At 38.5% G+C, this 144,179-nt stretch overlaps 1 protein-coding gene across 2 annotated transcripts; it reads left to right on the top strand.

The window, feature by feature from the left end:
• Positions 1 to 74,646: 74,646 nt before the first annotated feature.
• LOC134535578 (uncharacterized) lies at positions 74,647 to 127,029 on the top strand. Of its 2 annotated transcripts, XM_063374777.1 has the most exons (4): positions 74,647 to 74,895; positions 76,684 to 76,810; positions 118,715 to 118,876; positions 121,899 to 127,029. In XM_063374777.1, the coding sequence occupies exons 3-4, from the start codon at positions 118,718 to 118,720 to the stop codon at positions 123,690 to 123,692; spliced, it is 1,953 nt and encodes a 650-aa protein (XP_063230847.1). In that variant the 5' UTR covers positions 74,647 to 74,895; positions 76,684 to 76,810; positions 118,715 to 118,717; the 3' UTR covers positions 123,693 to 127,029. The 2 variants fall into 2 exon arrangements, with proteins under 2 accessions (XP_063230847.1, XP_063230848.1); XM_063374778.1 differs by lacking the exon at positions 76,684 to 76,810.
• The last annotated feature ends 17,150 nt before the right edge of the window (positions 127,030 to 144,179 follow it).

Below are 144,179 nucleotides of genomic sequence, written 5' to 3'. Positions count from 1 at the left end.
TGCTTAATATTATTATTATAATAACTTAACTTTGCTTAATATTATTAAATTTAAAAATGCTTAACACATTTCTATGCTTATTACTTAAAGCATTTTTTTAAAGATATTATTATGTTTATAATATGATGTGGGGATTATAATTGCGCAGTTTACGAGTGACGCTCCAGCGGGCAACATCTCGCTCTCTCTGCGCCGGATTTTTGAGGTTATGTTTCTTTAGTCATAGCTAATATGACGGGGTTTTTTAAGCATACTGCAACATGGCGGCTTGTTTTCGCAATTTAATTATGGCTGTTGGAAATTTAAATATAGCATTTTTTTTTTCGAAATTTAATAAACATGACGGTATTTTTTTTAATTTAAGCATAGTGTTATTTTATTTCTTTTCGTAATTTAAATATGGCGATTAAGCATACTTGTAGTGGAGGGGTTTAGTCATAGCTAATATGGCGGTAATTGATTTTAGCATATTTTTTGTAATTTAAAAAACATGGTGGTTTAGACATAGCTAGTATGGGGTTGGTTTTTTTTTTCGAAATTTAACTGTTTAGGCATAGCTAGTATGGCGGGGCCTTTAAGCATGTATTTGTTAAAGACATATTGGTTAAGCATAATTGCGGGGGTTTTAGACATACTTGGGGTGGGGGTTTAAAGACATATTTTTTTTCGAAATTTAAATATGGCGGCGGTTGTGGAGTGGTGGGGGTCTATAGGCATAGCGATATTTTATTTTTCGAATTTAAGCATAGCTATTATTTCTTTTTTCGAAATTTAAACATGGCGGCGATTGTGGAGTGGTGGGGTCTATAGGCATAGCTAGTATTTTTTTTTAAAGACATGGCGGGTGCTTTTCGAAATTTTAAAGACATAGCTTCTTTTAAGCATAGCTTCTTTAAAGCATATGTTCGTTATTTAATTCCCCATACTTCATCAGGTTCCCTGATCTAGTGGTCAAGGCGCCTGCCTCCTGACCACGACGTTGGTGCGTCCCCGGGATCGAATCCACCCAGTGCCCAGGTTTTTTTTGTATACAATTCCCGCCTTCGGAGCGACGGTGGCGCGCTCCGGTAACTAAAGGCTGAACTAAGATGGCGGCCTACCGGCGCGCCCTGGTAGCCAATGTCAACAACAATGGCGGCGCCCACGTGACAAGATGGCGGCGCCCATGGGGTACTGGGGCCGGTGTTTACATTTCAATGTTTACATCGGTCATAGTACTCCTTCGTCACTCCTACTCTTTCGCTCACGCCAAATGAACTGACTGCTGCAAAGATGGCCGGTTGGGCTCTCGAGGATGAATATAAGCTTCCGGTTTATGCCGAAGGAAAGTTCGAAGTTTGTGTTCCTCTGTCCATGCTTCTTGGATTCGCTGAGGACTACAGGCATATAATCATTAATTCGAAACAAGAGCTCGTACTGCTTCTAGCCAACACGCACATTAATGGAATTGTCGTCGCTACAGAAAACCCTCAAGATGTCTCGCTAACACTACAGTCTATCGAGTGGATGCTGCCCCACATCCAAGTGAGCACCGTTGAACGAGTCAAGATGTTGAAGAACATAGAAAATGGCAAGAACTTCGATGTGCCATTCCGATCCTGGAGCCTGGAAACTTATCCTTGATTGCCTCATAGTCAGCGTATCAATTGGATAGTAAAGTCCATCTTCGCTACGGAAAAACCAAGATACATCATCGTCGGGCTTCAGACCGGAAGACAGCTCAATGCAGGAGTAAGTCGCTCCTTATTCGATAACTGTCAATTACGTAATGTAAAAATATTTTTAAACAGCGAAAGTTATCCGTACGTTGATATGAACATGGACTTTGAAAGTGGAAGATTTCTTCTCGCATATCAAATGTATGCCAAGTTTCAGCAAGCTTACTATGGACGGAGACAGTCACCGATACTGAGTCCCGACAGTTTCAAGAACAAGGCTCCGTTAATGGTGTTTGACGTTTCCAAACAGGATGATCGATTAAATTCAAACATCATCGACTGTAGGATCGAGATAACGACTAGCGGAAATATTCCACCAAACACCTATGCTTTTTGTCTGATACTTCACGATCGGCTTGCATCGTACAATTGTCGAGACAAACTTGTGAAATTTCTGACTTAAATACTGTTTCGTTTGCGATAATAATTCAGTTACGATCGAGCATTGCTAGCGACAAGATGTACTGCAACCTGCAAGGTTTTCAGAGCCAAAACGGCTTTGTTCTCAAAGAAATTGCCGTCACCTCCGGAGACAAGACTCGAACCCGCAGCTTCCGACCTCCGTATCCTTGGAAACTACTAGACGAAAAAAGTAAACGCTCGAACGAATGGCTATGCAATTATTATCACGGACTAGAGTGGGACGAAGGAAAAATCCCATACCACCAAGTGAAAAACACACTTCAAGATTTACTAGTTCAAAACGAAACAATATACATTGCCGGACCTGAACAGAGGAAATGGCTACGAGATCTATGTGATGACGGAACAGTTGAAATTGAAGACCTACAGACCGACTATGGCTGTCCTTCCCTGCGCAAGCTTAGTGCAATATACGACGTGCAGCTACGTGACAAGTTTGAAAGTGTCTGTGCCTGTACAAACTCGCAGTTAATGCAGAAATGGCACACACAGTGTTAGTAGGAGCCTGCATATATAAATGATGTACCTACGTACATGCCTTCAGTTGACGTTCAACCTGCAAGAAGATGTTTACGTTTCATCCTGCTAACGTGTACGTGAGCGCAAGACCTAGCTTCAGCAGTGTCGAGTACAGCTACTGGGATTCCGGGTATCTACGTACATATACAGAAACCTGTGATGGAGATGCTCAGCATTGGCGGTTTGCTCACTTTCCTGTGTCCTACGAACCGACTCAGCAGCTATTAGATTGTTGCAAACCTGGAAACTGTGCCGTCTATCACATGAGACCGCACACAATCCTTCCTGCTAGCATCGCTGAGATAGTTGCCTTGTCTGCACGTGTAACACCAAACATGAGCGTGTTGCAACCTGTTGCGACCTGTGATGCTTCTACGCAGACTTCCAAACGGCATGCGTCACGTCGTCGAAGTTCAGGCAGTGAATCTGTCCCAACTAGCACTGCAGTAGAGCCAAGGCGCAGACGTGGTCACAGACGTCATCGACCAAGTCTCGCTCGAGATGACGACATCGCAGAAGATGACCAGCTGGAAACCTGTGTTCCTGATCCCGTGACCTGCCAACCAGTTGGAACCGGAGTCGAAGAGGCAGTTCGTGCAGCATTAAAGACTTTGCTTGCGAAAATGCTTAATTCCTTAACCTAACATGCATTTGTGTAATTTTTTTATAAATAAATGTGTAAAACCTAAACTTGTGTTTGTTTTTTATTTCTACAATTTTTAGGTACCTAATAAAAATTAATTTTAATTACAGACAATATTTTGACTAATGTAGTATTCCAGTAGACCGCGGGTATATAAGCGAAGTTCAGAATAGTGGACCCTCAGTATACATCTGGCCGCGGTGCAGTACGGACCTGCTCTCTTTAGTCAATTTCGTGAGATTTAGTTACTGCTCCAATTTCGACCGGGATAGACTGTTTACCATCAGCAGCGGGGACCTCGATGACAGCAATGATGATGGAGTCGGAGATTCCGATACCAGATGCAGAGGAGACCACGACAGCGGAGAGCTCAGTGGCTGCGGTGTCGACAGTCGCGGAGATCCCGATACCGACTGCAGAGGAGACTTCAATTAATGAAGAGCGTACTTCGCATTAGTGCAAATACTGTGGCGCATCATTTACTAGCACTTCAAGCGCTCGCAGACATGAAAGAAGCAGTTGTCCGAATAATTTACTGAAACAAATACAATTTCAGTGCAATAAGTGTAATAAACTAATTTCACACCTCGACAGCTTACATCGTCATTATATAAAATGCTCCGAGACAGTTAAGTGCAAGTATAATGAACATGGTTAATGTTTTGACTCATGTGTTGTACCAACTGATGAGAACATATAAGTGAGACCCTGGTGATATGATCTTTAGTCCGTCTCTGGCTGCGGTGATGAACACATCGGGTAGTTAGACTTGAATAATAGACCAAAAACTAGCTGTTCTTGAGACCTCGATGGCGTCTTTACCAGTATCAACACCGACCTGGATCGATGGTCTACCATCATCAGTGCAGACCACGATGACTACGTCGTCTACAGCTACACCTGCTCTCTCAGCACAGCAGGAGATTTCGTCGCGTGCAACATCTTCTGCAGAGCAGACCTCAACGGCTTCAGAAGTTAACATGTCAGCAGTGTTACAATGGTTGTCAACAGTTCCAGTGTCATTGATAAAGGAAGGAGCATCCAACGGTGTTCCATCGCCCAACTGTACGTACTGTGAGAAGATCAAAAACTTGAAATTACGTGATTATGTAATACACAATTGTAATAATAACTCTGAACGCATTAAATATCAGTGCAACAGGTATTTAAGCAAGTTTAAACGTTATGGAAGATTAAAACGTCACCTCAGGAATTGAGATAGACTGTCTGTACATTCATCAGAATCAAGCTGTATATTTTGTAACAAATCATTAGCAACTATTCAAATTGCAAAACGACATGAAATATATCACTGTCCTTTTAATTAAGTCGATAATTCGGTTTTGTGTGAAAATTGTGGTGTACCATTATGTCGACCTGATAGACTGAATAGACATTTACGAACATGTAAAGGACTTAGTCCATACAATAAGAAGACTGTTTGAATCGAGAAATCCACAAGACTTTAGTTCTATGTCTGTGTATTATTTTTTGTACTTGTAGTAGATTAGAATGTATGTAATAAAATTTTTTTAAAAGAACTTGTGGTGTTTTTATTTTTTCAAACCTAACACTTTTGTAGTATTTTTTTAATTAAAATTGTTTTGTATCAGCCAGGGATCTAACCAAGGACCTTAGTCGATCTAATCAATCAGTATATAGATTACAAATTTATTTAATGAATTTTGGAACTTTTCCCGAATCTCTAGCATTAAAATTACGGATTTTCAAGATGGCGGCAAAATTTCAAGATGGCGGGTGTCACAGTAATAAATGCTTACTGCACTCTAGCGGGTAAGAATCAAACTAACATGGCGTCAGCGCACTCTCGCCGCCGATACAATGATGATGGTTTCCAACATCGTAGACAAGATGGCGGACATGACTTCATGCTCACTGTCGATATATATGCTTTGAAAAAAAGTGGTGGGGGCCAGTCTGTCAGCAGCCACCACAGGGGGAAGGATCGGTCGCCATTTTTAATTTTTTGACCTCGTCGGGTTCGAACCGAGGACTCCGAGCTCCGTGTCGTAAATGTACGTTTTTTAAAAAAAAAATTATTAAAATTTTATTATTTGAATTTTTTGAAAAATTTTTAAAAAAATTTCATTAAAATCGGATAATAAATAAAAAAGTTAAAGATGGCGGGCGTAACGAAAATTGCAACGGTGACGTCATAATTCAAAATGGCGGAAAACAAAATGGCGGAAAGTTCGAGAAAAAAATGACGTCATCCAAGATGGTGGATCCAAAATGGCGGATCCAAAATGGCCGCCGTGATCTACTTGTCCAGTTACGTTATGTCCCGTTACGTTATGTCCCGTTACACTGTGTCCAGTTACACTCATCCAAGATGGCCGCCGTGACGTCAGAATCAGAGATGTGGCTCGGCACCAAGCACCGCAGCCTGAAGCCTGCCGTCGGAGCCCCTATTATATACTACTCAGATACGAACCTGTTTAACAGTTTTGGTCTCTTCAGCCATCTCGAAATTGTATATGTGAAATGGTTATAATTAACCAATGATAAGCTAATATGGTGATTACAGATTATTGTAAAATGTTAAAACTTTACGGTTTCTTTAAGAATGATGGGCTGGAAAAATAATTTTCTATTCGCGGCCCGGGTCGGCAAATGATTAGGTAAATTGAGCTCTCTTTAATAATGGTTAAATTATAGAAGTGTTTTCTCTGTATAGCTTGTAACAGAAAATCTTGAAAACAAACCTTGATATTAAATAAAAGGATGCCTATAAACGTAACTGTTTGTTTTTATTACTTAAGGCAATAACGATCCACACTATGCTCCCAGGTCTTGATAGGAAGTTTACAAATTTTCGTTGGACCCACCCCGTGTCCGCCTCTGATGTTTAAATTTTGTTCTTAATTTATTCTTTTCTGCCCGCCACTTCCAAGGCCTGTTTTGTCGACATCTTGTCAATATTAATAACAAGGACACGAGGGGCATTTCAATTGGTAGCTGAACATGGTTACGTATATAGGCATACCTGAATAGGCATACGTAAAAAAAAAATTAATAATTTTTTGAAAATTTTTAATTTTTTTTTTTTGGTACTTAGATGTGTTTTGTATGATATATTGTAAGCTGGAGCCGGCACCAAATAACTTTCTTGTCATTCTTTAAATGTTTAAAATTAATTTTTCTCTCGTAGTTTTTCACGTGCGGTGTACGTCGTAGCTTCAAACGCCCACGCAAGCTTTCGCGAGGTCCCGCGCGATGCCGGGCGAGCAAGTGCCTGCCTTATCGCTTGTAACTCTACCGGCCGTTTACGCCTGTTACCCCCCCCCCCCCCCCGCGTTCTCCAGACTCGGTCCCTGCTAAAGCCCAGGGCCGCGTTAGCTTATTCGTACCCTCTTCAGGGGTACCCAAAGTCCCTCTCCCCGGGACCCTTTTGTCTCTAGCGCAAGGCTATCGCCCGCGACATGATTTTAAAATTTATGCCCAGTAAATCCTGGAGAGTAAAGTTTCACGTGAGCCACTGTTTAGTTCACGTTTTTTTCTGATAGCCAGGTGGTTACTGCCATGTTGTTACATCCCCTCCTCGTTCTATATCATGCGGACTGTGTCGCCCGCCGGCGTCTTATCTTATAGGGCTGACCAAAGCTGACGTCTCTGTAGTGACGCCGGGTTTTGTTTATCTCCGCCCGCCATAGTTTCTTTACAACGGAGAATTATCTAAATTATCGTTTGCTACTGTCGTCCCGCAGTAGTTAGCTAAAAGTATTTAAATTTAAGGATTAAGTATAGTGGTAAACAAAGAACTATACGTTATGAGTATTTTTTCTATCTGGTACCAATGTCTTTACTAGTTTAACACGCAAGTACTAGTTAAACATAGATTTTAAATATACCTACGTTTCAAGTGCTTCCCTCCCCCATCATAATAATTATTTCAACCTATACTTAAAGACATTTGCTTTATAAAAATTTAACGTCTTATATTGTTAAAGTAGTAATACTTGAAAACATAATATAGTAATAAAATAATAATATAATCAAGCGTATTAAAAAAAATATTTTTCACCGAAAGTAAGCACCTACGGGTTGACTAGCCTCATATTATATTTATACTAATCACCGAGAGTGGTGAAATCCTTTTCAACCTCCAACGAGAGGTCCACTAAATTAATTTGTGTATGTTTAAGCATCCTGTTTATAGGCTAGCACACTCTAGGTAATTTAAGATACTTTAATTGTTAATTTTACATACGATAGTTCAGTCTTTAGCAAACTGATTAACGTAAATAGTTTTAATTTTTTAATTTTTTTTACTCTGTAATACTTCTCTGATACCTTTTGAATTTTCATGAATTTTGTACGGCGATTTTTTTATCTAGTGAATTTTTGATTACATTCAATTTTTTTAATAAATAATAATAATAATCTGTAAAGTAAGCAAGAGTAATGTTTTGTAGTATTTTTTTTTAACTGACTTTTGATTTAACATAGTTTATATATTTTTTATTTTCCTTGTATGTAAATGTGATGTACAGCGACGTATATAAAGTCTAAGCACAGAAGCTGTCACATCTAGACATTTTTTTAATTTTATCTTTTGCATTCTACCCCCAAAGTCGTAATTGTTCTACACCGTTAATGATCACATTGTTTATTTTAGTAAGAGCTACGTGACTTCTAGATGGCAAACTGGTTTATTTTATATGTGTTTTCAAAAGTAGGACTTAGGTCTAACTAGCCACAGTGCAGCACAAAAATCAGTCCTCTGAGCCAACGAGCCAAGACTGGGTCCTTTGGGTGAAATATCCCATGACCACTGGAGTGAACCCTGGGTCAAATCCCCAGCACTCTACTTTGAACGACCGGTCCAACCCTCCCTTACTGGCAGTGTGAAATCTATCAGCAGTCATGGAAGGTCGAACCGCTCAATTGTAATTCACCCCCTTTTTAGATTTTGTTCAATATATTTTTATTGCGATTTATATATATATTTAAATAATTTAAATTCGAGTGCGAAGAGTTGTTAATTTTTTTGTTTGTAGAAAATTTTTAAATAATATATATCGAATTAATTATATGAAAAACATCAGAGTTGTTGAGGCTGAAATCCCTAAAAGCAAAATATACAAGGCAGTCATCACTCTATAAGATTAAATATTTAAAACGTACATCATATTTCTTACTCATTACATTGACTTTAATTAGAGGTATAATCAAAGCTATTATTAATAATATTCCTAAATTCATTCAAAGTATTTTTACCCTTTTCAAATTTATTAATGTGGTTGATCGTTTTGGGTCTCGAACCCAGTCTAGCTTGGGGGGAAAAAAAACTCGTAGATCTCTCTGCTCCGGCCTGTTGGTCTGATCAACCATCAGTGCACGGACATACGGAGCCTACATTAGCTAAGATCCGCAGATTCCGGGACCGAGGTGTTGCTTCGCTTTTAGCAAGCATCAAGTCTTCTCCATAGCCTGATTGAGCAGGACTGAGTCCCAATACCTTCGGCTTCTTGTGGAAAGATGTTTTGTACAGGGGTTTTAATTCCCGTTCTAGTTTTAAGTTACAAGGAGTGTATAGTCTCCATTTTATACTGAGTGCAAGGACGCAGATACCTTTTTCGCCTCAGTGGCCTTATGGCCTCCCTCACAATGCCCAACAGATGGAATCTACAGCTTTTCCAATAATCGATATCAACCACGTCTAAATTCCACGTCATTATTTTAGTACCTACTAAAGTTTAAATTATTAACAGTATTTCAAATTCAAAGAGCCATGTTTTAAATCATGATACCCTACGTGGTACAAATACCTCGGAAGCCTGACTTTGAGACGTGACAGCGCTGCGCGCGCGCGGTAAAAGTTAGTAGTAGGATACAGGCGTACCTGGTTACTCACCTAACTAGAAGTGTTTTTTTTTTCTCTATGCTCCACATTCAAGCGGGGCAGTATGTGCCGGAAATTAGGTATTTCGGCACGTTTTTTAAATTTTATCATAATTTTAAAATTATTTTTGGAAATAATTTTATTTTCCATATAGATTGGTTTCATAAGGGAGTAATTTTTTTTAAGTCGAATGTACCGGAACTCGCCCCTGGTCGACCTTAGTGCGTGCAAACTCCGACAGAGGGAAGTCTTTTATGATAGTTCACTTCGGGCCGGACAACGAGAGTTGCCAAAGGTTTCCGACGCCCCTCCACCCTCGAGGGCGAGGTCCTTGTTTTAGCGGATGTAAGGGGACTCTTGCTCTGCACTCTGGAACGACCGCGTCGGTAATCCGCTGATCGCGTTTCGGGCTCCGTCCAGTTAAATCAAAGCTGACGCCGAGCAACAGTACTAAGATGTAGTATGATCAGAAAAGGGATGTTTCCCTATTTTCCTTTTGGTTTTTTATTTTAGTCATCTCAGTATAGCATCTACATAGTAAATCTAGTTTCTCCGCGAACCAAATTTCTTGTCTGGTGCCGCATATATTTTTTTTCTTTTAACCGCGATGTCAGCCGCGCATCGCCCTCCATCTTCCTACCAGGCAACATGGCTGTGCCTAACAACTACTACCCTTTTTTGACAGGGTCCTAGAAACCCACCCCCCCCCCCCCCCCAATAGAGAAAGAAACCATCATGGGGAACTAAACAAGCCCGGCGACCTCCAATTTTGAATTGGTGGTTTCGCTAGTGGAAGCCCTCACTCCCGGCCTTTTCGCCATCAGCTACGAACCGCCAGAAAATCTTCAGTTCGTGAGAGCGAGTGCCAGTGAAAGTTTCTTTTGTTAATTTCCAAATGTAATTTCAGATATCAGATTCGAACCAGTTTAACAGTTTTGGTCTCTTCAGCCATCTCGAAATTGTATATGTGAAATGGTTATAATTAACCAATGATAAGCTAATATGGTGATTACAGATTATTGTAAAATGTTAAAACTTTACGGTTTCTTTAAGAATGATGGGCTGGAAAAATAATTTTCTATTCGCGGCCCGGGTCGGCAAATGATTAGGTAACTTGAGCTTTCTTTAATAATGGTTAAATGATAGAAGTGTTTTCTCTTTATAGCTTGTAACAGAAAATCTTGAAAACAAACCTTGCTATTAAATAAAAGGATGCCTATAAACGTAACTGTTTGTTTTTATTACTTAAGGCAATAACGATCCACACTATGCTCCCAGGTCTTGATAGGGAGTTTACAAATTTTCGTTGGACCCACCCCGTGTCCGCCTCTGATGTTTAAATTTTGTTCTTAATTTATTCTTTTCTGCCCGCCACTTTCAAGGCCTGTTTTGTCGACATCTTGTCAATATTAATAACAACGACACGAGGGGCGTTTCAATTATTTTATTAATTAATGTTACCTAAAATTATGTTTGAAAATCCAAAGTCACGCTAGAGACTGTTCGTCACTTGTTGACTACTCTAGTGATTTCTTATGCGTAAAAACACGGAGGCCTAATTTGGTAGACATAACACTACACTTGATTAAGGCAGAAGGCTGCAAGTGGGACACTCAAGATTATAGATGAACACATTCCCGCGGGAGTAACCTGGGTACTCCTGCATCGCACTTTCCCCAGACGGGGTTGGGAAATTATATAAAAGACACTGGTGAGTGGTGTCTAATAATTAGGTGTGGGGGTCAAGTGGTATGGTGGTTAAGTGCTGTGGCAACAGTTTTACCTTAGAGTTAGGAGGCTTTCCTACCTCGGGTTGGTTTGGCTAGGGGGGGAGGGGGTCCGTCAGCGGTGTCAGATGCTGTCGGTTGCAGGTCGGTCTTAAGGCGGCCTTCAGCCGGACGAAGTCAAAAATACGAGTCTTTAATCTGAAACAAGGATTCGAAATGTCTGCAGGTAATTCAACAGTAGGCACGCGACCGATGGAATAATATACAATTTAAATACAAACCATTTACATTAACAAGAGTCAAAACAACTGTAATACCCCAAGTGTCTTAAAGAATAATTAAATAATAAGGTAAAAAGATTTGGAAACTTTGATAACTGAGGCCCTCAATATATAACTATAAAAGTCAACAACAGAGGCGACACTAGTAGCAAACAAAGAAAATTAAGAGACTCCCTACGAATACTTGGGAGTAAAAGGATCGTTATTATTTATTAAATAAATAAAAACAACTGTTACGTATATAGACTTCCTTATTTTATTAATCATTGTTCTTTCTTTTTTTATAGATTGACTTTTCCTTAGTTACATCGGTTTTTTATTGATAAGTGATCTTATTTAAATTCCTCACCATTACACTTATTATATTATATATTTTTTGAACTTATTGACTATCGGGCCGGCCCTGAATGTTTAACAAAAATAACAATACTTAAAAACATGAATGAAATCGACATTGGTAACTTTAAAGGTTGTACATATAGTCCTTGCAAAACATAATATAAATTTCTTCTCCTCGAACTGCTTTTTACTGTCCGCTGTCTTAACTGGGTTACACTATTTTTGAGTTCGTGAATAAAAAGATAGAATTATGCGGGTATCACCCGGGGCTGTAGGTAGACGGTGATCGAGGTAGTAGGCCTAACGATGTTGGATTCTGTGCAGGAACCGACTCCAGAGGATCTGGCAGAGGATTTTGGCTGCCCCAAACTTGGAACCCTGTCTGAAACAGACGTCCAAATTCCAAAGAATTAGACCTGTTTCCAGACAGTATACTTAAATGGCGCAAAAGGCCAATAGAGGGAAATTAAAGGGGGGGGAATGACGTCAAGACTTACCAAAACAGGGTGTTGCTCCTGGCGCTCAGGAGAGGGCGTCTCGTCCCCGAAAACCCGAACCACGATTCGCGGTAGCCATGGATGTCATTATGATTAATTAAAAAAATAATTTATATAAAAATACTAAGTTTTTCTACTTTCAACTAAACTACTGACTGGTTAATAATTTTAGCTAGGGACTCCATCCCTCTAGTCTGAGAAGACTACATAATATACAATGTCGATGATTCGCCGAAAATCGCAGATACAAACGGTACCAGTCAGTCAGGAGGCGCGCACCGAAGTAAGTTCAGAGCGAGATATCACCAGATATCATAAGCGCGGGGTCTCTAGAGAATGGGAGGGGGGGTAGGCTCTGAGCCGAAAATTACCGAGTCCACCCGAAGGTGTCCGGCATAAAAAAAATTAGATCTTACTGGAGTGACTGCGCGACTGACGAACTATCTTTTGGTGGCGAGAAGAAGTACTAATAATTCGACTAGTGACCGACGAGAGTGTCAAGCTAGGGGGTAATGGAGTAACCAGTGGTGCCACCTAGCGGCCTGAGACATAAGGAGGGGAGAGAGGTTGTCGTTACCTCCGCGCGAGCGCTGGTTTCGGCGCTGCCGACGCCCACAAGTGGAGTTAGTGACCACAGCCGTCGCTAGGTGTCGTTAAAGTCCAGAATCGTAACTGCGGCTGTCAAGCCTGAGATGGCCTTGACTTTGGTTAACGTACCTGTGCGGTCGTTGCTCCTGGCTTCTCTTCTGAGAAGTAAGGGTGGGTGAGCAGGAGGGGGATGGCTTCAAAAAACGCATGGTCTGTGGGACGCAAGGCCCACGGGATCCTCCTGTCGTGTCTTGCTGCTAGTGAACCTTATACCGATTCGTGACAGAGTTAGCAGGGCTCAGCACTGCTTCACAAGCTGCTGTAGGCAAAAGTAGACCCGCGAAGAAATAAAGTTACCGGCCCCCTACGTGCCTGGAGGCGGGAGAAATATTAGCCAGAATGCTAAGCTAGCATGAGGCTGGGAAAGAAAATTAGCTCGCCTCTGAGAACAGAGGCTGAGGGCCTGGCCGTAAAGCAAATAAGATGAGAGAAAAAATAATAATATTTCCAAAAAATATTTAAGATTACAAAATTTTAAATAAAACGTGCCTAAATCCCTAATACACCGCACATACTCCCCTGCGTTAAAGCGGAGCTTAGGGGAAAGAAAAAACAAAAACCAAAACTTCAGTAGGACGAGTTACCAGGTTCGCCTGTATCCTACTACTTACATGCTAACACACAAAAAAAGATTAAACACTCTTATGAACTAATGTGCACATTCTTAATGACTAACATGATTAAATTAATTAACTTAATTGAAATTATAACTTAAGTGGCCACTTAAACTAACACCTTATATTAAGTTTCATTACAAACTAGTACCATGGATTTTTATTACCTAATTTACTACCTAGGTTTTGTATTCTTCAGTTAAACTCCTTATTGAGTCTTAAATATATAAATATATATCTGGCATGCCAAGGCTTAGAGAAAGTAATCGCTCCTATTTTAAATTCGGATGCGCTTTCTTAAGGTGGGAGATGTGCGCTCGTGTCACATACTCTCCGGAACTGGGGTCGGCTAGACTCACAGTCACTGGGGTTAGAAATCGTTGGATCTGTAATGGTCCAGTCCAGCGATACGATAACTTGGCCGATCGCTTATCGATGGCCTTACTCTGCGGGTGTGCTTTGCACATTACCGTGTCACCTACCCTGTAGGGGTTAGGGGAGCGGTACTTATTGTACCTTCTCTGACTTGTTTGGTGAGCCAAATTTAAATTCCTACGCGCCTTTCTCCAAATCTCCGTGATGTCCTTGGGATCATCCGGCAGTAGGTCTTCGAGAGACCAAAGATGGGAAAGGGGTGTGTTGGGCTTATAAGTAAACATAATCTCAAATGGGGTGGATTTGTGTCCTTCATGTCGGGCATAATTAAAAGCCATCTGTAACCACACCAAATTACTGTCCCATTTTTCCTGCGCATTCGCGTGGAACGCTATGAGCGCCGAACGAAGATTTCTATTAAATCTCTCCGCGTGCGAGGATTTAGGGTAGTATGGCGATGTCGTCACATGCTGTATACCATGCGAGAAACACATGTTCTTGAAAGTTCTGGATGTAAACTGTGTTCCGTTGTCGGATACAATTATGTTCGGTAATCCTGAAGTTTTAAAAATGTGATTTTGTAATGCACACACAGTGGTGTCAGCTGTAGCCTTACGGAGTGGGATAAGCCAAACAAATTTCGAAAAGGCATCTATGCCCACAAGAAGCATAGAGTGTCCGGAATTGGATCGAGGAAATGGCCCTACAAAATCAATAAAAAGTTTTTGCATAGGTCTTTCGGCTACTTCTGAGGCAAGAAAACCGTACTGTGTATTTTGTGCAGGTTTACTTAATGCACATAGCTTACATAACTTAACTCGCTGTGTAATGTCCCGGTGCATTCCTTCCCAAATGAAATGGCGTCGGATCCCTTGAATGGTTTTATAAATACCTAAATGGGCACCGAGAGGTGAACTATGGTAATATGTGAAAATCATATCACGCAGATTTTGTGGAAGAACAATTTTAAGGTGCCTTGACTGTTGTGTACGTTTTTGTAGGAGACCTTTAGCTAACTTATAAAATTTCGGAGCTGTACCAGTTATAACTTGTTCAATTATTTTTGCCAAATATGGGTCGGCTTGTTGATGTGTTTGTATGTCCTGAAAAGCTAAGGGGAAATCGGTTAGGAGTGCCTGACACGAAATCTGAGGTTCCTCCTGAGATATTGTTTCGGAGGGGTTCTCGAACATTCGAGAAAGTGTGTCAGCCACAATGTTTTGAGTACCGCGAATATGTTGAATATTAAATTTGAGAGAAGAAATTTTGGTGATCCACCTTCCAAGTTTTCCTAATTGTTTAGGGTGAGCTAACAGCCAAGCGAGTGCCTAATTATCAGTTTCCAATAGAAATTCCCTATGTTCCAAAAACTGTCGGAATTTATCAATACCAAAAACTACTGCTAAACATTCCAATTCATTCACTGAAGATGCTTTCCTTTCCTGAAACGTTAATGTACGTGAGGCAAAGGCAATGGGTTGCCTGGCACCATCTATTTCCTGAGACAATACCGCCCCTATAGCAACACTTGAGGCGTCTGTTTGTAAAATAAAGGGTTTACTAAAATCTGCCATGCGCAGAACAGGTGGATTCGCTATAGCTTCTTTCAAGAAATTAAATGCCTTGTCTTGTTCAGGACCCCAAATATATTGTGTATTTTTCTTACGTAATGCATACAAAGGTGCCGCATGCTCGGCGAAATTTGGTATGTATTTGGCATAAAAATTAGCCATGCCAATAAAACGAGCTATGCCCTTTGTGTCTTTAGGTGGTTTGAATTCCCTGATCGCCTGTGTTCGTTCTGGATCAATTGTAACACCCTTGTGTGATACCAAATGTCCAAGAAAAGAAATTTCGGAAGCAGCAAATTTTACCTTTTTTGTATTTACAGTGAGGCCTGCCTTGCGCAGTCTTTCAAGGACAAGAGTCAGATGACGGATGTGTTCCTCAAAACTTTCTGAATAAATTACAAGATCATCTAAATAATTGTAAACAAATTTAAATTTAAAATCTCCTACTACTTGTTCAAGAAGTCGTGTGAGTACTTGAGCACCTGTGGCCAAGCCAAAAGGTACCACATTATACTGGTAAAGATTCCAAGGTACGCAAAATGCGGTGATAGGTTTTGAGTCTTGCGTGAGTGGGATTTGATGGTACGCCGAATTGAGATCGAACACACTGAAATACCTGGCCTTACTAAACCAATGAAAGGCCGAGTTTAAATTTGGGAGGGGTGTTTGCGGTATTTTAATCTGTTTGTTCAGTTTTCGATAATCAGTGACGAAACGTTGTTCCGCGCCCTTGGGCACTAGAAATGCAGGTGAACTGAAAGGAGAGTTAGAAGGTTTTATTACCTTATTATCTAACATTTTCTGTACGTGTTTTCTCATAATTTCCATTTTAGGACCTAAAAGTTGATAAGGATGACTTTTGACTGGCGTGGTATCAGTCAATTCAATTTGATATTCAATTAGGTTAGTTCGACCTAATTTCTTAGTTAGCACATCTGAAAATTCATTACACAAATCTTGAATAGCAACTTGTTTACTGGGCTCGAGAAGATCCAGGGACAAAGAATTTCTCTCGTCAGTGTTGGTAGAAACATTAGTAACTTGTCCTGACCTTTTATTTTCAGGTTCCACGAATGATATGACAAGATTTTTATTAAATTTAAATACAAAACTTCCTGCTTGTAGATCAATCAAAATACCTGTTTTAGCAATGAAGTCGGAGCCTAGGATAAGCTGCGTGGCTAAGTTTTCTGCCACAAGAAAAGGGAAATTCCAAGTGAATAATTCTATCCTGATTTTCACTATAGCCACTTTGGATATACTAATTGGTTCGTCCGCTGCAGTAAAACAGCGCACATCCGTGACTTCTGTTTTCAGAACCTGCTTGTTCTTCTGTAATTCCCTAAACAAATTGCCTGAAATGAAACTACGAGTAGCTCCTGTATCTATCAGACCAATAATTTGATTTTTGCCAAACATTGCTTTAGTGTATGGTAATACAGTTCGGACGTGACCGAAAATGTTGTGACACTTACGTTTTCCCTTGTTAGTCAGGCTAACACATGTTTTGCAAATTCTTGTGAATTTCTCAGAATTTTCTTTATGATTAATTTGCTGTGTTATAATCTTCTGTTTGTGTTTTCTGTCTTTTTCTGTGTATTTCTTTCGTTTATTTTTCTTGTGTTTTTGTTTTGCTGTGTTATGCCTTTTTTGATTTTTGTTTTGTTTTTGTGATTCGTTAGTATGCACATTATGCACTGAATAATTCCTCTCGGATGAAGTTTTAGGTGGACCAAGTAGAAATTTGCCTGGCCACCGCCTTACGCGTTTTTTGCCTTGTTGAAATTTGGTTTGAAATTTTTGTGGTTACATTGCTCAATGTAATGTCCTGTTTGCTTGCAATAATTACAGAAAGGTGTTTGTTGTTGTATGTTCTTGTTTGAACCACACTTATTATTTCTGTAGTAGTTTGTTTTCTGTTGTGGGTGGCTATTCTGTTGTTTCGTGTATGGAAAAATATTTGCAGTTTCTGACTGAGAATCATGCTTATCCACGGACTTCGCTGACCTGTTTCTCTGAGTGTCTGCATACTCGTAACTCATGGCCTGTATACAGAGTTGATCTAGTCAAAACTCCGTGGCCTAGCCTGGAAAACAGCGCGTGAGCGCTCTGCCTGATTTAGTCCGTCTACTATGCAACTAACTATTTCGCTCTCTGATACGCCCAATCTGAGAACCGCCGCGGCTTCTCTGATTGATGCTACATAGTGCGGCAATGCTTCATTACTTCGCTGTAGCCTGTTGTACCATTCCAAACGGTAATTTGTCAAAAGTCTGGCAGGTATAAAAAAATTCAAAATTTTTTCGTGGTATTTGTCAAAAGAGTAACTATTTTCTATTGCTTGACTCGTTCTTTCACTCAGTGATGGTTGGGTGTAAGGAAAAACTATCTCCAATAACTGTTTGTCAGGAATGCCCCCTTTCTGTCTGATTTTAAGTAAGTGCCTTATAAATTCGATTAATCTATCTGGGTCAAGACCACTTGTTTCTGGAAAACCAACAAGTAATCTCTCGACTGGATGGGCAATTTTCCCATAACAGCTATACTCAGCCGCCCTTGGCGTAACTGGTAATGTTGTTTCTGGTTGATTCTGCGTTGATGGCGGAGGTGGGGGTGAATGATGTGTAATTTGCGCGGTAGGGATGGTAGGGATCGGATTTCCTTGCCCGGATGTCAATAAAGAATGAAACTGGGAATATGGATTAAAATATGGCTGGTTTGTGGCGAATGGGAAAAACAAATTTTGTTGTGTTAAAGGATGCGGATTTGCAGGCAAGTTGCCGGAAAATGTGACACTGGTGATGGGAGCTGTAGAAGCATGCATGCCTGAGGGAATTTGAATGGTGGCTGCTGGGATGGGAGGGGTTGAAACTGCGAAGAATGATTGAGATGTTGATGAAATGGGCGGCACCTGCCTTGTTTGGCACAAAGATACTTGTGTGTCGGGTTGCCTTATTTCCTGAGGAAATTCCGGATTTTCACTCTCTACATTTCCTAGTTTTTCCATTCCTTGGTTTTCTGCCTGGACCATGTTGGCCCGGAGGTCCTGTTGAGTTTCTAATTGGGCTGCCCTAGCTTTCAATTTAATTTGGAAGGCGTTTGTCTGTTGCAGACAACGATTTAGCTCTGTTCGATAAACACCATTGAGCACATCTGCGGAAAGTACCACAAGATTTTCCAGTCGTCTGGTGACATGCTCTAAACGCATAATGTGTCGCTTTACATTGGGCAAATTCTCTTCCACATCTGAATAACTTACGAAAGCAGCTATGTCGTAAAATTTGGAGCAAGCTATGTTGAATTCCTCGAGTATTTCTAAATTTAGATTATGTACTGAGGTAGGTAACTTATTACGTACTGCGGCTCGAAGCCTCTTTCGAAGCTCTTGCGCATTTCCAGTAGTTGGTAAATTACGCAACTGCAACTCGTAACTTAATTCATCTACTAGTAATAGCTCCAGAGTAATCATCCTGTCCGGATTCATAGTATTACACAAAACAAAACACTACCCTCTTAAAATTATCTCTTACTTTAAACTTATAAATACACTTAAATATAGCTTATGATTAAAACAATTGCTTTATTGCCTGGGGAGTATGTGCCTTCACAATTTATTATTATTATTACTACGCGCGTCGGGAAATGAACAATGTACTCGGGTGTAACAAGCTGTCAGGTTAGCTTGCACAACAGGGTACCTACAATGAACGTCACGTCAGCCGGCAGGACTGACCTTGGCGCGCAGCGCCTTTTACTAGGGGTGTGGGGGGGGAGGGAGTATCTTGTCCAGCGGACACTCTCTGTTGATAAGCCACGCGCGCGGGCTGAGTTGCTTGGGCGGGCAGCCAACTGCCTCTCGGCGCGCGCTCAAAAGTAAACACAGAGACCGAAGTGCAACAATACTTATGATAATTTTAAAATTCAAAGGTCAATTTAGCTACTATGTGTATCAGCGGACAGGTCACAAATTACTTACCACAAAAAGATTCTAAGGGACAAAAAAATATAAAAAAAAAATTTTATTATTTTTTTTTTATTTTAAATTTTAATTTTAGGCATGACCTTTCAACTTAGGTATGCCTATAGACGTAACCATGCTCTGCTACCATTTTGTAATACCCCAAGTGTCTTAAAGAATAATTAAATAATAAGGTAAAAAGATTTGGAAACTTTGATAACTGAGGCCCTCAATATATAACTATAAAAGTCAACAACAGAGGCGACACTAGGAGCAAACAAAGAAAATTTAGAGACTCCCTACGAATACTTGGGAGTAAAAGGATCGATATTATATATTAAATAAATCAAAACAACTGTTACGTATATAGACTTCCTTATTTTATTAATCATTGTTCTTTCTTTTTTTATAGATTGACTTTTCCTTAGTTACATCGGTTTTTTATTGATAAGTGATCTTATTTAAATTCCTCACCATTACACTTATTATATTATATATTTTTTGAACTTATTGACTATCGGGCCGGCCCTGAATGTTTAACAAAAAAAAAACAATACTTAAAAACATGAATGAAATCGACATTGGTAACTTTAAAGGTTGTACATATAGTCCTTGCAAAACATAATATAAATTTCTTCTCCTCGAACTGCTTTTTACTGTCCGCTGTCTTAACTGGGTTACACTATTTTTGAGTTCGTGAATAAAAAGATAGAATTATGCGGGTATCACCCGGGGCTGTAGGTAGACGGTGATCGAGGTAGTAGGCCTAACGATGTTGGATTCTGTGCAGGAACCGACTCCAGAGGTTCTGGCAGAGGATTTTGGCTGCCCCAAACTTGGAACCCTGTCTGAAACAGACGTCCAAATTCCAAAGAATTAGACCTGTTTCCAGACAGTATACTTAAATGGCGCTAAAGGCCAATAGAGGGAAATTAAAGGGGGGGAATGACGTCAAGACTTACCAAAACAGGGTGTTGGTCCTGGCGCTCAGGAGAGGGCGTCTCGTTCCCGAAAACCCGAACCACGATTCGCGGTAGCCACGGAAGTCATCATGAATTATTAAAAAAATAATTTATATAAAAATACTAAGTTTCTCTACTTTCAACTAAACTACTGACTGGTTAATAATTTTAGCTAGGGACTCCATCCCTCTAGTCTGAGAAGACTACATAATATACGATGTCGATGATTCGCCGAAGATCGCAGATACAAACGGTACCAGTCAGTCAGGAGGCGCGCACCGAAGTAAGTTCAGAGCGGGATATCACCAGAATATCATAAGCGCAGTGGCGTAGCGTGCCATCTCGGCGCCTGGGGCGGGAGACCCAATTTGCCGCCCCCAACCTATAGGTGCTTAGTTAAAATTAAATTTCACATGCAATGAGGTACCTTTTATTGAAGTTAAAATAGGATGAGCGGTTTTATAAGCGGATTCTTCGGGCCTTATGAGCAGCGAAGTCAGAAATAACTTTGTCAAAATCAATATTAGCAGCCAATTCTTGTTCAATCGACAATATAGCCAAGTTTGATAGTCTAGCGGAGCTCATAGTAGATCTGAGGTAATTTTTTACTAGCTTCAACTTCGAAAAACTTCTCTCACAACTTGCAACACTAATCGCCAAAGTCAAATATATACGAATCAAGATGACTATATTTGGAACCGAAATTCCGAGATTCAGTTTTTGAATGAACTGGAGGAGCTCCAGTGGTCCTTTACCACTTTTATCTTCCTCTGATTCAGAACAGGCAACAACAACAAACTGCAGAAGACGCTTCCGCTCCATCTGAAACTCGTCCTTGTCGATGTCTTCTAATACATGGGAAAGATCACACTCGAACTTGCTGTCCAAAAGTTTCGCTGGCATCAAAAATCCAAACTTGTCCGATATTTCTTGAATTTGCTGGAATCGAGTCGTCATTTCTTGAATGATCTTGTCGAATGATGCGATAGTCTCTCGACGGGTTTCCTGTTCGTGAGACAAAGCTGCATCTTCAGAAGATTCATCGCCATGCATGCGTTTTTTCCTACGAATTCTTCTCGTTTTGAGTTCGATTCCGAGTTTTTCGCAGAGAGTCTTAGCAAAGTCAATTGCTTCTTGCACGAAACGGTCTCTACTTTCCACTAAGACGGTTTTCAAAGCGCAGAGTTTCTGAGCACACTTATCCACACTTAGTCCTCGTTGCTGCAGGTAAATCTGTGCGTCATCTACTTCAGGTAGCACTGCAGCCCAAAAGCCATGAAAAGTTAGGAAGTTAAATGACTGCATGGCTGTCAGGAGAAGACTGGCTCCCGATCTTGTTTCGGAAGTTTGAGATGAATCTGTTAATTGTTCCAGTACCTCAAGAACTACCTCAAACTTATTTTTAAGCATCTTGACAGCTACATGTCTAGCGCTCCAGCGCGTTTCGGTGACTCGTTTTACTGCTTGACCTGTGATGGCAACCAAAGCGTTCCATCGAACAGTTGATGCGGAAAAGAAGGCAGACAGCTTCTCCAGAGTTCCAAAAAACGTCACGGAATCCACTGATTCAGAAGCAGCGTGTACTCCAGCCAAGTTTAGTGAGTGGTTTGTGCATGCAACGAATATAGCTTTCGGATTCAGTGCTTTAATCCGGGCTTGAACTCCATTGTGGATCCCTGACATTGTGGCAGCATTGTCATAAGCCTGTCCTCTCAGATTCTGTATGTCCAGTCCGTCTGATGTTATCTTCGCGATTATATCGTTGCTGAGATCTTCTGCATTTTTTCCTTTTGGTTCGAAGAAGTCAATGAAAGATTCTACCACTGCGACTTTTTCTCCTTCGATATGTACGTATCGCAGAACTTGGCTCATTTGGTCATTGTGGGAGATGTCTGGTGTACTTTCGAAGATTACGCAATAATATTTAGCTTCTTGAATACGACGGATGATGGTGGATCGAACTTGCTGTCCCAGTAAATTTATAAATTTATTCTGGGTTTCTGGAGATAGATACGAAACTGAGACTCTTGCTCCCAGCTTTATCTTTGTCAGGTGTTCCATTAGAAGAGGGTCGTATTTAGCTAGGAGGTGCACTAACTCCAGAATGTTCCCGCGATTGCCACTATCATCTCCTCGAATGTCTACTCGATGTCCTCTGAAGGCCAGATTCTGTTTGGCTAAAAACTGGATAATATTCAGCAACCTGTACAGTACATCCCTCCACTTCTTCTCCTCACTTTCGAAAACTTCTTGTTGTTTCTGATCGATGGTTGCTTTACAGTTCAGGCGAACTTCCAACTCCTTCCATTTCAAGAAGCTCTGTTCATGGCCCAGGCTATTTTCATAGTCTCCTATTCTTGGATTTAGATTCCACCATTTGTTGAATCCTTCTTCAGATGCGAAGTTAGAGCCGGAATTGCCAAACAGCTTGCAAGAAAAACAATACAAGGATTGCTTCAAAGGCGAGTACACCATCCATGTTCGGAGAACCTTTTCGCCGTTAGATAATGGTTTGTAGAACCGCTCTTTGGTTAGTTTTCGGGTACCGCCTTTCGTTGAAGTCCCTGAGCGAACAACATCGGCAAATTTGGAATCGATGTGCTGTACTGAGTCAGATCCGCGACATACTAGAAGCGTTCTTACTTCGTCGGTCATAGGAGTGGCTAGCAACCTACATCGTCGAGATTCACATCTTTGATTTCGGCAGGAGCAGAAGGCACGATTTCAATAATGTCTTCTTTGGCAACATTCACTTTTTCTGCAGGCTTATGACTAGATGCTTGAGGTCCTTTTGATGAGTCGACTTCGTCTTGACCCTGCTCTGTGGTGGGACAAGAACTACTTCCAACTGCGACGGCAGGTACGTCTTCTTCTTGTACCTGTAAAATAAGTTATGTATTCCCATGAATATTGGCCGGAGGACACGTTCGAATTTAAAATAAGTATTTTATCTATCACAAAACAAAAGTGGTTTTGGTGACGGCGCGGTTTGCCGGGCTTATAGGAAAATTTTCAAACAAAATTGATTTTGTATGGCAGCTACCATTTTTAGAGTTTCCCGGTAAAAACTGACTGAGTAATCCATGTTATAGATGTTATTAAAAGATAAAATTACGAGAAATTTGAGAAAAATCGTTGGCGCCATTTTTGAGCTAAATGAAAAATTATGTTTTCTTTGTATGACAGGTACCATAAATAATCAAGTTATCCAAAAACAAAAAAAAAATATTCCTTGACTACTACTAGATTTACAAAACATCCCCTATTGAAGTTTTAAATTCAAGTAGCAGGACAAAATTCAGTCGTAAACTTAAAAAGATGTACCTTAACTCAATGTAATTTATGTTAATATACTCCATACTTTTTAATCAATAATCAATGTTCAAACAGCTATTAGAGAAATTTTAAGTGTATTATAAAATAAGATTTAATGAACGAGCGTGACTCCGTACTCGCAGACAAACCTAGGAGAATAGGGTTTGCGAGACTAATGTAAGAAATATTGTAACTTCTGTAAACAATAAATAAATAATAATAATAATAATAATAATAATAAATAACTGGAGTAATTCTAGGCCATGCATGATTCTAGATGGAGGAATCATATACCTACTTACACTGGAATCACTTCCGCTGCTGCAGGATGCCACCGAAGACGTTAACGTGGCTTTAGAACCAGAACTGGAACTAAAATATTTCAGTAATGCACCTTGAGACTTCTTCGCATCTGCTTCTTTCTTAGCCTTTTTTTTTTTTTTTTGTGGAATCCCGCACCGCTTTCTTTGACTCTTTTCATTTTCAAAAACTAGTTCAAAGATTGGGTAAAGTTCTAAATGTTTAGTTTTAGAAGATTCAACAGTATTTAAAAGATCGAAACACAATCAAAATGACTTTCGTTCCCTATCCGAAACTCTCGCGAAACAAACATACGAGTAAAGCGTGATTGCGTAACGGTACTTCACGATGCACTAAAACAAACAAAGATCAGTACAGTAGCATGTGTGCTACAGCTGCTACCTTTGATAATGTTTATGTTGGCAGAAATGGTTAACGTATTTTATTAATCTTTCGGATGCCCTGGTAATACGAGTTATTTTAGATTTAAGTTGGTTATATGTTGTTTTAAAAAAGAAATTTGTAATTCTTATTTAGTCTAATTATTTTTAAGTTTAAGATTTTAAGTTATAAAATTGGTCTGGAAAGTTCGAGGACTCTATACCGAATATGTTGGTAATCGCTGCGCTGTGACGTCAGGTGAGACGGGCGAGCGGAGTCGCCTGGTAGGCCCAGGCGGGCGCGCACGTGAAGTAAAACGCGGGTTGGCCATGGTGATGGTTCCACATCGAAGTAACTGTATAAGAGTGTTCCTTTTTGAATATGAACGGGGTTCATTTATATAATTTAGAACGCTTTGGCACGATGAACGTGAGTGGTTGGTGAGGCGTGTGTGAATATCGCGAGGATTTTCCAAGGATGAATTATGTGCGCCGAAATAAACTCCAAGACGGTATGGCGAAGGATTCGTCATATCCGTACAATTACCTGCAGCTACGGTAACGTATAATGGCAAGGGTTTGCCATTAAAAACACTCGTGAGCAAACGAGTGTGTTTCGTGAGCGGACATCACGACGTCAAAAAGCAAGTAAGTGCCAGCCGTGCCACTGCCCCGTTGACCCCTTTGACCCCTGGGGCGAAACTAAAATTTTTGGATTTTTGGGATTTAAATTAACGGACTAATAAAACTGAAACTGGGATTTTACGTTCAGCGTGTTTCACCCAATCCCTGCCAGACCTAGAAGAAAAAAGACGTCGACCGTTAGAAAATGACTTAACTGAGAAGGGCTTGTAAACCCATAATTTCTAATTTGCAAAATTTTTGGTATATTTATTTGCATGTTAAGGTGTGTCAATTTTTTGCTAGATTTCGCCTATGTTAATTGGTATATACAGCGGTGATACGCCCGGTGCGTATCTATATTTGTATTTGTATTTGTATAAGTATGTTCTTATATATTTTAAATGCCTTTTTGGTATTTATATTTAATTTTCGGAGCTCCGAAGTATATGATAAAATTATAATTTTTGGGGGAATTGTTAAAGTATTTTTTTAGTATTATTTTATAGCTATTTTTTATAAGTAGTAATAGGATATGTATTTTATGATGGATGCGCCGATTTGTGATGAAACGATTTTATGATATATATGTGTGTGTATATATATATATATAAAATGTTGTCATATAAATTTTGGTCTTTTTAACTTGCTGCCTCCTCTCACTGTTCGCAACCTTATTAGTATTTTTTAAGCCTGCTATTAGTTTGGTTTTTAATATTTTTTTGGGTTTACCTGCGCTCGCGGTACGGGGCAATATAGGAGTTTTACTGTGTCCCGGTTTGCGGAAGTTGTTTGGTTTGCCCTGGGTTAAGGTCAAACTTTACAGTACAATGCGTAGTAATAAATTCAATAAGTGCGAAAGGGAGGCATCGACACGGGCCGACGCGTGAAACAAAAGAATTTGTATGAGTAATTAACATAATAAGGAGTGCCGCTCAACTCGGCTCGCGCGCGCCGGGCGGCGCGGCGTGATGCGATATTGCCGTTCGTATGTAAACAAACAAACATTATAAAGAGCTCTGTCAGTGATTTCGCAGTTTTTCTTTTAAATAAATATTAAAAAATAGTTGGTGCGCAAAATTTTAGATAAAAATGGAACACTATAGTGTGTCTGACACATGTCATGAATAAATCATAGATCAGATCTCAACCCACTTCACTGGCGACCCGCCCCCGCGGGCTGCCGCCCGGGGCGGGCCGCCCCCTCCGCCCCACCCACGCTACGCCACTGCATAAGCGCGGGGTCTCTAGAGAATGGGAGGGGGGGTAGGCTCTGAGCCGAAAATTACCGAGTCCACCCGAAGGTGTCCGGCATAAAAAAAATTAGATCTTACTGGAGTGACTGCGCGACTGACGAACTATCTTTTGGTGGCGAGAAGAAGTACTAATAATTCGACTAGTGACCGACGAGAGTGTCAAGCTAGGGGGTAATGGAGTAACCAGTGGTGCCACCTAGCGGCCTGAGACATAAGGAGGGGAGAGAGGTTGTCGTTACCTCCGCGCGAGCGCTGGTTTCGGCGCTGCCGACGCCCACAAGTGGAGTTAGTGACCACAGCCGTCGCTAGGTGTCGTTAAAGTCCAGAATCGTAACTGCGGCTGTCAAGCCTGAGATGGCCTTGACTTTGGTTAACGTACCCGTGCGGTCGTTGCTCCTGGCTTCTCTTCTGAGAAGTAAGGGTGGGTGAGCAGGAGGGGGATGGCTTCAAAAAACGCATGGTCTGTGGGACGCAAGGCCCACGGGATCCTCCTGTCGTGTCTTGCTGCTAGTGAACCTTATACCGATTCGTGACAGAGTTAGCAGGGCTCAGCACTGCTTCACAAGCTGCTGTAGGCAAAAGTAGACCCGCGAAGAAATAAAGTTACCGGCCCCCTACGTGCCTGGAGGCGGGAGAAATATTAGCCAGTATGCTAAGCTAGCATGAGGCTGGGAAAGAAAATTAGCTCGCCTCTGAGAACAGAGGCTGAGGGCCTGGCCGTAAAGCAAATAAGATGAGAGAAAAAATAATAATATTTCCAAAAAATATTTAAGATTACAAAATTTTAAATAAAACGTGCCTAAATCCCTAATACACCGCACATACTCCCCTGCGTTAAAGCGGAGCTTAGGGGAAAGAAAAAACAAAAACCAAAACTTCAGTAGGACGAGTTACCAGGTTCGCCTGTATCCTACTACTTACATGCTAACACACAAAAAAAAGATTAAACACTCTTATGAACTAATGTGCACATTCTTAATGACTAACATGATTAAATTAATTAACTTAATTGAAATTATAACTTAAGTGGCCACTTAAACTAACACCTTATATTAAGTTTCATTACAAACTAGTACCATGGATTTTTATTACCTAATTTACTACCTAGGTTTTGTATTCTTCAGTTAAACTCCTTATTGAGTCTTAAATATATAAATATATATCTGGCATGCCAAGGCTTAGAGAAAGTAATCGCTCCTATTTTAAATTCGGATGCGCTTTCTTAAGGTGGGAGATGTGCGCTCGTGTCACATACTCTCCGGAACTGGGGTCGGCTAGACTCACAGTCACTGGGGTTAGAAATCGTTGGATCTGTAATGGTCCAGTCCAGCGATACGATAACTTGGCCGATCGCTTATCGATGGCCTTACTCTGCGGGTGTGCTTTGCACATTACCGTGTCACCTACCCTGTAGGGGTTAGGGGAGCGGTACTTATTGTACCTTCTCTGACTTGTTTGGTGAGCCAAATTTAAATTCCTACGCGCCTTTCTCCAAATCTCCGTGATGTCCTTGGGATCATCCGGCAGTAGGTCTTCGAGAGACCAAAGATGGGAAAGGGGTGTGTTGGGCTTATAAGTAAACATAATCTCAAATGGGGTGGATTTGTGTCCTTCATGTCGGGCATAATTAAAAGCCATCTGTAACCACACCAAATTACTGTCCCATTTTTCCTGCGCATTCGCGTGGAACGCTATGAGCGCCGAACGAAGATTTCTATTAAATCTCTCCGCGTGCGAGGATTTAGGGTAGTATGGCGATGTCGTCACATGCTGTATACCATGCGAGAAACACATGTTCTTGAAAGTTCTGGATGTAAACTGTGTTCCGTTGTCGGATACAATTATGTTCGGTAATCCTGAAGTTTTAAAAATGTGATTTTGTAATGCACACACAGTGGTGTCAGCTGTAGCCTTACGGAGTGGGATAAGCCAAACAAATTTCGAAAAGGCATCTATGCCCACAAGAAGCATAGAGTGTCCGGAATTGGATCGAGGAAATGGCCCTACAAAATCAATAAAAAGTTTTTGCATAGGTCTTTCGGCTACTTCTGAGGCAAGAAAACCGTACTGTGTATTTTGTGCAGGTTTACTTAATGCACATAGCTTACATAACTTAACTCGCTGTGTAATGTCCCGGTGCATTCCTTCCCAAATGAAATGGCGTCGGATCCCTTGAATGGTTTTATAAATACCTAAATGGGCACCGAGAGGTGAACTATGGTAATATGTGAAAATCATATCACGCAGATTTTGTGGAAGAACAATTTTAAGGTGCCTTGACTGTTGTGTACGTTTTTGTAGGAGACCTTTAGCTAACTTATAAAATTTCGGAGCTGTACCAGTTATAACTTGTTCAATTATTTTTGCCAAATATGGGTCGGCTTGTTGATGTGTTTGTATGTCCTGAAAAGCTAAGGGGAAATCGGTTAGGAGTGCCTGACACGAAATCTGAGGTTCCTCCTGAGATATTGTTTCGGAGGGGTTCTCGAACATTCGAGAAAGTGTGTCAGCCACAATGTTTTGAGTACCGCGAATATGTTGAATATTAAATTTGAGAGAAGAAATTTTGGTGATCCACCTTCCAAGTTTTCCTAATTGTTTAGGGTGAGCTAACAGCCAAGCGAGTGCCTAATTATCAGTTTCCAATAGAAATTCCCTATGTTCCAAAAACTGTCGGAATTTATCAATACCAAAAACTACTGCTAAACATTCCAATTCATTCACTGAAGATGCTTTCCTTTCCTGAAACGTTAATGTACGTGAGGCAAAGGCAATGGGTTGCCTGGCACCATCTATTTCCTGAGACAATACCGCCCCTATAGCAACACTTGAGGCGTCTGTTTGTAAAATAAAGGGTTTACTAAAATCTGCCATGCGCAGAACAGGTGGATTCGCTATAGCTTCTTTCAAGAAATTAAATGCCTTGTCTTGTTCAGGACCCCAAATATATTGTGTATTTTTCTTACGTAATGCATACAAAGGTACCGCATGCTCGGCGAAATTTGGTATGTATTTGGCATAAAAATTAGCCATGCCAATAAAACGAGCTATGCCCTTTGTGTCTTTAGGTGGTTTGAATTCCCTGATCGCCTGTGTTCGTTCTGGATCAATTGTAACACCCTTGTGTGATACCAAATGTCCAAGAAAAGAAATTTCGGAAGCAGCAAATTTTACCTTTTTTGTATTTACAGTGAGGCCTGCCTTGCGCAGTCTTTCAAGGACAAGAGTCAGATGACGGATGTGTTCCTCAAAACTTTCTGAATAAATTACAAGATCATCTAAATAATTGTAAACAAATTTAAATTTAAAATCTCCTACTACTTGTTCAAGAAGTCGTGTGAGTACTTGAGCACCTGTGGCCAAGCCAAAAGGTACCACATTATACTGGTAAAGATTCCAAGGTACGCAAAATGCGGTGATAGGTTTTGAGTCTTGCGTGAGTGGGATTTGATGGTACGCCGAATTGAGATCGAACACACTGAAATACCTGGCCTTACTAAACCAATGAAAGGCCGAGTTTAAATTTGGGAGGGGTGTTTGCGGTATTTTAATCTGTTTGTTCAGTTTTCGATAATCAGTGACGAAACGTTGTTCCGCGCCCTTGGGCACTAGAAATGCAGGTGAACTGAAAGGAGAGTTAGAAGGTTTTATTACCTTATTATCTAACATTTTCTGTACGTGTTTTCTCATAATTTCCATTTTAGGACCTAAAAGTTGATAAGGATGACTTTTGACTGGCGTGGTATCAGTCAATTCAATTTGATATTCAATTAGGTTAGTTCGACCTAATTTCTTAGTTAGCACATCTGAAAATTCATTACACAAATCTTGAATAGCAACTTGTTTACTGGGCTCGAGAAGATCCAGGGACAAAGAATTTCTCTCGTCAGTGTTGGTAGAAACATTAGTAACTTGTCCTGACCTTTTATTTTCAGGTTCCACGAATGATATGACAAGATTTTTATTAAATTTAAATACAAAACTTCCTGCTTGTAGATCAATCAAAATACCTGTTTTAGCAATGAAGTCGGAGCCTAGGATAAGCTGCGTGGCTAAGTTTTCTGCCACAAGAAAAGGGAAATTCCAAGTGAATAATTCTATCCTGATTTTCACTATAGCCACTTTGGATATACTAATTGGTTCGTCCGCTGCAGTAAAACAGCGCACATCCGTGACTTCTGTTTTCAGAACCTGCTTGTTCTTCTGTAATTCCCTAAACAAATTGCCTGAAATGAAACTACGAGTAGCTCCTGTATCTATCAGACCAATAATTTGATTTTTGCCAAACATTGCTTTAGTGTATGGTAATACAGTTCGGACGTGACCGAAAATGTTGTGACACTTACGTTTTCCCTTGTTAGTCAGGCTAACACATGTTTTGCAAATTCTTGTGAATTTCTCAGAATTTTCTTTATGATTAATTTGCTGTGTTATAATCTTCTGTTTGTGTTTTCTGTCTTTTTCTGTGTATTTCTTTCGTTTATTTTTCTTGTGTTTTTGTTTTGCTGTGTTATGCCTTTTTTGATTTTTGTTTTGTTTTTGTGATTCGTTAGTATGCACATTATGCACTGAATAATTCCTCTCGGATGAAGTTTTAGGTGGACCAAGTAGAAATTTGCCTGGCCACCGCCTTACGCGTTTTTTGCCTTGTTGAAATTTGGTTTGAAATTTTTGTGGTTACATTGCTCAATGTAATGTCCTGTTTGCTTGCAATAATTACAGAAAGGTGTTTGTTGTTGTATGTTCTTGTTTGAACCACACTTATTATTTCTGTAGTAGTTTGTTTTCTGTTGTGGGTGGCTATTCTGTTGTTTCGTGTATGGAAAAATATTTGCAGTTTCTGACTGAGAATCATGCTTATCCACGGACTTCGCTGACCTGTTTCTCTGAGTGTCTGCATACTCGTAACTCATGGCCTGTATACAGAGTTGATCTAGTCAAAACTCCGTGGCCTAGCCTGGAAAACAGCGCGTGAGCGCTCTGCCTGATTTAGTCCGTCTACTATGCAACTAACTATTTCGCTCTCTGATACGCCCAATCTGAGAACCGCCGCGGCTTCTCTGATTGATGCTACATAGTGCGGCAATGCTTCATTACTTCGCTGTAGCCTGTTGTACCATTCCAAACGGTAATTTGTCAAAAGTCTGGCAGGTATAAAAAAATTCAAAATTTTTTCGTGGTATTTGTCAAAAGAGTAACTATTTTCTATTGCTTGACTCGTTCTTTCACTCAGTGATGGTTGGGTGTAAGGAAAAACTATCTCCAATAACTGTTTGTCAGGAATGCCCCCTTTCTGTCTGATTTTAAGTAAGTGCCTTATAAATTCGATTAATCTATCTGGGTCAAGACCACTTGTTTCTGGAAAACCAACAAGTAATCTCTCGACTGGATGGGCAATTTTCCCATAACAGCTATACTCAGCCGCCCTTGGCGTAACTGGTAATGTTGTTTCTGGTTGATTCTGCGTTGATGGCGGAGGTGGGGGTGAATGATGTGTAATTTGCGCGGTAGGGATGGTAGGGATCGGATTTCCTTGCCCGGATGTCAATAAAGAATGAAACTGGGAATATGGATTAAAATATGGCTGGTTTGTGGCGAATGGGAAAAACAAATTTTGTTGTGTTAAAGGATGCGGATTTGCAGGCAAGTTGCCGGAAAATGTGACACTGGTGATGGGAGCTGTAGAAGCATGCATGCCTGAGGGAATTTGAATGGTGGCTGCTGGGATGGGAGGGGTTGAAACTGCGAAGAATGATTGAGATGTTGATGAAATGGGCGGCACCTGCCTTGTTTGGCACAAAGATACTTGTGTGTCGGGTTGCCTTATTTCCTGAGGAAATTCCGGATTTTCACTCTCTACATTTCCTAGTTTTTCCATTCCTTGGTTTTCTGCCTGGACCATGTTGGCCCGGAGGTCCTGTTGAGTTTCTAATTGGGCTGCCCTAGCTTTCAATTTAATTTGGAAGGCGTTTGTCTGTTGCAGACAACGATTTAGCTCTGTTCGATAAACACCATTGAGCACATCTGCGGAAAGTACCACAAGATTTTCCAGTCGTCTGGTGACATGCTCTAAACGCATAATGTGTCGCTTTACATTGGGCAAATTCTCTTCCACATCTGAATAACTTACGAAAGCAGCTATGTCGTAAAATTTGGAGCAAGCTATGTTGAATTCCTCGAGTATTTCTAAATTTAGATTATGTACTGAGGTAGGTAACTTATTACGTACTGCGGCTCGAAGCCTCTTTCGAAGCTCTTGCGCATTTCCAGTAGTTGGTAAATTACGCAACTGCAACTCGTAACTTAATTCATCTACTAGTAATAGCTCCAGAGTAATCATCCTGTCCGGATTCATAGTATTACACAAAACAAAACACTACCCTCTTAAAATTATCTCTTACTTTAAACTTATAAATACACTTAAATATAGCTTATGATTAAAACAATTGCTTTATTGCCTGGGGAGTATGTGCCTTCACAATTTATTATTATTATTACTACGCGCGTCGGGAAATGAACAATGTACTCGGGTGTAACAAGCTGTCAGGTTAGCTTGCACAACAGGGTACCTACAATGAACGTCACGTCAGCCGGCAGGACTGACCTTGGCGCGCAGCGCCTTTTACTAGGGGTGTGGGGGGGGAGGGAGTATCTTGTCCAGCGGACACTCTCTGTTGATAAGCCACGCGCGCGGGCTGAGTTGCTTGGGCGGGCAGCCAACTGCCTCTCGGCGCGCGCTCAAAAGTAAACACAGAGACCGAAGTGCAACAATACTTATGATAATTTTAAAATTCAAAGGTCAATTTAGCTACTATGTGTATCAGCGGACAGGTCACAAATTACTTACCACAAAAAGATTCTAAGGGACAAAAAAATATAAAAAAAAAATTTTATTATTTTTTTTTTATTTTAAATTTTAATTTTAGGCATGACCTTTCAACTTAGGTATGCCTATAGACGTAACCATGCTCTGCTACCATTTTGTAATACCCCAAGTGTCTTAAAGAATAATTAAATAATAAGGTAAAAAGATTTGGAAACTTTGATAACTGAGGCCCTCAATATATAACTATAAAAGTCAACAACAGAGGCGACACTAGGAGCAAACAAAGAAAATTTAGAGACTCCCTACGAATACTTGGGAGTAAAAGGATCGATATTATATATTAAATAAATCAAAACAACTGTTACGTATATAGACTTCCTTATTTTATTAATCATTGTTCTTTCTTTTTTTATAGATTGACTTTTCCTTAGTTACATCGGTTTTTTATTGATAAGTGATCTTATTTAAATTCCTCACCATTACACTTATTATATTATATATTTTTTGAACTTATTGACTATCGGGCCGGCCCTGAATGTTTAACAAAAAAAAAACAATACTTAAAAACATGAATGAAATCGACATTGGTAACTTTAAAGGTTGTACATATAGTCCTTGCAAAACATAATATAAATTTCTTCTCCTCGAACTGCTTTTTACTGTCCGCTGTCTTAACTGGGTTACACTATTTTTGAGTTCGTGAATAAAAAGATAGAATTATGCGGGTATCACCCGGGGCTGTAGGTAGACGGTGATCGAGGTAGTAGGCCTAACGATGTTGGATTCTGTGCAGGAACCGACTCCAGAGGTTCTGGCAGAGGATTTTGGCTGCCCCAAACTTGGAACCCTGTCTGAAACAGACGTCCAAATTCCAAAGAATTAGACCTGTTTCCAGACAGTATACTTAAATGGCGCTAAAGGCCAATAGAGGGAAATTAAAGGGGGGGAATGACGTCAAGACTTACCAAAACAGGGTGTTGGTCCTGGCGCTCAGGAGAGGGCGTCTCGTTCCCGAAAACCCGAACCACGATTCGCGGTAGCCACGGAAGTCATCATGAATTATTAAAAAAATAATTTATATAAAAATACTAAGTTTCTCTACTTTCAACTAAACTACTGACTGGTTAATAATTTTAGCTAGGGACTCCATCCCTCTAGTCTGAGAAGACTACATAATATACGATGTCGATGATTCGCCGAAGATCGCAGATACAAACGGTACCAGTCAGTCAGGAGGCGCGCACCGAAGTAAGTTCAGAGCGGGATATCACCAGAATATCATAAGCGCAGTGGCGTAGCGTGCCATCTCGGCGCCTGGGGCGGGAGACCCAATTTGCCGCCCCCAACCTATAGGTGCTTAGTTAAAATTAAATTTCACATGCAATGAGGTACCTTTTATTGAAGTTAAAATAGGATGAGCGGTTTTATAAGCGGATTCTTCGGGCCTTATGAGCAGCGAAGTCAGAAATAACTTTGTCAAAATCAATATTAGCAGCCAATTCTTGTTCAATCGACAATATAGCCAAGTTTGATAGTCTAGCGGAGCTCATAGTAGATCTGAGGTAATTTTTTACTAGCTTCAACTTCGAAAAACTTCTCTCACAACTTGCAACACTAATCGCCAAAGTCAAATATATACGAATCAAGATGACTATATTTGGAACCGAAATTCCGAGATTCAGTTTTTGAATGAACTGGAGGAGCTCCAGTGGTCCTTTACCACTTTTATCTTCCTCTGATTCAGAACAGGCAACAACAACAAACTGCAGAAGACGCTTCCGCTCCATCTGAAACTCGTCCTTGTCGATGTCTTCTAATACATGGGAAAGATCACACTCGAACTTGCTGTCCAAAAGTTTCGCTGGCATCAAAAATCCAAACTTGTCCGATATTTCTTGAATTTGCTGGAATCGAGTCGTCATTTCTTGAATGATCTTGTCGAATGATGCGATAGTCTCTCGACGGGTTTCCTGTTCGTGAGACAAAGCTGCATCTTCAGAAGATTCATCGCCATGCATGCGTTTTTTCCTACGAATTCTTCTCGTTTTGAGTTCGATTCCGAGTTTTTCGCAGAGAGTCTTAGCAAAGTCAATTGCTTCTTGCACGAAACGGTCTCTACTTTCCACTAAGACGGTTTTCAAAGCGCAGAGTTTCTGAGCACACTTATCCACACTTAGTCCTCGTTGCTGCAGGTAAATCTGTGCGTCATCTACTTCAGGTAGCACTGCAGCCCAAAAGCCATGAAAAGTTAGGAAGTTAAATGACTGCATGGCTGTCAGGAGAAGACTGGCTCCCGATCTTGTTTCGGAAGTTTGAGATGAATCTGTTAATTGTTCCAGTACCTCAAGAACTACCTCAAACTTATTTTTAAGCATCTTGACAGCTACATGTCTAGCGCTCCAGCGCGTTTCGGTGACTCGTTTTACTGCTTGACCTGTGATGGCAACCAAAGCGTTCCATCGAACAGTTGATGCGGAAAAGAAGGCAGACAGCTTCTCCAGAGTTCCAAAAAACGTCACGGAATCCACTGATTCAGAAGCAGCGTGTACTCCAGCCAAGTTTAGTGAGTGGTTTGTGCATGCAACGAATATAGCTTTCGGATTCAGTGCTTTAATCCGGGCTTGAACTCCATTGTGGATCCCTGACATTGTGGCAGCATTGTCATAAGCCTGTCCTCTCAGATTCTGTATGTCCAGTCCGTCTGATGTTATCTTCGCGATTATATCGTTGCTGAGATCTTCTGCATTTTTTCCTTTTGGTTCGAAGAAGTCAATGAAAGATTCTACCACTGCGACTTTTTCTCCTTCGATATGTACGTATCGCAGAACTTGGCTCATTTGGTCATTGTGGGAGATGTCTGGTGTACTTTCGAAGATTACGCAATAATATTTAGCTTCTTGAATACGACGGATGATGGTGGATCGAACTTGCTGTCCCAGTAAATTTATAAATTTATTCTGGGTTTCTGGAGATAGATACGAAACTGAGACTCTTGCTCCCAGCTTTATCTTTGTCAGGTGTTCCATTAGAAGAGGGTCGTATTTAGCTAGGAGGTGCACTAACTCCAGAATGTTCCCGCGATTGCCACTATCATCTCCTCGAATGTCTTCTCGATGTCCTCTGAAGGCCAGATTCTGTTTGGCTAAAAACTGGATAATATTCAGCAACCTGTACAGTACATCCCTCCACTTCTTCTCCTCACTTTCGAAAACTTCTTGTTGTTTCTGATCGATGGTTGCTTTACAGTTCAGGCGAACTTCCAACTCCTTCCATTTCAAGAAGCTCTGTTCATGGCCCAGGCTATTTTCATAGTCTCCTATTCTTGGATTTAGATTCCACCATTTGTTGAATCCTTCTTCAGATGCGAAGTTAGAGCCGGAATTGCCAAACAGCTTGCAAGAAAAACAATACAAGGATTGCTTCAAAGGCGAGTACACCATCCATGTTCGGAGAACCTTTTCGCCGTTAGATAATGGTTTGTAGAACCGCTCTTTGGTTAGTTTTCGGGTACCGCCTTTCGTTGAAGTCCCTGAGCGAACAACATCGGCAAATTTGGAATCGATGTGCTGTACTGAGTCAGATCCGCGTTATACTAGAAGCGTTCTTACTTCGTCGGTCATAGGAGTGGCTAGCAACCTACATCGTCGAGATTCACATCTTTGATTTCGGCAGGAGCAGAAGGCACGATTTCAATAATGTCTTCTTTGGCAACATTCACTTTTTCTGCAGGCTTATGACTAGATGCTTGAGGTCCTTTTGATGAGTCGACTTCGTCTTGACCCTGCTCTGTGGTGGGACCAGAACTACTTCCAACTGCGACGGCAGGTACGTCTTCTTCTTGTACCTGTAAAATAAGTTATGTATTCCCATGAATATTGGCCGGAGGACACGTTCGAATTTAAAATAAGTATTTTATCTATCACAAAACAAAAGTGGTTTTGGTGACGGCGCGGTTTGCCGGGCTTATAGGAAAATTTTCAAACAAAATTGATTTTGTATGGCAGCTACCATTTTTAGAGTTTCCCGGTAAAAACTGACTGAGTAATCCATGTTATAGATGTTATTAAAAGATAAAATTACGAGAAATTTGAGAAAAATCGTTGGCGCCATTTTTGAGCTAAATGAAAAATTATGTTTTCTTTGTATGACAGGTACCATAAATAATCAAGTTATCCAAAAACAAAAAAAAAAATATTCCTTGACTACTACTAGATTTACAAAACATCCCCTATTGAAGTTTTAAATTCAAGTAGCAGGACAAAATTCAGTCGTAAACTTAAAAAGATGTACCTTAACTCAATGTAATTTATGTTAATATACTCCATACTTTTTAATCAATAATCAATGTTCAAACAGCTATTAGAGAAATTTTAAGTGTATTATAAAATAAGATTTAATGAACGAGCGTGACTCCGTACTCGCAGACAAACCTAGGAGAATAGGGTTTGCGAGACTAATGTAAGAAATATTGTAACTTCTGTAAACAATAAATAAATAATAATAATAATAATAATAATAAATAACTGGAGTAATTCTAGGCCATGCATGATTCTAGATGGAGGAATCATATACCTACTTACACTGGAATCACTTCCGCTGCTGCAGGATGCCACCGAAGACGTTAACGTGGCTTTAGAACCAGAACTGGAACTAAAATATTTCAGTAATGCACCTTGAGACTTCTTCGCATCTGCTTCTTTCTTAGCCTTTTTTTTTTTTTTTTTGTGGAATCCCGCACCGCTTTCTTTGACTCTTTTCATTTTCAAAAACTAGTTCAAAGATTGGGTAAAGTTCTAAATGTTTAGTTTTAGAAGATTCAACAGTATTTAAAAGATCGAAACACAATCAAAATGACTTTCGTTCCCTATCCGAAACTCTCGCGAAACAAACATACGAGTAAAGCGTGATTGCGTAACGGTACTTCACGATGCACTAAAACAAACAAAGATCAGTACAGTAGCATGTGTGCTACAGCTGCTACCTTTGATAATGTTTATGTTGGCAGAAATGGTTAACGTATTTTATTAATCTTTCGGATGCCCTGGTAATACGAGTTATTTTAGATTTAAGTTGGTTATATGTTGTTTTAAAAAAGAAATTTGTAATTCTTATTTAGTCTAATTATTTTTAAGTTTAAGATTTTAAGTTATAAAATTGGTCTGGAAAGTTCGAGGACTCTATACCGAATATGTTGGTAATCGCTGCGCTGTGACGTCAGGTGAGACAGGCGAGCGGAGTCGCCTGGTAGGCCCAGGCGGGCGCGCACGTGAAGTAAAACGCGGGTTGGCCATGGTGATGGTTCCACATCGAAGTAACTGTATAAGAGTGTTCCTTTTTGAATATGAACGGGGTTCATTTATATAATTTAGAACGCTTTGGCACAATGAACGCGAGTGGTTGGTGAGGCGTGTGTGAATATCGCGAGGATTTTCCAAGGATGAATTATGTGCGCCGAAATAAACTCCAAGACGGTATGGCGAAGGATTCGTCATATCCGTACAATTACCTGCAGCTACGGTAACGTATAATGGCAAGGGTTTGCCATTAAAAACACTCGTGAGCAAACGAGTGTGTTTGGTGAGCGGACATCACGACGTCAAAAAGCAAGTAAGTGCCAGCCGTGCCACTGCCCCGTTGACCCCTTTGACCCCTGGGGCGAAACTAAAATTTTTGGATTTTTGGGATTTAAATTAACGGACTAATAAAACTGAAACTGGGATTTTACGTTCAGCGTGTTTCACCCAATCCCTGCCAGACCTAGAAGAAAAAAGACGTCGACCGTTAGAAAATGACTTAACTGAGAAGGGCTTGTAAACCCATAATTTCTAATTTGCAAAATTTTTGGTATATTTATTTGCATGTTAAGGTGTGTCAATTTTTTGCTAGATTTCGCCTATGTTAATTGGTATTTACAGCGGTGATACGCCCGGTGCGTATCTATATTTGTATTTGTATTTGTATAAGTATGTTCTTATATATTTTAAATGCCTTTTTGGTATTTATATTTAATTTTCGGAGCTCCGAAGTATATGATAAAATTATAATTTTTGGGGGAATTGTTAAAGTATTTTTTTAGTATTATTTTATAGCTATTTTTTATAAGTAGTAATAGGATATGTATTTTATGATGGATGCGCCGATTTGTGATGAAACGATTTTATGATATATATGTGTGTGTGTGTGTATATATATATATATATATATATAAATATATATATAAAATGTTGTCATATAAATTTTGCGTCTTTTTAGCTTGCTGCCTCCTCTCACTGTTCGCAACCTTATTAGTATTTTTTAAGCCTGCTATTAGTTTGGTTTTTAATATTTTTTTGGGTTTACCTGCGCTCGCGGTACGGGGCAATATAGGAGTTTTACTGTGTCCCGGTTTGCGGAAGTTGTTTGGTTTGCCCTGGGTTAAGGTCAAACTTTACAGTACAATGCGTAGTAATAAATTCAATAAGTGCGAAAGGGAGGCATCGACACGGGCCGACGCGTGAAACAAAAGAATTTGTATGAGTAATTAACATAATAAGGAGTGCCGCTCAACTCGGCTCGCGCGCGCCGGGCGGCGCGGCGTGATGCGATATTGCCGTTCGTATGTAAACAAACAAACGTTATAAAGAGCTCTGTCAGTGATTTCGCAGTTTTTCTTTTAAATAAATATTAAAAAATAGTTGGTGCGCAAAATTTTAGATAAAAATGGAACACTATAGTGTGTCTGACACATGTCATGAATAAATCATAGATTAGATCTCAACCCACTTCACTGGCGACCCGCCCCCGCGGGCTGCCGCCCGGGGCGGGCCGCCCCCTCCGCCCCACCCACGCTACGCCACTGCATAAGCGCGGGGTCTCTAGAGAATGGGAGGGGGGGTAGGCTCTGAGCCGAAAATTACCGAGTCCACCCGAAGGTGTCCGGCATAAAAAAAATTAGATCTTACTGGAGTGACTGCGCGACTGACGAACTATCTTTTGGTGGCGAGAAGAAGTACTAATAATTCGACTAGTGACCGACGAGAGTGTCAAGCTAGGGGGTAATGGAGTAACCAGTGGTGCCACCTAGCGGCCTGAGACATAAGGAGGGGAGAGAGGTTGTCGTTACCTCCGCGCGAGCGCTGGTTTCGGCGCTGCCGACGCCCACAAGTGGAGTTAGTGACCACAGCCGTCGCTAGGTGTCGTTAAAGTCCAGAATCGTAACTGCGGCTGTCAAGCCTGAGATGGCCTTGACTTTGGTTAACGTACCCGTGCGGTCGTTGCTCCTGGCTTCTCTTCTGAGAAGTAAGGGTGGGTGAGCAGGAGGGGGATGGCTTCAAAAAACGCATGGTCTGTGGGACGCAAGGCCCACGGGATCCTCCTGTCGTGTCTTGCTGCTAGTGAACCTTATACCGATTCGTGACAGAGTTAGCAGGGCTCAGCACTGCTTCACAAGCTGCTGTAGGCAAAAGTAGACCCGCGAAGAAATAAAGTTACCGGCCCCCTACGTGCCTGGAGGCGGGAGAAATATTAGCCAGAATGCTAAGCTAGCATGAGGCTGGGAAAGAAAATTAGCTCGCCTCTGAGAACAGAGGCTGAGGGCCTGGCCGTAAAGCAAATAAGATGAGAGAAAAAATAATAATATTTCCAAAAAATATTTAAGATTACAAAATTTTAAATAAAACGTGCCTAAATCCCTAATACACCGCACATACTCCCCTGCGTTAAAGCGGAGCTTAGGGGAAAGAAAAAACAAAAACCAAAACTTCAGTAGGACGAGTTACCAGGTTCGCCTGTATCCTACTACTTACATGCTAACACACAAAAAAAAGATTAAACACTCTTATGAACTAATGTGCACATTCTTAATGACTAACATGATTAAATTAATTAACTTAATTGAAATTATAACTTAAGTGGCCACTTAAACTAACACCTTATATTAAGTTTCATTACAAACTAGTACCATGGATTTTTATTACCTAATTTACTACCTAGGTTTTGTATTCTTCAGTTAAACTCCTTATTGAGTCTTAAATATATAAATATATATCTGGCATGCCAAGGCTTAGAGAAAGTAATCGCTCCTATTTTAAATTCGGATGCGCTTTCTTAAGGTGGGAGATGTGCGCTCGTGTCACATACTCTCCGGAACTGGGGTCGGCTAGACTCACAGTCACTGGGGTTAGAAATCGTTGGATCTGTAATGGTCCAGTCCAGCGATACGATAACTTGGCCGATCGCTTATCGATGGCCTTACTCTGCGGGTGTGCTTTGCACATTACCGTGTCACCTACCCTGTAGGGGTTAGGGGAGCGGTACTTATTGTACCTTCTCTGACTTGTTTGGTGAGCCAAATTTAAATTCCTACGCGCCTTTCTCCAAATCTCCGTGATGTCCTTGGGATCATCCGGCAGTAGGTCTTCGAGAGACCAAAGATGGGAAAGGGGTGTGTTGGGCTTATAAGTAAACATAATCTCAAATGGGGTGGATTTGTGTCCTTCATGTCGGGCATAATTAAAAGCCATCTGTAACCACACCAAATTACTGTCCCATTTTTCCTGCGCATTCGCGTGGAACGCTATGAGCGCCGAACGAAGATTTCTATTAAATCTCTCCGCGTGCGAGGATTTAGGGTAGTATGGCGATGTCGTCACATGCTGTATACCATGCGAGAAACACATGTTCTTGAAAGTTCTGGATGTAAACTGTGTTCCGTTGTCGGATACAATTATGTTCGGTAATCCTGAAGTTTTAAAAATGTGATTTTGTAATGCACACACAGTGGTGTCAGCTGTAGCCTTACGGAGTGGGATAAGCCAAACAAATTTCGAAAAGGCATCTATGCCCACAAGAAGCATAGAGTGTCCGGAATTGGATCGAGGAAATGGCCCTACAAAATCAATAAAAAGTTTTTGCATAGGTCTTTCGGCTACTTCTGAGGCAAGAAAACCGTACTGTGTATTTTGTGCAGGTTTACTTAATGCACATAGCTTACATAACTTAACTCGCTGTGTAATGTCCCGGTGCATTCCTTCCCAAATGAAATGGCGTCGGATCCCTTGAATGGTTTTATAAATACCTAAATGGGCACCGAGAGGTGAACTATGGTAATATGTGAAAATCATATCACGCAGATTTTGTGGAAGAACAATTTTAAGGTGCCTTGACTGTTGTGTACGTTTTTGTAGGAGACCTTTAGCTAACTTATAAAATTTCGGAGCTGTACCAGTTATAACTTGTTCAATTATTTTTGCCAAATATGGGTCGGCTTGTTGATGTGTTTGTATGTCCTGAAAAGCTAAGGGGAAATCGGTTAGGAGTGCCTGACACGAAATCTGAGGTTCCTCCTGAGATATTGTTTCGGAGGGGTTCTCGAACATTCGAGAAAGTGTGTCAGCCACAATGTTTTGAGTACCGCGAATATGTTGAATATTAAATTTGAGAGAAGAAATTTTGGTGATCCACCTTCCAAGTTTTCCTAATTGTTTAGGGTGAGCTAACAGACAAGCGAGTGCCTAATTATCAGTTTCCAATAGAAATTCCCTATGTTCCAAAAACTGTCGGAATTTATCAATACCAAAAACTACTGCTAAACATTCCAATTCATTCACTGAAGATGCTTTCCTTTCCTGAAACGTTAATGTACGTGAGGCAAAGGCAATGGGTTGCCTGGCACCATCTATTTCCTGAGACAATACCGCCCCTATAGCAACACTTGAGGCGTCTGTTTGTAAAATAAAGGGTTTACTAAAATCTGCCATGCGCAGAACAGGTGGATTCGCTATAGCTTCTTTCAAGAAATTAAATGCCTTGTCTTGTTCAGGACCCCAAATATATTGTGTATTTTTCTTACGTAATGCATACAAAGGTGCCGCATGCTCGGCGAAATTTGGTATGTATTTGGCATAAAAATTAGCCATGCCAATAAAACGAGCTATGCCCTTTGTGTCTTTAGGTGGTTTGAATTCCCTGATCGCCTGTGTTCGTTCTGGATCAATTGTAACACCCTTGTGTGATACCAAATGTCCAAGAAAAGAAATTTCGGAAGCAGCAAATTTTACCTTTTTTGTATTTACAGTGAGGCCTGCCTTGCGCAGTCTTTCAAGGACAAGAGTCAGATGACGGATGTGTTCCTCAAAACTTTCTGAATAAATTACAAGATCATCTAAATAATTGTAAACAAATTTAAATTTAAAATCTCCTACTACTTGTTCAAGAAGTCGTGTGAGTACTTGAGCACCTGTGGCCAAGCCAAAAGGTACCACATTATACTGGTAAAGATTCCAAGGTACGCAAAATGCGGTGATAGGTTTTGAGTCTTGCGTGAGTGGGATTTGATGGTACGCCGAATTGAGATCGAACACACTGAAATACCTGGCCTTACTAAACCAATGAAAGGCCGAGTTTAAATTTGGGAGGGGTGTTTGCGGTATTTTAATCTGTTTGTTCAGTTTTCGATAATCAGTGACGAAACGTTGTTCCGCGCCCTTGGGCACTAGAAATGCAGGTGAACTGAAAGGAGAGTTAGAAGGTTTTATTACCTTATTATCTAACATTTTCTGTACGTGTTTTCTCATAATTTCCATTTTAGGACCTAAAAGTTGATAAGGATGACTTTTGACTGGCGTGGTATCAGTCAATTCAATTTGATATTCAATTAGGTTAGTTCGACCTAATTTCTTAGTTAGCACATCTGAAAATTCATTACACAAATCTTGAATAGCAACTTGTTTACTGGGCTCGAGAAGATCCAGGGACAAAGAATTTCTCTCGTCAGTGTTGGTAGAAACATTAGTAACTTGTCCTGACCTTTTATTTTCAGGTTCCACGAATGATATGACAAGATTTTTATTAAATTTAAATACAAAACTTCCTGCTTGTAGATCAATCAAAATACCTGTTTTAGCAATGAAGTCGGAGCCTAGGATAAGCTGCGTGGCTAAGTTTTCTGCCACAAGAAAAGGGAAATTCCAAGTGAATAATTCTATCCTGATTTTCACTATAGCCACTTTGGATATACTAATTGGTTCGTCCGCTGCAGTAAAACAGCGCACATCCGTGACTTCTGTTTTCAGAACCTGCTTGTTCTTCTGTAATTCCCTAAACAAATTGCCTGAAATGAAACTACGAGTAGCTCCTGTATCTATCAGACCAATAATTTGATTTTTGCCAAACATTGCTTTAGTGTATGGTAATACAGTTCGGACGTGACCGAAAATGTTGTGACACTTACGTTTTCCCTTGTTAGTCAGGCTAACACATGTTTTGCAAATTCTTGTGAATTTCTCAGAATTTTCTTTATGATTAATTTGCTGTGTTATAATCTTCTGTTTGTGTTTTCTGTCTTTTTCTGTGTATTTCTTTCGTTTATTTTTCTTGTGTTTTTGTTTTGCTGTGTTATGCCTTTTTTGATTTTTGTTTTGTTTTTGTGATTCGTTAGTATGCACATTATGCACTGAATAATTCCTCTCGGATGAAGTTTTAGGTGGACCAAGTAGAAATTTGCCTGGCCACCGCCTTACGCGTTTTTTGCCTTGTTGAAATTTGGTTTGAAATTTTTGTGGTTACATTGCTCAATGTAATGTCCTGTTTGCTTGCAATAATTACAGAAAGGTGTTTGTTGTTGTATGTTCTTGTTTGAACCACACTTATTATTTCTGTAGTAGTTTGTTTTCTGTTGTGGGTGGCTATTCTGTTGTTTCGTGTATGGAAAAATATTTGCAGTTTCTGACTGAGAATCATGCTTATCCACGGACTTCGCTGACCTGTTTCTCTGAGTGTCTGCATACTCGTAACTCATGGCCTGTATACAGAGTTGATCTAGTCAAAACTCCGTGGCCTAGCCTGGAAAACAGCGCGTGAGCGCTCTGCCTGATTTAGTCCGTCTACTATGCAACTAACTATTTCGCTCTCTGATACGCCCAATCTGAGAACCGCCGCGGCTTCTCTGATTGATGCTACATAGTGCGGCAATGCTTCATTACTTCGCTGTAGCCTGTTGTACCATTCCAAACGGTAATTTGTCAAAAGTCTGGCAGGTATAAAAAAATTCAAAATTTTTTCGTGGTATTTGTCAAAAGAGTAACTATTTTCTATTGCTTGACTCGTTCTTTCACTCAGTGATGGTTGGGTGTAAGGAAAAACTATCTCCAATAACTGTTTGTCAGGAATGCCCCCTTTCTGTCTGATTTTAAGTAAGTGCCTTATAAATTCGATTAATCTATCTGGGTCAAGACCACTTGTTTCTGGAAAACCAACAAGTAATCTCTCGACTGGATGGGCAATTTTCCCATAACAGCTATACTCAGCCGCCCTTGGCGTAACTGGTAATGTTGTTTCTGGTTGATTCTGCGTTGATGGCGGAGGTGGGGGTGAATGATGTGTAATTTGCGCGGTAGGGATGGTAGGGATCGGATTTCCTTGCCCGGATGTCAATAAAGAATGAAACTGGGAATATGGATTAAAATATGGCTGGTTTGTGGCGAATGGGAAAAACAAATTTTGTTGTGTTAAAGGATGCGGATTTGCAGGCAAGTTGCCGGAAAATGTGACACTGGTGATGGGAGCTGTAGAAGCATGCATGCCTGAGGGAATTTGAATGGTGGCTGCTGGGATGGGAGGGGTTGAAACTGCGAAGAATGATTGAGATGTTGATGAAATGGGCGGCACCTGCCTTGTTTGGCACAAAGATACTTGTGTGTCGGGTTGCCTTATTTCCTGAGGAAATTCCGGATTTTCACTCTCTACATTTCCTAGTTTTTCCATTCCTTGGTTTTCTGCCTGGACCATGTTGGCCCGGAGGTCCTGTTGAGTTTCTAATTGGGCTGCCCTAGCTTTCAATTTAATTTGGAAGGCGTTTGTCTGTTGCAGACAACGATTTAGCTCTGTTCGATAAACACCATTGAGCACATCTGCGGAAAGTACCACAAGATTTTCCAGTCGTCTGGTGACATGCTCTAAACGCATAATGTGTCGCTTTACATTGGGCAAATTCTCTTCCACATCTGAATAACTTACGAAAGCAGCTATGTCGTAAAATTTGGAGCAAGCTATGTTGAATTCCTCGAGTATTTCTAAATTTAGATTATGTACTGAGGTAGGTAACTTATTACGTACTGCGGCTCGAAGCCTCTTTCGAAGCTCTTGCGCATTTCCAGTAGTTGGTAAATTACGCAACTGCAACTCGTAACTTAATTCATCTACTAGTAATAGCTCCAGAGTAATCATCCTGTCCGGATTCATAGTATTACACAAAACAAAACACTACCCTCTTAAAATTATCTCTTACTTTAAACTTATAAATACACTTAAATATAGCTTATGATTAAAACAATTGCTTTATTGCCTGGGGAGTATGTGCCTTCACAATTTATTATTATTATTACTACGCGCGTCGGGAAATGAACAATGTACTCGGGTGTAACAAGCTGTCAGGTTAGCTTGCACAACAGGGTACCTACAATGAACGTCACGTCAGCCGGCAGGACTGACCTTGGCGCGCAGCGCCTTTTACTAGGGGTGTGGGGGGGGAGGGAGTATCTTGTCCAGCGGACACTCTCTGTTGATAAGCCACGCGCGCGGGCTGAGTTGCTTGGGCGGGCAGCCAACTGCCTCTCGGCGCGCGCTCAAAAGTAAACACAGAGACCGAAGTGCAACAATACTTATGATAATTTTAAAATTCAAAGGTCAATTTAGCTACTATGTGTATCAGCGGACAGGTCACAAATTACTTACCACAAAAAGATTCTAAGGGACAAAAAAATATAAAAAAAAAATTTTATTATTTTTTTTTAATTTTAAATTTTAATTTTAGGCATGACCTTTCAACTTAGGTATGCCTATAGACGTAACCATGCTCTGCTACCATTTTGTAATACCCCAAGTGTCTTAAAGAATAATTAAATAATAAGGTAAAAAGATTTGGAAACTTTGATAACTGAGGCCCTCAATATATAACTATAAAAGTCAACAACAGAGGCGACACTAGGAGCAAACAAAGAAAATTTAGAGACTCCCTACGAATACTTGGGAGTAAAAGGATCGATATTATATATTAAATAAATCAAAACAACTGTTACGTATATAGACTTCCTTATTTTATTAATCATTGTTCTTTCTTTTTTTATAGATTGACTTTTCCTTAGTTACATCGGTTTTTTATTGATAAGTGATCTTATTTAAATTCCTCACCATTACACTTATTATATTATATATTTTTTGAACTTATTGACTATCGGGCCGGCCCTGAATGTTTAACAAAAAAAAAAACAATACTTAAAAACATGAATGAAATCGACATTGGTAACTTTAAAGGTTGTACATATAGTCCTTGCAAAACATAATATAAATTTCTTCTCCTCGAACTGCTTTTTACTGTCCGCTGTCTTAACTGGGTTACACTATTTTTGAGTTCGTGAATAAAAAGATAGAATTATGCGGGTATCACCCGGGGCTGTAGGTAGACGGTGATCGAGGTAGTAGGCCTAACGATGTTGGATTCTGTGCAGGAACCGACTCCAGAGGTTCTGGCAGAGGATTTTGGCTGCCCCAAACTTGGAACCCTGTCTGAAACAGACGTCCAAATTCCAAAGAATTAGACCTGTTTCCAGACAGTATACTTAAATGGCGCTAAAGGCCAATAGAGGGAAATTAAAGGGGGGGAATGACGTCAAGACTTACCAAAACAGGGTGTTGGTCCTGGCGCTCAGGAGAGGGCGTCTCGTTCCCGAAAACCCGAACCACGATTCGCGGTAGCCACGGAAGTCATCATGAATTATTAAAAAAATAATTTATATAAAAATACTAAGTTTCTCTACTTTCAACTAAACTACTGACTGGTTAATAATTTTAGCTAGGGACTCCATCCCTCTAGTCTGAGAAGACTACATAATATACGATGTCGATGATTCGCCGAAGATCGCAGATACAAACGGTACCAGTCAGTCAGGAGGCGCGCACCGAAGTAAGTTCAGAGCGGGATATCACCAGAATATCATAAGCGCAGTGGCGTAGCGTGCCATCTCGGCGCCTGGGGCGGGAGACCCAATTTGCCGCCCCCAACCTATAGGTGCTTAGTTAAAATTAAATTTCACATGCAATGAGGTACCTTTTATTGAAGTTAAAATAGGATGAGCGGTTTTATAAGCGGATTCTTCGGGCCTTATGAGCAGCGAAGTCAGAAATAACTTTGTCAAAATCAATATTAGCAGCCAATTCTTGTTCAATCGACAATATAGCCAAGTTTGATAGTCTAGCGGAGCTCATAGTAGATCTGAGGTAATTTTTTACTAGCTTCAACTTCGAAAAACTTCTCTCACAACTTGCAACACTAATCGCCAAAGTCAAATATATACGAATCAAGATGACTATATTTGGAACCGAAATTCCGAGATTCAGTTTTTGAATGAACTGGAGGAGCTCCAGTGGTCCTTTACCACTTTTATCTTCCTCTGATTCAGAACAGGCAACAACAACAAACTGCAGAAGACGCTTCCGCTCCATCTGAAACTCGTCCTTGTCGATGTCTTCTAATACATGGGAAAGATCACACTCGAACTTGCTGTCCAAAAGTTTCGCTGGCATCAAAAATCCAAACTTGTCCGATATTTCTTGAATTTGCTGGAATCGAGTCGTCATTTCTTGAATGATCTTGTCGAATGATGCGATAGTCTCTCGACGGGTTTCCTGTTCGTGAGACAAAGCTGCATCTTCAGAAGATTCATCGCCATGCATGCGTTTATTCCTACGAATTCTTCTCGTTTTGAGTTCGATTCCGAGTTTTTCGCAGAGAGTCTTAGCAAAGTCAATTGCTTCTTGCACGAAACGGTCTCTACTTTCCACTAAGACGGTTTTCAAAGCGCAGAGTTTCTGAGCACACTTATCCACACTTAGTCCTCGTTGCTGCAGGTAAATCTGTGCGTCATCTACTTCAGGTAGCACTGCAGCCCAAAAGCCATGAAAAGTTAGGAAGTTAAATGACTGCATGGCTGTCAGGAGAAGACTGGCTCCCGATCTTGTTTCGGAAGTTTGAGATGAATCTGTTAATTGTTCCAGTACCTCAAGAACTACCTCAAACTTATTTTTAAGCATCTTGACAGCTACATGTCTAGCGCTCCAGCGCGTTTCGGTGACTCGTTTTACTGCTTGACCTGTGATGGCAACCAAAGCGTTCCATCGAACAGTTGATGCGGAAAAGAAGGCAGACAGCTTCTCCAGAGTTCCAAAAAACGTCACGGAATCCACTGATTCAGAAGCAGCGTGTACTCCAGCCAAGTTTAGTGAGTGGTTTGTGCATGCAACGAATATAGCTTTCGGATTCAGTGCTTTAATCCGGGCTTGAACTCCATTGTGGATCCCTGACATTGTGGCAGCATTGTCATAAGCCTGTCCTCTCAGATTCTGTATGTCCAGTCCGTCTGATGTTATCTTCGCGATTATATCGTTGCTGAGATCTTCTGCATTTTTTCCTTTTGGTTCGAAGAAGTCAATGAAAGATTCTACCACTGCGACTTTTTCTCCTTCGATATGTACGTATCGCAGAACTTGGCTCATTTGGTCATTGTGGGAGATGTCTGGTGTACTTTCGAAGATTACGCAATAATATTTAGCTTCTTGAATACGACGGATGATGGTGGATCGAACTTGCTGTCCCAGTAAATTTATAAATTTATTCTGGGTTTCTGGAGATAGATACGAAACTGAGACTCTTGCTCCCAGCTTTATCTTTGTCAGGTGTTCCATTAGAAGAGGGTCGTATTTAGCTAGGAGGTGCACTAACTCCAGAATGTTCCCGCGATTGCCACTATCATCTCCTCGAATGTCTTCTCGATGTCCTCTGAAGGCCAGATTCTGTTTGGCTAAAAACTGGATAATATTCAGCAACCTGTACAGTACATCCCTCCACTTCTTCTCCTCACTTTCGAAAACTTCTTGTTGTTTCTGATCGATGGTTGCTTTACAGTTCAGGCGAACTTCCAACTCCTTCCATTTCAAGAAGCTCTGTTCATGGCCCAGGCTATTTTCATAGTCTCCTATTCTTGGATTTAGATTCCACCATTTGTTGAATCCTTCTTCAGATGCGAAGTTAGAGCCGGAATTGCCAAACAGCTTGCAAGAAAAACAATACAAGGATTGCTTCAAAGGCGAGTACACCATCCATGTTCGGAGAACCTTTTCGCCGTTAGATAATGGTTTGTAGAACCGCTCTTTGGTTAGTTTTCGGGTACCGCCTTTCGTTGAAGTCCCTGAGCGAACAACATCGGCAAATTTGGAATCGATGTGCTGTACTGAGTCAGATCCGCGACATACTAGAAGCGTTCTTACTTCGTCGGTCATAGGAGTGGCTAGCAACCTACATCGTCGAGATTCACATCTTTGATTTCGGCAGGAGCAGAAGGCACGATTTCAATAATGTCTTCTTTGGCAACATTCACTTTTTCTGCAGGCTTATGACTAGATGCTTGAGGTCCTTTTGATGAGTCGACTTCGTCTTGACCCTGCTCTGTGGTGGGACCAGAACTACTTCCAACTGCGACGGCAGGTACGTCTTCTTCTTGTACCTGTAAAATAAGTTATGTATTCCCATGAATATTGGCCGGAGGACACGTTCGAATTTAAAATAAGTATTTTATCTATCACAAAACAAAAGTGGTTTTGGTGACGGCGCGGTTTGCCGGGCTTATAGGAAAATTTTCAAACAAAATTGATTTTGTATGGCAGCTACCATTTTTAGAGTTTCCCGGTAAAAACTGACTGAGTAATCCATGTTATAGATGTTATTAAAAGATAAAATTACGAGAAATTTGAGAAAAATCGTTGGCGCCATTTTTGAGCTAAATGAAAAATTATGTTTTCTTTGTATGACAGGTACCATAAATAATCAAGTTATCCAAAAACAAAAAAAAAAATATTCCTTGACTACTACTAGATTTACAAAACATCCCCTATTGAAGTTTTAAATTCAAGTAGCAGGACAAAATTCAGTCGTAAACTTAAAAAGATGTACCTTAACTCAATGTAATTTATGTTAATATACTCCATACTTTTTAATCAATAATCAATGTTCAAACAGCTATTAGAGAAATTTTAAGTGTATTATAAAATAAGATTTAATGAACGAGCGTGACTCCGTACTCGCAGACAAACCTAGGAGAATAGGGTTTGCGAGACTAATGTAAGAAATATTGTAACTTCTGTAAACAATAAATAAATAATAATAATAATAATAATAATAAATAACTGGAGTAATTCTAGGCCATGCATGATTCTAGATGGAGGAATCATATACCTACTTACACTGGAATCACTTCCGCTGCTGCAGGATGCCACCGAAGACGTTAACGTGGCTTTAGAACCAGAACTGGAACTAAAATATTTCAGTAATGCACCTTGAGACTTCTTCGCATCTGCTTCTTTCTTAGCCTTTTTTTTTTTTTTTTGTGGAATCCCGCACCGCTTTCTTTGACTCTTTTCATTTTCAAAAACTAGTTCAAAGATTGGGTAAAGTTCTAAATGTTTAGTTTTAGAAGATTCAACAGTATTTAAAAGATCGAAACACAATCAAAATGACTTTCGTTCCCTATCCGAAACTCTCGCGAAACAAACATACGAGTAAAGCGTGATTGCGTAACGGTACTTCACGATGCACTAAAACAAACAAAGATCAGTACAGTAGCATGTGTGCTACAGCTGCTACCTTTGATAATGTTTATGTTGGCAGAAATGGTTAACGTATTTTATTAATCTTTCGGATGCCCTGGTAATACGAGTTATTTTAGATTTAAGTTGGTTATATGTTGTTTAAAAAAAGAAATTTGTAATTCTTATTTAGTCTAATTATTTTTAAGTTTAAGATTTTAAGTTATAAAATTGGTCTGGAAAGTTCGAGGACTCTATACCGAATATGTTGGTAATCGCTGCGCTGTGACGTCAGGTGAGACGGGCGAGCGGAGTCGCCTGGTAGGCCCAGGCGGGCGCGCACGTGAAGTAAAACGCGGGTTGGCCATGGTGATGGTTCCACATCGAAGTAACTGTATAAGAGTGTTCCTTTTTGAATATGAACGGGGTTCATTTATATAATTTAGAACGCTTTGGCACGATGAACGTGAGTGGTTGGTGAGGCGTGTGTGAATATCGCGAGGATTTTCCAAGGATGAATTATGTGCGCCGAAATAAACTCCAAGACGGTATGGCGAAGGATTCGTCATATCCGTACAATTACCTGCAGCTACGGTAACGTATAATGGCAAGGGTTTGCCATTAAAAACACTCGTGAGCAAACGAGTGTGTTTGGTGAGCGGACATCACGACGTCAAAAAGCAAGTAAGTGCCAGCCGTGCCACTGCCCCGTTGACCCCTTTGACCCCTGGGGCGAAACTAAAATTTTTGGATTTTTGGGATTTAAATTAACGGACTAATAAAACTGAAACTGGGATTTTACGTTCAGCGTGTTTCACCCAATCCCTGCCAGACCTAGAAGAAAAAAGACGTCGACCGTTAGAAAATGACTTAACTGAGAAGGGCTTGTAAACCCATAATTTCTAATTTGCAAAATTTTTGGTATATTTATTTGCATGTTAAGGTGTGTCAATTTTTTGCTAGATTTCGCCTATGTTAATTGGTATATACAGCGGTGATACGCCCGGTGCGTATCTATATTTGTATTTGTATTTGTATAAGTATGTTCTTATATATTTTAAATGCCTTTTTGGTATTTATATTTAATTTTCGGAGCTCCGAAGTATATGATAAAATTATAATTTTTGGGGGAATTGTTAAAGTATTTTTTTAGTATTATTTTATAGCTATTTTTTATAAGTAGTAATAGGATATGTATTTTATGATGGATGCGCCGATTTGTGATGAAACGATTTTATGATATATATGTGTGTGTATATATATATATAAAATGTTGTCATATAAATTTTGCGTCTTTTTAACTTGCTGCCTCCTCTCACTGTTCGCAACATTATTAGTATTTTTTAAGCCTGCTATTAGTTTGGTTTTTAATATTTTTTTGGGTTTACCTGCGCTCGCGGTACGGGGCAATATAGGAGTTTTACTGTGTCCCGGTTTGCGGAAGTTGTTTGGTTTGCCCTGGGTTAAGGTCAAACTTTACAGTACAATGCGTAGTAATAAATTCAATAAGTGCGAAAGGGAGGCATCGACACGGGCCGACGCGTGAAACAAAAGAATTTGTATGAGTAATTAACATAATAAGGAGTGCCGCTCAACTCGGCTCGCGCGCGCCGGGCGGCGCGGCGTGATGCGATATTGCCGTTCGTATGTAAACAAACAAACGTTATAAAGAGCTCTGTCAGTGATTTCGCAGTTTTTCTTTTAAATAAATATTAAAAAATAGTTGGTGCGCAAAATTTTAGATAAAAATGGAACACTATAGTGTGTCTGACACATGTCATGAATAAATCATAGATCAGATCTCAACCCACTTCACTGGCGACCCGCCCCCGCGGGCTGCCGCCCGGGGCGGGCCGCCCCCTCCGCCCCACCCACGCTACGCCACTGCATAAGCGCGGGGTCTCTAGAGAATGGGAGGGGGGGGTAGGCTCTGAGCCGAAAATTACCGAGTCCACCCGAAGGTGTCCGGCATAAAAAAAATTAGATCTTACTGGAGTGACTGCGCGACTGAGGCGCTATCTTTTGGTGGCGAGAAGAAGTACTAATAAATCGACTAGTGACTGACGAGAGTGTCAAGCTAGGGGGTAATGGAGTAACCAGTGGAGCCACCTAGCGGCCTGAGACATAAGGAGGGGAGAGAGGTTGTCGTTACCTCCGCGCGAGCGCTGGTGTCGGCGCTGCCGACGCCCACAAGTGGAGTTAGTGACCACAGCCGTCGCTAGGTGTCGTTAAAGTCCAGAATCGTAACTGCGGCTGTCAAGCCTGAGATGGCCTTGACTTCGGTTAACGTACCCGTGCGGTCGTTGCTCCTGGCTTCTCTTCTGAGAAGTAAGGGTGGGTGAGCAGGAGGGGGATGGCTTCAAAAAACGCATGGTCTGTGGGACGCAAGGCCCACGGGATCCTCCTGTCGTGTCTTGCTGCTAGTGAACCTTATACCGATTCGTGACAGAGTTAGCAGGGCTCAGCACTGCTTCACAAGCTGCTGTAGGCAAAAGTAGACCCGCGAAGAAATAAAGTTACCGGCCCCCTAAGTGCCTGGAGGCGGGAGAAATATTAGCCAGAATGCTAAGCTAGCATGAGGCTGGGAAAGAAAATCAGCTCGCCTCTGAGAACAGAGGCTGAGGGCCTGGCCGTAAAGAAAATAAGATGAGAGAAAAACTAAAAAATTTTTCCAAAAAATATTTAAGATTACAAAATTTTAAATAAAACGTGCCTAAATCCCTAATACAGAGCACACAACATTCAAAAAATGATAGCACATTAAAAAAATTAATGGACATGCAATACACACACTGAAAAAGAAATAGACACGCAATGTACACACCGAACAGGCAATGAACACACATTGTTCACACCTAACATTTAATGTACACACAGAACACGTAATTAAAAAGCAATGTACACACCAAACACACAATGTACACACTGGACATTTAACGAAAAGTACACATATTTGAATTGAAATTCGATCTAAACGAAGCTTATTCAACGATAAGTATGTAATTTGCACGAACATTAAAATCAGTATGATGCGATCGCTTATTTACGGTAGGATTTAATCCCTCCAACAGTTTATGGCTCCAAAAGTGTTTTGGCTCCAAGCGAGTCCCAGGCGACCGGACTTTCAGTCCTCCTCCGACAGCTGTGCAGTGGGAATCGGCTATCTCCTTAGTACGTTACCTGATATTTAGTTGCTGTTCTTATGTCGAGCTTGATGGGCAGTTTACCATCAACAGAGCAGAACCTGATGGCAGCGACGCCGTCAGAGATGCAGTTCTCGTTGACATTGACGACAACTATGTAGACCTTTATGGACTGTGTACCATCTTTTACGGGAACCCTTACGGCAGTGACGACGAGGGTTTATCAGATACCATTTGCATCTTCGATGCCAACCATGAAAACTTGATGGAAGCTGTTTAGTAGTATTGACAATTGAGATGACATGCGACAATTCAAAGGTGAAGTATGTGTGCCTACTAATTAACTACCTGCAGACATTTCGACTCCTCGTTTAGATTAAAGACTCGTATGTTTACAAGCACAAAAACAGATGTTCAGCAACCAATTGCGATAGTGCCTAACCATGAATCTAAACCTTAGACTGTGCTTGGTGCATTACAGGTAAATTATAATGGATTCCACTTGTTGAAATCTGCATTCCTTGGAAAGTCAAAAGACCAACATTATCTAAATACATTGGGCGAGCCAAACGACATTTGTACTTTTCTTGATGATATCAAGCAGAACATAATCAATCAGCTTACAGATGAAGTATCAAAGTATGGATCTTTAAAATATAACTAGTGGTTGTACAGTGCATATGGCAAACTTTATATATTTGAGTATAAAATGCGGAAGAAATCATTGAATACAGTGAATACTCACATTTATAATTTCAACAGTGTGAAGCAGTCTGTTAAACAAAGATATGTCATGTGTGTTAACTAGAGCTCCACGTAATTGGAATTAAATATGCTGACCATAACGAAAATTGCAATGTTTTATAATCCAAGATGGCAGGCGTAATGTAAAGTGCAGCATTAGTTAGCAGGGTGATCGATTTAAAGATGGTAGATCCAAGATGGTGGATCCAAAATTTCTGCCAGGGTAAATTTCAAGATCAAAGGTGAAGGTCAAAGTCATCCAAGATGGGCACTGTTACATCGGGATTCACAAACTGAATCCCAGGACCACCACTACACCCAGAACGTAGGGCTCGGAGCCCCTGTTCTACACTACTACTATTATTTATATTAATATAAAAAATACTTAAAAAATACTGATTATTAGTCATTTGCACTTTAAAATGTTTATTCGCCAGTCAATATCTCTATCAAGTTCCTCTGTTCGCACTCCACACTGGAGCTAGTCTCGACAGTGACTCGCCCCTTACCACACGCCTGTCTTCACACACACAGCCTCGCGCCACTAAGTCGCTCTCTCATGGTCCCCTCACTCATCTTCATGCAGCTTTAGAGTGGTTTTCTCACTCTCTTCCACGATTTCGAACTTCACTTCACTCGCAGAACTCTCCGAACTCGTGAAACTTCCATGGAGACCAGCATCTACGCATATATTCGCACGGCGTCCTTCTCGAAGAGAAGAGAGTTGCTGTAATGTGCTGCGTCATCCGGGGCCGACCCAACAATCGAATAGTCCAGATAAGCGGCATTTATCCGCACCATTTCGTGCGCCAGCCTCGGGAAACCCGCAGAATTTCCATGCCCCTTAAAGTGACAATAGTCCAAGGCGTGATGGTGAGCATTGAGCGGAGGAAGATGGTTATCCTGACCCCTATAATCCAGCCGGGTTCACATGTCATGTGTTACTTCAGTGCCCATGCAGGGCTACTGGCCAGACTCACCGTAAGGCTCGTTCAGATACATGGCACATTTCACGGCCTTGCCTCCTAGCATGCTTGTAATAATATCCTTACTAATATTATAAATGCGAAAGTAACTCTGTCTGTCTGTCTGTCTGTTTGTTACCTTTTCCCGGCTGAACGGCTGAACGGATCGTAATGAAATTTGGCAAGGAGATAGATTATATCCTGGGGATGGACATAGGCTATCTTTTGTCTAAAAAAAAATAAATTTTAAACGGGTTAATAAAATATATCATAATTTTATGTACCGTGTGTCATAGATATACAAACTGTTAATGTCATTCCTCTATGTCTGCCGAGCAATAGCTTTCAAGCCATTACGTTACGTTTTGCTATTGTAAGGAACTAAGTAGAGAGTAAGAAAAAAATAAATATCTTGACAGTTTGTAGTGTCGCCATATTGTTTCAGTTTTCAATACCGTTTTTGTATATTACAATTTAAATGATTTTTTTTACAGTACCTACTCATAACTTATTTGCAAGGAGTTTGGTTTAGTGTTTATAATTTATCTGCTGAGCGTCAAGAGTCTTAGGGCTACTGAGACCGAAGACCAGAAATATGTATTAATTATGTAATATACTGTTGAAAATTTTGAATTTTACTATTTCAGGTAGGTCGATTTTTTTTATTAATTATGATAGTTACGTGTAATTGCCATGTTCCTTTATTTCATATTAAACATTATGTTTGGTTGAGTGTGAGATAATTTTATTTATGTATGTTTTGATTTAATTTATTTTCTTATATATATATATATATATATATATATATATATATATATATATATATATATATATTCTTACCTACCTACTTTTATTAAATTTCAGGTGGATGTTAACATTGTCATTCCAGTTGAATAAATTTTTTTGACAAATTAGTTGTTATTTATACTTTTTGTTTCATTTTGGACTATGTTTTTTTTTTTACTTAATTCAAAGATTTGTGGTGTGTACAGGGAGTGATATCTCTATTAATTTCTATACTCCTTTGGATAAGCGGAATATGGCCACCACAGTTTTACATATCAACAAATCCTACAAATATTTTAAACATTATGACAAATAAAAAATAGTTTCACAAACATCCTTAGATTTTTTTGGTGTGTATAGTATAAATGTTTAATATTATGTATGTACGTAAATTCTTAAACATAGAGTTATTTATTAATTTATTTAGAAAATTATTCATAGGTAGGTAATAAGTTTTCCTTTATATCTCTTTCGATTTGGAGTGTTTCCGAGCCATTCGGGTCCCTCAAATTCACCCCCCCCCCCCCCCCCCCAGGTGGTTAAAGCCCCAAAATTTCGAAAGTTTAAAATTTTTAAAAAATCTTTCTCTTTCGATTTTAAGCATTTTTGAGCCATTCAGGGTCCTAGAACCCCCCCGCCCCCCTCTGGGAAAAAGCCCCAAAATTACAATAATTTTAGGAATTTCAAATATCTATTCTTTCGAGATGGAGTGTTCCGAAACATTCGAGGTCCTGAACCTCCAACCCCCCCCCCCCCCCCCTCCCTTTTCTCAAAAGTGAAAGCCACAAAATTTCGAAAAATTGGAGAAAATTGTATTAAAATTAAGTCATTACGAACTAAAGTGTCCGGGGCATGGTGGCACTTTTACCCAAAGTCGACTTCGCACCCAATTTTGTGGGAGGGAGGGGAGTGCAAAACTCCAAAATTCCGACAAATTTAAAAAAATTCTTAAATTTAAGTATACTTTTTTACTATTTGGAGTGTTTCCGAGCCATTCGGGGTCCTCAAACTACCCTCCCCCCACAAGGTGTCAAAGACCCAATAATAAAAAAATTTCCCAAACTTTCGAAAACCTATTCTCTTTCGGTTTGGAGTGTTTACGAGCCATTCGGGGTCTTCAGCATCACACCCCCCCCCCCCTAACCTCTTCTCAGGGGTAAAGCCCCAAAATTTAGAAAATTTCAAAAATCATTCTCTTTCGAATTTTAGTGTTTCCCTGCCATTCAGGGTCCTCAAAATCACCCCTCCCCCTCTAGGGACAAAGCCCAAAAATCTCGAAAATTTCAGGATTTTCAAATATCATTTCTTTCGAGATGGAGTGTTCCGAACCATTCGAGGTCCTGAACCTCCACCCCCCCCCCCCCCCCCCCCTTTTCCCAAAAGTGAAAGCCACAAAATTTCGAAAAATTGAAGGAAATTGTATTAAAATTAAGTCATTACTAACTAAAGTGTCCGGGGGATGGCGGAACGTTTACCCAAAGACGTGTTCTCCAACAAATTTGTGGTAAGGGGATTGGGGGAATGCAAAACCCCAAAATTTCGAAAAATTTCTTAAATTTAAGAATACTTTTTTTACTATTTGGAGTGTTTCCGAGCCATTCGGGGTCCTCAAACTACCCTCCCCCCACAAGGAGTCAAAGACCCAATAATTAAAAAAATTCCCAAAATTTCCAAAAACCATTTCTTTTTCGATTTGGAGTGTTTACGAGCCATTCGGGGTCCTCAACATCACCCCCACCCCCCTCAGGGGTCAAAATTCTAAAATTTAAAAAATTTTAAGTATCATTCTTTCGATTTTTATTGTTTCCCAGCCATTCAGGGTCCTCAAAATCACCCCTCCCCCTCTGGGGACAAAGCCCCAAAATTTCGACAGTTTCAGGAATTTCAAATATCATTTCTTTCGAGATGAAGTGTTCCATACCATTCAAGGTCCTGAACATCCACTTTTCGCAAAAGTGAAAGCCCCAAAATTTCGAATTATAAGAATATATATAATTGGATTTTGGTATGTATGACGTCGATAAACTCTTACACCGTTTGACCGATCGCCATGAAAGTTGGCACATCGAAGTGTTTTTATCCATTTTTTTTTGTAACTCGCCGCTAGATGGCGCTATAGCGCATCAACTTCTAAACCTTTCAACCGATCGCCCTGGGTAAACAGAAAATCATAGGTCACAGATACACAAACAGTAATTATGTGTCATTTCTTAATGTCCAACACACTGGATATATCGCTATCCATTTTGCTGTAACTCGTGGACAATATGTCACCCGGTGTTCAGCCCGGGCAAAGCCGGGTACTGCAGCTAGTGTATATATATTCGGGGCGTCTGAGTTTTTACTAAGATTGTTGATTTAAATATTTTTGTCTTTGTGAACATTGCAACATAATATTGCTTTAGTTATACCTGAATGAATGTCGAATTTTTTCTTTTGTTTAAAATAAGATCACGAATTTTAAAATATTTTGAAACTGAGCCGAATGCATGCTGGTTACTGGATGTTTTCGTTGCACAACGATGTTACTAAATGCATATGCAGAAACTTTGTCGATCCAGCTGTTAAAAGTGAAAAGTATATTTGGTTTAGAATGCTTACAACAATCGCTGTATGTAGTTTTTATTTTTCCACAATTATTTGTTTGATAGCAGTAAATAATTAAATATTAATATATGTTTGAGCCTTAGGAGTTTTTTTACTAAGGTTGTTGATTAAAATTAGGTTACACCTTTATGAAAACTTTTGTTGTAGTTATTCCTCAAGGAATGTTGGATATTTTTTCGTTTTAAAAGAGACCAGAAAAATTTTAAAAATTGTTGAACCTGAGCCTAATTCGTTGTGTAATTGTCGTGTCCTGCATTTGGCCTCGGCCCCAATGTGCTAGTGCTACATGCTCATCCCTGAAACAAACATGGCTGCCCCGACACCGCATGGTATTTGTTTTCTAATATCTATGCCTACGCTAGTTATCCTGTAAGATGAAGCACCCGGCGCCAATATATGGCACCTACTCCTTACCCCAGAGAAATCTGGGGAAATAAAGCAGGAATTTGGAATTTGGTCTCTTGAGGATTACTTTGTAGCACCCTTCCTCCTGGAGTGGCCTTTCCATCCCTCCTCCTCCTTATTGATCAGCAAGAGGGAAGGCTGCCTGCCTACTAGAGGTGTAAAAGTAACGAAAAAAGTGTACCAGTATGTATTCGTTACTATAACAATTAGTACTCGTTACTATTGTATCGTTACGTTACTCGTTACATCTGATACCGCATAACATGCTATGTTATGTTGCAGCAACAAATCGAGTCGTATTGCGTACACGTAAAGTATGACGTTGAGTAAATAATAATGAATAGAATATAAACAATTAACAATATTTGATATTTAACAGTTTTTTTTAACCAAGAAACAATTAAATGTCATTAGAGCGGTTTTATTATATTATCTCTTTTAAGATAAAAACAAAAAAACGTGAAAATATGCGATAAAAAAAACACACATATTTCTAATTTGTAAAAAATACTTTCTTATAAACAGTAAAAAACTTGGACGAAAAATTATACTTTACTTAATAAACAAGCATTGTTCTTTGTAACGTAAATTCATCGAATATGCGCGCGCATGCGTAAAACATACGAAAAATACGAGTAACGAAATCCAGCCGTGTGTAACGTTTCGTTACTCGTTACTAGATGTCGCACCCGTAACTCAGTACCGAATACATACGGTTTGCTACAGCTCTACTGCCTACAGGAGCTGTTCGAACGACTGAGGACATCACACCCCAGGAGGGTGTTCACCCCACTTCAAGCCACTCCAGCACTGGACGCTGTTGCTGGGACAGGTCATAGTATTATTGAATGTTTCGTCACACAGAGTTGTTACTAAAAGCATTTACATAATCTTAGTCGGCCCAGCTGTAAAAAGTGAGACATAGGTATATCTTGTTAAGCATAACTACAGCAATCTTGGAAGTAGTTGTTATGTGTCCACAATAATTCGTTCAAATACAGTGATTTTTTATTACATTGATTTCATTCTAGGTGTTTTTGTATTGATAGTGTTTTTGTTATGTTATTTCACGATTAGTAACACTGTTACATTACTTCTTCTCAGGGAAGTTGGTTTATATCATTACTGAATGTGAACCGAATTCAATGGTATTCTACATGTATTAGTTGCATAGTTTTGTTCATTAAACCATATACAGAAAAACACTTACTTAGCTGGGTAAAGTGAACTTAATATTAAGTTAAGAAAGCTTTCAGTGCCATGACCCGAAGGTCTCGGGTTCGGGACCCAAGATGAGCCCAATGATTGTTGCTGGGATTATTTAGTGGATTTCGTTATTAGAGGGCACCAGGGTAACCATTTTGGTTGCGTGGGTCGTCGGCCCCAGTGTGGATCACTGTAATCGCACGATGATTAACATATTAACTTTCGGCAGTCAAACAATTTTACTAGGTTAAAAGAGTTTCCAAATAAAGCCTGTTCATGTGCACTATTCTTGCACCGTAAGCATAATTCTTCTCCTGGTGAATTACCTGTTTCTTCCTATGTTAACTGGAACACTGGGGTGGATGTCACCCCACACTTCACATAGTTCTTCACCACCCATACTATTAACGTTTGTTGCCGTTAACATGTGTTGTGGAGCACGATCGCGAATGCAGTCGTCATCCTAATCAAGACAAGCTGTTTTATTTTTGTTTTCTATGGGACCGAGTGTCCGCCGAAGGCCGTGTTCTTTTGTCTACTGCCTGGCGGCGGCGTAGCGATTTTATGTGTGGGCTACACGAGGGGCGCATTCCGTCAGCAGGATCCGATGCTGATGGGGTGGGGACCGGGCTTTACACCAAAGGAGGTACAATGTCAAATGTCCCCCACGCCCCTGGAGAAGCCTGGTCTTACCCCGCGATTGGTACCCCGTGGCATGGTTGCACTGGCAGCAGGACTGAGCTGGGGGCACCTGGGGTGGCCACAGCTGGTAGGATTCACACTCTGCCCTCAGGTTTTCCTGTGGTATGAGCTCAGGGTCGGTTTTACCAGCCTCAGCCACAGTGGGTGGAGGTGCCCAGATGTTTATTATGCTAGATGGTGTTTGCAGCTGATAGGGTCGCCTCTCATGCTCTGACACGCTCTCTCTGGCCCACTTGGTTTTGTGGACACTGTCGGAGCATTGCGGTCCATTACATAATCCCACTGTCACATCGGGAAGCTGTTTTTTTGCTTGAGCGTACCGGCCCCCTTCTCGTCCTGCTGGTCCACTCGAATGTGGAACATCGCATCTGCGAGTGTCGCCTGGTGGCCCCATCCTCCTCATGTCGATGTCAGACTCGGTTTTGCTTCTGGTTCGTCCAGTTCTATCAGGCTGGGGGAAATTTCGGGTTGTTGCTCACCCTGTTCCTGGAGTTCAACTGTCGCCATTTCTGTTATAGTGAGCCGGGAGGGGGGTCCCACGTCTCCAATGCCGGCATGGTGTGGCTTGTGTCTTCCTCCTATCTTCACAAGGGTCTTACCGACCATCCTCTAACCATGCATTGCGATCTCTGTGGTTGGTATGTCGTCAACGGGCGTAGGTTCGTCAGTGGGGTCGCTGTCACCTTGTTCGTCTGGAGGACACTACCCCGGTAGCACCACTAGCCATAGGTTGTCTGGTGTATCTTGCTGATTAATTGGCCACCACAGGTTCACCAGGTAGGATGTGGCCCCCAAACGACGTAGGACCATATATGGGCCTCCCCATCAGGGCGCGAGTCCAGCGCAGTAGTTGCATGGAGCTGCTTAGAAGGCGTGACTCGCGCGAACACTTGACATCTGGCTCATTCTAGGTCCAGAGGTCGCATGGTCTGGGGAGTTATCTCCTGCACCTAGCTGGTCTGTCACTGCGACGTGACCATGTGTTCGCTTTCGTGCCACTGGTTGTGTTCCTTCGCCCCTTCTCCTGATTTTGGTAGCCCACTCGCCAGACAGTGGGAGATTATGGCCCTGGACAATTTCCACCAGGGTCATTCCAATGGTGGCATTCATGCATCTCTGGAAACAGAATACTGAGTCGGAGACAAGGTGGTCCCACTGGGTGTGGTCGTAGCCACAGCTGTACCTTCAGGTCCTGATTCCTGTGCTCGGTGGGGTTCACTCTTCGGTGGTAAGTGGGTGTGTTGTGGTGGGCGATGTGCATCATGCTATACCAGTCCTTCCATCGAGCCTCCAGGAATTGGCTACCATTGTCCATGAGGGGGGATTCCGGGTAGCCCCACTGAGGCATAAACTCACGGTTTAGGATGTCTATGCTGGTCGGTTCTTGTGCGTTTCTGCAGGGGTAGGCTTCCATCCACCTAGTAAACATGTATGTTATGACTAGCAGGAAGAGCTTGCCCTGCGGCGAATACAGGTATAGCCCCATTATGTCGAGAGCGATGGTCTGGAACAGGTTTGTCGGTTGACATGGTTGCTGCTGTTGCATGCTGTCTCCACATTGGGCTTTGCACAGATGGCAGGTTACACACTCCTGGACATACTCGCGGACATCCCAGGCTGCCCCTGGCCATTGGTAGTGTTGGCTGATTGCTTTACGGGTCTGATTAGTACCCAGGTGTCCCATGAGGTTGTATTCATGATAGAAGTTAACACAACTTCGCAGGCCTCAGGAGGAACATAGGTCTTCAAGCCAGTCACTTCACCAGGGGGCTTGTTCATCTGTCTCCAGTCTCAATTCTGCCACATCGTGCACACCTCGCTCTCCACCTGGTCTCGGCATCTCGCTGCATCGGGGGACCACTGTTGTGTCTAGGGCATACAGCAGCCACCATTGGCTCCAGTGATCGGGGCGAACCACCTTGTCTATTCACACAGTGATACGGGCTCATGCCTAGCCGGGCACAGCATGTGTGCCTGGGTGGTGGAGGGTGGGAGAATGTTTACCCATTCCTCTGTGTCGAGTGCCTCATCTCGAGCATCTGGCTGGTATGACAGCAGATCGGGCAATTGATTTTCTGACCCCAGTACATGTTTTACTCTGAAGTCGAATGACTGGAGGAGAAATGCCTATCGAATCAATTCTGCCACATCGTGCACACCTCGCTCTCCACCTGGTCTCGGCATCTCGCTGCATCGGGGGACCACTGTTGTGTCTAGGGCATACAGCAGCCACCATTGGCTCCAGTGATCGGGGCGAACCACCTTGTCTATTCACACAGTAATACGGGCTCATGCCTAGCCGGGCACAGCATGTGTGCCTGGGTGGTGGAGGGTGGGAGAATGTTTACCCATTCCTCTGTGTCGAGTGCCTCATCTCGAGCATCTGGCTGGTATGACAGCAGATCGGGCAATTGATTTTCTGACCCCAGTACATGTTTTACTCTGAAGTCGAATGACTGGAGGAGAAATGCCTATCGAATCAATTTGCCTTTTCATCCTTGCATGGTATGCAGCCACATCAAACACCCATTGTCCTTTCGGAGGGTGAACTGTCTGACTTCGAGGTAGTGCCAGTACTTCTTCACTGCCCAGACTACCGCTATACACTCTTGTTCATTACTGTAGTATCGCCTCTCAGCTGGTCCGAATTTTTCGCTGGTGTAGTCGATAACTTGTCTCTCTTTCAGCATCCACCTGGAATAGCACTGTGCCCACTTTCAGTGTGCTAGCATCTATTTGTAATAACAGGGAATGCTCGCTATCTACCTGGATCAACGGGTGACATTGGATGAAGGGAAGTTTAACTAGATTGAATGCCCATTGGGCCAAGGGGCCCCAGCGATAGCATGTTTGAGGCAAGAGTGGCGAGATGTGAGGGGCGAGATGATTTGAGAAACATTTGGGATATAGCTGCACAGTAAGTTTATTAAGCCTATGAATCTTTTCAGTTGTTTCGAGTTCAAAGAGCTTCAGCTTCTGTGATCTACTGCAGGTAGCCTTACTGGGGACGATTCCTACTCTTGCTGATGACGTGGCCCAGGAAGTCTACCTCGCAGGCCCCAATGTGGCAATTAGTGGGGTTCGCTGTAAAATTGAGGGTGGCCAACCTCTCCATCACTAGGGCCAGGTGAGAGCAGTGGTCCTCCCACATTTCCGAAAAAAGATCACATCATCGAGGTAGGCTATCATAAACTGACCTATGAAGTCCTCTAGGACCTGAGCCATCATGGCCTGGAAGGTGGTCGGGGCGCACTTCAGGCAGAACGGCATCCCTCGGAACTGGAAGCTCCTTCCATCCTGCATGGTGAAAGTCACATTTTCATATCTTCCCGTCTGATCGGCACCTGCCAGTGACCGGACTTCAGGTCCAGAGTGCTATACACTCGAGACCTACCCAGCCTGGCTACATCCACCTTGGCACTAACATGTGGTAGTGGGGAACTGATGGTTACCACATTCAGCAGCCAACAGTCGGTGCAGAACTGGAGGCACCCATTCTTTTTTGATGCTAGTACTATACCAGCATTGTAGTGACTATTCTATGATGCTGTTTTGCCACATTTCTATGATGTTCGCGGATTACTCGCTGTTCGCAAAAACCATACCTGCATGGGGGGTTGTACACTGGTTGGTCTGTGGTGGTACGGAGAGTGTGCTATGTTACTCTAGTGGACCTCAGCAGGTCGGCCATGTCGAATACGTCCTGCCACTCATGAAGAGCGCGGTTTACCCAGTCTTGGAACTCCGGGTAACGCTGTGCCGGAGGTTGGTCAAACTCAACACATTGCCAGTTGGTGCAGGCACTCATCCCATGGCATACACAGTGAGTCACTCTGTGAGGCCAATGTGGATGTGGGTGGCTTCCATCTCCTGCACTGTGTTGTGCTCCGCAACCATGGTTGTCCCAACATGAGCTCCTCGCATAATTCCTTCACGACCACTGCAGTGACAGTAGTAATTCTCGTAGGCTTACCTTGACATCCGCGTACCCGATCATTTGGCCAGCTTGGATGGTGGTGGCCAGGCGCAGCTCTCCACGGGGTGTGCCGAACACTACGGGTGGCACCAGGGAAGGGTGGACAAACACGTGGCTCGCCCCCATGTCTAACAGGTTGGTTGTTGGTTGGGTGTTCACATCCACTGGGATGCACAGTAGGTTGTCTAGGGATTGGATGATCAGTCCCAATATCAGTGGCAGGTGGCTTCCTGTTGGCATGGGGAAGGGGGGTTCTACTCCCGCCTCTCCTGCAACCCGTTTCCCAGAGGCTGTTATTGTTTTGGTTGTGATCGTTGTTGCATTGGTAGCATGGTTCCAGCCTGCGGTTCAGCTGGCATTCGCGGGCAATCGCTATGCTAGTGGTGTGTCCCTTGGGGGCAACCTTTATTGCAGGGAGGGGGCGATTTAAGCATGCTGTCCCCGGTGGTGTGGCCCCTGATACGTGTTGAGCCACCGGTTGTGGTGGCGCCTCTTCAATTGCCCAGGTATATCATGGTTGGGAAAATGGCAGGGACAGTAGGGCAGGTTGTCTTTAGCTGCTTGGTTTTCCATGGCCTTCCCTGTGTGCTTCAGGTGGTTGTCTGTGCCAGACTCTTTGAAGTTTGCATTCAGTTGCTACTACCGGCTGGATGTAGTCCTCTACTGTCGGTGTGTGGCTGACTCATAGGAAGGGCTGTAACTCATCCCATAGTAACATGGTGACCATGGGTAGTGTGTGGATGGGGTCAATATCTGGTGTTCGTCTGAACAGTTGCAGTTTGCTCGCAATAAAATTTCTCGGCTGGCTCTCTGTATCTCTGTGTGGTGCCATAAAACTGTGATGCACACTGTACTAGAAGTTCCCCATTGTTGAATTGGTGGGTAAATGTCTCCGTGAACTCCTGCCACTTGTTGTCGAACCTTCCCTACAGGTTCCACCAGTTTCGGGCCATACCAGGCAGTTGTTCGCTTGTCCTCTCCGTCCACTCGTCCTGTGGTTCCCCGCAGCACACCATTCGAGTTTCACACTGTTGCAAGTATGCCTCTGGGTTATTGTGTGGGGCTCCGCCAAACTGGTAGTGTTAGCCGGCTCATCAGAGGTCAGGGTGGGGTTGTCTAGCCTAGGTAGGACGAGGTCGGCAGCTCTCTCATTTGCATCGTCCTCTCAATGATGTGGCAGGCGAGTTTGGGTGTTACAGCTACTTCGCTGTTGTCTGCATTCCAGTTTCGTGCTTCATGGATTTCATGGGCATCGGTTTGGTATTGTATTGTAAGGGCCATGTTAGTTCAGTTCCTATTTTTCCTCTCAAAGAGTCATCCCAGTTAATCTCCCACTTGTGTGACTGGTTTGCTTTTACCTTGCACGAGGCTTGAACTCGGTGGGCACGTGCATGTGTCCTGACAATGCGAGGGGCCCATCAATATATCGACGTTCTGTGGTCTGAGGCATTGCGGACACTGCCGGTATCTTATGTGGCAGCATTCTGTATGTTTATGTGTGAAATTAGGTTGCACGTGGTTGCTCCGCTGACATCGCTCAGCTGTTCACTCGCTGAATCGTAACCTCGAGGGCAAGAAATTCGGAGGGGGGGTGAAGGGCGATGTGCAAAGGAGAGAACGTAAAGTGTGGGGTATTACAAAGTGGATGAGAAAGAGGAAGTGCGAGTGGAAGGGGGATGATGCGTGAAGGAGGGTGCATGAAATGCCCAAGTGGGAGGGGGTTGCGAAATAGAGGAGAAAGAAAACAGGATTTACCACAAGATGGTTCCTTTGTCCGCTTCACTTCATCGCCAATTCGTCTTGCCTCGATTCTCTAGCGCATCCAAAATGGTAGTTTCCGTTGACGCCTTCTGCCTTCTGCCAAGGTGATATTAAGGGTGTGCTGTTGATTTTGGGCACCAACTAGCAATATTAACTTCGTGCTAGTGCGTAACCGAGACTCTTGGCTCAGGGTGTGACTTCGCCACATGGCTGGCAGGCAGTAGGGGTCGTTCTGCCAGAGTTACCCCGGGCTGTTTTAACCACCAGGGACGATATGCTACGGGCGTTGTAACAGATATGCATCGGCTCAATTTAGAGTGTTTTATTACAAGGCACGCTATACATGCGCTGTGTCGTGCATGGCCCGCTTACTGGGAGCGGGGCTCTACAGGCCACGTTTCTCATAGACTTGCGCCTCGCTACCCTAATGTACCGTGCACACTTCACACTACACTAACATTAATTTGTCCCGGAATTTAAGTAATACTACATTGAAATTACACACAGTTCAGGGATCCACGTAACACAGGGAGTTCCGGTGATGAGCACAAATTAGGTAAGGCTATCGGTGAACTCAGGTCGACTAGCCGGGCTGTCCATGAGGCTCGGAGCTGACGGGTTTAAAAACTCACACAATTCCGGTAGAAACTGCAAGAGTAGAGGTCGAGAGGCCCTGTGGGCGACCCGCGACTAGTCTCCTTGGAGGATAGTGATCAACTGGCGATGGCTGTGGCATCCGCACGACTCCCAAGCCTCGCTCCTACGAAAACGTGTTGTGTGCAAAAGTAATCCAGGGCCATGCACGCCGCCTGATCGCGCTAAAGTCCAGAATTACAATAACATTTAACCATAGCCGTTGCTCAATTAAGATTGTTTTCAACAGAGCTGAAAGTTAAATACAATGTCCAGATAATGAGGTCACCTCATGGTACCCCCCGTGGTCGACTATCGCACGGGCGATAGTCGATTAGGTGGGGCAGCTTATGTTCGAGGCATTGCACCATCCTGCACCCAGGTGCATTCACGTCGCACACGCTCGGGGCGAGGCGGCGACGTGCCATAGCAGTCTGTGCGTATTCGAGGAGCACTAATTGTTGGCTTCAAATACCCCCTTTTCCTGAGGCCGCTATGGTCATCGATGCCCCGATCACATGCATTGCCTCGTTGCATTGAGGCCGACACTGCCTTGGGGGATTGGTCCCGGGGCTGTTGGGTTTTGGGCGAACGGGGAAGCAGAGACATGACACTGAGGCGGGCTACTTCGGGGTGTGGTTTCCGGTCTACTGGTGGTTGTAGTGGGCGCCAAATGAATTCCCTGAGGTGTCCTGTATTTTGGCGGACTCGGGTGGACTGTCATTGTCCCTCGGCACTAACGTTCCCCCCTCCCACTCTGGGGGGTGTCTGGTCACCACCCTCCCCCCTACCAGGAGTAGCAATGGGTATCTCTTGGCTGCTGCCCTCGCAGCATCCTCTCGTCAGCACCCTGCACGCTCAGTGGGACTGCCTGACCTCAGGCTGGTCGAGGGGCAAAATACCTCGGGGCATGGCTGACTGGTCGTAGTAGTTGGCCCGCTGGGGCAATCGCCCCTGGGTCCAACCTGTCAGTCAGATGCCCAAGTCCCCTTAGCTCGCTCCTCACACTTCGGCTAAGATGGCAGGAAGTCGTGACGGGTGACATGGTGGGTAATGTGGGGTGTGTGACTGGTGATGCGAATGGTGACATTGGTGATGGTGCGTCAGCTATGATGGTGGGCCGCCACACGTCCTGCGTGTTGGCGGGTGAGGTGGTGGGTGGTGGCATGGCTGGTGGCGTAGGGTAGGGAGCTGGTGATGGGAGTGGTGATGTTGGCGATGTGGTGTCCATGGTGATGGGTTGGTGGTAGGGTGATTGGCCGACTTGTGACGTGGCTCGTGAGGCTGGTGCGCTTGGGGTAGGGGCCCTTGGGCACCCCCCACCCTCAGAGGGATCCTCGGCGGTGGAAACGAGACGCAGGTCGTCCTTGTGGATTTTTGTGGCCCTACCATGTGGGAGTCTGATGAAGTATGTGGTGTGGCTTAGGCGTCGGAAGACCTCCCTGGGGGGCGCCCACTTGGGGCTCAGCCCCACGCAGTAGTTCTTCCTGCCGGACGACAGGTGGTGACACCGGGCATAGACCATCTGCCCTGGCTCCAGTGGTGTTGGGGGAGTTGCTGCGGGGTTCGGGTGGCCAGGAACTGGGCCTGGTGCCATTGTGCCTCTTCCCTTAGGTAAATGGCTGGTGGGCGGGTAACGGCCCCTGCTGCCTCGGCGACCCGCAGCTCGCCCGGTAGGGCGAGGTTCTGCCCGTGGAGCATTTCCGCGGGGGAATGGCCGGTAACGGCGTTGACTCGCCGGTGCAGGCAGTAGAGTAACTTGGGCAGGTGTACGTCCCATTTCGAGTGATCATCCGCCAGGCGGAGGCGCAACTTAAATTTGATGTCCTGGTTGCGTCGCTCTGTCAGGTTCGCCCTCGAGTGGTACGTCAGGGTAGTGTGATGCTCAATTCCCCAGCGTTGGCAGTCTGCCGCCCAACATCTCCCTGTGAACTGGGTACCATTGTCTGTGAGTAGCATCCTTGGGTACCCGTAGCGGGGAACACCTCGCTGTCCAGGAGGGCCACTATCGTCCCTGTGCATGCGTTGGACACGGCGAATGCCTCTGACCATCGCATGAATATGTCGGTGGTCACAACGAGGAAGCGCTTTCCCCGGGTCGTGCGGGAGTAGGGCCCCATGACGTCGAGGGCCACAGTATGGAAGGGCTCCTCTGGTTTTTGGGGGCGCTGCTGTTATAACCCGTCCGAACGGCATGCCTTGCATTGCTGACATGGTTGGTAGCTGCGCACGTGCTCGCGGACATCCCGCGCTGCTCCTGACCTGTGGAACAGCTTTCTGAGTGCATGTTGGGTCTGTTCAGCCCCTGGGTGGCCAGCCAGATCATGGTCGTGAAAAAATTGAAGGACCCCTTGCCTCGCCGCAGGGGGCACATGGATCTGCCAGCTGTCCATATCACCTGGGGCCCGATTCTGCAAAACCCCGTCCAGACTACATTGATAGGGCTGAACCCCTTCCCCACACGCGGCCAGGTCGTGCTGCGTGTCGGGGTCGTCGACCTGGGCCAGCCTGACATGATCCATTAGGGCGAGTAGGGTGGCTGGTGTGTCTGCCTGGGTGGTGGGGTTCGCCCGCTGGATAGCATAAAGGGCCACTGGCGCGGGTGCGTGGTGCTGCTGGCTGGCGGGTGAGGTGGTTCCTCCCAGCCCTGGGGGTCTTGGAAGACAGTAGTGGGGTCAGGGTGACAGGACAGCTCATCTGCCAGCTGGTTCTCCTGACCAGGGATGAGTTCTATGCGAAATGCGAAGCCCTGGAGCATGAGCACCCAGCGGGTAAATTTCGACTTCCACCCCTGGGCGGAGTCCAGCCACCGCAGACACTGGCTATCAGAGCGCAGGGTGAACGACCTCCCCTCGAGGTGGTGCCGATAGCACCGTAGGGCCCACACCACCGCAAGGCACTCCTGCTCGTTTGCATGATAGAGGCGTTCTGCGGGTCCGAACTTGATGGTGGCATACTCGGCCACTCGCCGCTCTAGGTCTCCCCCTTCCTGGTAGAGCACCGCCCCCCTGCCCTCTTGGCTTGCATCCGTCTGGACAAATATGGGTTCGTCTGGGTCCAGGCGCTATAGGTTGTGACACTCTCGGAATCGCTGCTTGACAGTGGTCAGGGCCTGTTCGGCGGCGGTCGTCCATCGGAACTTTTGACTTGGGCGATAGGAGGTCGGTCATGGGGGCTGTGATAGTGGCGAAATGGGGTATAAATGACCGCAACCAGTTGAGCAGCCCCATCAGTTTCTGGAGCTGCTTCCTGGTGCAGGGTGCCTGTTTGCCGTCGATGAGGTCCAGCTGGGCGGGAATGGGCCGGCATCCCTCGGCGCTGACAATATGCCCCAAGAACTCCAGCTCAGCGGCACCGATGTGACACTTGGGCGGCGAGCACGTGAGTCCATGTTTGGCAAGACAGTTTGAGGACCAGCGCGAGATGGTGGGCATGGTCCTCCCATGTCCGTGACTAGATGATCACGTCGTCCAGGTACGTGGTGGCAAACTCGCCGAAGTACCCGTCCAGGACGTGGACCATCATGGTCTGGAACATCGCTGGGGCGTCCATCAGCCTGAATGGCATCGCACAGAACTGGAAGCGCCACCCATTGGGGGCCGTGAACGCTGTCTTGGGGTGGTTCTCGGGATGTACTGGGACTTGCTAGTACCCCGACTTGAGGTCGAGAGACGAATAGATGCAGGCGTCCCCCAGCCCGGTGAGTGCCTCAGTGAAGTTAATGAGGGGTGGTGGTGCTGGGATGGTGATGTCGTTGACGGGCTTGAAGTTAATGCAAAAACAGAGGGTTCCGTCCTTTTTGCCAGCCATGATGATCCGGCAGTTGTATGGGGATTCTGTTGGCTCGATGATGCCATCCTCTAGCATCTCTGTGATTTGGTCCCTGATAACGAGCCGCTCGCGAGGTCCAAACCCAAATGACTTCTCGAAAGGGGGCTGGTATAGTATGGTTGGTATGCAATGTTCTGTGATAGTGGTGCGGCGCAGTAGCCCATGGCAGCAAACACCTGGGGCTGCTGCCCTAAGACCGCTTCAAACATGGGCACATGTACAGGGGCTACATCTTGGCGGAGGTCCACCAGGTGGAGGGGCTCGCCCCGCGGTGGCGAGGACCTGTGGTTGAGTCCATATACTGTCCGTTGGCCCCTGGTCCCCACATGGACCCGCTTACCACGGACCTCGACCGTGGCGTCCTATTCCAACTAGGGCAGCCCCAGAATCAGGTCGTCACGGAGGTCGTGCACCACTTTGGCCCTGGTGCTACTAACAAAATCCCTTATGCCGACCCTCACCTGGGCACGCCCCATCGTGAACGTGCTGGCTCCAGTGGTGGCCAGCTGGACGATGTCGACCTCCCGCACCAGTTCCGCCTCAGGGATGAGGTGGGCAGCGACATAGGTATGCGTGGCCACGGTGTCCACCAGCACGGTGATGGGCTGGCCATTCAGCTCCACCGGGATGCGGATCAGCACAACAGCCTTGGGCCCCACTCTGCCCAGCCTGGGCCGACACCCCTGGGTAGCCCCTGCAGCAGCATGCGGGGGCAGCATCGACATTATGTGGGCGGCGTCGCTCACCAGGGACCTGGGGCAGGCCGCGAACGGGTGAGGCAGGCCGCCCCCGCCCGCGCCAGGAGGGTGAGGCGGCAGCTCCGTGGCCCCCGCAGCAGCGTGTGGGGGCGGCGCCGATGCCAGGTTAGCGGCATCGCTTGCCGGCGATCTGGGGCAGGTCGCGAACGAGTGAGGTGAGCCGCCCCCACCAGCACCAAGTGGGTAGGGCGACGGCTGGGTGGCCCCTGCAGTAGTGTGCGGGGGCGGCATCGACATCATGTGGGCGGCGTCGCTCGCCGGGGGCCTGGGGCAGCCCGCGAACATGTGAGGCAGGCCACCACCACCCGCACCAGGTGGGTGAGACGGCAGCTGCATGTCCCCCGCAACAGCATTCGGGGGCGGCGCCGAAGCCAGGGGGGCGACATTGCTCACCGGCGATCTGGGGCAGGCCGTGAACATGTGAGGCATAGCGGTCTGTGTGGATTCGAGGAGCACTAATTGTTGGTGTCACCGTGCTCCTTGGCCATTTAGGGTTGAATTTCCGTCAATTAGCTTTATTTTGTTCTTACATTTTTGTCACATGCAAGGGCGCTATTTACCATGACACGTAGGTTTCAGTTTTGGGACCCGGGAAGAGCCCAGTGATTACTGACGGGGATTATTCAGTTGATTTTGATATGAGAGGGTGCCAGGCTAGCCATTCTGGTTGTGTGGGTCGTCGGCCCCAGCATGGATCACTAATTCCCGGCGATGATTAACTTATTAACTTTGGGCAGCGAAACAATTTTACTGGGTTAAAATATTATCCAATTAAGCCTGCTCATGTGCACTATTCTTACACCATTGCGCAAACATAGGAGGGGAGGTTCGGGCTGGAAAACAGTGTTCTTACACCAAAATCATAATTCCTCTCCTGGAGAATTATGTGTTGATTGTTGTGTTAGCTGGAATACTGGATTATATGCCACCATACACTTCACATAGTTCTTCATCACCCACACTATTAATGTTTGTCGCAGTTAACATGCGTTTTGGAGCACAATCGCGAATGCAGTCATCATCCTAATCAAGACACGCCATTTTCTTTTTATTTTCCGTGGGACCGAGTGTCTGCCATAGGTCGTGTTCAGTTGTCTACTGCTTGGCGGTGGTGGCGTCGTGTACTTATTTCGTACGGGCTGCGCGAATGGTGCGTTCCACCAGCGGGATCTGGTGCTGATGGGGTGGGGACCGGATGTTATGCTGCAGAAGGTACGACTTCAACAGCAATCGCTAATATTAATTATGTGTTAAACAATATTTTCTTTGGTTGTAGTGTACTTTTAAAATTATTTTGTCTTTTTGCGTGGGCGTAGAATTAATTGTGTGCTACTGTTTTTAAACGTGTTGACCTTTAGCAACTCTTTAATTTTGTTTTTTTAATGCCTTATTTCGTATTTTAATGTAATTTAATTTCTGAGTTGAAATGAAACCAGTCTTAAGTAATTCATGAAATAATAGCCGAATATCGCGCAGCGTTTTGATTTTTTTTTTTTTTTGTTTATCTGGCAATTGTTTACATATTTATCGTTTTTATAAGAAATGTTTTTTCTCGTATGTTTTGTGTAAATTTCTGGTTTGGGGAAATGTTTTTGTATAGAGGTTATTGTCTTAGAATCCATCATGGATGTCTTATATAAGATTTTGTTCCTTTTTCGCATACATATATAAATTGACTGCGGTAAATTGCTTAGCAAAGTTTTTGTTGTGAATGTTAGTATTCATTGTGTCTGCCCCAAGTTATTTATCTGATAGTAGTGTAGTTTATTGTTGTTGGATTACTTTTGAATTAATTTTAGCAGCGGTAATTTCGTGACCGGTGTCTATTTACATTTAGATCAGCCCAGTTTATTACCATTTAAATTTTGGTTACGGACGAGTTTTATATTATAATGTTTTATAATTGTTCGTCATAACTGTGTAGAAGGTAATGTCTGAATTTGTACCTCTTTAGCATTGATTCAATTAATTGTCAAAAACGAACGTAGCTAAGGTGGCGTGTATATATGTGTGCATTTTTAAAATTAATTATCAAGTTATAAGCGGTTAAATTATTTTATTCGTACCCACGCAAGTGAAATTTTGGTGATTGTTACGTGGTTTGCAGATCCTATTATGCCCTTATAATGGCTGTCATGTTTATAGACAGGATTGAACAGATTCTACTATTGAAATTTTGCGAAATTCACTTTTATTGCTTAATACTGTCGATTATAGGTTGTTATAATATTTGTCAAGGTTTTCTATGTACCTAATACTGTTTTTTTTTTTAATGAATTTGAGTAGGTACACAGTAATGACTGACCTTGAAAATGCCAATGTCAAGTTATTTAATACTTGGTATCAAGAAAAATTTGGTTTCTGTCTTACTAAAGACTTCTTGCCATTCAACTGATCAGATATAAATGTATTTTTTTTTGTGGAAGCATTGCTTTTTGAAATTAGTTATGTTTAAACTATTTGTGTTTTCGAAAGTTCACTGTATTTTACTATCTATCAAGCACAGGTGGTTAGTGTTGGAAGTAGCATGTTCATGTAAATTAAGCAAATTATAATATAAGTACAAGTTTTTATGTGGGAATAAAAAATGGTTGCTTGTGACTTAAGCAGGCCACCATAAAAAAAACTTAACATTCAAAAATGGTAATTTTTTCCTTAACTAATGTCTTGGTTATTATTTAAGGAAAATGGTGTTTTTGATTTTAAAATAAATTGTGGGTACAAACCAAAATACAGGTATAAATATAAAAATGTAAGTGAAAGTTTAGTTTGATTAGGTCAATTACATTTAATTTACTGATTAAATACATAAGTACTGTGGATAAGCACAGTGCCTGTTTCACTCCGCATTCCTTTTATTTTTCTTCGGGGGCCTTTAGCCCCACTCACTTCCATAATGATCCCTTCAAGCTCGGTTCACTCCCCTCACCCCTCCCAATTGATGATTGATTGATCAATTGATATGCTTGCAATTGGGCTTCTGCCCAGGGGCAAGAAGTTCCCCCCCTCACCTATACTACCTTATTCTCCCAATTGCGTTTGAAGTGCGCAGGTCTCAACAGGCACGGACTTGCTCTGGTAAGGTCTGCCAGCAGCTCTGGTATAGGAAAGGCGGTTTGTGTTTCCATGCATGGTTTTTGTTTTTCAGTATGGAGAAAGTGTGTTCAATAGGACATTTAACAAATGAACAATGCCACTACCTAATGTGATTATGGTTCAGTGCAACAGGAATTAACCCTTAGAAGTCACGCACGCAAATCGAAGCATTACTAGTCGCGCGGGGTGTTGACAACACCCTACTTAAAAATAAATAATTTTTTTCAAATTTTGTCAGAGATTTTTATTATTTTTAATTTTATTGTTTATTTAAATAGAAAAGTAAACCATTTCAATAGATTTAATTTGTTTGTTAGTTAATAATAAAATATTTAGTTATGAAATGTGTAATTACAACATTTATTTATATTCTTACCTAGCGCTTTTACAAAAAACATGTTAGAGAAAAATTGATTCATCAAAATTTCTGTAAATTCGTATATAACAAAAACCCAATATAGTACACTAAAATATTTTACAAATATTACTGATATTTAGCAATAAAAAGAAATTTTTTACCAAAGTTATTTGTCCAAATTATGCATCAAGCACTCTTCACAAACATTTTTTATGTGTTTCAAGCACATTGAACGACAGCATTTGTTGCAATTTGTTTTAGTTTTGGTGTCTTTTCTTCTGGGGCATACTACACATCTTCCAGCGACTTGTGTTCTCTCTTGAGACGACACAGGTGCTGGAAGCAGCTGAGTACTTGATTTTGGCTGCCTTCGTTCGAATGGTCTTAGGTAAGCATGTTGTACTGGCCCTTTTTTGCAGAGACGGTGTCACTAATTTCATTCCAACCTCACGCAGAAATTTCCTACGAACCAGTGTTGTTTGTGGATTATTCGCTGTGAAGACGATCTGTCCATTTATTCCAGCAATGTCTAAAATGCGAAAAAAACAAAACTAGAGGCTAACGCCTACATTTTCTAGACGTAAAGTATGTACCTCACATCTCATCGACTGTATCGACACTAGCTTTCGTAAGATTGTACAGAGTTATTATTTCAGGCTTTTTGGCATCTCCAGTTGTTTCATCAATTTTGTTATCATGGTGCATTGATGACAATAGCTCAACACTCTTTGACTTCTTTGGCACGTATGATACCAATGTCAAGTTATTTGCATATCCAAATAAACTGCTTTTTATTTCTCTCCCTTTCACAGTGACAAACTCACTTGGAAGCTCCTTATTTTTACGCATTGTACCAACAATAGTAAATTTTTTCTTCAAAAGTTCGGTAGCTAGGGGTACACTGCAGAATAAGTTATCACAGGTAATGTTTCTGCCTGAACCTTCGATACCTTTTATAAGTCTCTTCACAACATCTGTAGGTGAGTAGGAAACCTTGTATGGTCCATCTGGCTGGATACCTACATAAACTTCCATGTTATTTGTAAACCACGTCCTTGCATCACAGTGTGTCCAAATTTTCAATCCGTACTTAGCTGGTTTGCTAGGAATATACTGTCTCAATTTTGCCCTTCCTCTGAATGAGACAAGCTGTTCATCAATGGTGGTGTATTCGGACAATGTATAATGTTTTCTGCAATTTTCGAGAAATAGCTCAAAAATTTCTCTGAAAGCAGCTAGTCGATCAGTGGCACTTCCTGTTGCTCTATCTCGTACATCGTCGAAGCGCAAACAACGTAAAATGAAGAGGAAACGTCGTAAACTCATAGTTGCATGAAAAATTTCTATTCCTAAACCATTTTGATCCCACAAATTTTCAAGATTTTGGTGGCCTGCACGACATACTCCTGCTAAAATCAGCAACCCGATTGCTGTCTTTACTTCACTCGTACTTGTCGATTTAGCATCACGTTCTCTTTCATATCTGTCTGCAATGCTCTCAAGGTATATGTTTGTATATTCTGTAATTTTGCTAATAATTGCAGTGTTGATAAATAACATAAAACATTCTTCACATTCTTTGCGCATCCTTTCACACCAGGAAAGTGAGAAATAATATTGGCTTTACATGTGCGCACATTAGTTGGAGGAGTACATTTCATCCATTTTGTAAACTTTTCCCTGCCAAGAAAAAAGTTTTCTGTACTACAAGTCTCAACTTCACTAGCGCTTTCTTCACTACCTGCATCACTAAATTCTTCACTATGTACTGGCCCTGGTTTCTCTTCTGTTGTGAACTAAGTCTTCTTGGCTTTCACTGGCATCAGATACTGATTCTTCATCGGAAGACACTTCGTATAGTTGTAGGAGCTTTTGAATCTTTTCTTGTTCCTCTTCATACATTTTGCTTAAAATCCCAAAATAGCATTGAAACACTAAACTGGCAAATAAAAAACATCAAAAGTACATAAAAATTATGAAATATTACGATTCTCAATCAAATTAACACAATTAAAAAATGAAACGTTTCTGTTCGGGTGGGTGTACAGCAACACCCCAGGCAAATTTAGCAGATGTTTTACTGTCAGAGACAGCAGCAAGACTGGTCGTATTTATGGTAACAGTTTCTTTTAAATGCCCTTGAAAGGTACTGAGAACAACAGCTATCTGTGGCATGCTATCTGAGATCTGTAACACCATATATGTATATGCGTGGGGTGTTGGCATTGAATATGTATAACGTATAGAAGTCGCGAGAAGATACGATTTATTATGCCAGTTTTGGAATCCAAACTGAGGTAGTTGGAAGCTCCCCCGCCAGACAGCTCTGCTTTCAAAAAGAAGGCACTCGTGGTTAGTGTCTCCCACACTAGAGCGCTATAGTATTGCTTGTCTCAAGGTCGCGCATGTATTATCTCTCTCTCTCTCTCTCTCTCTCTCTCTCTCTCTCTCTCTCTCTCTCTCTCTCTCTCTCTCTCTCTCTCCCCCTCCCTCTCTCTCTCTCTCAATCTTTTGTATTTTCTTTCCGTTGCTGTGTGGAGAGCCAGCGCATTGACAAGGCGGGAGGTTATGCTCGTCAAAACGATGCGTAAATTGTTTAAAGAACCGAAAGCAAAAAATAAATCCTTGAAATATTACACAATTATTTAAAAACAGCCACATATATCAGTAATTCATTGGTGTTTGATTCCAGATGGTGTAATAATTATTCTATTTGAATAAAAATTGGTCCAATTGGATATAAAATAAATATTTTATTCACCAAATTAATTAAAGTACCTCAAAGAATCCACTTTAATATATATTCAACCAAATGTATGCAAAGCGGAAATTATAAAATACTGGACACTATTATATAAATAATTGATCAGTGTAAATCTGTGCACGAACTTAGTCATACATTCATAAAAACTTTAGTAAGCTCTAACACCAGAAACTCGTTTTTAACGGGGGGGAAAAATTATATATTAAAGAAATAACTAAACAGTAAAAATGTACATACATATTATTTATCTTTGCATGCAGTGAATATTATTTTGCAGTGATAAATTAATATTTTATTAACATGGCTAGATATAAAAAAGTTTATAGAAATTTTTAAATATTTATAAATATTAAAATTTAAATATTTTAAATATTATTTAATATACTAAGGTAAGTGTACCAGTAGTCGTCATGCTAAGAAGAGTTTTAGAAAAAAAAATTTGTGTACATAACCTCGTAGGTGTATTAAATGCCCCTACATGTTTGTTTTTAACCTCAAACTTTACTCTACAATGCTATCCAACACTCTTCGATAAAAACAAATTATTTTTGTAGATTTATAATTTTGAAAAAAGTGTGATTTCGAGCCAGTAGTCGTCATGCAAATTTTCGTGTTTGCCAGTGTTCGTCACATGTTTGTGCCAGTAGTCGTCATGTGCGGATTCGGCTGCATTAGTTTTAATTCATGGATCCAGAATGATAGTATTGTACTATTTGGGCTTCAAATTTTATTTGGTACTATATTTTAAACATCAAAATGGCAATTCATAAAGATCGTTTAGTAATATAATGAATAATCCTCATTAAATTTTGAATTTACTTACAACACTCACGGAACAAAGAGGGACAGCACAACTAACATGAAAATATATTAGAGCTGTAGCAAACCGTATGTATTCGTTACTGAGTAACGGGTGCGCCGTCTATATACGAGTAACGAAACGTTACACACTGCTGCATTTCGTTACTTGCATTTTTTGTATGTTTCATGCATTCGCGCGCATATTCGATGAATTTACGTTACAAAGAACGATGTTTGTTTATTAAATATTGGAAATTCGTCGTCCAAGTTTTTTTTACTGTTTATTAAAGGTATTGTGTGTGTAGACAAAGTTTGAGATTGGAACAGAAACAATGTAAGAAAGTATTTTTTACAAATTAGAAATATGTACATTTTTGTTTTTCACTATCGCGTATTTTCACGGTTTTTTTGTTCTTATCTTAAAAGAGATATAATAAAGCCGCTCTAATGAGATTTAATTGTTTCTTGGTTAACAAAAACTGTTTAATTATCAAATATTGTTAATTGTTTATATTCTATTTATTATTATTTACGCGACGTCATACTGTACGCGTACGCAATACGACTCGATTCGTTGCTGCAACATAACATAGCAAGTTATGCGGTATCAGAAGTAAACTTTAAAAATGAATCAGGCCCCATCTTCCTACCCAAGGGCGATTTGCCTTTGTGTTTATCGGACAATGTGTTTCTTGGCACACTATTTTTTTCCTCTGCTCGTTTTATACTCATACCATTCGCTACATCTTTAAGAGCAGCTTCCATGGCTGACTCTTCATACAACAGTATTTTCCGTTTTGGCATTTTGCCCTGTAATTAAAGAACGAGACACATTACAATGTTTAGTTTACTTATTAATGTCAAAATATATATCGAATGACCCCTAAATTAATGTAAACAACAATGCCTACACAATTTCTGCAATCAATAAAGTAAAGTAATTTCCGACCCAGAAGTCGTCATACACATGCATCGGAAGTCGTCATAAGTGACGACTACTGGATCTGATCATAATAATGTACTTTGTCTATCAACAACAAAGAACCAATATTATTTAAGAACTCTAGGGTGTAACTTAGCATAACTTTAAATAAAATATTAGATGTACCAGTGCTCGTCAGGTATGACGAACACTAGCAATACAAGGTTTTTATTGATCCAGTTTTCGTCACCCTAACTAAATCATACAAAGAAAACGAATTTTTTTAAATAAACACTTTCACCTCTTCAAGAACATTTAACTAACGCATTCAGCACAAAACATCACGAATAAACATGAAAAATTATAGAATTAGAAGTAAAAATGTGCACGTACGTCCTTAGTGTTTTAGTATAGGAATTCCCCTATTTATCTTCACTGCTCTACGAACTTTTGATGCACGGACTTTTTTTGATTGAAAATAGTGTTTGTTCTGAAAACTATTGTGGTAATTTCAGCTAGAACGTCGACCAAATTTTTGTCAATATTTAAGTTGGCGATATATTGAGCTACTTCTCTATTATTTACATTTGAAGTTGCTAGTGACGACCATTGGAGCAGTGACGAGTACCGGTGCACTTACCTTACCTATACTTTTCAGAAGTAAGGTTGGTTTTTAAATTCTCCTTCAGGAGCATTATACATCACAGTGCATTAAATTGCATTACAAGTCACATTAAAAAATTAAAAATGGGTGAAGTAAAATAAAAATGCCACAAACAAATGATTATGTATACATACTTATAATTTCCAAATAATGAGGGCCCAGTAACTTTGAGTTAAGTTGGTGTATAAAACTCTTGCGAAAAACAGTTCTCTGTATTCTAGAGTTGTTTGAAGAGTTTATTTACATTCACAAAAATTTTCAATGTAAAAAAAGCCACATAATCATCCTATCATAGTAGGTGACATTTTTGACAGGTCGTACAACGAAATTTGAGACTTTGACATATGAATTATGTGAAGCATTAAGAATTTGTGAAGCAATAAACAAAACTAACACATATTCATGTAGTGCAAGACTAATTTTTGTTTATTTTACAGTAAAATATTCAGTGGCCAAAGACTTAAGCCGTCACAATAAATGTAATTATAAGCCACCTTAAGTAAAACAGACTGTGGCTAAATGGGGCACAGTAATTTTGAGCAAAATTGTAATCGTGCAAGTTCCCATGTACCACAGCTATATTTACCTACCTTATATTATATGTATATGCACAATAAATTTAAATATCACTTAACAACTTAAAAAAAAAAAAAAAAAAAAGAAAACAGTACAAAACAAATTTCCAAGAATTATTTCATTCTAAATATCAGTATATAAAACTCTTCCATTGCGTATAAAAATTTTGTAATTTTTACTTCCGTACATTCTTAACGATACGAAACATGCGCAATGACTAGAGCCAAGATTTTACGGTTTTATTTTTTGGGAAATTTCGTCCTAAAGATTTTGAGATTTCGTCTTTATCGTCATAAAAATTCAAATTTCTTTTGTATTGTCTTTATGATTTATTTCGAAGATTTAAGGACAGTGATATTAAATGTAATTATAATCCCTTATTTTAATATTTACAATTTTTGCTTAAAGTTAATTAAAACATTGTTCAAAGTAAATAAATACTAACGGTGTAGATTGTGTATAAAAGCAAGTATAAAAACACGATAAACATAACTTAGGACATAATTTTGACATTGTTCTTCTCATATTTGGTAAAGGCACATTTATATATAGGTGGCAGTATTTTATATTGGTTATCATTATTCACAAATCATGAGAAAGCGACCATAGTTAAAAGTTCTGCATTCTCAGGCAAAAGAGATCTTCTCCGGTCACTGACAATTACAGAATATTTAGAAAATGACCTTTCAGTGTCAACATTTGATGTTGGTATCCACATTAATTTTAGTGCAGCTGCAGCAAATTCAGGAAAGTCACATTTTAGTTGACACATGAGGTTCACTATGTCTACATTGTCTGTGTGTGGTTTTTGTAGTTCAATGTTTACAAGCTTTTGAAGGGACATAATTATAACCTGCTGCCACTGCAGTTCTTGGCACATTTTGTAGGAACGGTAGAGAATCAACCATTTTGGAGAAGTTTTTGCCTTCTATACTCACATTCCCAATATTTTTGGGGTTGAGCAGGGCATCAATATCACGAAAAAGTGCATGAGAAGGATCACTTGAGACCAAATCATGTAGCTTTAGTAAGCTAAGCTGTGATGTCTGTTTGAACAGTTCTTTCAAGGCTGCAGACTGAACACTTTTCATTTTGCTCAGTAACTTTTCAACACTCTCTGGAAAAATTCCTTTTGTTAGAACTTCCAATGAAATTTGAAGCTTCTGAAGCTTTGAATAGAGGAGGTGGGCAGTTGGGTAGGAGGATCCCTCCAAGAAGTTTATTGTGTCAACAAAGCAGGCACAATTTTCAGTGACAAACACACACTGAGCTTCCAGGGCTTGTATCTCAGTTTCTTGCAGTCCCTTTATGAATTTCACACCAGCATTATTTTCTTCACTCAGTTGTTCGAAGAAGCTAACAATGTTATGCAGGTGGTCAGCCAGGTAGAAAACAGCATGAAACCACGTGTTCCATCGTGTCACAATGGGCAGTGGAAACATCTTCGCATTATCTTCTCCATTCTTGTCCCTCAAAAAGTTGAGGTAAGCATGCCGTCTCTTTCGTGTGTTCAAAAAAGCATTTTTTACCTTGATCACAAACAGGTTTAAATCCTCCAAACTGTTCTGCCAGATCTGCCCTACCAGATTGATTTTATGTACCCAGCACTGCACGTGGTACACATGTTCACCAAATATACCTTTCAAAGTGCTTGCAGATCTGGTCATATATCTAGCACCGTCGTTTACATATGGAACTATGTTTTCTTCTTTGATTTCATACTTGGTGCATATGTCAATCACAGCTTTCGAGCAGCTGACAGCATTTGCAGCTTCAAGTACACATGATGCTCCAAGTAAAATGCTATGTTCTGCCCCTGGTTGCAATATCTGGAAAAGAATATTGAACACACAGTTATTTGCTTTATCTGTGGTTTCATCTGCCATAATTACAACTTTCTGGTCTGCCACTTTTTCTCTGATCTCTGCCTCTTTCTTTTCCCTTAAAAGAGGAATATATTTTTTTCTTACCCAGTCTGCACTAGGTATATCACCAGCACCACCGACATGTTTTGCTAGCCATTCCCTAAGTTTGCAGCTGTCCAGTTTCTCAACAGGAATTCCAGCAGCAATAAATGCTTCAACTGTTTCCAGTACAAATTCATCTTTTTGTTGCTTGGCTCGTTTTAGCACTGGCTCTGCCTCATAAATTGAAAGCTGCCGTTTTGAAGTTTGTTGCCTTTGCTTCCCATTTTTGTGTCTCTCGGACTGAGTGTGTTTGTTTAGTGTATCTTTCCTTTCAAACTCTAAACGACAGTCGCAAAATTTACACATCAGTATTTTACCGTCACTCACATAAAACCCTTCTTTTGAAAATTCTGCTGCACGTGCAGCCACTGTTGGTTTATTTTTAGGCATTTTTTTTGTTTGTTACACGATGTTGCTACATCTTCCTAAAACAGGAACACAGAGAAAAAAATCCACGAAAACTTAACGAACGTAAAATGTTGTAAAATGTAATGAAAATATAACTCTAAATCTAAATTTCAGCACGGCAAAAGTATAGTCACGGACGTTGTAAACCACTTTTTTTTTTACAAAAATAATGTTTAATGCAATCGTGCCAATACACGAAACATTAATATTTTTTTTTCTCTTTACACTGGCGATGCGCTGCACGTCATAAAGATTTTAAAGCTTCGGGTGCTGCAGTACATTTACTTAGTCAAAAAACGACAAATTTTTTCCCAGCTTTTAAATTACGTTATGAAACGCACGCGGAAAATTATTACGCTCAATACAATTGTATTTGCGCTTTGCGTGTTGGCTAACAGTGTCTGTTCACAATCTTCGCATAATGGCGGCACTGTTTTTCTAACGTGCGTATATAACCAAATATTTTCAATGTTTGATATAACCTAAAACTAGGAAGATTATTATCCGTGAAAAAACTATGAAATATTAAAATCTTCTGTTATATTTGTATATTGGAGAAGTGTGTTTGAAACGCCTACAAAGATAATTGATCCAAGAAACGTCGTAAACAAAAATTTGGCATCTAACGATGTTATTGTAATGCATTTCGTGTTTATATGGTACGTATTCTATTTTTCGCGTTTCGGTGGTGTTAACTCTCAATATCGTTTTATTTCGCGTTATTTCGCTTGTGCGAAAAAATCGTGGCCCTAGCAATGACATCTAATGACATTTAACAAAACTATTATGTTATTGTCCATAGGTATACGTTACGTATACATTTTATACATTAAGAAAAATAATCTCATTATTTTTTTTAAACATTAACTAATGTAAAATATTTCATTGTCGAGCTTTAGCAAACGACTTACACACGTGCAATCACTGACACGTATAGAGGGAGGTTTATAAATCAATGACTCGTTTGTTGAAAGTGTTCAAACTAGCAATAGTTCTAATGAAGGAATAGCCCAGTCAAAATATGCTAAAATTTTGCTCGTAGTCGAATTAAATCCGATATTTTTGTTACACTTTACACGTATTTAGTAGTGTCCAGGGGAATTAGAATCAAAAGTCCTGATGAATAGGAAGTGAGGTAGTCAGAAACTAGAAAGGATTATAAAAAAAGGCATTTGTTTTTGATTTTTAAAGAAATATCTCGTAAATGATTAGGTAACATTAAAAGAAAACATTTTTAATAAAAAATGAAAGAGCATTAAAAATCCTATAAAAGATTATTTTTACTTTTTTTATATCTCCAATATTGTTTGAGATAGTTTCGCTTAAAAAATGAGTTTTTTTTTATTTTATTTCAAACCTTTTTCCTATAGCAACTGACCTATATATTTGTGAACCGTGCCTCTCGTATGCCAAATGCTGTCATTTGACTTTACAAGACATGTTTAAGCTAGAGTCCATGATAATCCCAGAATTCAACATTTTTGCATATCAGGATTACTTCTCAAAGAAAAGAACTGATAGGTTTTGGTCAGACAGACCACAGAACAGACTTAAATGCGTAACATGAAAATTGTTGGAAGCCTCACACGAGGACGAGGATTCACTGATAAGTTCTTGAGCGAGTGGACCTTGGGGATGACTGCAACTGCATCTGTTCGTCATTGAAGAGTTATGCGGTACTCATTTTATATCTTTGAACTTGATATCTGACAATCTCGAAGAAGTAGGGTTGCCACAGATTAATATAAGATCTCTGCTTAGCTAAATAATCACCCACCATTTCCTGGATCACAACAAATCATGTCTATATCAACTGGACTAGTAGGGGATGCCACAGTTACTTTTTTCAATGCTATAGTAATTGGCAAGCAATCAGCACAGAGTAATGTTGGAAAAATTCTAATCAAGCATTGTCACTTCCTCTGGCAAATATTAGCTACACTATTACTTTCAATTGTAATAGCTCATTCATCATTTGTTGGTTTTCCAGATGATAATGATAAGTGAAGAAAAATAGGATGACTTGATCATGTATATGCAGTATGAGTTGGCTCCATTTCATTTAGCTCTCTTTGACAAAGCTTGGATACGCAAAACCAAGAAAGCAACCCTGTACATGTTTTAGGTGACAAGGGAGAATTTGGACTTGGGGAGCGCTGACTTTGTTCTTAATGGTGGTTTCTTACTACACAGTCATATAGCCGACAAGTGGTACTGATTCATCTATTTGCCCAAAATATTTCAATTACATTATCATTTCCTAGTTATCATGACTGTTGATGTGACATTACGTGCAGACCACTGAACAATTGAAACACAAAATCATAAACATCGGATTGAATTTGAGCACATAATATACTTTGGCTGGGCTAGAAGTCTATAACACCTCGTGTTTAAATGAGTACCTAATTTTTAGAATATCAATATAGGTGTCTTCCAGGTTAATTTTGTTTCTGGGTACATAATAAAGTATTTTGGAATTTTAAATTGTTCATAACTTAGATAATAATAACGGTAGAATTTAATGCATTTTAAACAGTTTTATCTACTTAAAAAAAGTACTGAGGTGGTTGTGTGGACCAATTTTTGCCACGGTTTTGTTTTTATTTTTGTATAAAACAAAAGTTCGAACTTATGTTTTTCTTACACCACTTACAAAGTATGTTCTCTTGTAAATAAACGCAAAATTTTTCACATGACGTGTTTTGACAGCGATCATTAAGCTACTAACATCTTAATATTATAAAGTAATGAACAAAAAAAATACTAATGCAGCTGCAGTCTATCTACTCACAAATAATTAATTGTTTAGTTATTTCTTAAACATATTTTGCAATCGATCTTAAAATTTTTGTTGAAACGCGTGCCAAACAAATGCATTTTATGTGAAACAGACGACGTGGGTAATACTTGGCTAAAACTTTGAGATAATTGAAAATTAAACTTAACTAGCGTTCACTCGGTTTTAGTCAAAATTATGAAATTAAAAATATGTGGTTGTTGTAATCTAATTAGTTTTTTTAAGTAATTAAAACGTGGATATTTGAAATATAAAAGAAAAGAATTCTTTACTAATTCATACTAAATAATTAGGACTTTCCTCGCATACTCGCGTCAACTTTTTTTTATAGAGTATCTAACTGATGAATAATAAAAAACAAAATTGGCAAGTTATAACTCACAACTTCCCTGTCATTATTTTTAACTGGAATGCGGAACATCAGAACATTGATCTGCCTCGTGAACTGATCCTCGTATTCTGACAACCCGTGTACGCACCTTTTTACCCTTCAGAATGTTTGATATAAAATTATCAATGCGAAATAAAGTTAAAATAAATGGGTATTTATTTATTTTTTAAACTCAACCATGACTGTGGGCCTGATACAAAGTTATTAGGAGCTAATTTTCACGTTACTAGGGTACACAATCCCTCCATAATCCATTCCAGTAACTGTCTTCTCCCGGGGTTTCGTGGCTCTCAAAGGCAGTGGTAAGGAATACTTATCGTCAAGGTCGCCGAGCGGTGCTGATACCAGCTTCCCGTATATGGGAGGGTGAAGGGAGGTTGCATGACTGGCTGGTTAACGTAGTACGTTCTAAGACCGCTAGGGGCGTGCGCTGTCGATACCCAGCGATTGAAGCGATCGCTGCGACGGAGCTTCCTACTACAACAATTCTTCTGCGAAAACGGACAGAAAATTTAACCTGGGCTCACGACTTCTATACATTATATATATTCAATGGTGTTGGTAACACCCCGCGCGACAGCTTAAGGGTTAAAGAAAATAAGTGAGTTCAGTTTAGAACAGCAAAAGTTAACATATTCCGGAGTTTCTGGTGATGTTAAGTCTGTATGTAAGTATCATGAGATTAAGTATCTTGTTAAATATCATAATATATTTGGCCAGTATTGCAGTGATCCTTTACAAATACATAAATAGGCAATCACAAAAGGACTGAGGGAAAAACTTCTGAACATGTGCATAAAGAAACAAACTACAATTTACTGCTTGTCCCTGTAAGTTTTTGTGTCCTACATGCTACAAAAAAAATGTTTCTACCGTTAGCAAATGATGGAACAGTGGAGAAATGTGAAGTCTTTATTCCTGCGAGTGAAAATTTGGAAAAAAAACCACAATGTATGTACTCAGGGTTTCACTAGCATCTAAAATAATGAAATTGAGTGTACATAAAAGACTACAAGCAATAGCTGACAAGATTGGTAAATTTTCAAATGTGTTAAAAATAAATCTTGAGAAATCTTTTGATGAAGTGATGGAAAACAGATTAGTAAGTGTAGAGCCTGTAGAAGAGTTTGAAGAATTAATCATGAAACTTAAGAAAAAATGTGCTGATGCAGAAAAAGAAGTGCAAGTGAAAATAATTAGTTTACTTCCAAATTCATGGGGTCGACAAAGAATATCTGAAGAGTTCAATGTATCAGAGCGTTTGGTAAAACTGAAAAGAGACCTAGTGAAAGATCAGGGAATTCTACCCGAGTTGGGAAAGAAAAAGGGTTTTGGCATTCAATCAGAGGTGGTTACTACAGTCCGTGAATTCTACGAAAGTGATAAATACAGTCGTCTTTGTCCCAGAAAAAAAGACTGTTTATCTGTGAAAATAAATAACATGAAATGTCAAAAGCAGAAGATGCTGGTGCTGTGCAATTTGAATGAATTGTTTGTCGAATTTAAAGATAAACATCCAAACTGTAAAATTAGAAGATCAAAATTGATAGAACTCAGACCTAAGTGGTGTGTCACAGCCGGATCATCGGGAACACACAATGTTTGTGTTTGTACTTATCATCAGAATGTTAAGCTAATGGTGGATGGTGCAAAGCTTATGAAAGACTACAAAGACCTTCTTGCCATACTCGTTTGTGATATGAATAGTTACAACTGTATGGTGATGTTAAATGTCCAGGAAATTAAGACCTAGTATCTCTGTATGATGAATTTGAAGAAACATAACTTTTCAACAATGGACCACAACAGATAGAGCTGAAATGACAAAACTGTTATTCAGCCAAAAGAAGAATTATTTCAGTCCCTTATTGAAAAACCTGATTCATTTACAACTCATCATTTTATATCAAAGATTCAAAGTCAATACCTGAGAGAGAAGGAGAAACTTTTGGAAAAAGAGTGCATTGTTCTTGCAGACTTCGCAGAAAACTTTACATTTGTTATCCAAGACGAGATTCAGAGTTACCAGTGGGTAAATAGCTAAGCAACTGTTCATCCTTTTGTATATTATTACCAAGAAAACTATAAGCTTCTAACCAATGTGTTTGTGCAATCAGTGATCATTTGGACCATAACCCAACAACAGTGCATACATTTCAATCTCATCTTATAAATACTTAAAAGACACTGTTCCTTGGGTTCAACATATAATTTACTTCTCAGATGGATCATCAAGTCAGTATAAATTTTATGAATATCTGTCACTATAACAATGATTTCGACCTTAGTGCAGAGTAGAATTTCTTCGCAACATCACATAAAAAAATGCCTGTGATGGTGTCGGAGGAACAACAAAAAGGGAAGTAAGAAAGGCGAGTCTACAAAGAACAGTCAAGGATCACATTCTTTTCCCTGAAGATATGTTTATGTACTGTACACAGACAATTAAAGGTATAAAATATATTTATGTTAAAGAAGAGGAAATTACTGCTTGACAAGAGGAGCTCAAACCTAGGTTTAACAACTGCCAACGGCTCCCAGGAACACGGAAATTTCACTGCTTTGTTCCACTCATTGAGATTATAATGAGATGCTATGCAACATCCAAATCAGAAGAATATGAGGATCTTCCAGTTTCAACAAAGTCTTTGCCCCTGAATCATCGGAACAATGACATTGTTGCCTGTGTGTATGATGAACAGTGGTGCTAGGAGTCATTGAGGAAGTTAAATTTTGTGAACAATGACATTTACGAAAAATTCTACAACCAAGCTGGGACCTAGAACATCATTTAAGATGTAATGTGCAGACAGAGTGTGGGTGCTTCTTAAGAATGTGTCGAGAAAGTTCAGTCCATCTGAACTTTCCACAGCAACTGGATGTTCACACAATATTCCAGCATCATTATGTTATGAAATTTCAATGCTGTTTAACAAACCTAGAAAATAAGATATGGTGAACAAATTAAAATCGTAAATCATTTGTAATATCAAACAAACTAGATTTAGAAATGTGATATAAATGGACTATTGTGCTTCATATTTTGTACATAGTGTTTATTTGTTTTTGATATCAAACTTTAATTTAATATGTAATCATACTTTTTATGACAGTACAGTACTTGCAGCACTGTTTTAATTTTAATTAGGAATATATATAGTTACAGAGATGCCAAGTACTACGGATTTTCCGTAGTTTCTACGATTTTAGTTACTTGACTACGGCAATACGGATGGTAGGTTAAAACTACGGATTTAATGCATTTTATGGTTTTTCTGTTTGTTTACATCACGTCGCAGCAATATGCGGTATGTTGTGTTCGTGGTTCCATAGATATATGCATGTGTGATGTCACACTTATGAAACAAAATGCCCTAGACTCACGTTTCGTAACATTTTATTTTCAAGTGTCCAGTAATGACTCAATATATCTATGCCGTTTTGTTTTGCTTTGTTATTTTCTGGTGTGTTGGTTAGGTTATATATGTATTGATTCCGTGTATATGCTACACTCAGGGTGTCTACTAGGTCACGAAAAAGTCACGAATGTTGTAAAAGGTCACGAAAGTCCCGAAAAAGTCACCATTTTTAAGTATATTTTGGTAAAAGTCAAGAAAAATTTAATTACAAGGCTAATGTGTATTTCTTATGCACTGATCTTGTATATACCATATTTTTTGTGCTTTTGGCAGCTTGCATTTTCAGGAAAATCATCGCTTAAGATGTTCCCACACAATACATTTCCCCGTGTTTAACTAGGCCAGTCCCGCCATTTTCGCCATAAGACGTTTACTTTAAATTCCCGTTCAAAATGTTGCTTACAGCTTCTATTCTCCTACGTGCAACGTCATAATTTTCACATCGAATGCTGTGAAAACGTAATTTATTCAATTCTCGTACCTTACACGCTTAAAAAAAGGATGGTATTCGTTCCATGGCGGTCACGGCATAGTCAGTTTCATTCTTACTCTACAGATCGCACAACGATCGCACATAATCGATTGCAGCTGTCAAGGCGTCAATGCGCGCGACCCGCGTCCATATCGATAAGTTGTTGGCCAAATGGCGAGCGCGAGCGTTCATAATCGAACTATTAGCGTTGAGTTCGATTGTTTACTGCTTGCTTGTGTGTACGAAATGTAAATTTATGTTTGGCTAGAATAAAAGAAAGCCAAAAATTTGTGCACAAAATGTGTGATGTATTTTCGTGTTTTCGTTTTGTTAACGACTATGTTTACAAATTACAAAACAACAAAATCCCTAAATTACTGCCCTATTTTATTTTCAGACTGAAATCATTGTTGAAGAGGTTAAAGTGCTACGGAATGTAATTGTAATATTTTCTATGATATCATGTGCTGAAAATGTTTGCCAACAAATGTTAACGTGTTTTAGCGCTTAAAGTGCGACGAAAAATTGGCATGCGGGAAAGCAGATATAATTAATTTTATTCAATTAAGTTTCAAACTAACCTTCATTTATAGGCTTAACTTATGTCTTTTTTTCCAGCACTTAGGCCTGTATATTTTGATAAAGAAATGTAAACGTTCAATTTTTCATTTTATTTTTGATGTAAGGTATAGGCTACACTTAATTTTATAACATTTAAAAATTATACCATTTTGACAAGTTTCGTGGTCACACTTCAGTGGAAATTGTTATGAAAAAGTCACTAATTTTTATTTTTGTAACTCAGTAGACACCCTGCTACTGACCCTGGAAAAATCAGGGAATATTGTAATCAGGGAAAAATCAGGGAATTTTTTTAAAAATCAGGGAATTTTTGTTTGGTAGGTTGTAGTTGGCAATACGTTTTTTGTTTATTGATCTGCTTGCATTGACGTAGCATCAAGTGTATCGCGTCCCAATTTTTATTATTTTTGAATGGAAAATAACGAACAGTTCCCACGTCCATTTTCTTTTATTTACCATCGGATTCGGAAGTGGCGTTAAATCACGTGATACAAACTGGTTCAAGCTGGTCTGTTATCCTGCTGACGTACGTACTGCAGCATGTGCTTCCCACGTTCTGATTATACTGACAGGTGCATTTAATTTTAAGTATCTATGGATGCCCTCAACGTAAACTGGGCATTTTTGTTAGCTTTGAAAATACATATCACGGACACTTTTGGTGAAGATTCGCCATCGTTGCTAGAAATTGGTAGCTGTGGGCTTCATACGGTCTATGGTGCTTTCAAAACTGGAATTTCTGCTATACAATTGGACGTTGTTAGTTTTTTCAGGCACAGTTACTATTTGTTTATGCATGTACCTGCAAGGAGGGCAGATTACATTAGAATAACTGGATCAGAGCTTTTTTCCAATAAATTTTGTGCAATCAGATGGAATACTGCAGTTGCTGAGCGTGCCATGAAAACGTTACCCCACCTAAAGAAATTTGTTAATGAAGTTTCTATTTCATCTGTGTCTTTCAGTGTAGTGAAAAGTGTTCTTGAAGATAATCTTCTAGAAGTAAAATTGATATTCTTCTACTCTTTGGCATCAGAGCTGGAATTGTTTCTCACAATGTTCCAAAGTGAAGCACTCATGGCACTTTTTCTCTATGATTCACTGGTAGACATTTTATTAGCTTTGGCAGGAAAGTTTTTGAAACCAGAGGTACTGAAGAGCTTTAGGGAGAAACGCAATGTATCTCGATTGGATGTAGATAACCAGGAAAATCTATTGACTGCTAACAATATCAAGTTGGGTTATGCAGTACGCCATGCCATCAAGAAAGAGAAAGTACCTGTAAAGTCTGTCCTGTTACTGAAAAATGATGTTAGGACTTGTCTAAAGGTTATGGTAAAAAAAACTTCAAGACAAAAGTCCCCTGAAGTATCTGAAGTACATACTAACCAAGGGAATTTCCTGCTTATATCCGTCTGTGGTTTTAAATTCGGGTGTGAGGAAACAGCGTGTGAGTTATAGTTTAGAATGTTGTCTGCAAAACAAGTGGCTATAAGGACAAGAAGCTGATAACATTGAGTGATCATATCAGTTGATATGTTCCTCGCAAGATTCTGAAGCACTGTTCTCGTCTTTTTCTCGAGAAGACTGGCGCCTTGATCACTTGTGGATGCTCATTCTTAGGGCACATACAGTAGCTGCCAAAACAGGCCTTCTAAAGTTTGTGAGGATGATGTTGGTACTTTCCCATGGAAAGAGGATTTTCAGTGAATTATAATCTGCTGACTGAAAACTTGCAGGAAGAAATACTGATCGCACAAAGACAGATGTACGACTTTGTTCAACGTTCTGGAGGTGTAGAGCATGTTGATATCACCAAGTCCGTGTTATAGTATGTAAGAAATGCTAGTTGTAGGGGTAAGGAAGCCCTGCAAACAAAACAAAAAGAAAGGAAGCTACAGACAAGAAGAAGGCAGAAAAAGAAGAGTTGAAGAGGAGATCAAGGCATTGCAGTTGAAGGCTCGAGTGTTGGATTTGGCTCGTTCTGAAGCAAGTGCAATAGACGCAAAAGTTGAGTCACTGCGAAATTGATGGGAGCTTCCTTTTACTTATGTTTTTGCAAAAGTGTGTGAAATATTTGTAGCAGCATGTTTTATTTGCCATCAATTGAGTCACTTTGGCCACGTCTGGAAGAAGGTATTTTTTTTTTTTACTAATTTAAGTGAGTTTAAATACTTTGAAACCCGTCTATGTGCTGTTATGCAGTTTTTTCAGCTTCGTGGAATGTCGTAATTGTGTTACAGAAAACCTGGAAAAGTTCAGTTTTAGACCTGGAAAAACCTGGAAAAATCAGGTAATTTCATTTACTAGACAGAAAATGTCGAAACGTAAAAGTTCTATCACTGAAAATATGTGCGAGCCTTCGAGTTCGAAGAAATCTAGCGGGCTACCGAATCAGCAGTATCGGAGATCTTACACGGAAGAATATCCATGCCTACAACCTTCAAAAACGTCTACAAAGTGTTTTGTGAGACGTGTAAGTGTGATTTTTCTGTAAAACACGGTGGACGCTATGATTGTAGGCGTCATGTCGCATCCAAAAAACATGAAGAAAATGGTCGCCTTAGAGGTCAGTGTGAACCACTTACCTCTTTTTTCACATCTGCTGAAGACACGAGTGTTATTCGTGCAGTGTGTTATTTCACACGATTTCTCATTGAACACAATTTTCCGTTATCAGCAGCTGATCATGCAAAACAGTTATTTAAAGCAATCTTTCCTGACTCAAAGATAGCAAACAAATATTTGTGTGGGAGAACAAAAACCACTGCAATTGTGAAGAGCATGTCTGATGAAACGGTCGCAGGTATCGTAAATAAGATTCAGAACGCACCCTTATCTTTGGCAACAGACGGCAGCAATGACAATAATGATTGTAAATTGTATCCTTTTGTGGTTACATATTATTGTGAAGTAAAGGAACAGGTTATGACACTTCAGCTTTCACTTGTTGAGTGTTTTGACAACACAGGAGAAGGAATATTTAAGATATTAGACAAAGAGTTGAAAATTATGTCATTGAAGTGGGGAAATTGTGTGTCATTTGGATGTGATAATGCCAACACCATGATTGGCAAGAATAAGGGTGTTCTTGCATTTCTGAAGCAGTACTGCAATGATAATACGGGGCTGTGTGTGTCATCTGCTTCATTTGGCATCAAAAAAAGCAACAAAAACATTGGAATTGGCTTTCAACATTGAATCATTCTTGGTAGATATATATATTTTTTTATCTTGAAAAGAGCTCTAAAAGAAAAATGCATTTGAAAGTTTGCCAAGAGATGTGTGGACCTGAACTTAAAAGCCATAAGATACTGAAGCATGTTAGCACTAGGTGGTTATTTTCTCTAAATTCCAAGTTACCTTTAATTTAAGGCAGTGTTTTGATTGTTTTATGTGTTTAGCAGACATTATTTTTTTCAAATACGGTATCAATTTTCCTCAGTCTCTTATTTCAGAAAATATTTCTTAAAATAATATTGGTATTTCTACTAGGAAAATGGTTTAAATAGCACCATTTTGCACTTACTAAACAAAATTTTCCCGGGGCAGGGCCCCGGACCCCCCCCCCCCCCCCCCCCCCCCCTTCTTCACTCTTTATTATGCCAAATGTTGCTCACTACTGACAGACACTCCACAAGGTTGGCATCTCTGCAGTTATTATAATTGCTTTTATTTATGCAAATAAATAAATATTTTTTTACGAGTTCGCAACAGGCTGTAACTTATGAACCATTTGAATCTCAAAGTCAAAATTTTAACAGGAGTTATGTACCATGGAGTACTTAACTGTGTGAAAATTTCAGATTTTTAGATTAACTGCCCACCAGAGAGATATTAAGCCATAAAGTAAGCAAAATATGAAAAAACCTCATTTTTACAAGCTTGTAAAAAAAAAGTAGCAAAGTCTCACACTCCAAATAATTTGAGTTTACACTACTATCACATAAGTACAGTGGAATCCGTTTATAATGACATCGAAGGGAATTGACAATCACGTCATAATAAGCAGACATCATACAAAGCGTTTTGTGAAAAAAACAACCGTTTTTAGTTGAATACTTATGTATTTTAATAAAGAAACTTAGCATATAAACATGTGTACAAATATGATACATATATTTTTAAATTAAGAAATCTGTAATTTTTGTCTGCCTTTTTTTTTTTTTTTTTTTTTCGATTTTATTGTAATAACAGTCTCTAATACTATTGTGTATAGAAGACATTGCCATGGTAAAATTACTATCATTTTCAATATTGCTATGAAGAAATTGTGATAATAATTCTGCAGCCTTTAATGCCTCTTCTGCGGTAGGTAATGGTGCTTCCTCGACTTCCTCTTCCCTTTCCCCATTGCTTTCGAGGTGTTCCCTAGCATTAATGTTCTGTACGATATTTTCATCGGTGGGTTCTTCGGATGTGAGAAGGGCACTATCGTTGTCAACATAATCTTCCCACATTTCCGGTGCTGCTAAAGAATCTGAATTTAGGTTTCGTGACCACAAAGATAAAGGGACGTCATCTTCATCAAATTCATGTTTTGCTGTTTGAACAAGTAACCCGTTGTGGTTTCCAATGAATCCAGCATGTTTGAAACAGTTGTGAATGGTACTTTGTGACATTTTATTCCAGGCATCATTAACCATCAGAATTGCATCTAGCACCGTTATTTTCGTAGAAGAGTTGTTTTCATTAGCATCAAGACAATTAATCATTTTGAGCACAAGGTTTTTTCTAAGATTATGTTTTGAGTGATCATATTATTCCCTGATCCATTGGCTGTAGTACTGATGTTATATTCGGCAGAAGGAAACAATTGTTATAGACTTTAAATCAGTAACTTTTGGATGCGCCGGGCAATTATCAACCAGCAATAAAATCTTTTTCTTCTTCACCAAATCACGATCCTAATTTCGAAGCCATTTTTCAAAAAGCTCTGACGTCATCCAAGCTCTACGATTGTTAGCATAATCGACAGGTAACGATTTGACACTGCTAAAACATTTTGTTTTTTTTACTTTCCAATAACGAGCAATTTCTTTTTCTCTGTGCCACTCATATTTGCTGCTACCATGACAGTTATTCTGTCTTTCGACAACTTGCCTCCACTACAATTCTCACCTTTAAATTTCAAAGTTTTGTCCGGCATTAATTTGTAATACAGTCCAGTTTCATTGGCATTAAAAATCTCATCAGAAAATTGTCTTCGTAGATTCGGCCACACAGACGTCAACCAGTTTATTGTTGACTTTTGATCAACAGACGAAGATTCACAGACAATTTTTCCCGCCACAATGTTATGTGGAACTTTAAAACGACTGATCCAGCTTGCAGAACAATTGAAGTCGAGAATACCAAAACGCGTGGCAAAAATATTTGCCTTTTCATGTAACATAGTGCCGCTGACAGGTATTCCCTTGTTTCTCGTGATTTTAAAGCACTGAATTAATGCTTGATCAACATTTTCTTTTCGCGATTTTCGAAGCCTTTTCGGTTTAAAAACATTTGAATTGAACGATTGCTTAATCCGGTTCTTGTTTTGAAAATCATTGAGATTGTCGAATGACCCACGCCAAATTCCTTTGCGAGAGAAGAGTTTGATTCTCCATTTTCTAATCTGCATATAATTGCATCTTTCTCTTCAATCGTAAATGCTTTATGGCATTGATGACATAATTTTTTAAAAATGGGTCACAATAAGTGACATGTCACTGTAAGCCAAGTCATTATATCCGACTTATTTACAAAGAATTTTATATGAAAACCAAATTTTGTTGTGTTATTACGTCATAATAGGCGGTTCGTCAATATAGGCGGAGTCATAATAAACAGATTCTACTGTACTACCAAAAATATTTTGTAGCCCAACACATACTGTCTTCATTCTAAAAAAAATTTATGAAAATGCAAATTTTTGCAATTGTGAGGCAGAAGTTCAACCTTCAAAGTTGGTAAGAAAGAGTGGCTTTAGAATGATGGTTTATGATCAGAATTTTAGTATATAATGTGCTTAAGGCTAAGATCCTGAGTTTCTCGCGAGTGGGCAAAGACACGCGTAGTTATTTACGTCCTCAACAGAGTGCACTAGCAGTACGGTTGAACAATGTAGTGACGCGCGGAAAAAAGGAGGGGGGTGGGAAAGAGGACGCTGTTCTCAGAATTCTTATCGCCCAGCGGGGTGTCATGTTTACGACCGGTTAGGGCGAGGAGGGGGGGGAAGGGTGTACTCTTCCTCTGCGAGCATTTAGATTTCCAATCCCTTTGCCTTTCTGTCCCTTTCCTTCACACCCACCCAAGACTACTCGATCCTCAACAAAGCGCAAGAGAATAAATATTACTATTTTTGGTACATTTCAGTTAGAAACCCGTATGTAACCGAGTGCAACCCAAGGTAATTATAATAAATATTAATTTGGTGCACTACACATATACAATATACAAATTGTATGTTTTACTGCGGTGATTATGTGGCCAAAACTATCAGATTTTGTCTGTTTTGCAAGAACGCTCGTTCACAGCCTACCACTACATTCAAATAAGTTGGCCAGTAATGTAGTTTTCCTGCCCCAGTAAAAAAAAAAAAAAAATTTTAACTGTACTACAAAGGTTTTGCGCTTCTACAAATTTTATTTCTTTACACATTTTGTCACAGGTGTGTGCGTATGTGTATTACACAAACAGTTGAACGTTGACCATCTAATAGCATGACATTATGTTGCAAAGCAGTATTATTTGTTATATTTGATATCTGATTTGGACTATATTTTTCTGTGCAACTATATATACAGGCGAACTTTTTATACTATCGGAGAATTTTTTGTAGCTGAATATCTGTCTTCAAAATAATGCAGGTTATTGCATTAATTTTATTGTTTTAAATGTATTATGTTTTTAAGTATGTATACATGAGGCTAGAACTAGAAAAATGTTTGGTTTGCTTTTTTATCTGACCTGCAGCTTGTGGCTTTTGATTACACTTCCTTTTATATATGTGATGTTTAAACACGATGTTATTAGTAAATGCCCTGGCATTCGTACTTCTTATAAAAACATAATCATATTTTCGAAAGTTAAGCTATCATTTAGTAATTTATTATTGCAATATAAATACTTGTGTATGCCAGTCGCGTCTGACGAAATGAGGAGCTCCTTCACGCTCCCTACTGGTGACGTCAAGCATCACTGGTAGTTCGTCTTTTATGTATGAACTGGAAGTCAAAGAGGCTCGAAATAAACATCAGTTGTAACTAATAATAATAATTTAATTCTGAAGGGCCACATACTCGAAGAATTGCCTTCTCTACGCAATCAAACGTGTTGGAAGTAAAATATCTAAGGAGTAGGCTACACGTCATAGGTTGTATAAGAATATTTCGGAGAGAGCTAACCAAAGGATATTTTATCGTGCATACAGATAAAGTGATATTTTAAGAGTAGTAATTCCCCCCTGCCCCCCCAACACCACCACCAAACTGATGGATTTATTGACATATCAGTACATAAAAAAACACTGCTCCAGAATCTGCACCTGAATCTTCTTAGTGGGGAAAAGGTGTAGGTACATACATTACGATCACTGAGGTTATACAGAAGGTAATCAACCAGAGTAAGTGATTAGGAGCAAGGAATACTAATGCAATAAATATGCCATTGATATAATTTAATGATAATTTTTACTCACGTTTTAGAAGTTGATATTGCTGAATAGCAAATTTAAATTTTAAAATATTGTAACAATGAAAAATTGCGAACCAATAAATATTATTTGCTGAGTGTATCATTTGATTATGTCTTAAGACAAATGAAAACTAGATATTATGAGTACAAAATATTTGTAAGTAAAAAAAAATTTCCATAATAAAATACTTACATTCATACAAAATACAAATATTTTTCTTAGATATACAAGTATAACTACAATTCATTTTCGGCCAACGAACATATAGTAATGCTTTGGGCCCTGATAATAATACATAATTACATTTTCACTTTTCACCAAAAGTACATGAGGCACAAAAGTCAACAAATCTTAAAACACAATAAAAATATACACTTGCACCTTGCAGAGAGCCACCAAATATATTGCTTAAGTTTTTCTGCAATGGAGTTAGACTTTAAAATTGCCTTTATTATTTAAAAAAAATAATTTAAAACTCCAAGCAAATGTAAGAACATGTCTTCTAGATATAATGGAAGATTATAATGCCGTGTCCGAATTCGCCTGAAGAATGTACTTGTAGATACTTTGGAAGTGACAAAAATGGACGTGAAGTATGCTATGCAATACGCAAGTAAATGAATCTGTGTAATTCTTGCGTACTTCCAGTTGAAAATACATCCTTTGAAAAATTTTTGGTCATATTTTATATATCATTTAAATAATTTAAGAGGTCGTAAAATAAATATTATTTATTTTGTATTTTACTGGTATCAATAAATAAATTGAAAAAATTAATTTATGGATGTTTAAAACGAAGTTTCAACAAACACATGTACATATTTAGCCTACCGATCGTTACTACGATACAAAAGTACAATAATAATGTAAGTTGCCGTAAATTCACGTGACAGCGATGAAGTGTTAAAAAATGGACTAATTTCACATGCGTTTAAAAATAAAATCTAAACATCCTTATCGGCTGGCTAAACATTGAACATATCCGGATTCGTCAAAGGCAAGTGAAGTACGCAAGGTTGCAAACATGTAACTGCATTACTTTCTGATTAATTTTAATAAAATTATGCATATCTCCAAAAATGTTCAGTTAAAATTAGTATTTTATTGGTGTTTGTATTAAAATATAATGTAGACCAGGTATATTTTTATTGTGTTTTAAGATTTGTTGTTTTTTGTGCCTCATGTACTTTTGGTGAAAAGTGAAAATGTAATTATGTATGATTATCAGGGCCCAAAGCATAACTATATGTTCGTTGGCCGAAAATAAATTGTAGTTATACTTGTATATCTAAGAAAAATATTTGTATTTTGTATGAATGTAAGTATTTTATTATGGAAATTTTTATTACTTACAAATATTTCGTACTCATAATATCTAGTTTTCATTTGTCTTAAGACATAATCAAATGATACACTCAGCAAATAATATCTATTGGTTCACAATTTTTCATTGTTACAATATTTTAAAACTTAAATTTGCTATTCAGCAATATCAACTTCTAAAACGTGAGTAAAAATTATCATTAAATTATATCAATGACATATTTATTGCATTGTTTTGTTCTAGTTAGATAATGAAGTCAATCTGAATTTATTGCCTTTTTTCAGATTTGTTTATACATTAGATGTATATAAATATAAATTTTATGTAAAAGGATGAATCTTAAATGGTTTGAACAGTTATCTATAATGACTTAGTTGGTTTGTTCATTAAAAGCCTTTCTTTTTTACTGTTCAAGTTGGATTCCTTTATAACTCAAAAAAATTATCACGTAACTAAAAAATTGAATAAAAGAGCAAACTTCTGTTCGTATGTAGGTGTTAATTTTATGAAAATAATGTAATACAATTTGTTCTCTAGATAAGTAGATTTCGAAGTAAGGTTTCATATTTCAGTCGTTACCATGTTACGACTTCCGGAAAAGTTTTACAAATATAGATATTTTTTTACAGAAGGTACCGGAGCTTGCAGGTTGCGCAGAAAGGAATTGTATTGTTTGTGAGAGTTCTCTGTTGGCAGTAACACCTATGATATATGTTTGATGTTCTGTTTCCAACTCATCGCTAAAACTAAATTTTACAGACTGATTATTATCCTTTGATTTAAAATCTAAGTTATTTACAATGTTTAAAATATGCTTTCTTGCGTTTAATAATATTTCGTTTTGTTTGTATGATGTTTGAGTTACCCGCAAAGATAATGAGATAGTTATTTTATACTGCTTCTTTCACGTTTTTTTTTTTTATTTTAGTCTTGACAATGGGGAATGAATTGTTCAGGCTGTGCTAAATAGATAGATTATGCTTTATGTCATTAAGATCAAACTCTTCTATTTTTGTGCATTTTATAGTATTCCTAGTTTAGTTCATTTATCCAACAATATATCTATACAATCAAGGCCTTAGATGCTTTATAAAAAAACTCAAGTGATTCATAATCAGTTGCCGTGTATAGATTTATTTTGCAGAAAATAAGCAGTATGTGTTTTAGTGCTTAGAATTGATGTAAAACCATGTATTAAATTTGAGAGTATTTTGTACTTTTCATACTTAAAATTATCATACAATGTTCAAATATTTTTCGATATAAGTAAGGACACCTGTATTTCGCGAATACATCTCGTGTCAGGCTATTTCACACATAACTGTAGCTTTTTTCTTAGAGGTTAGGCGAATTGCGGGCGTGCAGCAGTACTGTGACTACGTCCTCATTGGCCCCGTTAAGTGCGGGAAAACAGCCTTCACCGACCACAGCCAATGATTACAAGAAAAATCTACAGTGTTTTGTAAAATACCTTGACACGAAATGTATTCGCGAAATACAGGTGTCCCTAGATATAAGACGTAATTGCTCTCGGACGATAATTTTCTTTACTGATATTATCACCTTTCTTATGCAGGAGAATAGTTTTTGTAGTCTTGTGATACCCATTCTGAAAGAATTCCAATATTGGAATATGTGTTTATTATAATAAATGGAGAAGTGTATATACTATTAGCAAATGGATCATTAAAAATATGAAAAGAAATTATAAAAAATTACAAATTACTCTACTGACATAAATCACAGATTTTAAAAAGCCAAAATTACTATGACATTCAAAATATTACAGAGCATGCCATGTAGAAAACACGGACGCATGTTGTTGTTTAAATGAAATAAATAAAATACAAGTCTGCGGCTTTAAAAACCAAAGAAATAAAATGTTTCATAAATATTCAACGCTTGTAAAGGTACAACCATCCATTACACTGATAGGACATTTTTTCTAGTACATCATACTGATTCCAAACCAGACAGACATTATATAAATAATTTGTGTTACACTTAAATTAATTTGGCCATGATTTAAACCTGATAAATAAACAATGCAAACAAGCGAAACTCTACAGATTATCGTCAAATAAAATCTGGGCCAAAAGTAAATTAATATTTTAGTGCTCAATACAATTCGAAGGAAATGGAAGATTTTTTGTAGTATTATAAATGATCATACAAGGATTGCTGATTTGGTTTTGTATTAATTTTGAGCGTAAAAATACCCCGAAAATATTGCCATCGTAAACATGACTATGAGTCTGATTGGCCATGTAACTTCATTTATTTTTTCCCGATAACATCTTTTTGACATTAGTATAATTTAATCACTCGCCAAGCAGAGAACCTTATTTTTTGTAGTCACGAAAAAAATTGTTTGTATTCAATATCAGCTAATAACTTACTATTGCTTATGTCATCAAATACATTTACAGTACTGTTCAATTTGTACAAGCATGAGAAGTAAACAATAATTTCTGCAACAACGTTCTTCCGAAAGAAGGTATACACCGATTTTAAAGGTACGTGCCTATTTCTTAATTTTATTTTTTTAGTAGTAATTAGAAAATGAAATTGGTACTTTTCCGAATTTCCTCATTGAGGCTGCGACCCAAATTTCAAGTTTCCAGCCCTTTTGGCAGTGGGTTGGAATTCGTATAGGCCAGTGTGTGAGCAAATGAATTATATTTTGCATATTCAAGCAATTCAGAATTTAGGCCCTAAAGTTTAATTATAACAATTTCACGTAAGCTAGAAAGCTCAAAGGCTGGTAAAACAATAGAATTTTATTTCATATAATTCTGTATCAATTTATCTAAGTATTACACACCCATTCAAACACATTTTATATACATAATAATTTTACTTCAGCAAGGTCTTCGGTTTCTTGTAACACAAATAAAATTAACTAAAAAAATTATGGGAATACTTAAAAAAGTTTTTAAATTGTAATATTTGCCAAAGAATTTAAATAAATCTAACTGCAAATGTAAGAACACAGTATAAAGGTCTTTAAAATTGGAAAATTACCTGAATGTGTATTTGCTAAAAACTCCTCATTTCACTTGTTCAAAAGTATTTGCATGCATACATATGTGTGCGTGTGTGCGCGCACATGGAACTTATGTTTCTATGATCATTTATAGTTGCAAATAATGTAGCAGAAGTTAAATTGAAAAATATATAATTCTTTCTGGCCAATATTTGTTTAAAAACATAATTTTACATGACACCAGAAGCAATAAAAAAAAGAATCGCCACTGCTTTGTAATTGTGTTTCTAACGAACTTGTGTAACTAACGAAAATGTTTAACTGCTCAAGGTTAGTGATACAATAAAAGCTTGCGTAGTGAGAAATCGATTGTTAAAAACCAAAGGTAATTTTAAACGACCTTTAGTTAACCATTGTTGAACGACAGCATCGAGAGATTGGCCCTTATTTTTGTATCGTTATATACATAACTAAATCATTACGGGAGGAAGTTGCCATAGACGGCTGGTCCTTCAGTTACTAATTTTTTTTAACATCTCTATAAAGTTGCAATACTAACTATTAATATTTTGATCATAACTGATTTATGTAACATTACACCCAGAGGTATAGCCCATTCTACCAGAGCTAAAGTCGAGGTATAATATAATTAAATAAATCTAACTAAAGAAATATAATTAAATAAATTTATAGAAAATCATTGTCATTTTGCAAATCAATTTTTTTTTACAATAATTGAAATATTCTAATAAAATCTTAAACATTATTTATTTTTCTTGAATGTGCGATTCTTGAAAGGATGTATAAATAATAATTTAATAATTTTAATTGATTTTGGAAGTTATATTATTATATGAAACCATTTTGCTATTATTGTAATACACTGTGATTGCAGGATTCATTCATGTGTTAAGGTAAAGAGTCATATCAAAATAAATAATGAAGTCACTAAGATAATATGTGCAAAATAATGTTGTAATAAAATTTAATGTGCGACGTTCACGTAGATGCCCGTAAACGAAACAGGTTAGATATTATAATCATATTTAGCACTTTAGTATTACCAAAATAAGTTTTTTTTAGGTGCCCAACTATTATAATAAATCTCTATCTACTAAAACAATTCGGTAATTCTAGTTAGATAATTTTAAATCAAAAATATTCTATGAATAAATTTGTCACAACATGTGAAGCACATTAATAATAATTTACATCACTGAAAAGATGACAAATATATCTATAGAAATTGTCGACAACATGAGACGGTTTTCAATTCATTGATTACTATTGCTGATACTAGTGTTGTGTTTTGACTGTTTCGAAGCGATAATATTCCCGCCTGAACTCCTGCGATATTCAAGGCATCTAAACTGGGAACTAATCGGAGCTCTAGCGGCAAACTGTTGAACTCGTTCCTTTCATTAGCGGCAAGTGACAGTTAAATCACAATATTTTATACTCAGATTATTTAAATTTGGTACGTTGTATTAAAAAAATTAATTGGCAGAATTGTTCATTGTACCTCCTTTAAGTTTTGTGCAAAGTAACAGCCGTGTACCGTTTAAATATATACCTAATATTTAGTTTTGAAAATTTCTAAATTAAAATTAAATAATAAAGCATTTTTTGAGAAAATTTTTTTAATCATATTTACAAAATTCAAAGTTTTATTTGCAATTTTGCCGATTATATTTTTTTTATCTACTACGATATTCATGGGAGAAATAATTTTCTTGGAGGCTGCAAAACTAAGGATCATAGCCTTAACACCTCAGATTTTGTTTCATCATGCTATGACCTACCAATGCTAAGATATGGCAATGTAAGTAAACCCTTGTAAATGTAAAAATTGTCACGTGCAATGGCAACAAATTTGCTGCCATAATGAAACCAGTGAGAATAAAAATTTAATTGTGCAGTTTTAAACTGTCAATTAATAATGTTAACAAGGCACAAAATATCCAATTTTTTTTTAATTGATGAAGCTACAAATAATTTTTTTTGGACCACTTCATATGGATTGACCCTTAAATAAATATGCTGAAGAGAAATACAAGACAGCTCCGAAATTTTTTGCAAAAACCTGTCATTGTAATACCATTCCAGTGAGTGGCAGAATATGCATCCAGTATCAGTATTGTATTTTTTAAACAGTTACAATATCAACATAATGTCGCTTAGCTAACATCACTGCCTAATTAACATTTCAGTAAATCTCGAGCAGTATTGTTTGCAAAGCGACGGTTAAGCACAATAAAAACACTTTATTTTCTTGTTGCAAAAACTACTTTATATAATGTATCGTTCTTCAAATTTAACTTAAAAATAAACCTCAAGTACTAAAAAATTTTATAGTGATTTAAAGTAGGTAGTACTAATGTTACTTAATTTTCTCACAAAAGAAGGTTTCTAATGCCTGCTGGATTCAAAAAAAAAATTAAGAATTTTGAGTCTAGCAAATTGTGAAGTAAAATAATTAAGAACTCTAAATATAGATTAAAAAATTTTAGTAATTTAAAAAATTTATTTAATGAAAGTTATTTGAATGATATTGCTTTAATTTAAGTTATGAAACTATACAATATTTCAATATCTTTCTAAAACAAGTAAAGTTCCCAGAATCCAATGGGATTAAATTACTTTTACTTTTGGGAGAGTATAAATATTTCAATAACAATTTTACCACTTTTAAAATCTGGTTTTCTCAATATAGCCACTCTTTCAATTTGGGTTAATGATTTGTCTTTAACGACCTGAATATCAATTAGACATTTTGCTAAACCCATTATATTTATATTTAACGAAACTAAAGAAAAATAACTAAAAACTTGGACAAAATGACAAAAATAAAAACAATCAATACAATCAATTTGGTAAGAAATATTTAGGCCTAGTACCTATTAGTAAAATATATCCATTCAATAATTTCTGAAACTGCACATAAGGCACACAAATGTGTTTTTTTATAGGCTAAATATTTGGGATTGAAGGGAAACCAAAATGGCAGAAATAGTGCAATCGTGTAAAGAATCCAGGTGATAATAAAACATTTTACAGGAAGAAAACTGTTTATATTACAATGCCTCACAGATAAATAACATTGTGTTTATTGTAAATGCCAAAAAAATAATTATTTTTATTAAATTCACTTTTTAAAAAAAAAGCAGGACTTCAACATTTGCTAGTTATCCTAGCCTACCCTAGCCTTGATTAATGATTTAACGCCAATGTGTTAACCTAGACTTGATGGAAAGCCTGTTTCATTTAGATCCTTTTGCTTTTTGACTAAAATAGTTGGTAACAGTCAAGACCTCTTGCCAGCTCAATGTTCAGAATGTTAACATACATGTAACACTTGAAGAAATTATCTGGGTTCTAAAATACTGCTTTTAGTTTCATTAATTATTACTCTTGATTATTAATGAAAGAAATAAACTCTCTCAAAAATGTGTAGTGGTTTTAATTGTTTAATTTTTCATAACTGTTAATTCACACAGCACAATGGTGGCCAACTTCCGGTTAATAAACTTAACATGACCAAAACAAAACTCGCAAAACAAGCACCTTTACTGGCTTGAACAAAATAGTTCATCGATCGCAAACAATATTTATGGAATGTTCAATGTTAACTCTGATGATGCTGATAAAATCCCGCTGTCGCTTGTAACTCATGGTACAAATGGCAGAGAGGTCTTTGTTGTCTTGACGTGGCCACCAAATATTAAAAACGTTCTACTCGGGCCTACGTTGCTGCCTGTGGTTGAATATTCTATTGACACAGGCATACAGTTCTTCACATTCACATAAAAATATTTACTGAGCTGCCACTCGAATCGTGACTGTTTGTGCCAATTTCTCATCTGAGAGTAAACAGTGGCAAAAAAAATTCCACTTCTTTCTTCTGGAAGGAGCTAGAATTGTTTCCCAATCACAGAGCACCTTATTATTCTAGCCAATAATAAAGATTTTCAAACCATTGAAAACAATCCCCATGATCCTTTGGGATTTGCGTCCAACACAAAATTTTCCACGATACACAAGTCCTTGTACGCACACTGCTAATATTATCATCTAATGAAGTGTGGTGGAAGATAATTAATTTTTTCAAATGTTGCTCACAAAAATAATCTCTATAGTCCTGAAGTTGGTGCAATTTAGATAGAAATTGATATTGGGCAGTATTTAGGAAGTATTTATATCCCTCTAAATTACAAGTTTTCGGATTTTCAGACCTATTTTTCCTTTTTGGTAACCAAACTGATAAGTTATACTGTTAGTTATTTAGATTAATTATTACTGGTGATTTCCATCTGCTTTGCACTGACTGAATGTATAACCAACCATACACAAAATGTTAATTGTTTTTATAATAAAATAAAGAGACAGTTTCTACTTGGAACTATCAACACACTTGGCTTGGAACAACACAATATTTTACCATTTAAGTTTTTGCTACATTTAGTTTTTTCCAATATCAAAGTAATTATTATTGAAATCATCCAGATCATTTTGTTAGTGAAGGTAACTTCCAGCCTATGCTAGATATTATGATGAAAACACATTCTAATATTATTAACTGGTAACTCAAATAATCACTACACACAATCCAGTTTTAGAAATTACAGTATGTGTGTGGTTTACCTTTCTCTGTACAAAGAACTACTATAATCAAATTAGGAAGCTATTCTCCAAATGGACAGTGTTAATGAAATGGTTAAATCTCTAACTAATAACATTAAAAAAATGTTATGGATGAGTTCTTTCCTTTCTCAACAAGAGTTGACTCGAGATAATCACTTCTGTTTACAAAGCATCTTATTCAACATTTTAGACAATACAAAACAATTAAACTACAGATACTTAACTATGATAAGTTTTCAACATTTAGGAAAATAGTAAAATTTAAGATCAAAACAGATAGAAATAAATGGATAGCAAATGTAAATGACAAAATAATTTTCACCCCATCAAAATTTTTGTACTTTATTAAAAAAAAAAGTTTAGGTGCCTTTCAGTACTCGCCAGTGATGTGTAACATCTAATCTCAGTAACAAGCAAATTCATGTGTTCTTATGTTGCAAATACACTTATAATACAAAACTGGTATTTGAAATTTTATCATAGAATCCTTTAAAATAATGCAGAGCATGATCAAATATGTAGATTTAGTTTTTAACAAAATTTCTGGATACGAATCGCACGTAGTTTCCGTACCCACCACTATAATTCGCTGCCGGAGCAGCTATATTAACTATCAAATCATTTGATTTGCAAAGTGAAATGGCTCCAATAAAAGTGAAAAAGACTAGATGAAAATACTAATCCCTGACTTTGGACCTGATTTTCAACAAGAAATTTTATTAAAATACTGCCCATCTTGTTAAAATTCATTAAAATGTTAATACACTATAAAGTTTCCCTTAGTATTTGTGAGCTTTGGTTTGCGCCTTCTGCTGCAGATGACAAAACCGTGGTGGTTGCCCAGTTCTGTTCATTTCCGTCGATTCGTGAAATCACTCCTATCAAGTGCTGTATACCAAAAAGCTATGATGTTACAAATCAATTAGGAAGGTATGTTACAAATAGTCTCCTGTAATCATTGAAAATGATTCTGTAATAAGTGACCCTGAATCTATAGCAAATTCTATTGGTAAAAAATTTGCTAAAGTCTGTCAGCAAATTGATATACAGCTGCAATCACAAAATACATAAATATGAAAATCCCTTAGTACCGCCAACTATTGCCTTGTTATTTTGGCAATAAAATCTCTAAAACCAACTAAATCAGCTGGAGTTGATGGTATTCCTAACTTAATTATTGATGGTTGTAAGGACTTTATTGCGCCAAATTAAACTCTTATTTATAGTATTTCTGACTACTGGAATTTATCGATTATTATGGAAACAAAATATTGTAGTGCCAATATTTAAAAAAAAAGTATACAAAATACGTAGTTACAAACTATAGACCTATTTCATTTTTGTTTGGTTTTTCTTAAGTGTTTGAAAAAATCATTCATAAACATATCCTTTTATAATTCCCATCTAAATTTATAATGCAGACATGGCTTTTCACCACGTAAAACAGTGATGACAAATTTATTCACATTTGTTGATTTTCATCTACTGTAAGATGAAATCAGGTGGGCAGGTTGATTCAGTATATTTTGACTTAAATAAAGCTTTTTATACATGTAGGCATTCCTTATTAGTGAATAAGTGAACTAAATTTGGCTTCAGTGCCTGTTATCAGGGTGGCCACCAAACCGGGAAAACGGGAAAATGTCGGGAATTTGAAAGGGCCCTGGTAAAACCGGGAAACTGTCTGGAATTTTACTTATTTCCTGGGAAAATGCTGCTGTGTAAATTCGCACAACTTATTATGTTAAGACGTACATCGTGACGTCTGATAATCACGCGGTAAATCTATAGAGTGTCATGTTGGCAGCGACTGTAGTGTTCCCAGGCGTGTCATGTTTCTTCGTTCCTCATAGACGCAATACGTCACTAAGAGGGGGAGGGGGAATATGAACCGCACTACGGCGTGCAACGCGGGGTGTTGTTCTAATTTGTTCTGTTCAGTACAAGTCTTCGAGAAATGTTAGTCTTGCGCTGTGCAGTTTGTTAGGAAGCCATTGAGGCAATGTCTACTAGGTATTCCTGTCGTTATGAGTCTGAGTTTCCATGGGCTACTGAGGATGCGAAAGACAGAACTTGTGCGAGATGCAAGATATGCAATAAAAGTTAGATCGATACGATGGGTAGGGGAGCATTTACAAGCCATGCCAAATCTAAGAATCACAATAGAGTTATAAATAACCAATCAAGAAACCTGCAAGTTACAGAATTTTTTTCCACTCAACCTGCTCAGGATGAAGCCAACGCTTCCTGTAACAAAGGTAAGTCCTACGTTTGCACTTTTATTACTTTAATTTATCTTAGTAGCTTCCAACGGTTTAGCGGTGTTATTAACTACGACGTCTTGTAATCCATCGCTTATCAATAAACTGTCAAATATGTCAAGTAACTAACGACACTGCGCGTTTTTTTTATGAATATTGCAGCTGTGTGTTGAGGCCGGCCGATAAACCTTCCGCATTAACGTACCTTTAACGTCGGTAATGCTATGTTCACTTAAAATTTGTAAAATAATAATACTAAATGTATAATAATTATGTACACAAGAACCCCGATTTCACGAACACCGGATTTAACGAAGCAGTGATTTTACGAATACATTCTCGGGAACCGTCAAAAAATTTTAAATTTTGACCAAAATGTGAAAATCAGAAAAAAAATTTTGGTATAAAACTGCTGCCGCGGGGTGTCGCCGCATCGTCGGATACATCGTGTGAATGCCGCTCGGGCAGTGTCTAGCCGAGCTCGGCGCATCCATTATCGCACGAAAAGCCGTCTCAGCCGTCATGTTATCTTACCCGCCCGCACGAAAAGCCGCTGTGGTAGCTTCTGCGAGAGCGTAAGAAACTCTTCCGGCCAGGCTGGCGGTAGCATCCTCCTCCCCTTCCACAACGCGTGCGACAAAAGCCAGGTTGTATAGTCCATTCTCGGTAAAATAAATATTTTTATGGGCTTATACAACTGTCCTTCGCAGTTAATAAATACTTTATAAGTTATTATGATACAATTTGTTTATTAGTCACACAGCAGTTTCTGTTGAAAAATCATTAATGCCTCGAATTTTATTGAATAGAAAAATTTAGCAGGGCCCTAAATATATTTATTTTACTGCATAGTTACTTTTCCATCTGCATTCGAACGTGTTTTTTCTTTTTTTTTTTTTTACGCTGTGAAGGGACGTGGAAAAGATAATTGCTTGAGCTGTCAAAATAAACATCGCTGACTGCAAGGGCGGGAGCGCATCCTGTCGGTCTGTCGCTGTGATTATCTACTCCAAAAACATGTCACAGCATTTCAGGATAGCATTGTTCTTATATCTTTCGTTTATAACCGAATGTTTTCTACCTGATCCACACAAGTTCCTTCGCCACGTTTTGAACGAAAATAACCACCAGCAGGCTAGCATAGCTGAATTCGCGTGACGCGAATTCACTTAGCGCAAGTATTTATCGGAACCCATATTGTTCGGGGTATGCGAGTCCTAGGTGTTATATGAATTTAAAAAGTTGTCTTTTTTACACCATAGACTATTTGAATATGAAATCTATGAGAACAAAGGCTATTTTTTATGTATTTGGATTTATTGTGGTGGTGGGGGTATAAATTGGCCCGAATTCTCTATTGCGACCATTCCGTTTATAAGTCCGTTTTTCCGGAAACCGTGAGGGGTCGCATCAGCGGGATTCTACTGTAAACTGTCCTAAAAGCATTGCTTACATGCTTTGTGAATGATGTAATGTTCTATGTTTCAGGACTTGCAGCACAAGTTATGCAAGATGACCATGTTTTTAAGGTGTCTTCTGTTTGCACCTCAGCATCTACTTCAAGTAAAGTCAGTACCTGTAGTTCAACTTCAGCCAGCCAAATACCAACTGGTAATGTTCTTCAGAAATATTTAGTGGGAGAACAGGTTACGAAAGCAGAAATTTTGTGGGTTCTTCACACAGTTGTTAGTCACTCATCGCTCCGAAAAGCAGCGGAAGGTGTAGCGGTCATGAAACTTATGTTTCCTGATATTGAGATTTCTCAGAAAATGGAGTTGCAACGGACTAAAATTGGGTATCTAATCAACCATGGTTTAGCTCCATTTTTCGAAAAAGAGCTTCGAGAATGTGTTAATAAGTCATCAGAAATTGTTATAGGGTTTGATGAAAGTTTAAACAAGGTGGCTCAGCGTGAACAGTTGGATGTGCATGTCAGATTTTGGGATGATAAACTCAACAAGGTTGTGTCTAGATATTTAACATCAGTTTTCTTGACCTCTACTCGGGCTCAGGATATCTTGCAGGCATTGAAGGGTGCCTTAGAGCATGGCATTTTAAGGAAAATCATTCAGGTATCAATGGATGGCCCCTCTGTAAATTGGAAACTGGTCAAAGAACTGGTTGCTGAACTGCGGGAGGAAATAGGTCGTGAAGGTTTTGACCTAATCAATATTGGCAGCTGTGGTCTTCATGTTATACATGGTGCTTTTAAGGATGGAATGAAGAAGACAGCATGGTCTTTGACAAATTTTTTGAGAGCTTTGTATTATCATTTCAAGGATGTTCCTCTACGCAGAGCAGATTTCATGTCATGCACAGGCTGCAATGTATTCCCCCTTAAATTCTGCTGCATTAGGTGGGTTGGAAATAAGAAAGTGGCTGCAAGAGCTCTTGAAATTTTGCCACATATGAAGACATATGTGGAAGCTGTCGAGAACCAGAACAAAGGCAAAGTCAAGCGGAAGGATCCTGGATTTAAAAGAAGTTTTGCTGCTCTGAAGGAATCTAAAAATTTCAAGACTATTTGTAATGCTGTAAAGGATGATTTTATGGGTCCCAAGCTTGCATTCTTTATTGCATCATCAGTGCTTGTAGAACCTTTTCTGAAAGAGTTTCAGACTGATAATCCAATGGTGCCATTCCTTCACCAAGAACTTCAAGCACTCACAACTACAGTGCTTCAAAGAGTAGTTAGAAAAGAAGTTCTTGAAAAAACTCAATCAATTTCAAGCATAGACTTTACGAAAAGTGAAAATCTTCTTGTAGCAAATCAGGTAGACATTGGTTTTGTCACAACAGATGCTTTGAAGAAAGTTCGAGGCCAGACTGCTGAGAAGGAAGTGTTACAGTTTAGAAATGATTGTAGAACATTTTATATAGGCTTCCTTCAGAAAGTTTCAGAGCGCTCACCTCTTGCATACTGTTTTACCAGATATGTCTCCTGTGTCAACCCAGAGTTAATTTCAAGTAACCCAAACCTAGCTGAAAAGAGGTTACAATCATGCCTGGAACTTCTTGTTGAAAAGCAACATATTCTAGGATCCGTTGCTGATAAAATTAAACAGGAGTTCAGAGCATTTAGCCAAATGTGTTCAGTGAGAGAAGCCATGAAGTCGTTCCGTCGCTATAGTCAGCGTCTAGATTTGTTTTATGTGCAGATTATGGAGGAATGTGGCAAAACATTCCCAAATTACACTTTATCAAGCGTTTGCTTATTCTATCCCATGGAAATGCTGCCTTAGAGCGTGGTTTTTCCATCAATTCTGATTGCTTGGTCGAAAATCAGGCTGAGGAAAGTCTTGTAGCCCAGAGAATAGTATATGATGCTGTATCACATGTTAAGGGGGTGCAGAATGTTGAAGTAACTAAATCTCTCATCCACTATGCCAGGAATTCGTCTTCACGGTACAAAGAACATCTGGAACGAAGAAAGAAACAGGAAGAGACTGAAGAAACTCAGAGAGTCAGAAAAAGACAAGCTGAAAAGAACCTCAGGGAACTTGAGGCAAAAAAAGTCAAAATAATGAGTGATGCCTTAAAACAGACAGCTCTCATAGACGAAGAAATTCTAAACACAAAATAAGGTTAAAGTTATGTGTCAAATATATATTTAGTAAACTGTCACCCGTTTTTTTAGTTAGGTATGTATCACATTTTGTGCATTTTTGTTTTATATTTAGTTACTATAAAGTTCCCGTGTTTTAAAATTTGTGCTTTTATCATGTATTACATAAATAAAAACATGTAATTTTGTATATATATTGCAAAACCTGGAAAATCTTGAAAAAACCTGGAATTTTGTATCTCGAATATAGTGGCCACCCTGTGTTATACTAATTGGAATTATAGTTTTCTTAATGAAAAATATTTTTCTGTAACAATTGGGAACACTACTTCACCTTCTTTTAGTGCACCATCAGATGTACCTCAAGATGGATCCTTATCACCTCTTTTGTTTGATATACTCATTAACGACATAGTCAATGTACTATAACACTCCAAGGCTTTGCTTTATGCTGTTGACTCTAAAATCTACTCAGCTGTAAGAACAAGTAAATGTATGTTGATGCAAGCAGATATAAATAATGTAACAAAATTATGCCAATCTAAATCAAATGAAATAAGATTAAGGCATGATTAAAATAAAAAAAAATTCCTGGATGACACATACTATAAAATTTATCCATCCAATAAAAACAATGTGCTACAGTGAACTCAATGTATTCGTGATTTGAGTGTTCATTTAGGTTCTAAACTTCACTTTCATCATGATGTTGATGAGCATAATTGCTAGTGTAAACAAAATGATATGGCTAATAAAATGTTTAACTTATTTGGCCAACTCTCCTGACTGATTACAAAGTCTTTGTTTCACTTTAGTAATTTCCAAATTAGAATATGGCTCAGTCATCTGGAACTCATTAACTGCTACTGACTCCAATAGACTTGAAACTATCAACAAAAAAAAAGCTGTTCAGATATGAAACTATGAACAAAAAAGCCATTTAGATATATTTTTAATAAACACCTATTTAATAACCTTTCTGAGAAATTTGACTATAACAAAACCCTCGATGCCTTGAACATGCTAATAATGCTGCAGTTCAGAAGAAAAGTGGTTGATGCTGTTTTTGTGATAAAATTGTTTTTTCCTGTTTACCATGGCTCTGAAATTTTTGAAAAAAATTTGACTTATAGTTCAACACAGGACACTACAGAAAACATGAACTGTCAAAATGCTGCACAAATAATTCTAACACTGCCTAAAATATATGGGCCCATTTATAAAACAAAAATTTTCAATGAAAGACATAACAAATTCTCTTGATATATCATATAATTACCACCTTTTTATCTGTAATATATACTCACTTAACTAATTAGAAAAATTGTTTATTCTTTTTTATTATCATTTTCTGGCGTTTGCCATGACCTTTATGTTAATTTTATTCTGTGTAATGTGTTTGTTATATCCTGCATTTTGTTTGTATGTTTTTTTACCTGTATATATATTAACTGTATTAATTTTAAGTGCCTTGCTCTTAAAGGTTTGACTGTTGGCAGGCATTCATCTTTAAAATAAATAAATTCATTATCACCATCATTATCATCATCATGCTGTAACTTACAGACATACATATTGCTTCACCCTGCTTTCAGACAAAAAATCCTTACCTAATGGCAAAATTAATAGTATACCTTTAAAAATTTGTGAATACACTTGAAAACTTAACCAACAAGCAAAAAATAGGTATAATTAATCTTTAGCAACTTTACCAAATTAAAATAAATTACCAGAAATACTTAAAAACATGAACTAATATAAAGTATGATCATGAAAACACATTGCTAAAACACGACTACCGTACCTCCAAAATTTACGAACAGCTGTTATTTACATTATACATACCAAGAAACCTGACCACCTATTGCAACAAAAAATATAATAAAGTTTTACCTAAATGACTTATAAGTCGCGAGGGTAAGGGCGTGTGATGCTACAAGGTTAGGTTAGCCATTGTAGTCCTGTATAATCCAAGGTTAAGTTGCTTACAGTTAGAAAACAAAGCAAGTACGCAGGTGTGTCGTGCTTGCTTGCTCCTTTCGCAGTCCAGAATATTTACTACTAAGTAGAAGATGAATTATTTTAAAACAACCAGACAACAAATTATATGAAATAAAAATGTTAATATCAATAACTATTTCAAATATTTTATAATAATAAAATATCTTATTTGTTTATAACCAACTTCATATACATTTCTGATAACTATTTGGAATGTCAAGTTGTTGAATAACTAAAAAATATAAAATATTAAAAATTTCTAATGGATTTTAAATCATTATTAACTATTTAGATATAAGTACAGCTTCTGCATTAAAATAAAACACACAACCTGAGAAGTAAAGAAGGAGGACTTTGTTATTAGTATATATTTTAATAAAATTTCCAGCGGTAAGAGCTGTACCTAAATATTCAGATAAATATTGAATAAAAATAAATGGACGTGTAAGAAACCAAAATCATAGTTTAAGTTAATTTTTTTTTATTTATTAATTTACTGTGGGGTAAATGGCACTCTAAAAAAATTGTAAACACCGGAAAATGGTTATCAAGTTATCAAGTTACTTGTTTTACTTTTAATCGTTCTGTGAGTTGCATTCTGATATTTCAAGTTGTTCACATGTAATAAACCTTTTTAAGGTTCAGGAGGTTGGGTCAGCAACACAAAATAAAATTTTAATAAGCGGTAAAGGGTTTGTTAGGTTAGTTAGCTACATAAAAATAATTTGATACAGTTTTTTAATGTTGCTAACCTAACCAACATTTCACTTTCCAACAATCACTTACATGTGCGTTAAACCTAACCTAGCAAAAGATGACACAATTACAAATAGTATCACATACTTCCTATGCTGTAATAAAATATTGTAATACAACAATATGGGAAACTCCTGGCCAATTTATCATTGACGAAGCACGAGACAATTTAATGCATTGCTTTCAAGCTATTTTCACTCCATGCCACTAGATGCCATTACTCAAACACACTTAAAACACATTTTAAAAAAACTGTAGTTACACTCCACGCCACCAGGTTCGCTGACATCACTTGTCTCACGTATTTCCTATATTGTCCCTATTACAATATATGCTATAATTCAATTACACACCTAGGTGTGTATAATTTCTTTGCTACCAGCAGCAAATTATGAAGTCGCTCTTTTACATCAGGCAACAATTACTTAGAACGCATGAAACACCGTATACAGCATGGCTTGTATCATACTCTTCCAAAAAGATGCTTCTACAGACTAAACCTGCCCAAGGTAGTAATTTAAAAAATATTTCTGTTCCAGAAAAAAAAATTCAGGAAATCAATAATTAAATTGTCATGTGTTTACTTACTTTTTTTGGTAGAGTGGGGCCCTTCAGTAAACAATTTATTATTTAATTGAACATTCCTGACACTACAAAGCAGAATCACAAGGGTTTTGTGGAAATACCTAGGCCTTTAGAATGTGTTTTTCTTCTTGTAGTGATGGGAAACAGGTCAATGTTTGAAACTAAGTTTAACATGGTTAAACTTTTAGAATTTTTGAGTGCCCAAAATTCATCAAAATAAAAATTATGTATGTGGTGCATACTTTTTGCATAATTAAGTTGCAACTTTGAATTTTTATCATTTTTGTGCAATGTGAATGAGAACCAAATGTAATAAATAATTGAAAATTTGTTTATTTAATAGCAATGTTGGTCGCTATTGTGTTGCATGGTTTAAATTTATTTTAGAAAAATGTATTTTACTTAGCATATTAAAATTATAATAATTTTGAGTATTTTGAAAGGCTAGGTAAAATTAAATTTTTTTTTATGAACGAAACTAAACCATATCACATAGTTGATAGTAAATTTGGCTTTAGACCTAAAAAGTTCCAGTTTTATATTCCTTTTCATTTTCCCTGTTCATACTGTACAAAAACGTTAAAAATGCATTTTGCCAGCTATTTATGCAATAAGTGGTGTGCGCCTCTGCGTTTCTATATATATATAGACACGCATACATCCTTAAAGAAATGTTTTAGCTAATATTTTATTGCAGCAAGTGTAAAATTGTCACACTTCTTGTTTCAGGAAATGCCTCTTTGTTCTGCTCAAAACTGCAGTTCTGATGCCGATGAAGGAAATTTATTGATATCATTTTGTCGCAGCAAGACAAGGCCTGATAGCTGGAAGTATCTGATTGGTTGTGCAGATCAAAAAAGCAAGCACTCAACCTACTTGTATTTTTGTGAAGTAAGTACATATATGCAATACCGAAAGTCCTTCCTTCTGCGTCTGTTCCAGGACTCGTTCAGGATATGCTTCGGGCTGGACTTTGATGAAGGCTCGAACAGGGATGTCCTTCCTTCTGAGTAGATCAGGAACTTCTTTCGTACTCATCTAAGGGTTTAGGTATAATATATGTACTCTGAAGTTGTAGGTCTTTTTTAATTTGGTGTCGTTCAGCGCTTCACGATTCTATAATTATCATTCCAGTTTCTGTTGTCATTTTTATATCGAAAGTCAGTCTTCTCTAAACGAAGTTGCATACTATCGCATATTCTTAGTATGCGATATAACTGTGGTATGAATTTCCAATCATTCAGTATTTATTTAAATTATGACAATCTATTTAAATAAATTCAAACTCTTATAGTTAAATGAATCTCCTATTATCTAAAATATTATATCTTTCAACGTCGTGTTTAATGCACAAATACAGTCTTAATTAAATACTTCTGTTCACCAGCGTGAATAATTTATAACTAACATTCTAATTAGAATGTTTTGCTGCTGACATTACTAATGACAGTGCTTTCGTCCTAAATAAAACATAAGTGAATGTGCCTTTAATTGAAACCAAAGAAACAGTCGTGATCGGTGTACCCGCATAAATTTATATCATTAACAAAATGAAATTTGGTACAAATTTTTTATTTGGTGATTGAAACTGTTTTCCACAAAATCAATACCCAGTGATAAAAACACTAAAACATATAAAATAATTATGCAAAACATAAAAAAATACATACCGGACAAAACTATTCAAACTTGAATAAAATATTGCCATTAGACAAATATACATCCTCTCCGCTATGAAGGATTCGTTCCTTTATTTATATGTGTGTGTGTGTGTAGACACACACTCACAAACTAGAGAAATAAGGAATAATCAATTTAATGAATAATAATAAATACAAATTATAAACTAGGTAAAAATAATAAGTAACAAAATTAGATATGGTTTAATATATTTCAGAATTATTATGATTTTAAAGGTCTCAATAAAATTATTTTAATTTTTCTTAAATAATTTTAAGCAATACCACGCAGTAGTCACCAGCATTACCTCTAAACTCAAAAATTTTCTAGTTATTTATTCTATTAGGTTCTTCTATCCATACTGCACAAAAATGTTAAAAATTCAACTGTCAGCTAATTATGCAAGAAGTATAGAGAGTTAAACGTAAAATTAAAATAATGACCTGGAACAGACATGCACCCTTAAATGTTTCTTGCAATGTGGAAGACTGATTTAAAATGTAGATTTGTAAATACACTAATTGATGATTACGCTGAATACATAAGAAATCTTAATAACAGACAAACAAGAATGTGACAGAAAACAAGCCAAAATCATTTGTGACTGAGGATGAGAACAGTTCCTGAAATGTTCAGGAAACAGTTCCAGTTCCTGAAATGTTTCAAGGTATTGTCTTTGTTTTAATTTTTGGTTCTTGTTGCTACTGTCTCGTCATTGTTAGCCCACTGTCTCTATCTGTTATGTGATAATATTTTTGACTAATTTATTTTCACAATTTTCTGTGCTGTTTATGTTGTTTTTTTTACATCACCTGATTTTGGTTTGTTTGGTGTGTGTTTGCATCTTTATTTTTCTTGTCTGTTATTGAGTTGTCTTATGACATACAATTTACTCAGCAATGGCATATGTCCAAAACTACCTACATCTTGAATAATGGTGTACTTATAGTATGTATCAACTAGCATCAACAATGCCTTATTTCTACTCATTATGTATTTATTGTTAGCTTAATTTTTTTATTACTAACCTATTAGAACATTATTTTGAAGTTCCTATTTAATTTAACATATTGTTTTAAAATAAGGAAATGAACTTTTTATAATTTTTCCAAAAATTTCTTATTGAATAGATACTAGCATTTTATCTGACGTCACTTCAAATGCTCCTTCCAGTCACCTAGACCATTGTTGCACATTGCCACCTCTTTGCCCTGTGTGCACCTCCAGTGCGCGTGTGCGGGAAAGTGTAGATAGTAATGGGAGGAATAAACGGTAGGACCAGGGGTGCCAACGCACCGTGTGTTTTCTTTTAAGTGTTATATAATCTTCTTTTCAGCAAGACTGGTGTTTAATTAAAATAACTGTGTAATATATTTTACTAACATACTTTGAAGGGTTGTGTTATTCAGATATTGTTCACCAGGCAATGATGTCGCGATTCTCGCGGGGAGGGGGCGCAGGGACACGGGCTGATGACGCACGGGGAGTCGGTCGTGATAGCGCCGCGAAGAGGGGTCGACACGAGACCGGGCCGGAGAGACGTGTCGCGCTGAGTGCCGAAGAGTCGTTCTGGCCATCACGTTTCTACCATCTTTAATCACGGGGGTTGTGAGTAATCACTACAGCTTCAGTCAAGTATGCAGTGCTTAGTCACCAGAGCCATACACAGCGAGATTAGGTCAGAACTACCAGTTAGTAGCAGCACGGAATAGGACTTTGCAGCATATCCTGGCTCTATTTCTGGGAGACACGTCACGAATTAAGATTCCGTCGCCAGCACCTATAATATTGCAGAGTAATGAACAACTGTGGGAAGAAATGCGTAGAGCCGGGCTTCATTCCTGGACGGTCACAGGTGGTATTAAACGCAGCAATCTTTAATGAATTGTTTTATTGGAATGAATGCCAGGCTATATCCTTCAGGCCACGAGGCTCAAACCCTTGTATCACCTATCTGAGCAGCCGGAATTGTCACCACACCAAACGGGATCAGCCCCAGCAACATCATATCCTTGCTCCAAAATGCGTAGTTACAGTCTTTCTTGTGAAGTTAGGGTGTGGTTACCACTATTCTATCAGTAAAATATTATTTTTGGAGAAATAGTTTTTTAAATTGATATAATTTGTTTTGAAATGTACCTTATAGTTTTGTATTGTATGATGCTTATTTTTTACTGTACTACAGTATGATTTATTTTTGTAAAATTTCTATTCCATGATTTTATTTTTCCAGAAACATTTTGCACCTAATCAGTGGACAGTGAACAAAGCAGGAGTGAAGAACTTGAAACCTTTTTCAGTCCCATCAATCTTTAAAAGTGAGCCATTGGAAGAACCAGAAATAAGTGTTGAACGTTCTTTTGATCAACAAAACTTGAACTCCAGAGATTCAGACATCCCTAAAACCGGTTTTGATTATCATTTTATCCTTGGTGGCTACTCTGAGGATTCTGGCATCGAAAACGAGGAAGAAATGAATGATGACATTGATAAAGTTTGTAAGTTATTGCACTTGGAAATCACAGAGAATGGTGTGAAGTCGTTCCGAAGCAAGAAGAGAAAACCTGAAACTGATGGCCTAGAGCTTGAGACGAAGGAGCAAGTGGAGAATGAAGTAAGTTTACTGAGGCGAGAGGTTGAGGACCTGCAGAAACAGTCCACTCACCTTGAGAACCAATTCAAAACCTTAGAACGGAATTTGAAGCAAGTTTTTCACCAGGATCAAATCAGGGCGATTTTGGCACAATCCGATGTTGGTAGCTCGTACCGTTGGTCAGAGGATACACTTCAAATGGCATTGGGACTGAGATTTTCCCTTGGTACCAGCGGGTACGACTGTCTTTTGGACAGAAGCTATCCTCTGCCTAGCTTGGAGTCGTTGAGATTAAATTTGCAAGGGAAGTATCCGTTATTGAGTAAAATTTTTGATTTGTTGAAATTAAAGGTGTTTCATATGAAAGAAGAAGATAAAAACTGTGTACTTCTCCTGGATGAGCTGAAGTATAAGAGTGATGAAGAATCTGATTCAAAAACTCGTGTGCTAATGACATTGCGATCTTTGAGAGGTAGCTGGCAGCAAATTGTTTGTGATAACATAATAAAAGTTGATAAAAAGTTGCTCCCCAAGAGCTACATCACTGATATTGTGAAAAAAACTGAAGAGTTAGGTCTTAAGGTTCATGCAATTACACTCAACATCGGGGACATTCTTATGGGCAAGTTTTACAGCTCTTTCAAACTTACATGTGGCCGTAGTGGAACTGTAATCAACTACTTTCCTAATCCGAGCGACTCTTCCCGCAAAATGTACGTTGTTCCTCACGTGATGAACGTCATACAGAGGATGAACAACATACTGATGCGTGTGGGCAGCATTCGTCTTGCAAGTAAAACAGTGGAAACTTTCAAATTACCATCGTCGTCTGTGAAAGCCAGCCACATCAAACTCCTGACTGAACACATAGAGAGGATAGAGGAGAAGCTTAATTCATCTAATGCATCTGAAGGAAAGAAAGATACAGAGTGTAAGATTAGCCAAGGCTTGAACTACTTGGTTGATAACGAGAACTTTGACGCTGTACTGAAAACCACAGCATGGTTTGTAGAGCTTGGTGATAAATGGTTTGAGATGATGACCGAGAAGGAACGTCTGCTGGCTCTGACGAAGAAACGAACTGAGGAATATGAAGATAAAATTCGGCTCCTAAGGAGCGTTGTCGACATTTATCGCAGCATCTTGTTTGGCATAGACAGTCGCTGGCGAGACATTCAGTCACAAGTTGTATTTGCATCCAAATCGGTGCTGGACATTCAGAAACTAGTGCTGGATGACCAAATAAATGACTTTTTCCAAACATCGGTCGTAACTATGGGCCGTGGGCCGCTATTGTCCGGACAATCGGTGGATTGCAATGCTCTGTGCTTGGAAGAGTTCCTTCAGCCTATTTCAGAATTTGATTTTGAAAGCTGTATCAGTGCTGTTAAAGATGAACTGGAAGCGAGTGAACTAGTAGAACTGTTTCAGTGAGTTCAAAAGTCTGCATTATGATGTGTTTTCTTCTACCAAATTGTATTCTTATGCAATATATTTTTTCATAAAGTTTGTTTTAAATAGGTTTAGTTAAAACTATGTATCAGTAACAAATAGTAGTAGTTCTCATGTTTGGTTGATTTAAAATCAATTCTTAAATGTTTTCAGAAGGTATACTGACAATGCGGCAAGCTTTTTTTACTTCAAGCTTAGTACCTGCTTATAAGTTAGTCACTTAATTACAGTATTCTTACTTGGAAATATATATTTTTCCATTAGAATTACTAATACCAGTAGGGTTTACAGTGATTATCTTATGGCAGTTAGAGCCAGTATTGGATGAAAGGCAGGGGCGCAACAACAAGGGGGTGGGGGGGGGGGGGGCAAGGTTATTTTGCCCCCCCTCTGAAACCTTGAAGTGGGGGCAAACGGGGGCAAAGAAAGTGCTGTGTAATCAATTTTTAGATAATAAAACTGCTTAAATAGCACCATTTTCCACCTTGAAATACAAATTTTCCCAGGGGAGGACCCCTGGACCCCCCGCTTCAATACGGGGGATTGATGATTCTTTATAATAAGGTATATTGCCCCCCCTTTGGAAATTTAGTTGTTGCGCCCCTGATGAAAGGGTATATGTGTGATTTAGATGTTTTAATTTTTTTTTGCGTATTTTTAATGGTCATTGAAGGATTGTGACATTGAATTGAAGGATTTTTTTTTACAGTATTCATAGTTAATAAAGCTAGTTTTATTTTTATAATAAAGAAGCCTGCTTTGTTTTGGAACAGTACTTAGTATACTTTCTGAATCATGTAAATTGTATTTTTCATGAGATAGGTTTTTTTAGCTTTGTTTAGAAATAATTTTTTTCATATTTCTCATAGTGGTTTTGCAAACCTTTGACAAGATTTTATTATTTTTTGAATATAAATTAGTATCGTAAAGAGTTAATGTAACAATGAATAAAAAATTTATTTCACTGTTCACAAATGTAAAGGAGAGAAAAAAACTAAATGAAGGGTGCAATGAGCTGTTGAGATAAAAAAAAATTAAAATATTTAATGAAAACTATATTAATTTATGGTGGCTTCTTAGGAATATTCAACCCATATTCAAAATGTCAATTCATAATTTTTTGATTCGGTAGGTTTCAATTTGGATGCATTTAACGTTCACTAATTTTGCTGTCATAAAATTCTGATAGGTTTCTCCTTTTATATTTTGGTTTCATTTATAAGCACACTTTGTTGTATTCTTAAATATCACCCTCAACATGCCAAAAGAAGTATTACTTCAAAAAAGTTTAAAACCAACATCAAAAATTCATATTTTTATGAGTTTCGTTAAATATAAAAGACGAGAAACAAATTTACAAAAGATTTTGTACATAAAAATCAGGTCACGTGACCATTATGTCTGTAAAATGTGCCAATTTAAACACAACTTCAGCCTAAACATAGTGAGCAAATACTTTAGAACCTCAATTATCTCTGATACAGAAGCAAATGGATAGTAAAATATGGTTGAATCATGCTGATCCTAAATTTTTATAATTAACAGCAATAAATTGCAATAAAACCTTATGAATAAATCCTGGTAAGTGAACAGAAAAATTGTTGTAATCTAAATCTCTTATCAACCTCAGTATTTGCTGAAAGAATATATTTTCTCAATTGTACGAAATAATTTTTAATTTGTTTCTTTTTGCTTATCATGGACAGACAGACATTTCCCTCTCCCCTTGGCTTTTTTCTGGCATTACTTTGTGTGTCATACTATGCTACTACTTATTATATAAGCCTAAAACTTATTAAAATGTAATTCTTACTGGGATTTTTATATTACCCTAAGCATTGATGTTTTCTTAAACACAATGATTTAGTTTTTTCTAGTGATTCTACTGTTGGAAGTTATGTGCATATGCATGCACAACTGTAGGAGGGTTTGCTAAAATGTTTTTTTAGGAAAGGAAAAAAAGGTATTTTTTACAAGTAAAATATCCTTTTTTAATAGCTTTTGTGTTCTGATAACAATAAATATATTACAGTACTCCATATTTCATTTGTCTATCAGCTATGAAATGTTTTGAATCTTTGAATGATAAGCATCTAATAGCATGTTCTGTGTTTAGAGTTCTAATGTCTGTAACATTTACATGGGCATAAATGTATTTTATTTTTTAGAACTGTGGTTTAAAAAATGATGTGACTATAAAAGTACACTTCTATAAAATAAGCTCAGAATAAAACAAATTTTTTTTGTACATAGCTTGAATTTGTTGACTGTGGTATGAATTTGAGAAGGAAAAAAAAAGTTTTTAAAGTGGTTAAGATATCTATGTTTCTATGGCTAAAGAAAACTAGTTATGTGTTTTACAAAATGTAAATATGCTGTCTGTTAAATACTTTAGCTGTACATTCATTATTACACTTATCTTTTTTAAGCTTATACTTAGTATGTTCCGTGGGGAAAATATTCATTTTTGTAGTAGTTCTCTTTTTGAGATTGTTACAGTGGAACATTAACAAAGCTACTTCAGGATTTGGAGAAATGATTACAGTTGTCAAAGGGGTGTGTGGCTACAGTTAGTCAAATATTGTTAATATGAACCCAAAGAGACCACGATTGTAGTGCTCTGTACATAATAGCATGGTTTGATGTATATATTTTTTTTTAATTAATCAGTTATGATTTTGAACCATTATTAATCTCAGTGTGCATTAAGTGGTTTATTTTGTTGTGTGGAATTGTTCTGCATGAAGAATGTTTAGTACCAGTGATGTTAGGTGCACTGATAGTGTGAAAAGTAATGCAGGAAATGTGTTTCCAAACAAATTTATCAGAAAAGACATTTGTAATGCTAAATTTGTTGCTTGTAACACTTTAAAATAAGTAGACAAGATAAGCCCTAGCTAGTCAGCTAGTAGGAACGTATTTAACAATTTGGAGGTAAACAATTGATATTAGTTAATGTGTACTAATTTGTGTTATTCCTAAGATAAGCTTTTTTACTCAGTTAAAATTCTACACATACCTTAAGGTAACTGAGCTTGCTGTTTTTCTGATTAAACTTGAACTGATCACACAATGTTACATTTAGGGAATCTACTTTGTCATCACGATAATTTTAAAATATTACATTACACCATTCCTTTTTCTGTGAAAATTGGTCTCACTTTATGTTGCTTAGTTTAATTTTTCTGTCTGTATAAAGTTTTATTTTAAGGAGTGAAGTTTGTTGCAAAAGTATTGATTTTTTTTTGTTCTGTTTTTTTTTTTACAATCTCGTAATTGTAAACATTATTTTTGAAATTAAATTATTATTGAGAAAATATGCATGTGTGTGAAATACTTCAATAACTTTGATACCTTTAATTTATTTTGTATATAAATAGCTTTCATTTAATTAGAAAATCTATACACAATAGATTTGGTAGTTACCTACAAAAAAACTACTGTTCAGCTATCTTTTTTTTTTTTTCAATTAAAACTGATCAAAACAATATTCAGCACTTTTTTTTATGTTTGCTGTTTTAACTTTCTGTTGGTTTTGTAAATAATTTGATAAATTGATGCCTTTTTTTGTTATTTATTTATTTTATATATTCCTTTTTTTTTTTTCATTCATTGATGAATCTTTTCAGATATTCTGAGTAAAGCCTATCGTTGTTCAGCTAATATGTTTTCCTTATGACAATCTTATTTATAAATTATGTAAGTGTAATTAATGTAAAAGTACTTTCATTTGAAGTGCATTCTCTGATGCATTTGTATGAGATAATTTGTTTTGCTGGTGAAATAATTTCATAAGTTATAGCAAACAGAAATGTATGATATAATTTGTGATAATTTATTCTGTGTGTTTCACTTGTTTTAAGCACATAATCTTCTGCAAATGAGATGATATTTTTTCGTGTTTTGTGTGTAACGATAAGCCAATACATTTTTAAAGTTTATACCAACTGGTTTTTTTTGAGTAAATTGACTAAACCCCAAAGAAACTACCTTCAGTCTCCTCCTGGATGTGAAATTTTAGAATATCGTCATATTTATTTGCAGACATTCCATGATAGATTAGCATTTTAAAACTAAAATTAACTTAATCACTCATCTGGTTAGGGGTCATCCATTAATTATGTAAGGCTCCCTAGAGAGAGGGAGGGGTTTATAAAATCTCTACATGACCTTATTTTACTGAGACAAAGTTCGCCTGCATGGAAAAACTTTTGGTAACACAAGAGTTTAAGCATAAGTAACCCAATAGCACCAGGATGCATTGAACAATCACACCATAACAGTGCATCGCTTACAACTCAATGTTTTGCTGTTCTACTGTTCGCTGCAGGCTTAAACTGTCGAAGCTCGAAGATGGAACGCTCAAGCCTCGAGTTAGTCATGAGAGATTCCCAAGCACTAGGCTCATGCGCCTTTCTCCACTAGCCCCTACAGTCCAATACTGCAGAAAACAGTACAAATTTTTTCTCTGTGGGAATGCTTTTCAAATGCAGCCTTCACTCAGTTGATACGTACTTTGCACGCCGTCGTCGACACGTAGTGACAGGTCAGGTGCTGTGTGCCTACTGACAGCGTGCACCGGTGTATGTTTTTCTCACACAGCAAATGTCTGTGCATAATTTGTGCACTGTGTTTTAAAAACGTTATGGCCTCCTGCGCACTAGGCGCGGCCAAGTTGCGTTCCCTGAGTGTGTGTCAACTATTTAAAGAATGCATGATTCTTTTCTTGCATGCGTTCACACTATTTTGATCAAAATGTGCACAATTTTGTACAAGTGAACGCATAAAATTGTGTGAAAAATTAAAAGGTGCCAAAAAACTGCATATTTTCAGTCACCATGGGTGGTGACAATTTCTGTCTCTTTTTTATAGGCATTTACTTCCTCAAAGCCCACTTGCAGTAATGGGCACGCACTCTCACTGAATCCATTGCGTAATATTCTGGGCCAGGCTACAGCAGCGAGGCACCTGTTGAGGATTTTGAGGGAATTGTTAAGGACCCAGGAGAGGATCCGAATGATCCTTAGCCGAAACCTGTACCGAAACAAAAGTACCGCGACTCTAGAGCAGAACATTGTGTTACAAAATTTTAATGCATTTCAGGGCCAACCATCATCTGCTCTATTAGCAAGTGACATACGGTTAAATCTAGATATTAAGAATGAATGACATTAAGAAAACTCACAAAGAGATTTCAAAGCATGAGCAGGTACTCAAAAACAAGTAAAAAGAATTGGGGAAAAATTGATAGAAAAACACAAGAAAGGTGCTAATTCTAGTTCTGATGTTGGAGTGTGTTCAGAGGCTGGAAGTACCTGCTTAGAAGAGAACCAGGAAAGTGCTTAATGCCATTATAGCGGCAGCCATATACGGAAGCGCATCTCACGAACTCTGTCGGACAGATGAAATTAAATGTTACATGAGTCGCAGTCTAAAGTGCAGGGAGCAGGCTTCACTATTTCAAGGAGTGCTATTTACACTAGGCTTATTCCCAAAAAATCTCGACCTCGATAAGGATTGTGCCATGTACTGACAATGCCCATTTGCCTCCCCAAACCCAACAGTTTTGCACAAACAGCACCCTGATGTAAATTTTTGTACTGCCACTTTGAGAAATTTTGAATCGCTTGCCGTAATGCTGGTATCGAAGCAATGCGCCTTTCTACCCAAAAGTAAGGCACCCGTGCCAGCCGGGATCACCGCTGCTAAGGAGCAGCAGTCCCATGTTGACTATAGAGTCTATCTTCTAGACCACTACACTATTATTGGAGAGAGGCATAAGCTTGTATCTTCAGTCTACGCTGGAATTTGTAACAAGCTGAACGGTAAGAGCGATCCCAATGATGTTACAGCTGTCTATTAATCACAGTTTGAAGTGGAAAACCTGCAGTCTACTGCAGTGACTCATGTCCATGATATTTACACTGTACTGTAATTTTCAGAAATGCTTAAAACTGACAAGTGCGATGTTAAGCCAATTATGATTTTCAGTGTAGACTGGGGTTCAGATTAAAATATAAATACAGTACTCTCTCTAGTACGTCCCTCTTGTTAACGTACAATCCAGTATAACGTATAAAGCCGCTGGTCCCTTGAAACGCCATTCAAATTAATAGGCATAATAAATATATAACGTACGTATTTCAAAGCCCTGGACTGTAATTTCTCGTTAATACGTATCGTTTTGCCGATATTAATACACAAAATATTAAACATTTTCTCATTTCATTCACAATTCTATAGCTTTGTGTAAGGACAGGTCTTGTGGATTGTGGAAATTGTTTAGCGGACATAGATTTGTGTCGAAAAGAATAGTGACTATTCTGCCTAAACAATGGCAAAAAACGGATTAATTTCGAATCGGAATAATCACTATTCCATATAAGATTTAAATCTCACAAGTTGGCACGGACTTGTGCCGACCCAGAATAGTCACTATTCCGGTTTGACACATTTTCGTGTAGTGAAGATTCCGGGTATGGTGGAAGTCGGGTTAGTTGTATGCGGAAAAGTGTCGAATTTTTTTCTATGGAATTCATGTAGTTTGGTCAAACATGGTCCGATCTGGATTTTATTCGAATATGAATTTTTCAAGTAGTACCTACATAACGACGTTAGAGTGCAGTGTTCACGTGGTTTAGCAACGCCATCTGTCAAGTTACTCATAACTAATTGTTGAAGCTCATTGCAAATTATCACTGAGCAGGGTGCGCCAGTATACCCTTTTCCATTTATAATTTTATAATTTATTGTGTATCTCGGTTTCTATTTGCACACATGATTTATTTTATGCCTGTACCTTTTAAGTGTATAAGTTGTCAATTCATACACTGACTATGTTTCTTTATTTTCTGTACAGAATAAATTTTTACTTTTAAATATAAAAAATAAATGTCTCTGAAACATCAAAACTGCCAATCTCCTGTTCCACAATACCAGACCAAAAACTTGAATTATAATCAGTTGACACAGCTCGACAGGAGTTCTAGATCACGTACGGCATGTATTATGTTGTATAATAATATGTTGCACATATTTGTAGTTTTTCGCACATGGTGATGTGATAATTATAAAACTGACTTAGTGGTAGACGCGCGAGCCCTGTTTCATTAAATATATTGTATTATATTTACTAACAAGATGAGTAGAATTCATACGGTAGCGCTATTATTGTAACATTAAGCCGATTGCAGGTTCAGCTTTTTTGAATTCTGCAAAAAAAAAATTATAAAACGTGTTACCACATCATTACTGAAATTTTAATGAATTCAAAAGTTAGCTAACTTATGTAAAATTTATGTTGATAGATTTATATTTAAAATTTAAATTAATTTGTCGATTCTCTTGCATCTTTATAGCATAAATATTTTATAATTCAACTTCTTTTTAAACAATTTTAAGAAAGATATTTAAATGTATGCAATTTTGATGTTGTCACACATTTACTTAATTAAATTTTTAAGTACGATTTTAAAATAATTGTGGAATTTTTAAGTTGCCAATATATACTTTTTGGTTGAAAAACGCAGATTTTAAAACTAATTTGCAAGAGTAGGCAGCAAGTTTTGTTCATCTTTTTCGTTCGTTTCTTGGTGTTTTAATGAGTTGAAAATAAGGCGGAAAGTCGGTTTTTTAGGAGAAATTTTTATTTTATTTGTTTGATGCTTACTTAATTACTATCAATTCAAAACATTATTTTTGCGGTACCTACGATAAAATTATAGTTAGGTATATGTGTGTTTATAGTTATTTTTTCTGTCTAATATGTAAAGCGAGTTTTTTTTTACAAAGACCATCGTTGGAAGAGAAGATTTTCTTAATTTTGGGGAACTCGAAAATAGTACAAACAAATAGCCTACTATGTTAATATGATGAAAACATTTGTTTCAGTTGCAGTGTCTAACATTCAGGTTTCTCCTGATGTATATGCCTATTTGATGGTTTTGTGTGGGGTAGGCTCAATGTGTGTTAACTGCCTTTATCTAAAGTTATTTGCACAAAAAAAAATTCTTAAATAACTCTAATAATTTCGTAAATTCTTAAGCTACAACAAATACAAATACACCATCTCAGAAAAAAAATTGGTTGTCTGTAAAGTCGGTTTATGGACGATAGTTTAACGTAACGTCATAACAAAACATTGATGAAATGATTGCATACTTTTATTAATAAAATTGAATCATTTTTATTGAATTATCACTATTTTGTATGGATACAAAGAAGGAGTGAAATGAAATCTGCAATTTAATTGATAAATTTACTCTTATTTGAACTCATTAATTCAAATATGTTTATTACTTTAGCGAAGAGATTATTTTAACTATAACTTTTATTCATGTTTGCTTTTAACTTCTTCCAATCTTGTTATTCTGTTAATGATAGGACGGTGATAGTAAAAGTAGGAAACGAATGGGAGTGTTTCAAGTTTAATGTGCCTCGAAAAAGTCAAATCGATGGTTGTTCCAATCGAGTGGAAGCGTACAATGAGCGTAATGGGACACAGCGCAACGGGACAACGTGCGTTACGGGACACTTTTGATGTGACAACGTCTAAATAATCGATGAACGCCGGCTGCACGCACAGATTGGAAGAAGTTAAATAGCAAACATGTATAAAAGTTATAGTTAAAATAATCTCTTCGTTAAAGTAATAAACATATTTGAATTAATGTGTGCAAATAAAAGTAAATTTATCAATTAAATTGTAGATTTCATTTCACTCCTTCTTTGTATCCATTCAAAATAGCGATAATTCAATAAAAATGATTCAATTTTATTCATAAAAGTATGCAATCATTTCATCAATGTTTTGTTATGACGTTGTCACGTTAAACTATCGCCCGTAAACCGACTTTACAGACAACCAATTTTTTGGAAAAATATTTTGTTTTAAATTTTGGATATTGATTATTCTTATGTGTTTCTGATTAAGTTCGCTTGTCTTTCATGCTTTCATAAATATAATTATATATAATTTTAACTGTAATGCCATTTTATGATGGCCTGGATTAGATGATATTATTTCAAAACTAGTTTATCTTTTATATTTAAGTTAAATATATTCGTTTCTTATTTGAGTACGAATTATAGGTTACGAGCTGCAATGTTGCACATTTAAGGTTCAATTGTAACTTATCCCAAACGTCTGGTATCTCAAATAGGTGCATATATATTTTACCAAGAATAAAATTTTTTATTTAAAATTATCTGTCTACAGCGATTCCAAACCAAAATGCACTTCAAACTGCAGACGATGCCTACGAATTCAAAAATTCACCTTAAACCTCTGCTAAAGCCAGGCTATGGCTTCCGGGACGAAGCGCAACACCCCGTGGCCCATCCTAAATAAAAATAAATCAGTTCACATTCGTAAAAAAAAACCTACTTAAGAGTTTATTTCTTAATATTATATTGTTCTTGTAAATATTGATTGGGTGGGGTCACACTTCCAGTGCGCTGCCTCTGTTAATGTGGCAGAATTCTAGCTGACTTTTTCTTGTGAAGCAGTGCGCAATAACGTGGTTTGAAAACAGTGATGGCCGTGGTCTGCCAAAGGTTATTTCATGTAAGAAATAAGAAAATGGTTGTAGTACTTAATTAAATTATAGTTATTGCTCCACATGCGAACGTAAGTAAATTTTGGGCAAATGTCTCAGAAAAATAAGATGATAATAACTTGTTAATTTAATAAATGAGTTTTCTGTGAGACATTTTATTGCACTACATTTAAAATAGAACTTTTAAGATCGATTGAAAGCTGTTTGAAAATTCTGGTCTTTAGTTACATAATTATATAGTTATTTTGATTTTTAATAACTATAAAATATTATATTGCCCTTGAGGCTGATATGAGTAAGCATATTTAGACAGCAGAATTTTTTAAAGAACATAATTTTAGTCGTTATGATTTTGAATATAAATATATAGGTAGCTGAAATGCTGTATATTTTTATTGATATATCTTTATACATAAAAATACCGTGTCACGATGTTCGTCCACACTAATCTCCGAAACTACTTAACCGATTTTAATGAAATTTTGCACATATACGTAACATAGTCCAACTTGAGGGGTAGGATAGTTTTTATCTCAATTAATGACCTAAATATTTGTTTATTCAAATGAAAAGTTTTTTATAGGACAAAGGCTCATAGACATACAAACAGCAATTGTGTGTTATTTCTCTATGTCCACCACACTCTCATATAGTGCTATACATTTCGTTTTAAGGGCAAGCTTCAAGGTCGCGGTTGTGAATCATGGTCACAAGGTAGTGCTGGGGTGGAGATGAGAGCGAGAGATCGCAGACAGAGATATGACCGTGGCAGCGATTGGACTGAAGGGTGGAAGGTGTGCACCGGCGGGATCACGTGTTCATCCGGTGTTGCTAGTTCTGTGTCCCACTGAGGAGAACAGCCGCGTGCCTAGCTAGGGGCGGACTTTCGGCGAGGCACACCCACTCAGCAGTGTTTCAGCACTAGAAGCCCGGGACAGCAGGAATCTTCATTGGGTATCGTATAGAGCAGGGTTTTTTGGAGATGAATTCAGATACTAAATTGATAACATATTTTTTAATATATTTTTTTAGTTATAATTCTACAACCAATGGTCAGTTAAAATGGACTCTATCGCATGTCATGTTCAATGATTAAGTGCACTTACACGTCCCGTAACACCGTAACATAAGCCCCGACACTCTGGTGGGTTTTCCTACAAACACACATTTAATTTTATGAGCAAACCTATTTTTTTTTATTTAGAATATTTTAACTTCTCCACATAATGTATGCGAATATTACGCTTGTGACCAAATGTTTGAATTATGTTTTTTATATATATATATATATATATATATATATATATATATATATATATATATATAGATATAGATAGATATATATAGATAGATTCGAGTTATAGGGCAGGACTATTTTTGAAATATTAAACCATTTGTAAAATACTGAATAATTTAACAGTAGTCGAGATGAGTCAAGACACAAATATTTCGTAAGAAATAAAACACGATGTACATACATATATTTGCTACACATTGACAATTTAATGAAATGTAAAAAATGAGGACCTAATATATTGACGTTGATAATTTAATGAAATGTAAAAAATGAGGACCTAATATATTGACGTATTAAAACTTAAGTTTATAAAACATATGCCAAGTGCAAGTACAATAGGCAAACCAAGAGCCACGTATCGTTCTTGGATATTTGTTCTTAATTTGCAAACTTATAAACTGAAGTAATATATGTATATATATAGCCTATATATATATATATATATATATATTTCCTTTTTGTTTCCCATTACCAAGGAAATAATATATCAGCATATATATATATATATATATATATATATATATATATATATATCAGCATTTATTTATACATACAGAGATTTTCAATTGGGTAAAAATTGTGCTTAATGCATGAAATTAAATTTTATATATATATATATTTATATATATATTTATATATATATTTATATATATATTTATATATATATATATATATATATATTTATATATATATATATATATATATATATATATATATATATATATATATATATATATATATATAGATAAGCTGCAGTACCCGGCGTTGCCCGGGCTGAACACAGGGTGAATGGGACCTTTTTCGAAATCAGATGTAGATAGTAATTGTCTTCTTAATTTGAATGTCAAGTGTGCAAAATAATTTATATCACTTTCAGATCCCGACAGACGTTTTGCCAGTGCATAGTTATTTACCTGTATATATCTCAAAATTTGTGGTCTGTATGTAATCTGACTCTATAAAGCACTATAGAAAAAAAAGCTGAAAAATAAGAAATTACTAATATTGAAAAGAAAAACCATATCACTGATAGTAGAAACGCAGTTTACATCAACATAAAGACCAAAATACATGTATATTACTAGAACATCCATTTCAATAAATTAATCAATTTTCGTTTTTTTTTTTTTTTTACATCATAGTATACACAAAATAAACAACTACGTATAACAGTTCTTCGAAATTCATTGTAAACAATATTTTAAAAGGTATGTCTCCACAGAACATAATATATAAACTTCAGATAAAATTAGAACCTTATATAAAACTCACGAACAGTTACTTCCAAAAATAATTTTTTCTCTCGTTTAACTTAATGTTTTCGATGTTAGAACAAATTTGAACACAACAGAACATTTTATGGCTAATCGTCCAGAGTTTCAAAGAACAAAAATATCTTACTTCAATTATATTTACATTCATTTATCCCTTGCTGTTTCCAGCTCAGTTTTTAACATCTTGATTGCTGTTTCTCTACCAAGCTTCTTTCAGCTTCCAAAATGTAGTCTGGTTCTCTAATTGCTCTACCTATGCTTTGATTTGGCACCACTACCTCAGGCAGTAAACACCTACGATAAAATCTAGTCAGTTTCGGCAACATTTCTGTTTTCCACATGAGCTTATCTCTTTCTGCTCTTTCTACGTGTAACTTCTGACGAACGCCAGACATTACTATGAAGTAACAATATTCGCGCTTTGTTAAAGTCCTTTGCAGCTGATAAAAATAAAGGTGTGAACGTTTAAGAAGTAAACTTCCATCGTCATTCACACATAGAAAAAACTTACTTTTTCTTATTGCAGATTCTTGGAGCCCTTGGTCAACTGCAGAAGGCACACACTTGATTTCGACAATCACATTTTCTTCGACCACAAGTCCGTCGGGGCTAGCACTCAAATATCCGTATTATAGATCCAAAAATAAATCACATTTCTGTACAACTAATCCGGTTTGTGCTTGAAACCTCTGAATGGCAATATGCTCATTGCGACGACCGTATTACATTGCCAGTGTCTAAAACGGGGGCTTTTAGAGTAACTGTTTAACAAGATTTGAACATGACGTAGATTCTTTCCGGCGACAAACAACGCCGAAATGACTGGCTTTTAACAACACACGTCTCATTTTGTGCCATAGCTCACAATAAGCTTGCATTTTTGTTTGTTCTACGATATTATTTCTTTCTTCCAAAGTGACTTGCAGTGATGTGATGCAATCAACATTAATTACATAAGTTGTTTTGTCACAGAAATGATACTCCTAAATATACTAACATTGTGCACCTGTTAGATGTTAGACATGCAATTATAACATGACATTAATAATATAATTTTGATACTATTCATTACTGTTAAATAAAACTATATAAACGTTAATTATATAATGTTTTTCAGTCATATTGTAGCAAATATAAGATGTGTGTATAATCACAATGGCAGTCCATCGGTGAGTGGGCAAAGGCGTCACCAAAACTCAGAAAGTCTAATTTAGTACTACTTTTAACGTAAAAAGATTTTTACATTAAGTGAAATTTTAATAAAAAGTTTGTTTTACTTATACGTCTAAAAAATATATACCCATTGTTAAAATTTTAAAATGGAATAACATAAAGAATATTTTACAGAAATATTTCTGGATTGTTTTCTCAGTTTCTGTTTTATAATCTATTGTCGCTGGCAATAAGTGCCAGCACGTGAAATTGACAGTAAAGATTACAAATAAATTTATAGACATAAAATTGTATCCTTATAAAAATGGTATTTATAGCTGCATTTAAAAATCAAAATTGTCCCGTATGCATCCACACTTTTACGGTTAACATTGTCACTAGCACACAAGTGTAGAGGAACTTCGGGTATTGTGGACCCCCCTTTTGTTTTTTTGTTGTATTTCAGTATCTGTATAAGATAATTACATCTGTCTGTTCAATATGACAGCTTGGTATGTAAGGGTAACGAAAATATGGAACCTACTTATTTCACTCAGGATGTTGGCTTTGTATAGTGATATATAAAAAAGTATGCAAAGGTCCACTTTACCCGAACAGTGTGGGTAAAGTGGAACCATGGGTCCACTTTACCCATCCCAAATTATTAAAACTTTTAAACAAAGATTACATTTTAATTTGTATAAGTATACAATGGATAGACGTTTCGGAGACAAAAGTTATTAATAGTGAAGTTTAGCAGAATAATAGTGCACATATTTACTAAAATATTCTAAATGTCTTATTTGCACACTGAAAACATTCTAAACTACATGATAGTAATAAAGATGCACTAACCACATACGTGTAGCCCTATGTCAGTAGATATATATGAACTAAAGTGGTGAATTAGGTTTTGCAAATATCGCATACGAAATGCGCAGTTTCATTGTCAGCACATTCTTCGTGACTCCAGTCCAAACACTCCAAACACTGAACCCAATTTTCCCCAGTTCTGTCATCAGAAAACTTTCCAGAGCAATAGATACAAGTAGCATCAGTTTCGTCAAATGTATTACGCTCAACTGATTGCTTTGTATCCATAGTCTTCCCAGATAGCTGTTAATTTATGTTATTCTTCTGTTTCCAGTAGGCTGAACAGGCAGGATTTTTTTGGCAGCTCGTTTACGACTTTCTTGAAGGCTGTTTTTGAAAGGAGATGATGCAACAACACATGCCGCTCCTCTTGCCCTACCTCTTGTTGTTGCTGCTTTAGCGATTACTGGAGATGGCGAAATGTCACTAGGGCCTACTGAAAATGCAGTTCCTCCTGGTAGAGATTTGGGACGCGGACACTGAAGAAGTGTTGAAGGCTCTTATGACTGAAGAAGTGTTGAAGGTTCTTCTATGACTGAAGAAGTGTTGCTGACATTTAGAAGTAGTGGAAAAGCTTCATTGGCAACAGAAGATGTGTTTGGTTGTATATTCTGAGCTTCAGATGAAGATGTGTCTGCTACATCTCGTAAAGGTGAATGATTACCCCCTGATTTTTCTGGGGTCGCTGTAACTGTACCTTCCTGAACCGCCATGTAACCCCAATATTCCGAAGAAGCGAAATCGTTCTGGCTTTGTCCATAACTTCTAGATTCCTGGTATGGCTGAAATGTCCGTCCAAAATGAGAACAGGATCAGAGCATGTAAGTTTGGTACTATACACAAAGTGATCAAACCATTCACTGAAAATGTCACTGTTGATCCATCCAGAAGGGTGGCAGGTAAATACACAACCTGGAGGAGCACCTTTTGTAAGATGTTGACTGAAGATTTTTCTTGGGAACACTAACATAGGTGGTACATAACTCCAACCAGCACTCATGTATACTATCACAGTGATAAGTGAACCTCGTTCGGCTGATGAAATTGATCCAATCTGGCATTTACCTTTTAAAGAAATCACTTTAGGTATTTTGCTGGATAGCACAGACAATCCACTTTCATCTACATTGTAGATTCTAGTTGGAGGGAAGTTCGTTTTGTCTTATTCGCTTTCCAAAATATCAAAAAAGTTTGCAACACTAGTTTTATTGAACCCCTTGGCTCTGGCTATTGATGTTCCTGAAGGAGTTCGCAATACGATAATATTTTTATGTCGCCTTAGAAATCCACATAACCAGTCCTTTCCAGCAGCCTCCCTGAGTTCAGAAAACCTGTGTTCAATATTTTTTTTTTTCCGCTAACTGGTAGGCAAGTCTCCTTACGTCTTGCATAGTTAAACCTAATAATTTAGCTTCCATAAACAACAAATCCTCAACTAACTGTTGTTCCATTCTGGGACTAAATATTGGTTTCCTACCTGATGTTGTAAGAATGGATTCTTCAGGTGATTTGGCAATCATATTGACATATCTTCTTAAAGATGTTTTAGGCACATTGAACATTTTTTGCGCTTTATTCAAGCCCATATCTTTTTTTACGAACAGCATGAACAGCAGCAATCGTGGACTGTTGACTCAAAGATTCTGATCTTTCTTGACACACCCACTTTTTCTGCCTGTGTTGACATCTGCAACAAACCAAAAAACTTTTTTATATACGTTATAAAAAAAAGTGGTATTCACTATACAGCGAATTTTCACATAGCGTTGCGTTGAATTTTAAATTAACCAATCAGCGAGTGGCATTTAAATGAAAGCTTCTCACTGATTGGCTTTTACTAACTTCCGCCGCTACTCTAAGCGAAATTTGAAGTGTCGTGAATCCTACCTAAAGTAAAAAATTAATTTTAAAAAAATCTGTATGTTACGTAAAATTTGGCGGGTAAAGTGGACCGGTACCACTTTACCCGCACCTCGTAGGTCCACTTTAGCCGACCTATGCTATTGTTATTCGAATGGAATTATGATCGAAACTACTTACGTGCTGACCATTTCCAACACCTACCATTAACACAGACTCCTTTATCGTTACTTTTAAATATTATACATAATTTATTTACTTTAAGTATTTCAACACGTTACAAAGACATACATACCTGCAAAAACTTTTATATCTTGGTTTTTCGTCATCGTAACGTAACCTGCGGAGATCGATATGCGCACACGTTTTCAAAAGTCTAAGCAACTGAGCTTCTGTGCCAGATTACTTATTGTGATTCTTCCTAGGTTGCAGCACATACACCGAGTTTGACAGCGTGGGTCCACTTTAACCGATGGGTCCACAATACCCGAAGTTCCTAATGTATTGAGGGCTGCGTGCACGTTCCCGGTGATTTTAAGATGTTAAGTATGGGCGCCACCACGTGTAGGGGCACGTGGACCCGGCGGAGTCTCTCTCTCAGGGCGTGACGTAGCCCAAGTGGGGACGAGTTACCAGCCCTCTCTACCCTACCTATCCAGACCTGGCCCGCTCTAGGCGTCGGGCACGCCACACTCCTAGGCTAAGTAGGCTCACTCACCACGTGGTTAAATAAAATACTCAATTTATATTTATTCCCAGATTTAATTTCGCTAACACGCTAACTCCACGTCCGTTACACGTTACACGGTTAAAAAGCCTGAGGCACGAATCGACTTAGGTGAAGGCATGGTCCACACACGTGGCCATGCTACAAAGTATACTTATTACACGATGGATCAAAACTCGACTGAGACAATTAATTAATTAAGCAGTCCGCTGACCGAGAGCTGCCCCGAGGATGATGAACGAAAGCGATTTAGAAAGAATTAACGATACAGAAATTACTTGGTCAGTGATGAACAATGGTTGAGGTCCCCGGGGTGCTGGCGCGTCTGCTCTCGGTCAGTGATGAAGATGGACTGGGGTGAGCTCATCGCTCGCAGGTGGCAACATGGCGCCCTTCGCGCCAACACAATTACCGTTATTACATCCTACGATTCCGTGCCCCGGCGAAAGTTAAGCAAATTACAGATCAACATTAAAAAATATATAAAAATTACTGACAGTTTAAAGTTTGTTAATATTTACTTAATTAATGATAATTTATGTAAAACATTCCTACTCTCGTCCAAGTCCGTGCCTGTTTGGGTCCGCCCGGGCAACGTCTGTGGTTATTTCAAGTAACATATTTAAATTAAAGAAACACAAGTAAACTGCACAACACTGGGGCAAAGATGAATGAGAACAAACAAAAAGGTTTACAATTAATATTAAACGTAGCAATTTAGGGGGTCGCCGCACTGCTTCTAAGCGCCCTCTTGCCGGGCTAGACACACACGCACGCACGAGCGGGAGGTTTGAATAGAGATGGTGGTTGGCGGTGTCATATCGGGCTCAAAGGGGCCGCAGGCCCGGACGACGTCAGTATCATTAATAAATTTTCAATCTATAGGCATATAGAAATTATTTTTAAGCATTAAAGGAAACCTTAAATCCGTTTGAAATGTGTTTAGAGCAAATATATATATTTTTCAACTGTTAATAATCGTTAAAAATCAATTTCCAGGACAGTCAGATTTCAACCTTATTTTAAAAGTTTTACAGTAGGTCACATATAAATGTCTCATATCCGTGTATGCATAATAATAATTATAACACTCAATGTACATAGGTACCTTTTTTATTTTTAGCATACGTGCCAGAAGCATTTTCTTTGTTGCGGATTTCTTTCGCTTTGACAATTTATTGTGGCCGTTTCTTGAGGAATTTTGTGCTGCCCATAATCGCACACTGCGTACCAAGACTTGATAAAACTTCGTTGAATAAGTCACACGTAGTCAAACGTTCCGAACACTAATACTACACAAGAGAGAATGAGTGACCTCGGTGAGACACTGGCGTCACACAACTTTCCCCATCCCTTCCCATCATAATCGGTAGCCGAGGGCGCAGCTAGCCACGGACCTCGACGCCATAAAATCTTTTTCTTAAAAAAATGTATAATTGACAGAATGTGAGTGTCGCTAGATTTTTTTATCTACACGGCTCTACCAAAAATATCAAAGTTTGAAACAAATGTAATCGTTTGTGCGTCTTCAGAAACATCTGAATTTTCAGGAGCAGCCTAATTTTAAAGATAGCAAAAACTATTCTGTGTTATTTTTAAAACTCGCTATTAAAATAAAATTTTATCAAGTGTGTGTAGATATTCAGATAGGAATTTGAGATCTCTTGTCACAATAAATGTGAAGTTAAAAAAAATTAATAAGCATTTGGTTTAGACAGGATTGTTTCGAAGAAGCCTCTGTGTGCATAACAGTGTGACATAAAATCCTCCTGAATTATATATGAAAAAACGACCACAGAAAAAACTATTTAAAGTAATGTACAAATTTAATTTGTGAAGACGAACTCGTAAGCACAATTTTTATTATTTTTAATGCATGACCATCATGCTATCAGTTTTTGTTTTTATTTGCTGTCTTGTAAAGAGTTGAACACGAACCACTGAAGTTTTAAATGCAAAACTGTCACTACCTCACGCGCAAGGCGTGTCTGTCTCCCTGGCTGACAGTCGCGAGGGGTGGGTGACCTTCCAGGAAGGAGCTGGCAACACGGCAGCCTGTCTCCGCCACCTCGCGCGTCATCCTCTCCCCCCTGCCACCCCTCGTCCATAACCATGTGCTGGGCCAACACCCTCTGGATACAAGGCCTGCTTTCTAAACGGAGGGAGGCGTGTGACGTCAGCAGGAGTGGTCCTAGCCTGCCCCGGCCGGCAAGGGTCGAGCCTAGCGCGCGAACGTGTTCCTTCCCTTCTGTAGCTTGCCAGATGTCAGTTTTTGTACAGATTTCGTGCTGAGCGGTAGTTCACATGCTGGTTCACTGCTTTGTTACTCGATGTCGGATTTTGCTGCAATTCGAACCGAGCTATCAGTTAACATTCCGTATAGTCGTTGTGTCAGGATGTGGGTTTCTTATGTAACGAACTATAAAACAAAAGCATTTATAACCAAAGAGAAAAAATAAATATAATACAGTAAAGCAAAGGCCTATTAGAATTATATTTGAAATTTCCTGCAAGAAGCATTAAATTTACAAGTCACTAATACTCACGCTATATATAAACATGTATACTTACATACATACATATACATCCACTTTCAAATTTATAATGCTATTGATATTTAAACTACCATATATATTGGAGAAGTTAATATTTAAATGTGTTATGCATGAATGTTAAATTATGAATTCTTTAAAAATACTTGAAAACATTTCAAGGAGCAATTTTCTCTTAAAAATAAAAATGCCTGATTTTAAAAATCATCATTTACGGAATTTAGAGGGAAAAAAACATTTTTAATTCGATTACATCTTTGTTTCATGTATAGAATGTTAGATGTTCATATCTTCTGTATGGGCCTTTTTGTAGATAAACATGAGAATTCTGATGCATAGTGTAAGAGAAAACGATTTTTTATTTGTTTGAAAACTTTACAAATTAATACAGGTTAACATAAATTGCATTTAAATTTACATTTTTTTCGGTAACTCTGATAACTAAAGCTCATTTTGGTTCAAAATTAATATGTCTATTTATTCTTGAGACCATGAACTAATTACGTTGGTACATCATTTTTAGTTATAGCTTATAAGCATTACTAAAAGTATCGTAGTATTATTTTTTCGTATTATTTTGAAACAAAATTAACGAATATTGATTCTTATTACTAAAATAATTTGCCCAGAAATTGTTTTGATTTCTTAATAACATTGGATTTAAGTGGTTTCAAATGCATAAAACTATCGCTAAGACTGTCAAATTTAACTTGCTCTTTCCCCACAATGCCAGTAAAATAAACGAGCATGCTTAGTCAATGATACCACTGCTTGGTATGAAATAAAAATTTATAGTATTTTATACTTACTGATTAATAGGTTTCTCGGATGTATATTTTAATTGCGTGGTTTAATACTGAAAAATCTTATAAAACACTATTCAAATGTCAGAAAATAACTTACACTTCCTCTATATTGGCAGAAAAATGTTTACTGTTAAACTTCATAATAAACGTAGGATAAAAAAGATTGCTAAATAACTATATTTTCTATGTAAACGCAATTAACTGACCCTGAAAACTTAATAAAGGTCAAACCTACACCAATAAATGAAAAATATTATAAGTAGTATAGAAATGGGGCTCCGAGCGCTGGGTCCTGGGTGTGGAGCTGTGTGTACGCCCGCCATCTTGGATTGTGACGTAACGGCGGCCATCTAGTATGAGCGTAACGGGAC

This window comes from Bacillus rossius, chromosome 8 (genome assembly GCF_032445375.1).
Source record: "Bacillus rossius redtenbacheri isolate Brsri chromosome 8, Brsri_v3, whole genome shotgun sequence".
NCBI classification, from domain to species: domain Eukaryota; kingdom Metazoa; phylum Arthropoda; class Insecta; order Phasmatodea; family Bacillidae; genus Bacillus; species Bacillus rossius.
This window is presented reverse-complemented; position numbering and strand designations above follow the sequence as displayed.

Excerpts from the sequence above, each read along its gene's own strand:
- LOC134535578 (XM_063374778.1), top strand. The coding sequence starts at position 118,718 with ATGCCTCTTTGTTCTGCTCAAAACTGCAGTTCTGATGCCGATGAAGGA. Across the intron at positions 118,877-121,898 it reads CCTACTTGTATTTTTGTGAA|AAACATTTTGCACCTAATCA; the intron begins GTAAGTACATAT and ends TTATTTTTCCAG.